The following is a 137,351-nucleotide window of genomic DNA, read 5'->3' on the forward strand; positions in this document are numbered from 1 at the left end:
GTAAGTATTTTTTAAATTTTTATTTATTTATGATAGTCACAGAGAGAGAGAGAGAGAGGCAGAGACACAGGCAGAGGGAGAAGCAGGCTCCATGCACCGGGAGCCCGACGTGGGATTCGATCCCGTGTCTCCAGGATCTCGCCCTGGGCCAAAGGCCAAACCGCTGCGCCACCCAGGGTTCCCTAGTGTAAGTATTTTAATCACTGATAGCTAGCACCCTTTTGGTGATCTGTAGGACAGGACAAGGCAGCAGGGTCAGAGACTTCCCATCAACTAGTTACCAACTTCTGCAGAAGCATCTCAAGAGATTAATAACCTGTACAGAAATGGTACTATTTACTATTATGTATATTTGCTAATCAGAGCTCTGCTGTAATGTCACCTTCTTAGAGAGATCCTCCCTGACTCCAAAGCTGAAGCAGCCTCCCCTCCTCTCCACCTCATTACCTCTGTTCACACTCAGAAATTAGCACACTAGTGGCTCCCTAAGACAAGGGGCTTTGGTTTGCTCCCTGCTGGACTCCCAGGTCCTAGAACAGTGTCTGGTACAGAGGAGGTGCTCAGATATTTGCCGATGAATGACTCCCTGCTCACCCTGAAGCTTCTTGTTCCTTGAGATTTCTGCTTATGAGCAGATGTAGGAGATCTAAGTATTTTTCTATATTAGGTATCCACTTTCTTATTTCTTAGATGACCTCTCTCCCGCTGCTAAGGGGAAAAGAAGAGAAAAACATCTCAGGCTCCTTCTTGACTCAATTATCTCCTCCCCCTTTCCATACACTTCCACTCACACCAACCACTCTGTGCTACATTAAATTCAGCAGTGAAAAAATGCCAGCTTCACACCTGCCTTCACACCTGCCTCTCCTTCTCCTCCACATCTTCACTACCTCTCACCCTCTCTGTGAAGCAGGTGATCATCTATAAATAAACATCCACATCCTGGTAGGCTCTTTAAAGAAACTTGGGCAAAAGAAAGATTCCTCTGTGGAGACTGAGAAAATTAGGGCCATTCAAGTTTAACATTGGCACAAGTACAGCCATTGTAGCTTTGGTAGGCATCTCAGGCCACTGTGACCAGGCCACCGTGACCAGGTACTGAACTCTACCTTACCCCGGCTACAGGCAAAATCACAAAGCACGCCCTTATCAGAATAAGGAAGCAAGAGCTTGTGAGACCTCTTTACTGGAGATTCTCACACCCCCACCCTTACTGAAAAACCCCACCTTACCCCTAGACCAGCCCATAAAAACCCAGCTGTAACCCACCTCAGGGTCCAAGTCCCTGCTCTGCTGTGTCGGGTATACTTGGACCCAAGCTCAAGCTTGTTAATAAACCCTCGTGTACTTGCATCAGTGTCAGCTCCTTGGTGGTTTTCTCATATTCGCAATCTTGGGCACAACATCCTCCTACGAATGTTCATGCTTTGGGAAGTATCTACAGGGCGAATGAGTGTCCATGATGAAATCCATTGATCTATCCTAGTGGTGGTGCTGGTAGGGGTAAGTGGGGGTAGGCAGATGGATATAATTCCCTCCTAATATTTCTCCTTGGTCTTGGGAGACCAATAAACACTAGGGAGGCTTGTCCTGGTAATAGGCATAGAGGAGGGTTGCACTCAAACCTCATGTCAGTCTTAGGAGGTGATAATAAAATTATTATAATGATAATGACCACATGGAAGAGAGCCTATGTGCCAAGATCTGCTCTAAATGCTTCACTGTACAACTCCGTTTGTCCTTCACAACACCACTCTAAGGTAGATACTATTCCCTACCTCACTGTACAGATGAGGAAACTAAGCTGTACAGAAATTAAGTCACTTTCCCAAGGTTCCTTAACAAGGGAGTGACAAACCCAGAATGTGAATGCACCTGTGCACTGCCTGGAAGCTCTCACCTGGGGCTGCCAGAGGCACCTGTCAGAATAGTCACAAGGCCACGCCTAACTGTAGGGGAGTCTGGGAAACTCAGCTAAAACGTAGGGGGTCTAGCACCTGGAAGAAGTGGAGACAAGATATTGGGGAACAATGAGCAGTCTTCACATCCCCCAAACACATTTAAACCTTATTCCATGTAGTTAAGATCCCAAATTTCAGGAGCTCATGGCAACTGCCCATGATGGGTGGGGCAGTAACTAAGACAGGCATTCTAATACATTGGCAGTGGGAGTGACAACAGAGAAATTACTTTGGGAAGGTGTACCAGTTAGCTATTTCAAAATGATACTATCTCCAGGTAGATAGGGTCTCCAACAGCCAGCTAGCTAGTCAGAGAATTGCTTGCTGGTGTGTGTGTGGGGGGGAACATGTACTGGAATTGGTGACAGAATCAGAAGATCTAACTTGCAAAATCCTATAGCATCATTTCTGCCATATTCTACTGGTCAAGGCAAGCCACACGTACAGCACAGATTCAAGGAATGGGAAAACAGAGTCCAATTCTTGATAGCAGGTGCTACCAAAAAAAAAAGTGTGTCATTTTTAATATCCAAAAAGAAAAAACTTAAAAAGAAAATGGAAAGGCAGGCAGGGGGCAGAGAAGAGAAACGAACAATGAAAAACAAAACAAAGTAGAACAAAGCAATTCTTAGGAAGAGGTAGTGTAGGACCACTCAGGTGCCCCTTGGGCAGTGGGTGGAGCCTCCAGGGCAGGTGAATTCTGCTCTGCCCATCCCTTCTCTGCAAGCTCCAGGATTTTATTAATTTATTTACTTAATACTTATTTTAAAGATTTTATTTATTTATTCATGAGAGACACACACACACACACAGAGGCAGAGGAAGAAGCAGGCAGGCTCCATGCAGGGAGTCTGATGTGGGACTTGATCCCGGGACTCCAGGATCACGCTCTGAGCCAAAGGCAGACACTTAACCGCTGAGCTATCCAGGCATCCCTAGTTCCAGCATTTTCTAGCTTAGATCCAAGTAGAGACAAAAACACAACCACACGCTATCTACATCTTGCTGACCCTGTCCTGTGGCCTTTCCCAAATTCATTACATCTAAGCCTTCTCCTCCTCCTCCTCCTCCTGCAGTTAAATGACATTATATGGGTATCGAAAGTCTCTCAGGGGGCCTGGCACATAGTACACACTCAGTAAGTGATGGTGGTAGTAATCTAGATAAACCGTAAGAAGGCACACCTCAGAGATAAATGGTGAGGCTCCAAAGAGTTAATCCATGCTGAGTGCTTAGAACAACAGTCCCTGGCACTTAATAAATACCAAGAAGTAAATAAATAAATAAATAAATAAACACCAAGAAGTGCAATATTGCTATTGTTACTGTTATAAAATGCAAGAGAAGCTTAGTACATATAATAAAAATAATAAGGCTTTAGAGCTGCACTGTTGAATGCAGCAACCAGGAGCCACATAGAACCATGAAACTTTATATTAATTAAAATACAGTGCAGCTAAAAATCTAGTGCTGCGGCCACACTGGCCACATGTCAAGTGCCCATCTGCAGCTAGGGGCCACCTGCTCCGACAGCGTGGGTAGAGAACATTTCCACCAGCACAGGAAGGTCCTCAGGACAGCGCTGTGCTAGCGGGTCCTCTCGAAGAACTCAGTGGGAATTACTTCGTGTAACCCATAGGGCAACCCTACAGGCTAGGTTTCCCTCCTCACAACCTCCTTACAGGTGAGAAATCCGAGGCTGAGAGGTCCTAGGACACCTGGCTGAGACCTGAACCAGGCGGACCTGGGGCCAGAGACCCTGCTCCTACCCAGTTCTCACCCATCACCTTCTAGTTCTTTCCAGTGTTGTTGAGGCTATCCCCTTCCTTCATTTCTTCATGCCCTCATCTTCCTCGTACCCCTTTTCCCCCCTCCTCCCCCGCTTCTCTACACCTCTCACTCCTCCTCCTTGCTCCTCCCCAGGCCCCTTTTCTGCTGTCCCGCCATCACCTCCTCCCCACTCTGCTCCCATTCCTCTACTACCCCGTGCCCCTCCCCTCACTCTTCCTCCTTCCTACCCCACCTCCCCTCCTCTCTGCTTTCCTACAGCTGTCCTCCTACCCTGTCCTTCCTGCTACCCCTTCCTTCCTCATCCTGTCTTCCTATGCTCCCTTCCCTCCTCTCTTCCTTCCCTCCATCCTAAGTCCCTTCCTCCCCACTTCAAGCTCTCCGCACCTCCCCTCCTCCCACTCCTCCAAGTCCCAAGCCCCACCCCGCCTCCCATCCCTATCTTCCCTTCTACCCCCTCCCTCCATCGAAGCCCCTCCCCATCCTCTCCCCACTCCTCCATCCAGTCCCCCCACCGCCTCCCCGCTTCTTTCTTCCCCCTCCCCGCCTCCCTCCAATTCCTCCCCTCCTTCCTCCAAGCCTCTCCCCCTCCCTCCAAGCCCCTCCCTCCCTTCCTCCATCCAAATCCCTCCCTATTTCCCTCCTCCCTCCTCCTCCCCCATCCTCTCCTTCCCCTCCTCCATCCAAGCCCCTACCCATCATCCCTCCCTTTCCTCCTTCCCTTTCCCCTCCTCCCTCCAAGCTCCTCCCCTGCCCTCCCTCCAAGCTCCTCCCCCAACCCCATCTCCGCCCTCCTCCTCTCCTAGGTCCCGTTGCCAGCGGAGCTTGTGGGAGCGCGGAGGGGGCGTGGTGCCGCGGGGCGCGGGCGGGAGTGGCGAGGCGCGCAGGCGCAGACCGAGCAGGACCGACTGTGGCCGGAGCTCGGCTGCCGAGGCTACGTGACCGCCGGTGAGTGGGTGCCGCCCGCCGGGTTCGATGGTCCTCCAGGCTTTCGTCGTGGGGGGAGGACTACGCACCCTGGGCCGCCAGAGGGGCGCGGAAGGGGCTGTGAATCCCGCCGCCCCTGCATGCCTCACTTTTCCCGCCCGGACAGTGGGTCTGCGGATACCCTTGTGCCCGGGCGGCGCGCTGGACTCCAGCCGCCGGACCTGCTCTTGTTGTCGCTGTTGTTTAGGTAATAGTAACGGCAGCGCCGCCGCCGGCAGTTTCGGGGCGTCCACTTGCTTCGTGCGGGGGTCAGCGCCCCACCGAGCGGGATCCTCCTCCTGCTTTACTGGCGGCGCCCTGCGCTCATCGGGGGTGCAGCCGCCCGGGGAAGACCGGCTCGGATCCGGGGCGGGGCGTCTGGAGCTCCGGGCGGTGCTGGTGCGGACGCTGCGAAACCCCAGCAGACCCCGCAGGACTTCGCTGAAGCCTCCGGGAGCCGGTTCCCTCCGCACTAGAACATCCCCGGGTTTGCGGATGTGGAAACTGAGGCACAAGGGGCACCTGGGTGGCTCAGTGGTGGAGTGTCTGCCTTTGGGTCAGGTCGTGATCCCGGGGTCTGAGATCGAGTCCCGCATAGGGCTCCGCGCAGGGAGCCTGCTTCTCCCTCTACCTGATGCTCTCACTTTGATACTAAGAATAGGACAGTAACATCCAGTATTGCTGCTACAGATTAACATGGTACTGGAGGTCCAGGTATCCTCTAAGGAAAGAAGGATTAAGAGAAGTACTGGTAGGGGGGCGTCTGGGTGGCTCAGTGGTTGAGTGTTTGCCTTTGGCTGGGATTGTGATCCTGGCGGTGCTAGGATCGAGTCCCACATTGGGCTCCCCGCAGAGAGCCTGCTTTTCCCTCTGCCTATGTCTCTGCTTCTCTCTGTCCCTCATGAATAAATAAATAAAATAAAAAGAAACTGAGGCACAAAAGTGAAAAGAGCCCCCCCCCCAGTGGTGGGAGGGTTAGTGCAATTTAAACCACACTTAGGAAGCCCTATGTGGGTACAAGCTCACAACAGCCCTACAAAGTAGGGGTCTTGGGTCCCGCACCTTCCAGATGAGCAAACAGGTTAAGTGACCCTCCCTGGCACACAGCTAGGGAGCGACAGGCAGGGAGTCCAGCCCAGGCAGCCTGGACCTGCGGCCTGCACTGTGTCAGGACAGTGGTCTCCATCCGACATGGGCTGTGCCAGGCGACGCAGTGGGATGAAGCCAGAATGTGGTACAGCTTGTGTTCACAGCTCGTTTCACTATGAGCAGGAAGAGCATTTCAACTTTAAGATGCATTTTTTCACATTTCCCCCCTATTTTATACATTTCCAAAATTAGGGTGTGTTTTACCACTGATGGTATGTTGTGGTTTAATTGGCAGATTTTTTTCCTTAGATAAGGAGTTCTTGAAATACAGTATGTATGTATGTATGTATTTATAGATCTTATTTATTTATTCATGAGAGATAGAGAGGCAGAGATCATGACCTGGGCCACAGGCAGACGCTCAACCACTGAGCCACCCAGGTGCCCCCAAATTCGGTATTTAGTGGCATACCCAAATATACAGTATTGGTGTAGTTACATGTATTAGTGTAATTATGGTATTTAATGTGTGTGTACATATGCACCTTATATAAATGTATATGCAGTATTTAGTATATGCACCTTATTTACAAGTATATATGGTAGTATTTATACACCTTATATACACGTTTATGTGGTATTTGTTGTATGTTAACCTGTTTATATGCCTATGCGTATGGTATTCAGAACAATGATACATGTATAATCTTTATATATAAACATCTATAAGATAGTTTACATCTATCTTATACATGTGTATATAATGGTTTTTGTGCTTGATTACATGCCACATACAGGTATATATGGTATTTGGTACCATAGCACACAGAATAATAAGGTCACATATATAGGTATATGTGGTATTTAGTGTGTGATTGGACTACATATAATGTATATATGCTATTTATTACCTATACTTCTTATATACATGTCATGTATATCAGTTCACATATACCTCATATATGTGCATATATGGGATTTACTGTGTGATTATGTCTCAGGGATACCTATAGTAATATTGTCTTTAGAGTATGTGCGCACCTTATATACTTGTAAATATCATATATTTGTGTGTGTGTACCTTATACACCTGTATATTTGGTATTTAATATTATACATATAAAGTATATTTTATACACATTTTATACACAGATACAGTCTCTATTTTGTTTCATAATATACCATGTTTTATGCTGTGGTACTTGTATATCATTTAGAAATAAACACCCAGGGGTGCCTGGGTGGCTCAGTAGGTTAAGTGTCTGCCTTTGGCTCAGGTCATGGTCCTGGGGTTCTGGGATTGAGTCAGGCTCAATCAGGCTCCCTGCTCAGTGGGGAGTCTCCTTCTCCCTCTGCCCCTCCCCCACCAATCTCTCTCCTTTTCTCTCTCTCTCAAATAAATAAATAAAATTTTAAAAAGAAAAAGAAAGAAAAGAAAGGAAGGGAAGACCCAGACTTTGCTTCCTGGGCTCAGTTTTTTTCGTTGTTTTTTGTTTGTTTGTTTGTTTGTTTTGTTTTGTTTTACAGATTGGGGTTTGTGATCACAAGAGTTTGAAGAGAGAGCGGGAGCCATATCAGGGTCCCTGGTAATGGAAGAGGACCAGTTAAAAATGCAGGTTCTGAGACCCTGTAGCCCCAGAGGACCTAAAAGACCCTGGTCTCCTCCACTTTCATTTTCCAGAGTTTCTTCTAATTTGAAGCCGATTGCTGTGGAAAATCAGTTTGGTGGTTCTTTGATAAGTCAAACCCAGAATTTCCACATGACCCAGCAATTCTACTCAGGTATACACCCCAGTGAATTGAAAACAAGGACTGAAATAAACACTTGACCGTGCATATTCACAGCAGCATTACTCCCAATGGCCAAACGGGGGAAATAACCCAAGTGTCCACCAGCAGATGAATGGATAACAGTCTGCTCACACAGTGATAAACTTTATGTTATGTGTATTTGAGCAGAATAAAACAGGGAGGCTTGTTGTAGACCAAATCCTATGCAGAGTCCTGGGATAGAGGCTAATAACAGGAATCTGTTTAGTGGGGTAAGGGGGTGTTATATATGCAGATGGTGATAATAAAATAAAATTAAAACGGGTTCCTGGCTGGCTCAGCCAGTAGAGCATGTGACTCTTGGTCCTAGGGTTGTTGAGTTCAATGCCCATGTTGGGTGTAGAGATTACTTAAAAATATATATTTTTAAAAAATTAAAACATTTCTATATTCTTACCACATGGCACATGAGATTTTAAGGGATTTACTTATACTCACCTGCTGAAATCTTGTAACGACCCTGTGAGATGGGTACCTTATCCTCAGTTTCCAGATGACAGAACTGAGGCACAGAGAAGTTAAGTCACTTGCCCAAAGATACACAGTGGGTAAGTGGCAGAGCTGAGATCTGAACCAGGTATCTGGCTCCAGTAGTCTCATAATTCAGCCCAGGGTGACAGATGTCAAAGGAGTTGTGTAGAAGGTCTGGGTTCTCTCCAGAGCCCCACGAGCTGGGTCAGAGATGGTGGGGATGCCTGGGCAGAGTGGGGCTGGTCTGATCCTACCTAGGAGAGATATCTCCACTGCCCACTTCTGCCACTCTGCCAATGTCTGGGTAGTGTGAGCCCACATACTGTGGCTGCTGTGTCTGTGTGCTTCTGTGGATGAGAAGGGGGTGGGAGGTGTACACGTGGGTGTGTATGTGCACATCCCAGAGGCAGAGCAAGGCTTGGTCCCTCACTGTCCTTCTCTTTCTGTCTCTGGCTCCACCTCACCCCATCAGCCCCCATACTCAGCCACCAGGCCCCTATCACCTTGGACAGTGAAGGAATGGCCACCCAGCTGCTGGCTGACGAGGCCCTGGTGAGTAGTGACATCCCCTTGCCCTCCTCATGGATACTCAGGCTGGGTGGCCAGAGAGTCAAATGAGCCCTTGGCTGCCTGAGTCCCCTCCAGGGCCCATCTCTCCATCACCTGGGGAGGGCAGCTACAAGTATGATTTTATGTTGAGTCCGTGTGTCCTCATAAAGAATCATCAAACCCAGGGATGGCCTCAGGGACTCTAACCCACCCTCAAACTCCAGCCCTGTAATAATAATAATAGTCATCATCATCTCAGCTGATGTTTTTTGAGTACCTACTATGTGCCCTGTGCTGTGCTGGTATGTAGACAGTCTTCCCTGCGATGACCCACTGAAGCCAGCTCCCTGGATGGACCAGATGACTTTGTGGTTGCAGGGCCTAGTGACCTTCAAAGATGTGGCTGTGGACTTCACCCAGGAGGAGTGGCAGCAGCTGGAGCCAACTCAGAGAGATCTGTACCGTGACGTCATGCTGGAGAACTTCCAGAACCTGAGCTCACTGAGTAAGACCAACCATTCTGGGGAGGGCCCTCTTTCTGGCTCAGGGCCAGTACCTTCTCCATGTGTCCTGCATGGAGGCAAGGTCAAAGGACCTTTCTGGGGTCCCTTTTATGAAGGCACTAATCTCATCTAGGAGGGCTCTACCTACCTTCTAATCTCATCATCTGGGGGTTAAGATTTCACCATATGAATGGGGGGAGGAGACATGCAGTCCACAGTGGGTCCACCAGGCCTTACCCTAGGACTCTTGGGAAGTGCTTGAGGGGGCTTCTGTTTGCTTTTCCAGCTCCCCAACCCCAGCTCTCCCAACTCTGGGAGCAGCCTACCTGGATGACTTTTGTGTTTTGGGTCTCTTTCAGATTTGGAATCCTGGCCTGACAGGGACATCCCAGAGGCAGCCGTGCCTGCAGGAGAGCCTCCTGGATTGGCCCTGGCCGAGATGGGAGAGGCCGAGAGGGCAGCAGGAAGGGCCACTACAGAACAGTCCCGAGAATCCCAGCCGGGAATTTCAGAAGGGGGTGCCTTCCGCAGTGGCGACTGGACTGGGAGCCAGGTCCCCGCGGAGCCCCTGGCGGTGTGGAGCCCTGTGTGTGCAGCGAGTGCAGGGAGACCATCGTGCAGCGGGCCGACCTGGCACAGCACCAGCACATGCACGCCCGAACAAGCCATTTGTGTGCAGCCAGTGTGGGAGGCGCTTCGACGGGAATGCCAGGCTCAGCGTGCACCCACGCATGCACTTGGGGGAGAAGCGATTTACATGCGCTGAGTGTGGCAAGGCTTTTAGCCAGCGTGCCAACTTCGCAGTGCACCGGTGCATCCACACGGGCAAGCACCCCTACCACTACGCCCAGTGTGGCTGGGCCTTCATGCAGAACATGCAGCTGGTGCAGTGCACACACACCAGCAAGCGGCCCTACAGGTGCGGCGACTGCAGCAGGGTCTTCAGCTCTGTCACCAACCTGGTGGACCACCAGCATATCCACACTGGGGAGAAGCCCTTGGCGTGCGATGTGTGTGACAAGCACTTCAGCAAAAGCTCGTCCCTGCTCGGGCACCAGCGGGCCCCCATGGGCACCCAGCCCCATGTGTGCCGGGTGTGTGGGAAGGCCTTCCGAAAGAAATCCGACCTGGTCAACCACCACCGCACGCACGCTGGCAAGGGTCCTTCAAGTGAACGCGGCAAGGCGTTCACACAGAGCATGACCCTGGTGGAGCACCAGAAGACACGCACCAGTGAGCGCGCGTACCTGTGCCCACAGCGTGGGAAGCGCTTCAGCAAGCCCAGCAAGCTGATCCTGCACAAGAGGATCCACAGCAGCGAGAGACCCTTCCGCTGTCTCGACTGTGGCAAGGCCTTCAGTCAGAACGTGCAGCTCGTGGTGCACCAGCGCAGCCACATGAGCGAGCGGCCATTCTGGAGCAGTGCCTGCAGCAAGGCCTACAGCCAAAAGGGCTACCTGACGGTGCACCGGTGGATGTACACCGAAGAGAGGCCCTTTCGCTGCCAGGACTGCAGCAAGGCCTTCAGCTAGAAGGCGCACCTATCCACCTGCAGATCCACACAGGTGAGAAGCCCTACCGCTGCAGTGAGTGCAGGCGCAGCTTCTGGAGGGTGTATTTCTTTTTCCAGCATCAAGTCATCCGCAGTGATGAGAGGCCCTTCCATTGTGGCGTGGGCGGCAAGGCCTTTATGCGCAAGGCCACGCTGGTGCAGCATGGCTGCATCCACACCGGCGACAAGCCCTATTCGTGCGGCAGTGCAGCAAGGCCTTCTGGCACCAGCCCACGCTGGCAGCACACCAGAGAATCCACACCAGGCCTGCAGCAAGACCTTTGGGCACATCACGAACCTCACGTGCCACCAGAAGACCCATGTGGCCGGGCAGCTGGGGAGAAGGCCTTCCCCTTAGGTACCCAGCAGCTGCGCCCAGGTGATAGGCCTCATGACCAAGTGCCAGCCTTCTTTCTCTTTAGACTTGACTTAGGGATCTTAAGGGATGCCTCTGAGGCTGATGCCACATTCCTGAGAACCTGGAGAGGATACGTGACAGCAAGGCCTGCCTTATTGGTGCATAACCCATGCAACCACATAGGATGACCATGTGTTTCATGCTCTGCTGTACCACCTTGAATTGGCTAATCCAAGGGAAGAGATCAGACCAGGAGTTGAGAAGCCACAACCCACAGAGCCAGAAGACCTGCCTTTGCATGACCTACAAGACAAGAATGGATTTTACCTTTTGGAACTGTTGTTAAGATCAAATGAAAAGAGCATGAGACAGAGAGCTCCTCTGGCCCACAAAGGGTAAAATATTGACCATTGAGGCCTTCACAGAAATTTTACCAACCACTGGACATCAACCAAGAGTAACCTGTAGGAACTCTGAACTCTCTTTCACCATACTATGGCAGGGTCCCTGCTTGGTCTCACTGTCTCCTTCCCTGGTCCTCTCTGGGTGGGCTCCTCCACATCAAGTGGCGGGATTCTGAGATGGGATGGCTTCGCTTCTTTATCTCTATGCCCTCCTGTGGGCCAGACCAACTGCTGCCATTGGTCCTGATTCCCACCAGCTGTCTGTGTACCTGGCACTTAATCGAGAATAGAATAAATGTGATTCTCTGTTCAGTGGCTGCTTGTGTGCAGCAGGACCTGGGTGTCTCATGCAAGGAAAGTTTCCCAATGGGAGCTTTTTGTAGATCCCTGGGTTCACTGTACTGGTTTGCTCTCACTGCTCTTGCAAAACACCACAGACTGAGGGACTTAACCAATAGCAATCTGTTCTCCTACAGCTCTGGAGGCTAGAATTCTGAGATCGAGGTATCCACAGGATTGGTTTCTCCTGAGGCTTCTCTCCTTGGCTTATAGATGGCAGCCCTCCCAGTGCTGCTTTGCATGATGGGGTCCCTCCGTGCCCATGTGAGCCCTTGGTGCTTTCTCTCCTTATGAGGACACCAGCCATAGGATTAAGGTCTGTGTCTCTCATAAATAAATAAATAAAATCTAAAAAAATAATAATAGAGCACCATTATATTTACTATTTACTGTTGACAAAATAGAGTATAATATCAATAAAATATTAAGGTTGTGGGTGAGGTATATACTGGATAATGCACATGCATAACTCATAGCACTTTATGTTTGCATGAATTCCATCCAGGGCATTGGGGTTTGTGATGGGTTGGGTGGGTATAGTGATTAGTCTGTGAATCATGAGAGAGGTCTGTCTTTCCAAAGATTCCAAGAGATTCCTGGCTTTGCCTGGGAAGGTAAAGGTTTCTGCAGGACCAGCCTCTTTTCCACTGTCTCTGAGGCTGTCAGTGGGGGCCCAGCTTCCTGGTCTGACCATTGCCAGACCAGGAATCCAAGGCTGTGAGGGGGAACTGGCTGACCCAGGAGACCCCTTCCTCATATTCTGGGGCAGGTGTGTTGGGTCCCTGAGGTTCGGTGGGGCAGTGTGTAGGTAGAGCAGAAGGGCCACCTCCCATAGGCCACCAGGTGGCCTTGTCCAGCCACCCCTGCTGAGGCTGAGGGAGCCTGGAGGGACTGCCCTCTCAGAGCTAGCTAATTCCTAGAGACAGGAAACAACTCATCTCTAAATATGCTTTTCAAATGCCAAGGCCTCCAGAGCCGACATCCCAAGAACCTTCCCTGAGAGGCTCTCACACTCCAGCCTCTGTTGGCCTGCCCTCAGCCCTCCAGGGCAGGTGCCAGACAACTCTGGCAGCCCCCATGCACCCCACAGACCCTCAACCCACTCACCCTTCCTCCCTCCACCACACCTATTCCTTTCTGTGGGCCGAAGTGACACAAGCCACATCCAGGTCTCCGGGGACTGTATTAGGTCTGGAGCGGAATGTGCTCGGGAAGACCTGCTTGCTTATTCCTAATCCAGCTGGCTAGCATTTATGGAGTGCTATCCTTGACTCATTCGTCCAGCAAACAAGTTCCAAGGGCCTGCTGTGTACTAGGCACTGTTCTAAGTCCTGGGGAGACAAGTGAGCAAGACTGAACTGACCACACCCACAGCTCTGCCCTCCCTCTAGCGGAGAAGACGGATGACAAATTAGTGGTAAGACAGGCTGTGGTCTGTCCCATGGAGGACTATGAGGCAGGGGCCGAAGCTATAATTTCAGAGGGAAATGAGGAAGATCATGTTTAAGGAGGGACCTTTGTCATTCAGGGATCTCCAGAAAAGCCATATTTCATTAGACGTGTATGTCTTATTATATATATCTCATATATCATGTATTTTATTGTATATCATATGCTATCATATAGCTCATTGTATATATCATATATATACCCCAAATTATTTTACATATAGTGTACATGTATTACATAAAATATATAATGGATGTTGCATTATATAATTATATAATTTATTGTATAATTATGATGCAATGTATGTGTTATATACGTATATTATATATATTATGTGTTATTTTATATTTAAGTACACATATATACATATATAGAGAGAGTAGAAAAGCAACCCATTTTTCCTGAACACCAGATGTGTGGGGCTTCCTCCACCCAATCCAGCTCTCAGACATCAGCTGGATGTCCTGCAGTTCACCTCAACTGGAGGTAGCATTGATTCCACAGGTCGAGGGCTCACCAGTCGAGGACCCAGTCCTATGGGACAGTCCCCGACCCTGCGCACCGTTTCAGATGCCACTCACAAGTTCAGACTGTCACACTGTCACCTGTCCCTCCGAGTGACTGCCACCTATCAGAGGTTCCCAGTCTCCATCCTTGGGTTTAATTTGTTAGTGGGGCTCACAGAACTCAGACACATTTTTCTCACTAGGTTACTGGTTTATTATAAAAGGATCTGATAGAGGACACAGCGGAACAGCCAGACGAGGAGGTACACAGGGCGAGGTCTGGAAAGTTCGCCGAGGGCAGGAGCTTCTGTCTCTGTGGAGCTGGTGTTCACCAGCTGGAAGCTCTCTGAATACTGTGCTTTCTGGGATTTTATGAAGGCTTCCTCACCTGGGCACAATCATTAAATTCATTTCCAGCCCTCTCCCCTTGCTAGAGAAGAGGTGGGTGGGAAGCTGAGAATCCCAAGCTTCAAATCACGGCTTGGTCTCCGGTGACCAGCCCGCCCAGTCACCTCATCGGAACAGAAGACACTGCTATCACCCAGGAAATTCCAAGTGATGGAGGAGGAACTGGGGGCAGAGATGAATATATTTAACATGTTCCTGTTATCTTTCAAGGAGACCCAAACCATTCCATCTACAACACTGTTTTCTGCAGCGTACATACACCATCTCATTTATTCCCCACAACCAATGCATAAGGCAAGGACTAGTATCACCTCCATTTTACAAATGAGGAAATGGGTTCAGAGAGGTGAAGAAACTTGCCCAGAGTCACACAGCAGAAGTAAAGTCTGGATTTAAATCCAGGCAGTATGGCTTCAGGGCTTCTGTTCATGTTGGCTCCATTATTCCACTCCTTTTCCATCATTTATTGAGTGAGGGCCTCGTTTCTCATCGAGTGGTGGCAATGACAGCAGGTACTTGCTAGGAGTATGGAGTACCATGTGCCAGGTTCCATTCTACATTTTCACGAGTACTAACTCATTCCGATGACTCTAGACATTTACACAACATGATGAAAATACTATATGTCTTCCTCTAGGGCATCTGGTGAAGGCTGGTAAGCATGGGGCAGCCTGCAGTGGGGTCGGGGCAAAGGCTCAGGGTGATGCAGCCCCACATGCCACCCCCAGCACCCCTCACATCCACGCTCTGCGATCTCACTCGAGCCTCCGAGCCTCCCTGAGCCTCAGCTTCCCCATCTGCACACTGGATGACGTGGCGAGAACACCAGTGTTTGTGACAAGTCTGGAGCACATGCCACGTGCTTAACAAATGTCAACTATAGTGACAAGGTGCTGCCACCACTGCCTTATGGGGAATGGTGTTGAACTCAGATCCCCTCTTCTGGGCCGTTCCGGGGGAGGGAAATCTCATTCCACCTCACTAAAACTCCCCTGGTGTCCTCGGGTTTGTGTCAGATGTCCACTCCTGGGCAGACTTGCTGACTGCCCAGTGTGCCCCCGCCTCAGGCCTCAGCTGGCTCCCGGTTCTCCTGCTGCCCTGTTCTCCACCGTGGCCTAACTCCGTGTCTCATGCTTCTCTGGCCCACTCACTGCTGCCTGACACCACCAGAATGTAAGCTCAGCACTTGGGGAGCGCATCCCTGTTGGTGCTGCACCCCCATCCTCGGCTCCAGGCAACTGTGCCCAGGTGCACCAGGACTGCTGTAGAGCGAGGGGCCGCCGGGCCCTGTCCCAGGCCTGTTTCCCACACCCTGTCCCACTTTCTAGGACCAGGTGGCCATGTGTGAAATGGGAGCTGGCACTCCTCGCTTCACCCCTCCACTCTCTGCCCTGTGCCTTTCACGAGCGCACTGTGCAGGACAAGGGAACCTGAAAAGACAGCCTCATCCCACCAGGACGAAGATGCCAGGAGCTGGCGGAACCGGGACGATGCAGGGGACGCACAGGGGCCTGGAGACAGTGGCTGCTGGTCTCTCAGTTCCCAGATGGGCCAGAGGCAACAAGCTTCCCCGTGCCGCTTCCTGACCACACTGACTTGGGTCTGCCAGAGTGGCTGGTCTTGGCTGCCTCCTCTGGAACCTGCAGCAGATGCCCCCCAGCCTGCACACAGATCTGAGGGGAGCCAGCTGCCAGTGGAATCCCAGCAGGCGCCACATGGGCCACTTCTGCTGCAGATCCTAAGGCACCAGACTTGCCTCTTCTGGGCGCTGTCCCTGGGGCCGCTGGCTGCGGCATGCGTGCACCTGCAGCCCAGCTCTGACCAGCCCTGGATGGGAGTCCCCGGGGATGGGGGTGGGGGGCCCAAAATGTCTGCTTTCTTTGTTCGAGAAGGAGAGGGAGGAAGCAGGAGACACAGAAACAGAAGGCCAATAGGATGGTGGGCTTTGTTCTCAAAGGCTGGGTCCACTTGTGAGGTAGTAGGACTTCCACTGGAACAAGAACCCCCCGTTGAAATACTCACTGCCCCATTTCAGGCTGAGGCGCCTGTGGAGGGGGGAAACTTGCTCAGGCTCACATGGCCGGACTTGCGGTCCTTCCCAGCCACCTTCCACACTGGTCAGGGCTCACCACAAAGGCCTCCGCATGTGCAGTTGCAGATTTCATTCCCCACCAACCCCCGTCTCTCCCAGTGCCCCCCACCCAGTGGCCTGAGCGATAGTTCGTGCAGATGACGGGAAGGGATGTGTGGGGACAGAGGTGTGCCAGGCACATTGAGACAAGCAGGCATGAGGCTGCAACTCTTAGCTCCTGGGGGCACCCCTGGCCAGCCCCCTGCCACAGAGGGGACTGAGGGCTCTCCTGGTGACCATGGCAGTGACAGCACTTCCCAAAGGAAATGCCACATGCAGCAAGACTTCAGTCTGATGATTAAGGCCAGAGCAGCCATGCGATTTTAAGCCCATTCACTTGATGCCACAGGCCACCTCCCTAGATCCTCCCTCCTTCCCCTGGACTGGGATCTGGATGGAATGACCAGATGGGAACGTCAGGGCATGAACAGCTTCAGCCTGGGGCCACTACCACTATTTCAAGAATGAGGGAGAGACCCAGACGTAGGCCCTTCCACACTCAGCACTTCTCAGGTCACAGCAATCAGCTGGCGGGTAAGTCCACAGAATGAAGCTTTGGGTTCTTGTGCCACTGACTGCAAGAGGTCTGTCTCTACATGGACATGACCACAAAATGAAGAGGGAAGCCAGCCTGAGGATGAGGCCGGCACAGGAAGGGAAAGCCAGAGAACCAGGGCACCAGAGCTGTGTTCCCGATGCTACGTCTAGAACAGACCTAGCCTGATGCCCACATGGCTGCCAGACATCCGAAAGCCCGTCTGCCTGGTCATGCACTCCCGAGTAGTTGTGTTTCCTACTCACAACACTAAGTGCTCAATAATATAAATGATTTCTTAAAATGAGCTGTCCACTCTGTGGGCACCAGTGTCCAGATGCATGGGACATTCGGAAACACTGGGACACTGGCGACAAGTAGCATCAAATGTTAAACAGGAAGGGCAGCGTCAGGGATCCCTGGGTGGCACAGCAGTTTAGTGCCTGCCTTTGGCCCAGGGCGCGATCCTGGAGACCCGGGATTGAATCCCCACGTCGGGCTCCCGGCGCATGGAGCCTGCTTCTCCCTCTGCCTATGTCTCTGCCTCTCTCTCTCTCTCTGTGTGTGTGACTATCATAAATAAATTAAAAAAAAAAAAAAAAAAAAGGAAGGGCAGCGTCAGAGGCCCTCAATGTACACAGTGTCAGGTCAGCCTTAGAAGGCTCACTTGGAGCTGCCTTCAAGTTTAGCTGCAAAGGGACGCTTGGATGGCTCAGTGGTTGAGCATCTGCCTTTGGCTCAGGTCAGTATCTCAGGGTCCTGGGATCGAGTCCCACATTGGGCTCCCTACAGGGAGCCTGCTTCTCCCTCTGCCTTTGTCTCTGCCTTTCTCTGTGTCTCTCGTGAATAAATAAAATCTTTTTAAAAAATTTAGCTGCAAAAATCAGTATAAAAATGGACAGTGTGTCCTCAGATACACACACTCAACCTAGTATTTAAATCTGAATATCAGGCCTGCTGGTGTTCGCCTGCCCTCCCCACTCCCGCAGGCACTGAGGCGGATTTTGACAGGACCACTGGGCCTGTATCTTCTGCACCTGACAACAGTCTAAAATTACACTGGTGTCTCTTAATTAAAAGTTTTATTTAAAAAAAATTGAACAGACTCTGAGAAACTTCGGCATCTGCATTGCTTACTGTTATCTGCTAACTCTGAAAACCACCTTCCCCCCTCTCCCTGCCCCGCTTACAGCCTGCCAGTCTTAGGCTTTGTGGCCTGGGGATGGCTGGACAGAGAGGGGGATGGCCGGATGCAGGAGGGGGGATGGCCAGACAGAGGGACAGAGAGAGGGCCCCTCTGGCTTCCACCCCAGCAGGGAACCACGGAGGGTGACCACCTGACATCTGGACTAAAGCTAGGGTCCAGAAATGTCCCCATGTTCACATCTTGAATCCATCTCCCTGCCAGCCCCATCTTGCACTTTACAACTGACTGTTGCCCCAAAGACACTGGATGCCTCATCCCAGGTCCTGCAACTCACTGCCACGTCCTGGAACCCTGATGCCCAGGTTCCTGGCACTCCTGGAAGCTTCAGCCACATTGACCCTGACTATGGTCCCCAGGGCATCAGATGAAGAGGAATGTGCAGGTGCCTCGTAGGGAGACACCCCTCTAGCCCACGCTACCCTGGGCAACCACGTCAGAGCTGTCGCACTGACGGTGGGCATGAGGGTTCCACCCATCTGCTGCAGGAAAGCCCCCACACAAGAAGACCCCCAGCCTAGGCCTCCCCTATGTGTGGATCCTCAGATGGCGTGTGAGGTTGGTGTTCCGGCTGAAGGTTTTCCCACACTCGCCACACTTGTAGGGCTTCTCCCCTGTGTGAATTCTCTGGTGCACGGTGAGCGAGGAGTTCTTGATGAAGGCCTTCCCGCACTGGCCGCACTTGTAGGGCTTCTCGCCAGTGTGGATGCGCTGGTGCTCGATGAGGTATGCGCTCTGACTGAAGGCCTTGCCGCACTCGCCACAGGCGTACGGCTTCTCACCCGTGTGCCCCATCTGGTGCACAAGGAGGGACGAGCGGCCCGTGAAGTGCTTCTTGCAGATGTAGCACTCGTAGGGCTTCTCTCCAGTGTGGATGCGCTGGTGCTGGGTGAGGGACGAGTTCTTGCTGAAGGCCTTGCCGCATGCATTACACTCGAAGGGCTTCACACCAATGTGGAAGCGCTGGTGCTGGATGAGGTAGGAACTCTGACTGAAGGCCTTGCCACACTCACCACATGCATACGGCTTCTCGCCTGTGTGGTTTCTGTGGTGCAGTGTGAGGGACGAGCTCTTGTTAAATGCTTTGCCGCACTCCTTGCAAGCGTATGGCTTCTCGCCCGTGTGTGTCCTCTGGTGCTCGGTCAGGTGCATGTTCTGGCTGAAGGCACGGCCACACACATCGCACACATATGGCTTCTCCCCCGTGTGTGTCCGCTGGTGCACGATGAGGTGCATGTTCTGGCTGAAGGCCTTGCCGCAGTCCCCACAGGCATACGGCTTCTCACCTGTGTGCACCCGCTCGTGCTGTGCCAGGGACGAGGTCTTGCGGAAGGCCTTCCTGCACACGTCGCACACATATGGCTTCTCACCCGTGTGCGTGCGCTGGTGCACAATCAGGTTCATGCGCTGGCTGAAGGCCTTGCCGCAGTCCCCACATGCATATGGCTTCTCCCCAGTGTGCACGCGCTGGTGGATGGTGAGGGATGACCGCTCAATGAAGTGCTTCCCGCACACGTCGCACTCATAGGGCTTCTCGCCGGTGTGGATCCGCTGGTGCTTCATGAGGGACGAGCTGCGGCTGAAAGCCTTACCACATGCGCTGCAGTCATAAGACTTCTTCTCTGCATCTCGTCTGAACGGCTGGCTGAGATCCAGGTCACCCGAGAAGGCCTCACCACGCAGGACAAACGGCAGGGAGCCCTCTTCCCTCAGTGGGGCCGTGCGGGTGCTCCGCGGTGCCAATGCCTTACATTCCTCATGCTCCAGCCAGGTCCGCGCTTCTCCCTGCTGCCTCTCCCCCAGGTCCCGCATCCACATGCCTTCATACGCCATGCCGCGGGCACCATGCCTTGCAGGGCCTTCCCCAAGCACCCCGACAGGCGGGCGGTGTTCCACGTTGTCCTCTGTTGGCCGGGATTGCTTCATTTCCACTCTAGTCTCCAAGTCTGGGGGAGGAGAAGGAGAAGGGAAAGGCAGGTGGTTATCAATGCTGGGCCTGAGAGATGGAGCAGGATGGGAAAAGAGACACAGCAGGGCAGGAATGGAGATACCAGCAGGTGACCTGGTCAGAGGGGAAGCAACGAGCTGGCCACAAAGGCGGTTTAAGGAGGCTGAGTGAGCAGGAAGTGTCCCCTCAAGAGGGCGAGAGGGCAGTGAAGGACAGCCAGCAGGCAGCCAGCAGGCAGGAGCTCCCATGGAGGGATGGCTGAAGAGAAACAACGGGTGGTGAGCTGGCTTGGATGGGGCGGACTAGATGCTCTTGCCGACCCCAGCAAGGAGTTACCACAATGGGTTCCTCCTGAACATCCCCAACCTCTTGAGCTTCCCAAAGCATTAATTTTTCTTAGAAATGGTGAGAGGACAGCTGACATTCATGTGGCACATGCTGCCGACCTTCTGGCTCCCCTCCTGCCCCCCTCCTGCCAGCCAAGCTCGCTCCCCCTCCACCGCTGCCTGGTTCCGAAGCAGCAGGTGTCCCCAGAAGCTGGTTCCAGGCCCCTCTGCCTCTGCAGACTCCTATCTCCTTGGAGCTCACAGCCATGCGGCAGCTCCAACCCCTGCCTATGTATAGCCTATTCATTTCTAAATCTGTTTCCAGTCTAGGGAAACTCTCCTGAGTTCTGGACTCCGTGTGTAGATCAACAACTTCATGTAAAAACCATGAGATCTATGGGGCACCTGGGTGGCTCAGCAATTGAGTGTCTGCCTTTGGCTCAGGGACCAGGGTTCTGGGATCGAGTCCCACCTCATCCTACTTCTCCCTCTGCCTATGTCTCTGCCTCTCTCTCTGTGTCTCTCATAAATAAATATATTAAAAAATCTTTTTGAAAAAGTAAAAAATAAAAATGTAAAGATAGGGCCACATGGAGTGCTTCTTCCAAGGAGGCCACAGGAAGCAGGTGTAGACTGGCATCTGCTCCTGCTGGCCCATTTAAACCCCAGCCTAGCCCAGCACCACTGATCTCTGAGGCCTCTCTCCTAAATCATGCAGGGCCATGCCAGGGGCGGTGGGGGTGGGGTGGGGCGGAGGGAGTCTGGACCTCCAGCCCTGACCTCCTCTAGGCTCTGCTGACAAACATTCAAAAGTCTACCTGGTGTCCCTCTGGGATCCTGCAGGCCTGTTCTGCATGTCTGAGATGGAACCTGTAGGTTTGGAACCCCCGCCCCTCCAAAATCAACGGCAAAGAGACTTAGCAAAGTCAATGAGACACAGAAGGATTGATAGTGTATGACTCCAGTCATGTCAGGTTCTTGTCATTATCACATTCACAGAGAGAGAGAGAGAGAGAGAGAGAGATCGTGGCACCAGGGGCTGGGGGAGGGCATGGGGGGATGGCCTTTCATGGCAACAGAGTCTGAGTTTTGTGAGATGAAAATACTTCTGTTAGTGGATGGTGGGGGCTGCGCATCAGTATGAATGTACTCAGTACCACTGAACTGTACACCTAAAAATGGTTAAAATGATAAATTTTATGTATTACCTTACTACTTAAAAATTAAGGTAAAAAAAAAAAAAGACTCAGCAGCATCCCTGACTCAGCAGGCATCCCTGATTCACCCCCTTTCTCCTGCCATCCAGAATGCTAACAAGAGTCACTGGACCATCTCGCCATCACCCCTGCCAACAATCCTGTCGGCCACTCCAGATTTCCTGCCTGTAACAAAGCAAACCCGGCACCCTCACCCTGCTACAATGCATTTTCCACTGAGCAGCAAGAGGATCTTCTTAAGAGTCAGACCAAACCCTCCAGCGTCCTCCCCGTGTGCTGCTGAGAGTCAAAGCCAGCACCGTCCCTGGCCTGCAGGGTCCTTAGGACGGAGCCAGGCCCCATCTCCTAACCTGCCTCCCATCATCCATCCCTGCTCACTTGCTGTCAGCCACACTTGCCCTGAGTTTCCCTTTTTATTCCCTGCCACATTGTCCACACCAAGTTCTTCCTGCCTTGGGGCATTTGCACCTGCCATGGCCCCACTCAGCTTCCCACTGATGCTCGTTCTTCAGCCCTCTCTGTTAACATCCTCCACGGGGAGGCCTTCCCCATCCATCCCACAGTGGGAAGGCATACCCCTTCTGCTCATCTCTTGCCTGTTTCACTGTGAGCACTCATTGCAGTCTATGGTGATTCTCTCTATCCTTGGCTCTGTTTATTGCCAGGCTCCCTGTGGAAAGTGAGCTCCGTGAGGGCACCTTGTCCAGGCCCTGCTCCTACAGCAGTGCCTGGCACACGGACGCTGTCAGATGAACACGCAATGGGTGCCTGCCACATGCCTGGCGTGGCGCTGAGCGATCTGCACGGTCCCTCCACGTAGCCCTGACAATCACACGCAAGTCACGTACTCTTACGATTGTGCGCATTTTACAGATGAGGGAACGGAAGGTCCAAGAAGCAAGCCACAAACTCAAGGTCACGGCACATTCGAGGCGGAGCTGGGATTCTCGCGGTCGGATCCCAGAGCCATGGGCCCTGATGACTCACTGCTTTGCCGTGGGTTGCTTTCCTATCACAGAGGAAGAGATATTAGAGATACTCAAGGCAGGAGAATGATGGTGGCTTAGTCACCTGGGGCATGATGCTCAGATGTCAGGGCAGATGGCATGGGACATGAAGGCCCTGGGGTCAGGGCAGGAAGGGATGGCGACCCTCTGGGGGGACCAATGGGGTCTGAGACCCACTGGGAGATAAACTGGCCATCGCTGCCGAGATCAAAGTAGGCAGAGTCTCAGCTGTGAAAACAGTTCTAAGTCTTTTGGAGCAAATGCTGAGAAGTCAGGAGCTGGGAGGCACAATGCCAGCACAACACAGTCAGTCTATGGGGCTGGGTGAGGAGGAGCTTCCTTTCATGGATCAAAACCCATCAGGAGAGGGATGCCTGGGTGGCTCAGTGGTTGAACATCTGCCTTTGGCTCAGGTCGTGATCCCAGGATCCTGGGATCGAGTCCCCTATCAGGCTCCCCACAGGAAGCCTGCTTCTCCCTCTGCCTGTGTGTCTTCCTCTGTCTGTGTCTCTCATGAATAAATAAATAAATTCTTTAATAAAAATGTAAAATGTGTCCTGCCATCTGATCTGTCTGTGTTAGCTGTTTGGTGTGAATTTTTAGAACTTCCTTCCCTACAGCACACCTTTAAAAAAAAAAATACATATAACACACCTGGGCACACACACACATATGAATGCACACTTTTTTCTTCCCTCAAATGGGGCTTCTGTCCCAGAAAGAGTAAAAACGGTAAGATTTCTGTTCAGTCCACAGTGGAGGGGGAGAGGACAAAATATATAAAACAAAGGTTTTAAGACACTGGACATCAGCCAGTAAAGGGCAACATTACCTGAGAGGTGGGATCACAGAAGCAGGTCTTATGACCACCCAGTTTACTACTCATGGGAAAGGCTACAGGCTGTGGCATGGTGGGGGGCAGGGCAGGGAAACTGAGGCATTACCTAGCAGACTCCCCTGAGCATAGAGAGTGCTCTGGAGATCTGCGATGTCCCATCACTGGATCCCTGATCAGAGCGTGTGTACTATGAAACTACCCAAACTTGGGAAAAATCACCCAAAAGGATTTGAGAATGTACCCAGAGCCAATCAAGCCTGGGAACAGTGAGTGCCCTGTCACAGCAGCCAGCCACATAACTCATACCATTTAATTCACTGGCACCAGGTGGGCCACTCAGATGGTCATGGGGAAAGCAATCTGTCTAGACTGAGCATGGGTCATAGAGCCAGAAACTGAGAGCAGACCAATGTCAGTGTTGGCATCACAACAGACCCATATGGAGGAGACAGAAGAGCCCAGAACTAGACCCCCATACACATACACGGACAGCTGATTTTTGACAAATGTGCAAAGGCAATTCAGCAGAGGAAATTCAGTGGAAATGCTCAGCCTTTTCAACAAACAGTGCTGGAACATCTAGAAAGTCACTCGATGAAAAAAAAGAGCTTCAGTTAACACTTTTGCAGAATTACAAAAATTAACTCTAAAGAGATCGCAGAACAAAACACAAAACCTAAAACTATCCAACTTAGAGAAGAACACCTTTGTGGCCTTGAGAGAGCAAAGATTTCCCCAATATGGTATCAAAAGCATGATCCCTAAGGAAAATGGCTCATAACTCGGACAACATCAAATTAAAACCATCTGCTCTTCAGCAATTAGTGCTGGGGTACTTGGATACCCACATTCGAGAGTGACATTAGACCCCTTCTCTACATAATTCACAAAAATTAACTCAAAATGGACCAAAGACCTAAATGAAGAACCTAAACTACAGAAGTCTTAGAAGAAAACAGAGGAGTGGATCTGCATGACCTTGGGTTGGGCACTGGTCTGTCGGACAGGTTAGCTAAAGCATGCATAACGCGCACCCCCAAGAATAGCTAATGTGACTACGATCGCACGCACCAAGTCTGGACAAGCACACGGAGCAACTGGGACTCCCAAGCACTGATGGCAGAGATGTAAAACCATCCCACCACCCTGGAAAAATGTCTGGCAATCTCCTGAAAGGTTAACATACACATACCATGTGATTCAACCATTCAACTCCCTGGGGTTTGCTCAAAAGGAAGGAAAGCAAAGGTCCATAGTGGACATTGCACACACGGCTTCATAGCAGCTTTATTTGTGACAGCTCAGAACTGCAGACGGCCCAAATGTGCATCAAGGGAACAGATAGGGGACGTGGATGGCTCAGCAGTTGAACATCTATCTGCCTTTGGCTCAGGTCATGATCCCAGGACCAAGTCCCACATTGGGCTCCCTATAGGGAGCCTGCTTCTCCCTCTGCCTATGTCTCTGCCTCTCTCTGTATCTCTCATGAATAAATAAAATCTTTATTTTTTAAAAAGATTTTATTTATTCATAACAGAGAGAGAGAGAGAGAGGCAGAGACACAGGCAGAGAGAGAAGCAGGATCCATGCAGGGAACCCGACGTGGAACTCGATCCCGGGTCTCCAGAATCACACCCTGGGCCGAAGGTGGCGCTAAACCGCTGAGCCACTGGGGCTGCCCAATAAAATCTTTAAAAAAAACAAAAAAAAAACAAAAAAAAACAAACAAACCCAAGTGAATGGATAAATAAATCATGGTCTATCCATAAAGTAGGATATTACTCAGCAATAAAGAGGAGTGAACTAATGATACTATCATACAACATGGGTAAACCTCAAAATAATTATGCCGAGTCAAAGAAATCAGACGCAAAAAAAAAAAAAAAAAAAAAAAAAAAAGCACACACGCTGTATGAGTGTATATATATAAAATTCCAAAATATGCAAATTAAACCACAGCGCTGCTGCAGTAAAGCATTTGCACATAACGTGGTTGCCTGGGGAATGGAGGGTGGGTGCAGGAAGCACAGGGAGATGTTACAGAGGGGAATCAGATATGTTCATTATCTGGATCATGGTGATGGTTTCCTGCTGGGTGTACACAGATGTCAAAATCCATCAGACTATTTGCTTTAAATATGCAGTTAATTGTAGGTCATTTACACTCCCATGAAAGCTCTTAAGAAAATGGGAACATATTCTTGTTCTGGAAGTTAGTGATTTTGACCTAACACTGAATCAAGGGACATCTTTCCATGTCAGCATCTACAAAGAATGCTCCTCTTTGAAGAGCTACACGGTCTCCATCATACTGATACGATTTGATGTGTTTACTCACTCTTGAATAATTTTGGTCACTTCTTTTCTTCCAATGTAAAAGTCTGCACACTTATGGAAGATATCTAAAGGACAGATCTCTAAAAATGGAACGGTTCAAAATGTACTTGATAATGCCAAACTGTCCTCCAAAATTGCTGTCCCAAATTTATATTCCTAAAACAGGAAAGTTCTTTTCCTTACACCCTCACATATATGCCATCATCATTCCTCACTGGCAAAAACTATATTTCTTTGACTTGATTTGTTTTTCTTTGACTCTGGTAAGGTTTATAAATCTTTGATAAAGTGTAATTTTGTGTATCTCTACATTTATGAACTGCCAGCTCATGTTTGGTCTTTCTATCATTCTGTTTCTTGTTTCATTCTTGTTTATTCCTAGGAGCTCTTTATATAATTATAATCCTTTGACTGTTATACATGTGGTAAATATTACTCCCCCATTTCATTACCTATCAATTTTATTTTTATCTTTTAACTTTCTATATAGTCAAATATGTCCATCCTTTTTCTTACTTCTTTGTAGTCCTCAAGTGACAGGTCGATGGTAATTCAGCGAAGCTGCCCCCTTACCCAGAGACACCAGGTTCCTGTAGTTCTCCAGCATCACATCTCTGTACAGGTCCTTCTGGGCAGGCTCCAGCTGCTGCCACTCCTCCTGGGTGAAGTCCACTGTCACATCCCTGAACGTCACTGATTCCTGTAAGAGGAAACCCACAACCACTCACCACAGGGCCCTGCTCACACAGATCTGGAGAAATAGCCAGAAAAGCCAAGGAGATTTAGGGGAGGCAGACAGGATGTATCTGAATTGATTTCAATAAGGTGTGCAGTTCTGAAGGGACCAACCACTCAGTGTTCTTCATGTCTGCTTATACTGGGATGGTCCCCTGACAGAAGTAAAACAAACGTAAGACTGTTTAGAACAGAAAGTCACACACTTTAGAAACAGAGAAGGAATCAAAGGTACAGTGACTGTAACCCCATGATTGGACAGGTGTGTTAGCTTCCCCGTAAAGGCAGACTTCTAGATGGGATCCAATAGTTCAGCACACTGTCCAGAGACCATACAGGGCTGTAAGCACTGAGCCAGGTGCTTACATAGAAGTTCAAGAACGAGCACCTCATGGACGAGGCATATGAACATGTACATGAATCTGGTCAATACGCTGTGAAGGTATGAATGAAATCCTGGGATCCCTGGGTGGCGCAGCGGTTTGGCGCCTGCCTTTGGCCCAGGGCGCAATCCTGGAGACCCGAGATCGAATCCCACATCGGGCTCCCGGTGCATGGAGCCTGCTTCTCCCTCTGCCTGTGTCTCTGCCTCTCTCTCTCTCTCTCTCTGTGACTATCATGAATAAATAAATAAAATCTTTAAAAAAAAAGAAAAGAAAAGAAATCCTCTAGGTGCCTGAACAATGGCAGCTTTAGGAGGTGTCCAGGAAGACTTCAGAAAGGTGATACCGAATATGGTCTGAGGGCGGTCGGAGCAGTTGGGGCTGTGGGAGAGGTTGGATCAAGACCCAAGGCATAAGAGGCAGATGAGGCCATGAGGAATGGTGGGCACTTCCTGCAGTGGAAGCCTCCGTGCTTTCCCAGCTGATGCTGTAAACCCAGTGCATAAAGTGAATACCCTGTAGCATGGTAGGGAATGATAGTAGTAATGATGTCAACCACACAGTGACAAGACCTGTCACCATGCAGTTGCTGGGGCCCGGGTCCTGTCCAAAGTGCTTGTTATACATTGAATCATGCCCACCCGCAAGTCCCATGTGCAAGTTCGAACCCCCAGCACCTCAGAATGGGATGTTATTTGGAAACAGGGACCCTGCAAATCTCATTAGCCAAGATGAAATCATACTGGAGCAAGGTAGGTCCTTAATCCTACATGACTGGCATCCTCATAAAAGAGACATTTAGACACAGACATTCACATGGAGAGAACACTGTGTGCAGACTGGCGCTATGCTGCCACAAGCCAAGAACTCCCAGAAGCTTGAAGGGAGGCCTGGAACAGCTCCTCCTCCATGGCCCTCAGAGGAAGCACGCCCCCACCAACACCCTAACCTTAGGGACTTCGTCCTCCAGAACTGGGAGAAGACAGATTTACACTGGGGGTCCCCCAGTCCATGGTGCTTTATTACAGCAGCCTTAGCAAACCAGTATACCCGTCCTGCTCACTATCCTATACCCAGTGCTTCACACAATGCCTGGCATCTAGTAGGCACTCAATAAATAGTTCCTGAGTGAATAAATGGATCAATGAGGAAGGATGGCGTGAGAATTAAGTTAATCCATGTTTGCTGCTCAGAAAAGTACATCCATACAATAGGTGCTCAATAACCGTCAGCTACTGTTACTGCCACCCACAGGTCCTTGACTCCCTCCTGGGCACTAAACACCCCTCTCCCCAACCCCAAACCATGGCTCATCATCCCTGGGAGGAGGCCTCATCTGTTGGCCAGTTCTTTCATTGTCCCAGAGCCTGCCCAGTATCCTGGCCTCACGCTGGCCTCCCTGTCTCAGGGGCCACCACCACTCAATGCAGAAGCAGCATGTGGTAGTGGTTAAGGCTTTGAACTTGGAAGTTTGGGAGCCTGCAGTAAAATCCTGGTTCTGTCCCTCCTGGGCTGTGTTTCCTTGGGCAACTGTCTCAACCCTTCTGGGCCTCATTTGGTCAATGGGCTTCATAACAACAATGTCCTCCCTCCATGGTTGTCATGGGCCTTAAGTGAGGTAATGCATATATGCCTTCTAGCACGGTGTCTGGTACAGCTGACGTAAGCTCTTAATGAATGCCAACTTTTGCTATTGTAATTTGATTAATTTGACATTTCATATATATCTTATATATACTTTTTATTAATAATAATAATTATCATATGATATTATTTGATTCTTTGACCTAATACATCCTTTGGTCAGTCCTGCTAATAATTTTTTATTTTTTAAAAAAAGATTTTATTTACTTATTCATGAGAGACACAGAGAGAGAGGAAGAGACATAGGCAGAGGGAGAAGCAGACTCCCTGTGGGGAGCCCTATATGGAACTTGATCCCAAGGACCCCAGGATTATGACCTGAGCCAAAGGCAGATGCTCAGCCAATAAGCCACCCAGACATCCCTAATAATCCCTTCTTTTTTTTTTTTAAGATTTTATTTATTTATTCACAAGAGAAACACAGAGAGAGAGAGAGAGGCAGAGGGAGAAGCAGGCTCCATGCAGGGAGCCCGACGCGGGACCCGATCCCAGGACTCCAGGATCACACCCTGGGCCGAAGGCAAGTGCTAAACCGCTGAGCCACTCAGGGATCTCCATAAAGCGGTTTTTTAAAGAAGGGATTAGGGGATCCCTGGGTGGCGCAGCGGTTTGGCGCCTGCCTTTGGCCCAGGGCACGATCCTGGAGACCTGGGATCGAGTCCCACATTGGGCTCCCGGTGCATGGAGCCTGCTTCTCCCTCTGCCTATGTCTCTGCCTCTCTCTCTCTCTCTCTCTCTCTCTGTGACTATCATAAATAAATAAAAATTAAAAAAAAATAAAGAAGGGATTATTAGGGGATCCCTGGGTGGCTAGCGATTTAGCGCCTGCCTTCGGCCCAGGGTGTGATCCTGGAGTCCTGGGATCGGGTCCCGCATCGGGCTCCCTGCATGGAGCCTGCTTCTCCCTCTGCCTCTCTCTCTCTCTCTCTGTGTCTCTTGTGAATAAATAAATAAAATCTTTAAAAAATGGGGATCCCTGGGTGGCGCAGCGGTTTGGCGCCTGCCTTTGGCCCAGGGCGTGATCCTGGAGACCCGGGATCGAATCCCACGTCGGGCTCCCGGTGCATGGAGCCTGCTTCTCCCTCTGCCTGTGTCTCTGCCTCTCTCTCTCTCTCTGTGACTATCATAAATAAATAAAAAAATTTTTTTTAAAAAGCCACTTTATTGAAGTATGGTTGCCATACAAAAAGCTGTGAACATTAATTAATACAATTAGATAAGCTTGAAAAGTACATACCCATGTAATCACCATCACAATCAAGGCCATAAACTTATCCGTCGGGCAGCTCAGGTGGCTCAGGGGTTTTAGTGCTGCCTTCAGCCCAGGGCCTGATCCCGGGGATCCAGGATCGAGTCCCACATCAGGCTCCCTGCATGGAGCCTGCTTCTCCCTCTGCCTGTGTCTCTGCCTGTGTCTCTGCCTCTTTCTCTCTGTCTCTCATGAATAAATAAATAAAATCTTTAAAAAAATACAGAATACGTGATTCTTGGGTGGCTCAGTAATTGAGTGTCTACCTTTGGCTCAGGTCGTGATCCTGGGGTACTGGGATTGAGCTCTGCATCGGGCTCCCCACAGGGAGCTTGCTTCTTCCTCTGCCTGTGTCTCTGCTTCTCTCTGTGAGTCTCTCGTGAATAAATAAAAATCTTTAAGAATATGTATAGAATAAATGAAGAAACAAAGAGCAAGCCTGGGAAAATATCTGCCGTGACAACTCACACACACACACACACACACACACACACACACACGTTTAAAATTTCAAGAAGACAGAGTCCCGTAAACTGGTAAGGCGCCACACAATCTACCCACCCACAAAAGTGGCTAACATTTTCTGAAAATAAACCCTCACTAATCATAATACAGGCAACACTACTCAGAAAGAGATAGTGTGACACTGTTTGTCACCCATCACACCCAAGGTCTATTCCATGTGTCACTTATACCCCACGTGCAGAAGGAATCTCAGCCATGGCCGGTGCAGACCTCTCTTCTAGCCTGGCTGGAAGGCATACCACCGCCACTGGCTGGGAAGGTGCTAGAAGCCTCGTGGAAGGCCTCAGAAACACCCAACTCAGGGTTCCTCCTCAAGGAATACCCCCTAAGAAATCATACGAAATGCACAGAAAGACTTATGCGCCAGCCACGTCCTTCCTGACATTCACAACCATCAGTTAACTCGAAACCAATAAACATCCTACAACAGGGGAGCCATGAGAGAAGTCAGCTATGGCCCTTAGTGGAATTCTACAGTTATTGACATGGATGTGACAGGGAGCTTTTAAACACGTGGAGAAACACTTAGGATAAAATCTTCGACAGAGAAAAACCAAGATATAAAAACTGCTCAACCAGGGTGATTCTCATTTTTGCAAAACAACATGCATCCAAGGGAGAGAAAGACACACAGACATTCGAGTAGTTATCTCCTGGGGTGAGATCACAGGTCACTCTGATTCTCTTCTCTGTGTTCTTCTGGATTTTTCTAGACTCTTCATCATGATCATGCATTTCCTTTTCTACCAGGTATTTTCTTTTCTGGGCAGCCTGGGTGGCTCAGCGGTTTAGCGCCGCCGTCAGCCCAGGGCATGATCCTGGAGACCCTGGATTGAGTCCCATGTTTGGCTTCCTGCATGGAGCCTGCTTCTCCCTCTGCCTGTGTCTCTGCCTCTGTGTGTGTGTGTGTGTGTGTGTGTGTGTGTGTGTGTCTTGTGAATAAATAAATAAAATCTTTAAAAAAAAAAAGGAATTCTTTCTTCCTTTTATGATTGGTTATGTACAGCATAAAAAATTTATTTTTTTTAAGAAAGTCAAAGTTACCAGATCAACATTTAGGTACATTGACCACACAGCCAAGCAAGTGATGTCTGTAAAGTTTATAATATTTCAAAACAAGGGAAATCCTTATTGATTAAAGTTGGATGCAGGGAGGGAAAAACAATATTAAAATGGCAGAGCTAATACTTGGTCAGTTTTTTAAAATAATAATCAGAGAAGGAAGAAAATAAGTGAATACACAAATACCGACATGATTTATATATGGGGAGAGGGACCATGGGTAAATTATATTGTCCTACCTGCAGCTTACTGGGTTTTCTCTGTTTTCTATAAAGAGTGTTTTATAGGTTACTTTTTTATTATTAAATATTCCTGGCATAAAAGGAGGTTTAGAGAAAAACACAACACACAGCCATACGGGTACAGGTACCACCCAATAAAGCAGAGAACCTACTGGTGAGAGCCACAGACACCCAGGTGCACTGTCCCTGGGTGTCCTCCTGCTTCTCCCCAGAGGCAACTGCTCATTCCAGCCCCGGTTTTGCACCTTTACATGCATGTGGATGTTCACAGTGACTCTCATGAAGCTGGTACAACACTGCCCAGGAGCCTCTGAGGGGCGTTTCTCATGCTTGCTATGAGGTGTTTAAACCATCAGCTCCCAGGTGCCCATTTGTCTCCTGGAAGTCCTGAGCACAGGGCTGGTCCCTCCCAAGCTGCCTTATCCCCCTTGGCTGAGCCAAGGCAGCATCACAGGCAGGCAAGGGGCTGACGGACCTGGAAAGGGCAGAGCAGAGGACAGCAGCACCCATGCATGCCACCATCCCCCCTCTGCAGACAGGGCCAAGAATGTGAGACCCTAAGGGGGCTGGGGGCACAGAGGGTCATCCCTGGGTAGAAGCCTCTGGAAGGGAGCATGACAGGGGGGGCAGGACTCACCAGAGCCTCAGCCATCAGCAGCTGGGTGGCCATCCCTCCAGGGCTCAGGTCACCGGGATGGGCGGACTATGGTTGGGAGAGAAGAGAGAGAGAGAGAGAGAGGAGACACACTGTGAGAGACCAGGCCTGGGCCTGCTTCACAGAACAGACTCAAACTCACCAGGAAGACAGGCAAGGAGAAGTACACACATTAGTAATAAACTCTAAGCGGCCCCCCTCCCACACGCACACCCCAACACCTGCACACCCCCTGCACGCACACACTGACACACACACCTCCCCGCAGAAAGCACATGCCGACACCCGCGCATCCATTCCCATAAGCTTCTGGGGCCCCCTGCCTGCTCCTAGCCACCTGCTCAGATGTCCTTCCCAGGTCTAAGTGTGGGTCTGCAGCCCCACACCCCAGCCCTGTAGGCACCCCTACACCTCAGGATTCAACCAACAGACAAGAGGAACCTGGTGCCTGAGAGCGCACAGTAGGAGATCAACACACAGCAGCTGTTATTCCTGCCAATGGCTAAGTATATTCTGAAGGGTGGGATGCAGTCAGCTTCCTACTCAAGGGTCTTCTTTCTCACAGCACTGCCCCACTGCTGTTTATGATGGTTACACAGAATGTCCTTCATGCTCCTAAGCTGATTTAGGGGTGCCTGGGTGGCATGGCTGGTAGAGTGTCCAAATCTTGGTTTCAGCTCACTTAGTGAACCTGGGGGTCCTGGGTTCGAGCCTCACATCAGGCTCTGCACTCAGTGTGCGGTCTGCTTGAGATTTTCCCTCTCCCTCTCCCCCTTCCACTCATGCTTGCTCGCACTCTAAACTAAATAAAATCTTTTTAAAAAATATTAAAAATAAACTCAGTTGATTTAACCAAAATAAATAATTTTAAAAGTCAGTGAGCCAATTTAAATTAAGACAAATTACTGGACAGGCGGCACAGGTTGGGCAAATTCTTAGGAGTGTGAAGCCAAAGGGCCGCCCACTTTAACAAGCAAAAAGTTGCAATTTTAACTTGCACATAAGGACAGGTTGGCAGAAGCCTTTAGAACACCAGTTCTCTGCCAGGGGGTGATTTGGGGCCCAGGAGACATCTGGTAACATCTGAAGACATCGGCAGGTGCCACAACTTGGAGCAGTGTGTGCTATGGGCATTTGGTGGGCAGAAACCAAGCATGCTGCCCAGTATCCTCTGCTGCACGAGGCAGCCCCCGCAGCAAAGACTCCCAATAGCACGGAAGCTAAGACACCTAGGCACAGATTGCAAAGACATGGGCTCAGGTATCTTAGTACTCAAGTCTGTAGACTCCACGGCACCACGTCTGGCCTGCAGATAGCCCTCAATAACCATTTTCCTGTAGCTTCCCACAGCATTAGAAATCATCCACAATTGTCCCAGCTGCCCAGGTGGCCCTCATCATGGTCTGCCCCTGCTGACCATCCCCCTCCATCCCACTCCACTATCCCCTCCAGCACAGGCCCCCAGGCACTCTGGCCTTCACAGCTGCTCCCTCTTCAGGGATGCTCTTCCCATGACTAGCTCTTCTCATGGCCTACTTGGAGAAGCAGATCCTCTACCTCCAGACCCCTGAGCTCAACTGGCAACACCCTCCACCCCTTCTGCCATCTTCCTATAGCACACATGATCATTGACAGCTGACACTTTTTAATGAAGTGTTCTCAGATTTCTCATGTCTTCCCTCCACTGGAATGCAACCCCCTAGGAAGCAGAGATGATCATTTCTGGACGGGCTCTTTAGCATCTAGGACAACGTCCGGCACAAAGGAAGCACCGAAACATAGAGAGGAATGAACAGAGGAGCAAACTTGAGTGTTGGCAGAGAGACAGAGAAACGAGACCTCTCACACACAGCTAAAGGAAATAGAGTCCCTCATCTTTCCAGAAAGTTAGGCAGCAATATATGAACCCCATAAACCATCAACCCTGTCTGAGACGCTACCCAAGGCAGAGTTCTACATAGAAAACAGACGTTTATTGTAGTGCCATTCCTAGAGGCAAACGACCAACCAACCAACTAACCAACAAAAAGTCCTGGAAACAATATAAGGAATTGGGAGGGGAGAAGCTGTGTTATGAAGGATCATGTCATCTCTACAGAAGAGGAGTCCGTTCTGCATTTACTCACATCTGTAATGTCACTAAATGAGAAATGCAATTCATATAAGAGTTTTATACTGAACTTTAATAACCTCTCTGTGTAAAAACAAGCCAGCACACGGGGGGGGGGGGGGGGTTGCAGTGTGCTTCTGTGCAGCATTTCTGAGCCTGGGGAAGGGAAAAAGTAGGGATGAGAAGTAGGCGTTATCCATTGTTTTCTGGTTCTGTTTCCTGGATGCAGTCATTTCACATTACTGTCCTGATGTTTGAAACAACATTTAACTTTTAAAAAGATATTTTTAGGGCACCTGGGTGGCTCAGTGGCTAAGCATCTGCCTTCAGTTCAGGTCATGATCCCAAGGGTCCTAGGATCGAGTTCTACATCGGGCTCCCCGCAGGAAGCCTGCTTCTCCCTCTGCCTGTGTCTCTGCCTATCTTTCTGTGTCTCTCATGAATAAATAAAATCTTAAGAAAAAAATTTGTTTAAACGAAGCCCATGAACTCATAGTGACTGGCCCTGTGAGGTGACATGTGCATGGGCCTGGTAACTGTCGAACCGGGTGTGGCATTTCCTTCCTTCCTTCCATTGTTTCTAGGGGAGAATCCCATGGGGAAAAATCCTGGAACTGTCTCAGACAAGTTGAAAGGAAAATAGAATTTCCCTTTTGTTTGGTAGTTTAGCATGGGGGCTCTGGAACTGGATGCCTGGGTATAGGGCCAGGTGACTCATTAGTCTCTGTGCTCAGTTTCCCCATTTGTAAAATGAGGGTGATAAGGGCTCCCGCCTGAGTTACCAGAAGGCTTCTAAATGAGGTAGTCCCAGTGAAGTGCCAGAATGGCACTCTGAGTGCCCAATACACATTCCCTGAACACATAAACCTCTGGTCAGGATGGGGCAGGGATCATGACTCCCTTTTAAGGAGGACACTGTGGGAGAAAGCAGGGAAAGAAGGATCACCTCCCCTCGGCCCCACATGCTGTCACCCACACACTGCCTTGCAGCAGATTCCTAGCCCCTCCAGAGCTTTCTATGGGCCAGACAAGTCTGTGAGGGCATGGAAGGAGCTGGGGAGTCTGGGAGCCCCAGGCCAGGCCCACCTATCCAGATATGCCAGGTCTTTCACATCTACTTTTGGGAGAGGCACACCCAGATGCACTCACGTGTGCACGCGCAAACACACACACACACACACACACACACTGAGCAATGGCCAAAGATAGAGACACGGATGGATGCACTGATAGAGAAACACACCCCACATCCAGGGACAGAGACAAATCCAGAGGCCAGGAGCAGGCACAGGTATGCACAGAGGGACACCCTCAGAGACACTCTGGCCCTGCTGATAAAGGCAGACAGGTGCAAGGCCATGCACAGGCAGGACCAGACAGGTGTGCCATTGGATGGCACCTTCAAGGACACTCTGGCCCTGCTGACAAAGGCAGACAGGTGCACAGGCATGGACAGGCAGGGCCAGACAGGTGCGCCCCAGGACGGCACCCTCACAGACACTCTGGTCCTGCTGATAAAGGCAGACAGGTGCAGAGACACGAACTGACAGGACCAGACAGGTGCGCCCAGAGACACCACGATAGGCAGGCGTGCAGGCACAGCGAGGCAAGCCCACAGGAGAACGCCCGGACTCACACTGACTCACACACTGGTACGATTGCAGGGCCGGCGCACACGCGGTCAGGCACACGGATCCGCCTCCTTCCGACGGGAGCCCAGTCTCCGCTGCCCCTCGCAGGTCCGCGCCCCTCCCCTGATCCACCCCGCCCGCAGTCCGCACGCCACTCACCTGCGCCCGCACGCCCCCTCCCCCAGGCCAGGGTCGGTCCGCGCTGGGGGAGCGGAATGAGGGACCCCGCCCCTCCCCCCCCTCCCGCCCCGCCCGCTGCCGTCTCACCCGCGCGGCTCAGCCAGGACAATGACCCGCGCCCGCTGGGCCCGCCCGGCCGCACTGCGCCTGCGCGGACGGGCGGACTACACTACCCAAAGACCCGCGCGCGACCGTCTCCGCTCTAGTGTTCGTCAAAGGAACGGAACGAAACCGAGCAGAGCCGAGCCCAACCGAGCGGAACCGAGCCCACCTGAGACCGGATTGTGCCCTTCCATCTCCCAGACGTCCCAGCAGCACCGCTGCCAAGGAGATGGCCTGTGGGTGGGGAGGAGGGAGGAAGGGGGCGGGGCGAGAGCGAGGAGAAGAGGGAGGAGGAAAGAGAAGGAAGAGGGAGGAGGAGGAAAGGGAGAAGTGGAGGAGAGAGAGAGAGAAGGGAGAGGGAAAGGAGAAGGGCCGGGGAGGGGAAGGGATGAGAGGGGAAGCCAGGGAAGGAGGAGGAGGGGCCAAGGAGGAGGGAGGAAGATGGGGAAGGGCATGAAAGAAGGAAGAAGAAACAGTGGAACGAGGGGGAGGGTGGATCTCTAAGGAGGAGGCACAGGGCGGGAGGAGAGAAGATCGGAGAGGAGGAAGATCCGGAGGAGAGAAGATCGGATCGGAAAGAAGTGGGTAGGGAACTCCAGCAAAGGTGGGGCCGTAGAGCATCTTCTGCAGTCGTCCTGGTCCTGCAGCCCGGCCTGTGAACTGCACAAGGACCAAAGTGGCAGGAATACTGATGGGGGAACAGGGGACTAGCTGAGGACAAGGCAAGAGCTTGGGGCAGCACATTGACAATTCCTTGAAACAAGGAAAGGGACATTCCTCTATGGACTCAACTGCCTCGATGTTCATACTTTGCTAAGGGCAGAAGGCAATCTTAGCCTGACCCCCAGGAGCCTCCAAGCCTACTTTAACATATAAAAATTCCTTTTGAAATTTCCTTTAATTCTAAACCCTCAAGGTACGTGTTGGTAATCATCCCCCAAGCATATGGCCCACTGATACACATCTGAAAGGTCTCATGACTCAGGTTTTATTAGATGGTAATAAGTGACCTTTTCCCAACAATAGCTAGCCCCCTCAAGGTCCTGGAAACCTTGCTTCCAAAATTCCTCAGAGACTAGGCTATCTTCAAACCCCTCCCAACTCCCAGGTATATAATCAACCACCCCTCACAGGCCAGGGGCAGCAGCTCTTCCTGCCCATGGGTCCTGTCCCTGTGCTTTAATAAAACCACCATTTCGCACCAAAGATGTCTCAAGAATTCTTTATTGTTCATCAGCTCTGGAACTCACCTATATTTCAAAACTTCATCAATACAGGACAGCTTTCTAGAACCAAGGATCACGCCAACTGGCAGAGATGCAAAGAAGGGGTCATAATAGGAAAAAATGTTGACCCTTTTAATTATATTTCCTATGTGCCAGCTTCTGTTCTTGGGATTTTATGACTTAGGAACTCATGTAATCCCCACAACCAAGCTACTTTCTGCATAAGGAAAGTGGTGCAGGAAAGAGAGGTCACACAAGAGCAAAGTGGGGCTGCTGGGGGAGGAACCAGGCCTCCTGGGTGGGATGCTCTTACCTCATAAACCAGGAAGCCAGGTACAAAAGCATTTGGTGGATGAATGACCATAAAAATAGAAAAATTAGCTAACCTTAGGTGATGACTCATTTTTTTTTAAGATTTTCTATTTATTCATGAGAGACACAGAGAGGTAGAGACATAGGCAGACAGAGAAGCAGACTCCCTGCGGGGATCCCCCTGTGGGACTCAATCCCAGGACCCCAGGATCACAACCTGAGCCAAAGGCAGATGCTCAACCACTGAGCCACCCAGGCGCCCCTTATCATTTCTTAGGTATTTTGAGATAAATGTAGATTCACATGCAGTTGCAAAAAAATAGAACAGAAACCATAAAGACCCCCTGTATCCTTTGGTACCTCCCAACGGTGACATCTTGCACTATCAGAACTAGGATGTTAATGTGGATATTGTCAAGATACAGAATATTTCCATCACCACTAGGTCCCTCCATGTGGCTCGTTCATAACTACACCCATTTTTCCTCCAGATCCCATTTGTCCTTAACTCCATGACTAATTTGTTCTCTACATCCATAATTTTGTTTTCAAAAATGTTATACTATAGGCTTCACCCCACCCATCAGCACAATTCTCTGGAGATTTATCCAGGTTGTTATATGTATCAATAGTTTATTATTTATTGCCAAGTTCTATTCCATGTTATTGACATAACTTGGGTATCACATCTGGGATATTTCCAGCTTGGGGCTATTCCAAATGGTTTTTTTTTTCTTCTCATTGTGGTAAAAACACATATATTTTGGATATTAAAACATCAGATATTTGGTTTGCAAAATTTTCCCATTCCACAGACTGCCCTTTCACTGTTGTTTCCTTATGACAGGTTTTGTGTGAACATAAATCTTCACTTCTCTGCAATAAATGCCCAGGAGTCATATGGTATTTGCATTTTTAGTTTTTTCTTGTTTAAACAAACTGCCACGCTGTTTCACAGAAGAGTTGTACCATTTTACATCCTTACCAGCAATTTACGAGATACACAGTTTCTCCAAATCCTTCTAATATTTGATGTTGCCATATTTTAAAAACTGTAGCCATTCTGGTGTGTACTGATATTGCATTGTGGTTTTGTTGTGTGGTTTTGTTTTTGTTGTTGTTTGGTTTTTACTCAGACTTTTTCAGAACAATTTTAAATTTACAGAAAAATTGAGCAGATAGTACAGTGAGTTCTCATATACCCACACAATTTCTATTAAACTCCTGCATTCATGCAGCATATTTGTTACAGTTAATGAACCTCTATTGATATATTACTAATTAAACTCCATCATCAAGGTTACTCTTTTTGTCCTACACTTTGGTGGATTTTGGAAAATGCATAATACATATCCACCATAACGGTCCCACACAAAATAGTTTCGCTGCCCTAGAAATGCCCTGTGCTCCACCTGTTCATCACCTTCCATCTTCAGGGACCCTCTTGCAACACAGATATTTTTTCTGTCTCCATAGTTTTGCCTTTTCTAGAATGTCATATAGTGGGAATCAGACAATAGATAGCATTTTTAGACTGGCTTCTTTCACTTAGCATTTTATACGCATTTAAGTTCCTTTTTAATTTTTTGCTTAATAGCTCATTTGTGTTTATCACTGAACAATAATCTAAGTACCACAGTCTGCTTATCCATTCACCTTAAAGGATATCTTGTTTGCTTCCATAAAACTGCTATAAACATCCACGCTCAGCTTTTTGTGTGGACATGCTTTCAACTCATTTGAGTAAATACCTAGGAGTGTGATTGCTGGAAGTTATCATACAACTAGGTTTAGCCTCAAAGACATTGCCAAACTCTCTTCCAAAGTGCATTCCCGTCAGCAATGAATGAGAGCTCCTGTCACTCCACAGCCTTGCCAACTGAGTTCCTTTTGGATTTTTGCCATTTTAATAGGTGTGTAGTGGCATCTTGTTAATCTGTGGTTTCCTGGGGCACCTAGGTGGCTCAGTGGGTTGAGCATTCAGCTCAGGTCATGATCTCATAGCTCCTCAGATCAAGCCCTTCATAGAGCTTGGAGGTGCTCAGCCTGGAGTCAGCTTGAGGATTTTCTCCTCTGCTCCTCCTCTACTCAGTCGGTCTCTCACCCTCTTTCTAAAATATATATATTTATTTTAATCTGTGGTGTACAAATTACATGATGGTGATCATATCCTATGCTTACTTGCCATCTGTGTATCTTTGGTAACCTGTCTCTCCAGTTTTCAATTGGCTTTTCGGTTGTTTTAGGAGTTCACTGTAGATTTTGGATAAAAGTCCTTTTGTGTTACATCTCTCATTTGCCTACAAAACTTGGAGGATTCAAATGAGAACTGAGTCCCTGGGGGATGAAGGAGCCACAGGTGGGTGAGGTCTGCACCCTTGAGACCAAGTAGAGCAGAGCCCCCAACCCTCACCGGCTGTGATAAACTAACATTTACTGGGATAAGAAACTACTGTTATACTGTTTCTGAACTTACATCAAAAACATTTCAAGAGACTTTGAATACTGGTATTAAGGGCTAGCTTACAATCTTACAAAATTCATATGTTGAAGCCCTCACCCCCAGTACCTCAGAATGTAACCATGTTTGCAGATAAGGTATTTAAAGGCATGACTGAGTTACAAAGGCCTTTAGGGTAGGCCCTAATGCAATCAGACTGGTGTCCTGGTAAGTTTAGATCACAGACAGCACAGGGGAATGACCACATGAAGACACAGTGAGAATGTGGCCATTGACAAGCCAGAGAGAGGCCTCAGCCCCTCAACCCTGAGTCCAACCTCTACAGCACTGTGGGAAAACACACTTCTACGGTTAAGTCACCCAGTCTGTATTTCAGTCTGTATTGCCTTAGTGTAGGACAGCCCTCCTACACTAAGGCACCTGGGGAGGTGTCACTAGAGGCTCTTGAATTCAGAGCTGCCCAAGCCCTAAGGCCCTGAGGGTCTGAAGCTCCTCTTCTGGGTACAACCTCACCCAGAGACTAATAGCTGGGGGCTAACCCTCTCTGCCTTTATTCTTCCCGGAAGGAGCTTCTCCAGATGGTACCAAGGCAGGTACCTAGCTCTTTAATGCAGATACCACTGCTGTTGCCGCCTTTGTGTGTGTGTGTGAAGGGTAAATGGACGCACACAGGGCAAGCCTGGGAGGGAGTGTGGGGACTGCAGGCTGAACCCATTTCTTCCAGAGCACCTGAATCAGGATCCATGATTCCATCCAGTAAGTGGGAGTTCAGTGATGCTGTAGGCAGGTCTGTGGGCCCGATGTCCTGCTCCTCTCCGCCCATCCCTTAGGCTGTCTTATGCATTCCCAGATCATGAGTACTGGTTCCATAATGAGGTTCATTTTTATTTGAATAATCCACAAATGACTCAGCCCAAAAAATGCAATTTGCCTGATCAGGGATGCCCTGAATATCAGATGCCCAGATAGGGGACATCATTTCAGGGAGAGGGAGAGGAGAAAAGGAGAGAGGCAGAGAGAGGGAGAGAGGAAGAGGAGAGAGGGAGAGGACCTGTCAGACAGCATTACCAATATTACAGGCTCTTAGCACATGTGTTAGGTGAGAAGTTGGTTTTGAGGATACAAGGGATGATAGTGCGTGGCCCCTTCTACTCCATGAGCTGACCTGGCATCCCATTCATGAGGACTCTCTGCCCTCATGACCTAGCCACTTTCCAAAGACCCCACCTCCTAATACCATCACCTTAGGGTTTCAACTAAGAATTTGGGAGAGGCACATTCAGTCTGTAGCACTGTCCCTGTGGAATAGGGGAAGCTCTGGCCCCAGGGCCTCACCCTGGTCAGAGGGTTAGCTTCCTAATTACCTATGGCCCCAAGTGGGTCTTCTACAGCAGTAAAGCAAACCCTACCCCTTCTAGGACTCTTTCCAGAACCTTTCAAATCCTAGAGCTGGGGTCTATGTTCCTGAATTCAGCAACTGTAGTCTCTCACTTAAGAACTGTGTGACTTACCAGAGGCAGAGGTCCTCTAGTGAGATCTGGTGGCCAGGCTAAGCTGTCCCTCCCACCCTCAGAACCAGGAACACAGGAGAGTCTAAGAGATACCTAATGTTTATACGCAGTCTTTTCTTCTTTTTAAAATTAGATTATTTTTTTTTCCCTTGTCATTTTCTGGAAGTTTAGAATGGCAACTTTTTGTGTATGTAGCCATTTACAAAATATTCATGCTTGCTTTTTTTTTTTAAGATTTTATTTACTCTGCTTCTCCCTCTGCCTGTGTCTCTGCCTCATTCTCTCTCTCTCTGTGACTATCACAAATAAATAAAAATTAAAAAAATTAAAAAAAAAAAAAAAAAAAAGGGATCCCTGGGTGGCACAGCAGTTTGGCGCCTGCCTTTGGCCCAGGGCACGATCCTGGAGACCCGGGATCGAATCCCACGTCGGGCTCCCGGTGCATGGAGCCTGCTTCTCCCTCTGCCTGTGTCTCTGCCTCATTCTCTCTCTCTCTCTGTGACTATCACAAATAAATAAAAATTAAAAAATTAAAAAAAAAATTTTTATTTACTCATGAGAGACAGAGAGAGAGAGAGAGAGACAGAGAGACAGAGAGAGAGAGAGAGACGCAGAGACACAGGCAGAGGGAGAAGCAGGCTCCATGCAAGGAGCCCAATGCAGCACTGGATCCTAGATCTCCAGGATCACGACCTGGGCCAAAGGCAGATGCTCAACCACTGAGCCACTGAGGCACCCCAATATTCATACATCTTAAAAGATTACTTCGTCTACTTTAAAAGGTCACTTCATCTTTAGACTCGTTTTCTCAAGACCCTGTTCTTGTTCTACTTATTGAAGCAACATTTTTAGGCTATCTAAAATTTTGTTTCTCAAAGAAGAAAATACTGAGATTTTTAAAAAATAAATTTTCAACTGATAAGTTTACATAATTGACTGACTTTATAGACCCCCAAGAAAAACTTTTGTTTCATGTTTTCAAAACAATGTGTGCTTTCTAAATTATTTTGATTTTTCATTCATTTTAAGCCACTTATGTCTACTTAATTTGCTGAGGCACATTTTCTCTCCTTTGATCATTTTTCCTTTAAAATTATTTGTAATTTGGTTAAAGTCCATTACTTCCTCTGAAAACACTATATTTTAATTCCAATAATGATATTAAATAAAATCTCAGGAATATTGGGTGGAAAGAAATCCTTGAGGTTGTCAGTCCCAATCTGAGCTACTCTGGATTGTTTCTAAATCAGACTATCCTCTTTTGAAAACCATATTAATAATGTCTAGACTCAAGAACAGCAGCCCAGAGATAACGACATATTGCCCTTATGAGGAGTTTCCAGAATGCCCATGAGGTACATGTACTTGGGAGTTGCAGGCTCCTCGGATACAAGAAACACACTTCGTATGAAGGCCACAACTGGAGTTAAGCATCGGAGTTTTCCATGCTACAATCTAGAAATGTTGATTCCTTCAATTTATCACATAGCCCCAGTGTTACCTTCAGACCAACTTCCTGGAAAGGTCAAGATCAGTCCATTCGGAGTAAACTGTCAGAAGCATCTCTCAGTTGTTGCCATAACTTCTCTTTAGTAGCTCTGGTGTCTCTTCCTCTTCTTATAAGGATACTAGTCCTATCAGATTAGGGGCCCACCCTCGTCACATCATCTACTCTTAATTTAAAGGGCTCCTTAATTTGAAGCCCTCCTTTAAAGGGCTTCAACAAATGAATTTGGGGCGGGGAGGGGGGAGATACAATTCATTCCATAACAACCACTCTACAATAAAATATGGAATTTAACAGCATCCCACTTTAGCAAATCATAAAAGGAGACTCTTAATTTCATTGAGTAATCTTATTCGTATGCTATTTGAGTCACATGGCCTGACTTCAAATAGCATACGACATCTTTCAACAATATAATACAAAGACCCCCTCCAAAAAAATATAATACAAAGACCCCTAGTTGAAATTTTTTGCCTTGATGCCAGAAGTTCCAGATCTGAGTTTTAAACTACACAAAGCAATTAGATACCAGCATCATACACATTTTTGGACTTAGAATTCCTCTTTCTGTTTAAACTGCCATTATCCAGGTCTAAACTGCCATTATCCAGGTTCCCTGACTTCTATTCATCTTAGGTAACTACAAATAATAATTCAGTTGGATATTTACCCAGTGCACACCGCAAGCTCTTCACTTTCTTAGGCTAGAAAAGAAATGGGAGTTTTACTTGTCCCATCTCACCTAAAAACAGATCCCTAACACTTTCAATTTTCCAAAGATTCTATGGCCTCACCTAATCTTCATACCAAATTCCATATTGGTTAAGCTTCTTTATTGCAAGCAGATGAGCAATGTAGGTAAAAAACGAAGTAGTAGAAGAATAGTAGGTAGTTTGAGGAATTATAGGCTTAGAAAGCACAAAAACTAGAGTGACCCCCAAAGATCTCAGCCATAAGAACACCAGCATCATCCTTTTAGAGAGCTGCCATTGGATGACACAGACCAACTACCTTTCAAACTCCAGAGAGAATTTGATTAGCCAAGACCATCGAAGCCATTATGATACAGTTTGGTCAGTTGCTCAAAGGAAAAGAAGAGATGGTAGTGTCAAAAGAAGGAAGCATGGAAAACTGGGCAGACAAAAACAAAAATACATATTTTAAGTTTTATTTTTGATATTACAATTATGAGGTTTATATTAGAACACAGGTCTAAAAATTTTTTTCATTTAGTATAACTATACTTCTATGGCTATTATTCACATTTATAGTTCTTTTTTCAACAGCTGCATGTAATTCTATTGAATGCCTACACCATAATTGACTTACCCACTTACCCAGTACTCTAATAGTTTCTAATAGAGTTCACCATTAAAAATTATTTTTGTCATTATACATTTACCTACCTTTGTACACTTTGGTTTCTGAGGAATGATTCCAATGGCATATACACACATAAATTTATATAACTGACAATGGAATTGTCTTGTTTTTGACAGTCACTAGATATAATCACACTTTTCTAGGATTTAAAACCAACCTAGGGATCCCTGGGTGGCACAGTGGTTTGGCGCCTGCCTTTGGCCCAGGGCGCGATCCTGGAGACCCGGGATCGAATCCCATGTCGGGCTCCCGGTGCATGGAGCCTGCTTCTCCCTCTGCCTGTGTCTCTGCCTCTCTCTCTCTCTCTGTGTGACTATCATAAATAAATAAAAATTAAAAAAAAAATAAAACCAACCAACCTATTGGGGGAAAAAAGTAGAGATATAACAACACTTTATATTGCATTTCATTTCCTTCATCACTGTGATACTTAGCTATTTTTCCCTCTTTGAACTGGCCACTAGCTTTGTCCATTTTTCTTTTTTTTAAAGATTTTGTTTATTCATGAGAGACACACAGAGAGAGGCAGAGACACAGGCAGAGGGCGAAGCAGGCTCCATGCAGGAAACCCAACATGGGACTCGACCCTGGGCCTCCAGGATCACACCCTGGGCCAAAGGCGGCACCAAACCGCTGAGCCACCAGAGCTGCTCACTTTGGCCATTTTTCTACTGAATTGCAGATGTTACTATTATTGATTTGTAATAATGCTTTGACTATTAGGGACTATTATCCTTTGTTATATTTGTTTGCAAATATTTTCTTTCAATCTCATATCTGTATGACTTTATTTGTTTTGGGTTTTTTTTTTTAATTTTTTTTTTTTTTAATTTATGAGAGAAAGAGACAGAGACATAGGCAGAGGGAGAAGCAGGCCCCATGCACCAGGAGCCCGACGTGGGATTCAATCCCGGGTCTCCAGGATCGCGCCCTGGGCCAAAGGCAGGCGCTAAACCGCTGCGCCACCCAGGGATCCCTGTTTTGGTTTTTAAAAAGATTTTATTTATTTACTCATGGGAGACAGAGAGAGAGAGAGAGAGGCAGAGACACAGGGAGAGGGAGAGAAGCAGGCTCTATGCAAGGAGCTCAACATGGGACTTGATCCTGGGACTCCAGGATCACACCCTGGGCCAAAGGCAGGTGCTAAACCACTGAGCCACCCAGGGATGCCCTGACTTAATTATTTGTATGACTGATATTTTCCACACATAAATGTTATCTTAATGTCAGCTCTTGGGTTATGTGTAATAAATACCTAAGAAGGTCTACCTCAAAGTTATAGAAATATTTTCTTGTACTTAGATTTTTGATCTTTAGAGCTTCATTAGTGTACAAAGTATAAATATAGGTCTTTCCAGAGAGCAAAGTGTCCCCCCACCATTTGATTAATCCATCTTCCCCCACTGCAATGAAAAATTATTTTTATCATACATAGTGGGAGTCTAATAAGACCACCCATCCCCTAGTCTCTATCCCAAAGTAAAGAGAACACCAAAGCTCCACTTTCATACTCATGCCCTCTGGAGCCACAAGCTCCCTTCACATGGCCTTCTATGCTGCCATAGGACAGTCAAGAGGGAATCCAAAAGCACAGTGTGGTCCAAGTAAGGGTACTCCTCTAGGGGTGGGGGTATTCTTTTTTAGGTAATGAAATGTGGTAATGATGGCATAACTGAAATAGTAAGTCATTGAATTGTATACTCTAAATGGGTGAATTGGATGATACGTGGATTGTATCTCAATAAAGCTGTTACCAAAAAAAACAAACAAAAAAACAAAACAAAACAAAAAAACAGAAACAGACAAAACAAACAAACAAAAAGAACAACCTCCACCAGTCCTGAAATCACTATTAGTAAAGAGTAAAGAGAACTCTCATGATCTTTCTTAAACCATCAATTCTCTCCTCCTGCAATACTGAAAGCATAATTATCTACCTTTGGACCAAAATGACTACTCTCATTATGCCGGTTGTGTCTGAGTTACCTGCTTCTAATGCCCACATGTCCTGCGAATACTAAGGCACTACTTCCACCATTACTCCCTAGCTTTCAGTGATTTCTCATCATGGTACATATTACATACTTATCACATGGTATATACTTCAACTTTGTCTTCTCCCACTAGGTCTGTAAGGGCAAAAACTTGCATATTTTACACTCTGCTGTATCCCCAGAACCTAAAACAGGACCTGGCACATTAGCTAATGCTCAGTTAATGTTAAGTGAGTACTATATTCCTTCTCATACCATAATTCTATACATGATCAGAATCCGCATATCAACTTAAAAATATATTGGGAGTTTTACTGGATTATCATTTACATATTTAACACAGAAATATCTTTGCCAGACTCCTTCTATACAAAGATGTGTCTAGCTCTCCATTTACTCTACCTTTTAATATTTAAAAAGTTCCAAGTTTTAACATCTACATTTATAAGCTAATTGCAGCATATGTTTTTGTTTTGGTACCAGTCTTGTCAATCTCATAGAATAAGATGGGCAGCTTTACTTTATTTTATGCTCTAGAACATTTCAAACACCACAGGAATTGTCTGTGCTTTTCTAGAGGTCAAAGTGTTAAACTAAAAACAAACAAACAAACAAACAAAGTGTTAAACTACTTTCTTCAGCTTATTTCATAGCTATTAATCTACTCAAGTTTTCGTAGCTTACTGAGACTTTAGTTTGTTTTAAATATCTGGCTAGTCCTACATTCTATCAAATGTCTTTGTTCTAACTGGCCTATTCTCACTTCTAAGTGCCAGGCAAAGTGAGAGTTTCTCATCAGCAATTCTATCAGTCCTTGTGTTTATTCATATAGAGGGAGTGGTGAGCCACCACATTACCCTTGTTCATCACAGAATCTTTCAATTCTGAATGTGTTCAGTTTTCTACCTCCTGGGAAAGTAGAGTCCTCTGTCTGCTCTAAAATCTTTAGGTTTCTTAGTCTTGACCTACTGCAGATTTACTTGCAGCTGAACATGACAGCAAGGAAACCTTTACCTTAATGGCACTAACTAATTGTATGTCAAGAATGGTGTGCTAAGCCTTTTAAATGGACTAACATACTCTTAAAGACAAATGTTTTAAATGGGAAAGCAACATAAGTATGGATTTTTATTTTTAAAAGATTAAGCTGCCACAGTGTTAAAAATGCACTTGAGAGGAGAAGGGAAAATGGTTATAATACTATAAAAATCAAAATGAGGTGACTCCATATTGTACTATGATGATGGAAAAAACTGGATGGATCCTAAAGGCATTTAGAAGATTGAATCTAGAGGACTTGGTGGTATGGGGATGGGGAAGAGGGAATAATTGAGGACTCCCCAGTATGAATTCGCTGATGATGAGCAAGATGTACACTTTGCCTGAAGGCTTTCCCACATTCTTTACATTCATAGGGCCTTTCTCCAGTATGAATTCTTTTATGAAGTGTAAGATGGGCAAACTGGCTGAAGGCTTTGCTACATTCCTTACACTCGTAAGGTTTCTCTCCTGTATGAATTCTTTGATGTAGAGTAAGGGATTTACGATGGCTAAAGGCTTTCCCACAAACATTACATTCATAAGGTTTCTCACCTGTATGACACCTCTGGTGACAAATCAGGGATGCCCTCTGTCTGAAGGCCTTTCCACATTCAAGACATACATATGGTCTTTTGCCAGTGTGGAGTCTCTGATGTTGAACAAGATAGGAGCCATCACTAAAGGCCTTCCCACATTCAATACACTCATAAGGCTTCTCACCAGTATGAACTCTCTGGTGTTGAACAAGGTGTGCAATTTGACTGAAAGCCTTACCACATTCCTTACATTCATAAGGTTTCTCTCCAGTGTGTATTTTCTGATGTTGTGCAAGGTGCGCATTCTGGCTGAAAGTTTTGCTGCATTCCTTACATTCATAAGGTTTCTCTCCAGTATGAATTCTCTGATGATGAGCAAGGTGTGTGCTCTGCCGAAAAGCTTTCCCACATTCCTTACATTCATAAGGTTTCTCACCAGTATGAACTCTTTGATGAAGGGTAAGTGAACCACGATGGCTAAAGGCTTTCTCACATATATTACACTCATAAGGTTTCTCTCCTGTATGAATTCTTTGATGTACAGTCAAGGACGAGCCATGGCTAAAAGCCTTCCCACACACATTACATTTGTAAGGTCTCTCTCCAGTATGAATTCTCTTATGCTGAATAAGTCCTATGTGATCAGTGAAAGCCTTCCCACAATCAATACAATCAAATGGTTTCTCTCCAGTGTGATAATACCTCCGATGACGTATAAGAGAAGCGTTCTGCCTGAAAGCTTTCCCACAGTCAATACATTCATATGGTCTTTTCCCAGTGTGAATCCTTCGATGATGAGCTAGGGATGAACAATCACTAAAAGCCTTCCCACATTCAATACATTCATAGGGTTTCTCTCCAGTATGAACTCTCTGATGTTGAGCAAGATGTGCAAGCTGGTTGAAGGCTTTATTACACTGCTTACATTGATAAGGTTTTTCTCCAGTATGAACTCTCTGATGTTGAATAAGGTGAGCATTTTGACTGAAGGCTTTCCCACATTCAGTACATTCAAAAGGTTTTTCTCCTGTGTGTATTCTCTGATGTTGAGCAAGGTGGGCACTCTGGCTAAAGGCTTTCCCACATTCAATACATTCATAGGGTTTCTCTCCGGTATGAATTCTTTGATGAAGAGTAAGGGTTGATATTTTGCTGAACGTTTTCTCACAGTCATTACATTTCAAAAGTTTCTTTTCTCCATAGACTTGCTTGTGTTTTTTTACAAATGAATGTGTTTTTAAACTTTTCTGATCTGTGTCAAAACTATATATTCTCTCTTCAATGGGAAATACCTGCTTTAGATAAGACAATCTATTCAGATGAAAAACTGTCCCAGACTTGTTAAAGCAGCCTCTTTTCTCAATAAGGTTATCTATATGAGTGACTGTCTCTTGACTAAAGTGTGTCTTCTCACTTACCAGCTCCCACTTAAATAGGTCTTCACATTTCCAGCTTACCCCTAATGTGGAACATTTAAGGTTGTAGCTTGGAAGTCTTTCCATTATCATTGCCTGGGATAATTTTTCTTCATAAATGTCCTGGTTTGGAGGTAATTCCCTGGTCATCCAAACATACTTCAAGTCTGAAAAATATTGAGAAAGCAAATGTCTCCTTTACTTAATGTTAGAAGAATGGAAACTTCCAAAATGAAACCATGGGACTCAAATAGTTACTGAAGACCACAGAGGTCTTTGACAATTCTTATATAAAGTTAGGCAATGCAACCATCCTTGCAGTTCTGAAATAAACCCTCCCAGACTCTGGTATATGATTTCAATATGAATTTTTATTAAAAATTATGTACCAATGTTCATAATTGAGATTTGTCTGTATTTTCCTTTTTTGATGCTATTTTGGTGAGATTTGGGCATCAAATGCTGTCTTCATAAACACAATTTTTTAAAGTTCTCTTTTTTATTCTCTGTTGTAGAAAATTTTAAACAATGTCGATATTTTTCCTTACAGGTTTTACAGAATTTATTTGTGAAATTATTGGAGGTTGTTGCTTCTGTTCTTGGGGAGGCAGTTTTGAAATAACTTCCTACATTTCTTTTTTTTTTTTAAGATTTTATTTATTTATCCATTAGAGACACACAGAGAGAGAGGCAGAGACACAGGAAGAGGGAGAAGCAGGCTCCATGCAGGGAGCCCAACACAGGACTCGATCCCCGGGGCTCCAGGATCATGCCCTGCGCTGAAGGCAGGTGCCAAACTGCTGAGCCACCCAGGGATCCCCTTTCTACATTTCTTGAATGGTAATCAGTCTGTTGAAATTTTCTCTCTCCTGGTGTCAGTGGTGGTAATTTATATTCTCCTAAAATACTGTCCATCTCATCCAGGTTTTCAAATTACTTACAGAAAATTGAGGAAAATAGGTTCACATGATTCTTTTTTTTATATATTATTCTTCTAAGTACTTATACATCAATGGTTACTTACTATTATTTTTCTTATTTTCTCTCATTTGATAGTTTATATGCTCTATTGGTTTTCTAAAGCACCAATTTGATTTATTTTCATTAAATACACTATTTTCTAGTTCATTTATTCCTACTTGTATTCCCAGCAGTGTAAGTCACTATTCATAACTTATTTTAAGTGTTCCTTAGACTCATTTTCTCTTTTTCTACTATCTTGAATTGCATGCTTATTTATTTTTTATTTCTTATTTACTAATGTACACCATTAAGTGTACATTATAAGTGTACCTATAGGTATCCTACCAACATCATCTTCTTGAACCTATGAGAACTGGAAGCCTGAAAAAGCCATACTACAAGCTACAGAATAAACTGTAAACATCCCACATGAGGTGGATTCCACTGTAATATATAATCTATAAACTCTTATCTAGCTTTCATACCAGAAATACAGCTTTCAAGCAAGGCAGGGAAAAAATAAATTTTAAAAAATAAACTGGGCCAAAAATCCCAGTGAGTACAACAAAAGTGGGGTGATGATGGACAAAGAAAAAGTAGGTAATACTTGTTACCTAATTTATTCTTTTATACAAGTGTCAAATGATGATGCTTTGAATCTCAAGTGATTGGATTTTAAAACACAGGTTTAAAAATATAAGGGGGACGCCTGAGTGGCTCAGTGGTTGAGCGTCTGCCTTTGGCCCAGGGCGTGATCCTGGACACCCGGGATCGAGTCCCACATCGGGTTCCCTGCGTGGAGCCTACCTCTCCCTCTGCCCATGTCTCTCATGAATAAATAAAATCTTAAAAAATATATATACAGGGCAGCCCGGGTGGCTCAGCGGTTTAGTGCCGCCTTCAGCCCAAGGCATGATCCTGGAGACCTAGGATCGAGTCCCACGTCAGGCTCCCTGCATGGAGCTTGCTTCTCCCTCTGCCTGTGTCTCTGCCTCTCTCTCTCCTCTCTGTGTATTCTCATGAATAAATAAATAAAAAATCTTAAAAAAATATATATATAAGGGTAACAATTTGTAGAACTTTCAATTCAAGGAGTGGGATGGCATGGTGGGGGGGAAGACATAAAGCAAAAATAAATAGCAAAACAGAAACATCATCAAAGACAAAAATAATTAAAAGCAAAAGGAAGAGCATAGCTATAACAATTGTAAACCTGATAAGCTTATATTTTAAAGAAAATATTTAAACTAGTTAAAAAAACTAAACATAAATTTGTCTAAAGAATTCTGAAATGCTGACCATCAGAGATTATTAAGAACTATGTAAGCATCATAGAATATATGAGTTCACAGATTGTGGTATTTGCAGGAAATCAGTAAAGGTAAAAATGGTATGTCACATAGTGGAGAAGATCCATTTAAATATGGTGTTAGAAAAAAAAGTTCAATTTGAGAGGGATTTTGAGAGGTGTTTTCCAAGAAGTATCAGAAACTTTTTTTTTTTAAAGAAACATCTTGAGAATAGTACCTCAACTCTATAGTTATTTGCACTTACCTGGGTAGAGATCTCTTGTCATCTCTCCCTTCATCATCCAAGGCTCTTTACCTTGCTCCAATAAGGAGATTATGTCTGGTTTAGAAATGCAGAGACCTGCATATAAGAAAAGATAAGAGGGACACCTGGGTGGCTCAGCAGTTGAGCATCTGCCTTCAGCTCTAGACATGATCCCAGGGTCCTGGAATTGAGTCCCGCATTGAGCTCCCTGCAGGGAGCCTGCTTCTCCCTCTGCCTATGTCTCTGCACCTTTCTGTCTCTAATGAATAAATAAATAAAATCTTTAAAAAAAAAAAAGAAAATTGGCTATGTTATGGATATTGCTGAGCTATGACCCAATCCAAACGGTATTGAGAGAAAAGGGATATTGTAGGAAAATGCGGATACAGACATGAAAGACTACTGAGGTGGAAAGACTCCAATGGGGAGGTAGAAGGAGGAAGATACCCTTACCCAATGAAACCAGGTTCCTGTAGTTCTCCAACATCACTCTCTTGTACAAAATTCTTTGAGCAAGATTCAACCATTCCCATTCATCTTGGGAGAAGTCTATGGCCACATCTGTGAAAGTCATCGAATCCTAAAATGACACAAAAATAATCTTGCTCAATGTTCATGCCATTTCTTAGCTGGCTCTAGGGGTAAAGGGCTATGCTGTTCACATGATGGGGGGAAAAAACAAACTCTGTGCATAAGTAATTATACCAAGGTCTAAATCATCTAGGTCATATAGTTAGCTACTGGACAACCTTTCTGTCTAGTTATATTATACATATTAGTAAAAAAGAAAAAATATGAAAGACACTCTCTGCTCTTCAAACATTTACAATTTTATAGTGGTGAGAAGATATTCTCATGAAAAATGTTGACTGCATTTACAACAGACTATCAAGTACTAAATTGCAGTTGACTCCTGGACAACACAGGTTTGAACTTCACAAGTCCACTTACATGTGAATTTTTTTCAGTAAGTACAGTAGTGTATTTTCCCTTCCATATGACTTTAACAATTCTTCTCTAGCTCACTTTATTGTAATATAATGTATGATACACATAACATACAAAATATCTATTGATCAACGGTTTTTATTATCAGTAAGGCTTCTAGTTAACAGTAGGTAATTAGTAGTTATGTTTGGGGGAAACAAAGTTCTATGCAGATTTCCAACTATGCGAGGATCAAAGCCCCCAACCCCCATGGTGTTCAAAGGTCAACTGTGTATCTATGTTAGGAGCTAGATCACTTTTCTACATGGAAAAATTAAAGAGCTCTGGGACTGTGGGGGGAAGATTCAAGGAAAGATGCTGACCTGATGAACATGTTTTCAACCTCCACAACATATTCTAAGAAATCTTAGTGTTCTGAGATATTAAGAGGTGTGTCTACAAAAATAAAAGAAAAAAATACCTAGCAATATTTTTTCCTTTTGACATAAAAATATATTTGCATTAGGAAAACACATTTAAGGGATACCTGGGTGGGTCAACAGTTGAGCGCCTGACTTTGGCTCAGGGCCGGATCCCGGGTTCCCAGGATCGAGTCTAGTATCAGGCTCCTTGCATGGAGCCTGCTTCTCTTCCCTCTGCCTGTGTCTCTGCCTCTCTTTCTGTGTCCCTCATGAATAAATAAACAAAATCTCAAAAAAAAAAAAAAAAAAAAAGGGAAACACATTTGTAAAGTTGTTTTTGATAATCTGCTGAGATGTATCAAAAGAATCATATGAGATGAGTACAACCTGTTTTATTACATGGGCTGAATTTCCTAACCAACCAGCAAGAGGTATCAGTCACCCATTTGTGGTTGCTGGCAGATTTTCCATTTCTTACTTTGTGATTTCACCTATATCAACATTTAAGAATGAGTTTTGAATAAACACCTGTTGTGAATAAAACCAGAGAAAAAAAATCAGATCATTCCAAAGAATTCATGCTCTGGCACTAACTAACTAGGTGATCTTGGCAAAGTTAATTAACTGCTGTTAATTAAAAAACTGTAAAAAACTGTTGATTTTGGAACCCAGCTCATAGCTGCATCTTGAGAATTAAATGAAGTAACAGTCGTAGGACCTGGCTAAGTGCTCAAGAATTGCAACCTATGATGATGATGGAGGGATAGGAAAGAAGGAATAGGAGGAGGCAGCCAAGAACAGGTGAAAACATTTGGTTTAAGACTTCAACAAAAGTTTTACTTATTATTTTATCTAATTTCAATATACTATAGTAATAAAGAACATGGTCTCTGAAGCCAGACTATGCTCAAATCCTGTTCTGTTCAGTAAGTTGAAGACAACAGTTTTGCTTTTAACCTTTGAAGATATTTTAAATAACTCAGAACAGTCTATTGTATTTACACATATATATTTACCATTTCTGTTGTACTTTCTTCATTCCTGATGTTCCAGTTCCCTTCTTATAATCTCTATCTGAAGAACTTCCTTTTGCAATTCTTTTAGAAATCTGTCAATGAATTTTCTTAGTTTTCCTTCATGTGAGAAACTACTTCACCAATTCTGAAGGTTATTTTTGCTGGACATATAATGGTGGGTTGATAGTTCTTTCCTTTGAGTACTTTTTAAGTTGTTCTACTGTCTTCTGACTTCCATAATTTCTGATGGAACAATCCACAGAACTGAAATTGCTGCTGCCCTATATGTTAAGCATCATTTTTCTCTGGCTGTAGTGTCCAGCAGTCTCATTATGAAGCTCCCACACAAGGATTTCTTTCGAGTTTATCTATGCTGGAATTTGCTGAGCTTCATGGATTCACAAGTTTATGTCCTTCACTAAAATTGGGAATTTTTCAGTCATTATTTCTTCAAATATTTTTTCTACACTTCACGTTTTGGGATTTGAATGATACAAGTGTTGAACATTTTGGTATTGTCCCACAGGGCTCTGAGGCTCTGTTCAATCTTTTATCTATTGTTCAGATCAGTTTCTATTTACCTTTAAGTTCACTAACTCTTTCCACTGTCATCTCCATATTGCCACTAAGCCCATCCATTGAACTTATTCTGGTAATTATATTTTTCAATTCTTATTGATATTTTCTATTTCTTTGCTGAGACAACCTCCTTGCTCTAGGAGTGTTCACTTTACTTGTTGGAGCATTTTTATAACAGCTGCTTTAAAATTGTTTATCAGATCATTCCAACATCTACGTCACATAAATGTTAGCATCTGGTGATTAACTTTTCCGCTGTGAATTGAAATTTTCCTAATTTTTCATTAGCTGAGTAATTTTAGGTTGTATCCTTGACATTTTGGATATTATGAAACTCTATATCCTGTTTAAAATATATAGAGAATGTTGATACTTTGTTCAGGCTCCATTTCCAAAGCCTATGAAGTGATATTTGCCTCTGTACTACAGATGCACCACTTGGTGGCCAATGGTCTATCCTGGAGTCCACTTCTCATAGGCTATGGTATGCTCTTCAGGGCCCGATACATGCATAAGCAACTTAGAGGAAGCCCAGGAATTCATAAACAACTTTTTATGGTTGATTTCCAAAGCTCCTCCTTCTCTGGTCTCTCCAGTGTCTTCTATTTCCTAGGGGGTTCCTCTTTTCAGTCCTCTGGGCAGATAACTGGGGCTTATTTATTCCACTCTACCGTGAGGCTCAGCTACCCTGACTGTACCCACCCCTGGGGCCAAGCAAGGAAAGAACAGAAACAGGGGTGGGAAAAGAGGCAAAAAGTTTACTCCACCCTCTAGGGAACATAGCTTCTTCAATAACAGAAAATTCTCCTTCAGAATTTTTCTGCAGACCCCACTGCAACTGTCTCAGGGCACAAAAAAAGAGAATTTTTTTTGAAGGAAGATTTCCATTCACCCTCTCTGATTATTAGATCCCCTTCCTATTTCTTGAGCCTGAACTAAGTTTTCTCGCAGTTCTTTTTATCCATGCCAAAACCCCCTTCTCAGTTTTGTGCTTTGTTGAATCCATGCTAGGAGATACTGGGAGGAAAAAAAAAAAAAAAAGGTACACACATCACATCTTGGGTTTCTTCCCTAATCACCCTACTACAATTTACTTTTTTAGAGACTTCAAATTGCTACTTCATGCATGCTGTTCTGATTCTATAGCAACTTTCAGTGGGAAAGACAGGGTAGTGTCAGCCCAAAACAAGGACTTTCATATTCAGTGTAAATTATTATTAGTTTTAAAATTAATATTCCATTGGAAATAAAAAGCCTCCTAATCTTTAGGGCTTCCTGTGCATCAAACATCATACTGTAGGTTTTTCACATTTCTGTTATAGTATGTATATAATGTATATATTGTATGAAGAACTACATGGGCACAAAAGCTAATAGTAGCATATAAAGCTAATGTTTATATAGTGCTTATTATGTGCCAAGTATTTTCTAAACACAAAATACATTAACTCCTTAATGTTCACAACAGTACTATAAATTAGGTATTGGTATTATTCCCATTTTATGGTTGAGGAAACTGAAATTAAGGTAATATATCCAGGATGTATTAGAGCTACAATTTGTACCCAGGCAGTCTGGTGCCACAGTCATGTTATTAATCTTTATGCCATGCTCTGTGCTCTTAAGATATTTTCCTCACAAATAACACTGCTATCGTCTAAAATATTTAAATGCTTAGGAAACAAGTTCCATTGATAGTATGTTTTGTGGCATTATATCTAATCAGAAAAGGGGTTTTGCTTTGATATAAGTTGCTCATGGCCTTTTATACAGAAGTAGACAAATTCTACTATCATGTTATTTTTTGATAGGCTTTTTAAGCTTAATAAAACTTTATAATTTCTTATAAAATTTGCTGATGACACTCATTTAGTAGTTTACTTTAATTACAACATGAATTACAGTGCTTAATTCTATTATTGGTCATAAAAATATTAAAATTAAAAATGTTCTAAAGTTTGAGAAGCTCTAATCCAAAAGAAATGAAAAATTAGTAATTTAGTCCAAGAAAATAATCAGTGATGAGGGCAAAAATTCAACAACAAAGATGATTACTGCAATAATCTCTATTAAATAATAAAACATGGGACACCTGGGCGGCTCAGTGGTTAAGTGTCTGCCTTTGGTTCAGGGTGTGATCCTGGAGTCCCAGGATCAAATCCCACATCAGGCTCTCTGCATGGAGCCTATTTCTCCCTCTGCCTATGTCTCTGCCTCTTTCTCTGTATCTCTAATGACTAAATAAGTAAAATCTTTAAAAATAAAAAATTAATTAATTAAAAAGATACAACTCAGGAATTGTACCTTCCAACCCCTCCTCTCTCCAACAGTGACTATGATTATGCAGGCTATATGCCATCAAGGATCTCTCACCAAAAGGCAAAAAGAAGGTAAAAACAAAGTAATTTCCTCTTACTAGATTGTGGCCTGTTACAGAGCTTCACCAGTCCAGAGGAAGGGACACCTTTTTCTAACTCACTGGAAGGTATTCATATGGCCCATGAATGGTCCTTTCTCACTATTCTGGAGGAAGTCTAATCTATACCTACAGCACTGATCACACTGTATAAATAAATGTTCACTGCCTTTTCGTTTCTCCAACATATTATAAGCTCTCTGAAAGCCAGGATGGCTACTAAGGAAGTAGGCAAATCATGACTCTCAAATTTTCTCTAAGGACTGTCCTTCTGCGTTATCATATACTCATAAAAAACCTGAGCATATGGAAGAGCTCAGAGTGGGTCATTTTTTGAACAAAGATTAAACAGCTCCAGGAAGAAGAGGAAGCTCTGAGACGGCTCTGGGTTATCTGAGTCTCTCTCTATGGACCCACCACTCATCAGAAAGGGAAAAAAAAAATAGGAAACAGGCCCCACCTAGTATGGAACTCTTAAGCAAATAATCTTCAGAAGGAAACAAACATTACCAAATCCTGTAAGGCAAGACTGTATTTTAAGGAGAGGGAATACTAACTCACCAGAGATGTGGCTTTAAGAAGTTCAACTCCTATCACCTCCTCCTCTTCCTGGCTCCTCATTAGGAGAAGGGCTTTACCCTGAGAGGTAGAGCTGGGAAAGGAGAAAAGAGTACTGAGAAGCTTAGTAGCTCGAATAATCACTGCCTAGAAACTCTTTCCTCCCTTCAACTCCAACTGTTCTCACTCCCCAACTCCCATCCCAAACTCCACTCAGGCACTCACTGGGAGACCTATAATTTACAGCTGGGGTTCTTCTCTGCTCTAGGTTTTTCAGGCTGAGTACAATCTCCTTCTCTCTCACAGCCACCTACTCGTTAACACTTGGAAAAAGCCATCTGCCCCAGAGGGAAGTACTACCTCTGTCAGAAAGAATTCATGTGGCTTACAGAGACTGAACCAAAAAACAAAACAAAACAAAACAAAACCATCAAGAGACCCATTTTGCTCTGTGACAAACTATAGTTTTAAAAAAGTCCCCTCCCACTCTGAGCCAAGTTTCTTCAATCAGAAAGAGGATTAAAGTATCTGACTTGGGCAGCCCGGGTGGCTCAGCGGTTTAGCGCCGCCTGGGGTCCAGGGCGTGATCCTGGAGACCAGGGATCGAGTCCCACTTCAGGCTCTCTCCATGGAGCCTGCTTCTCCCTCTGCCTGTGTCTCTGCCTCTCTCTCTCTGTGTCTCTCATGAATAAATAAATAAACTCTTAAAAAAAAAAAAGAAATTTAAAAAAATATAAAGTATCTGATTGATTCTGGTTTTTTCCTCTAAACTCCACTTTCCTCAAAGCTTTATTATAATGATGATAATAAGAATGAACACTATTGAGCACTTGTTACAGGGCAGGACCTACAGGTGCTTTATGGAGCTCATTTAATCCTTATGACAGTCCTATGAGGTTCACATTCTCATCTCCATCTTACCTAAGAGAAACTGGGTCAGAAAGTTTGAGAAACAAAAACTTTCTTGGTGGAGGTTTGAGATTATTTACCCTCTCAGAGTCACTTTTGCAACTATCCCAAGTGGTTCAGGATACTGACCTCAAGCAGTTGTAGAGGGGATTACATGAGATGAGTACAGAAGGGACTCCACAGTCAGCCAGTCCTGCATCTGAATCCTGGTCCCTCCACTCACTAGCAATTACTTGTCCTCCACATGCTTACATCCTCTCTGTAAAAAGGAGGAAGTTTCCACTTTGTGATGTGATATATGTATATGCTACCTGGTGTTACTCAGCAAAACCAGCAAAGAACAGTATGGCTGTGAGCAGTGCTTCCTCCTACTGTCTCTCTCTCCTCGCTCTGGTGGTGGGGAAAGGGGTGCAACAGAGAAGTGCCAAGCAGGAATGGGAAGAGTTCTGTGACCTCGCTCTGGAAAGGAGGGGGTCACTCTCCATTTCCAGACGAGGCTTCGAACATCACTTCCCCTGCAAGCCCCACCCCACAATGACCTGGGGGCTAGGGCCTTAGACCAGATCAGGTGACTCTGTACAGGTCAGCCTCACACTGCAGCCCCAGGCACTCGCAGACTCTGTGGACAACTCACCCTCACTCTCTGGGCACAGGGACCCCCCACACACGACTCTGTGGGCAGGTTAGCCTCACTCTCCACCCCAGGGGGCCCCCCAACTCTGTGAACAGCTCAGCCTCACTCTGGGCACAGGGACCCACCGACCCTGTGGACAGGTCAGCCTCACACTCTTGCACCGGGAACCTCCGACTCTGTGGAAAAGTCAGCCGCACACTCCGGCCCCGGGGACCCCCCGACTCTGGGACTCCTGGGGCCGCCCTGGTCCGGGACCCGCACCACCGAGCCCCAGCTCCTGTCACCCTTACCTGTGCACTCAGCCCTGGTCCGCCACTCAGGTCTCACGGATCCCACAGGGCCCGCACCAGGCTCCCCCAGGAAGCTGTCCCGAGCCCGGCCTCCGCCGCCACCGGTCCCCGCACGCCCCGCCGCCCTCGGGCTGCCGGACGCGGGCAGCCGCCCCCCGTCCCCCCGCACCAGTCAGGCAGTCAGCCGCCGGCTCCCGAGACGCCCCGCTCTCTCCTAAGCAGCTGCCCGCCCTCTGGCTCCAGCAAGCCGGGTCCCCGCCGGAAGCGGGCGCATCCTCCGCCGCAAGGGCCCCTGGGGAGGGTAGTCGAGATCCGGCGGGGCGCTGCCGGTCTGGTTCCCCCCACCGCGGCCTAGGGACTGCAACCCTCAGCTCCTGTAGAGGCCCCTGGTGCAGAACAGAAACGACCTGTCGGCCCGGCTTTGGGTACCTGAAGTACAGGACGCCTCTTGAAGCGAGCGGAGCCCAGGGAATTCTGGGAGTCCCCCTCCCCGCCTCCGCCAAGCTCGGAATGCGCAGGCGCCTCCCAGAGGCACCCCACGCGGAGGCCTGGGTCACCGCCCCTGTGCACAGAGGATCACAGGCGTCCTGCGGTGCTCAGGCGGGAGAGGGAGTGGGCGGGGCTCAGGGCTCAGAGGCGGAGCCTTGGGAATAGGAGGTGAGTGAAGGTTTGGGCTTTGCGTGTTTTGTGCACTTCTGTGATTTGTGACTTTCTGAGTGTGTGTGTGTGTGTAGCCTGTCTTAGTTCATGTCTAGTCCTCTCTCTGGTGAATCTAAGCCCCCAGCCCATTTTCTGTAGCCCTGTGAGAATGAGAGCCCCATGAAGACGCTGCTTGTAGGTCCTGGTTAGGGTTCTGTTCCAGGCACATAGTAAGTGCTCAGGAAGAAATAAAATTACAGGGGCACCTGGGTTGCTGGATGAGCATTTGCCTTTGGCTTAGGGCATGATGCCGGGGTCCTGGAAACGAGTTCCACATCCGGCTCCCTGCAGGAGGATCCTGCTTCTCCCTCTGCCTATGTCTCTGCCTCTCTCTCTGTGTGTCTCTGATGAATAAGTAAAATCTTTTTAAAAATAAAATAAAGTTACAGAGTGTGTAGATACTGGCCCACCAGATATGGCAAGCCGCACAACACCATCTGGAGCTGGATTCCCAGGTTCCAGTCTCCCTGACTCCGTTGACCCCAACAGGATGTGAATTCTAGCCCAGAGAGTGCCATTTCTAAGAACTGCAAATGGAATCTCAGTGTTTGTGATGGTGTGTGGTTGGAATGGGTTAAAAGCTATATTGATACTTTCCGTTTTAGAAATAATGTATAAAGAGCTTGGAAACCTTCACTCTTATCTTTACAAGAAAAACATTCAACAAACTGAAAATCAACCACATTTTTAAAACACCATCAGAGAATTGAAGTCACAAAGGAAACAACACCCCAAAATTTGGAAAGATAGGCGAATACAGAAAATCATAGCAAGGATGAGCTTACCTGAAGCAAAAGGTGCCGGAGCCATTATCTGGTGCAAACATTTAACTGATACTTTGGGTGAACTGGAGGCTTGGTGTGGACTAGCTTGTGAGTTCAAAACTCCTGAGGGCTTCATCTTAGATGGGCCCCCACACTTTCATGATCTTACCGCCAGAAACTCCACCAAGTTCTAACACTAAGATTGGGGTTGGGGAAACTCCTTCAGTTTGTGGCAGGGAGGGGGAGAAGAGTAAACATTTTAGAACACTCAGAACATGCTCTAAAACAAAGTCCGGCATTCTTAGGAAAACTATATACCAGAGCCTTTTTGGACCTGGAGGAGGGGCAATAGCTCCAACCCCTTCCTCTCCCAGTCAGGGCTAAGAAGCACTTCTGAAGATCACAGCCTAAGGATTCAAGCTCATCGAAAAGCTGAGATTGAGTCATAAGATTATACAATATTTCCCCTTCCCAATACTTGACTACCACACCAACAGGGCTCCAGTGTAATATCAGCAGATTACAACAAGCTGCACAATACGTAAGAAGGATTTTTGGGGAGCACCCGGGTGGCTCAGGGGTTGAGCATCTGCCTTTGGCTCGGGTCATGATCCGGGGATCCTGGGATTGAATCCTGTATCAGGCTCCCCATGGGGAGCCTGCTTCTCCCTCTGCCTGCATCTCTGCCTCTCTGTGTGTCTCTTATGAATAAATAAATAAAATCCTTTTTTTTTTTTTAAGAAGGACTTCTTGGGAAACCCAAAGACAGCAAGGAAGTAAAAAATTAAAGTAAACCAAACCCTCTGGCACCAGCAATACAGGAAACATTAGACAAGAGCCTAGCCAAACTAACATAAAACCTAACACTAAAAGCCTCATTACCTTAGTTACTATTACCTAGTACATCATGTCCAGCTTTCAACAAAAAATTACCAGTCATGCACAAAAAAAAAAAAAAAAACAGTCTGTTTTGTGCAGCGGTTTGGCGCCTGCCTTTGGCCCAGGGCGCGATCCTGGAGACCTGGGATCGAATCCCATGTTGGGCCCGGGTGGCTCAGCAGTTGAGTGCTGCCTTCAGCCCAGGGCCTGATCCTGGAGACCCGGGATTGAGTCCCACGTTGGGCTCCCTGCATGGAGGCTGCTTCTCCCTCTGCCTATGTCTCTGCCTCTCTCTCTGTGTCTCTCATGAATAAATAAATAAAATCTTTTAAAAAAATAAATAAAAATAAAACCAAAGATGGCATAAAGAAAAGGGGAAACAAAATATTATGTGAGTTGACTGACAATCTAGAATTCTTGCTAATACTCTTACAGGCTCTAGTTGGCTTTTACAGGTAGATCCTCATATCTACCACTAATAACAGTTATATCTACTCTCTTCCTACCAGTACATCTTTTTTTTTAAGATTTTATTTATTTATTCATGAGAGACAGAGAGGCAGAGACATAGGCAGAGGAAGAAGCAGGCTCCCTGCGGGGAGCCCAATGTGGGACTTGATCCCAGGACCCAGGGATCATGACCCAAGCCAAAGGCAAATGCTCAAACACTGAGCCACCCAAGTGCCCCCTACCAGTACATCTCTTAACCCTTCTTTCCTTAGAGGATACCTGGACCTCCAGTACCATGTAAATCAGTAGCAGCAATACAGGAATGTTACTGTCCTATTCTTAGTATCAAGTGAGAGCATCAGGTACTATTGTGTATAATGTACATTATGCTGTTATGTATAATGTTTTGTTGTGGTCTATTTGACAGTTTTCTACATTAAGGTTCCCAAAGAAATTGTAAGATAATAAACATATGTTTGTTTTAAGCTACTATGCTTTAGGGTAATTTGTTACACAACAGCTAACTTACCACAAAACTCTTACTCTATGATACAATGAGTTAAAGTGAAGATCCTGGGGCACCTAGGTGCCTCAGCCAGTTAAGTGTCTGCCTTTGGCTCAGGTCATGATCTCAGGGCCCAGGGATTGAGCTCCACATTGGGCTCCCTCCTCAGCGGGGAGTCTGCTTTTCCCTCTCCTTCTGTCCCTCTCTCTCCTTATTCACTCTCTCTCACTCTTCACTCTCTCAAGTAAAAAAAATCTTAAAAAAAAAATAAAGTAAGGATCCTATCAGTAGTCAAAGATACCACAGGGATTAGAATTACAGTAGCTACTACAAACAAAATCCAAGTTTCATTACCTTAACACATATATTTATTTCCTACTCACACAGTAATCCACTGCTGGTGTTCCTGGGTAACTGATGGCTTTCCTCCAAATAGTGGTGTAGGGACCCAGAATTCCTTCTTGCAGTTTTGCCATTCCATATTATCAAGATTCTCCTTCTTCCAGCTGGACAGTACGTCCTTTTTGTTTTTTAAGATATTATTTATTCATTCATGAGAAACAGAAAGAGAGAAGCAGACACAGGCAGAGGGAGAAGCAGGCTCCATGCCGGAAGCCCAACATTGGACTCGATCCCGGGTCTCTAGGTTCACACCCTGGGCCAAAGGCAGGGCTAAACCGCTGAGCCACCTGGCCTGCCTGATCATCTTAACAAAGCCCCAACTGACATACTCCTATTCAAAACACACTGAAGAAAATTAGTCTAATAGCCATAACTAGAAGCAGTAATGGCTGAGTAACGTAGGCACAACAGAAAAAGAGGCACAAACTTTCAGTGGTCATCTACTCATAACACAGATATTAACAAATACCCATGACCTTGGCAAATAATCACATAATGGGTTTTTGGTCATTGAACCTGCTATAAACTACACTAGATAATAATTCCCCTCTAAGCATTCACTTGAATAAATGCAAGTCTTTTAGGAACTCCATTGAAGTGTTCATAGTGATTTGAATTACAATCATTCAGGAGTACTGGATCCCTTTTCTATTGACACTTATCAATATGTGACTTGGTAGCCAAGCCATGAAATGTCATTAATTAAAACAAAACCCTAATGTAGTTTCAACCCTGGGGACCAATTGTTAAACACACTGGAAATATCAGGTATCATAACATTCTTGGAGTTCTGTGGTTTATCACAACCATTTCACTTTCTTCCTGTGGTTAACCATTACTCTAATGCAGCTACCACACATGCCATAGTTCAGTAACACTTTTTTTTTTTTTTAAGATTTATCTATTTGAGAGAGGGAGAGCACAAAAGGAGGAGGGGCAGGAGGAGTGAGATTCTCAAGCAGACTCACTTCTGTGGGTGGAGCCTGATGTAGGACTTGACCTCAAGACTCCTGAGATCAGGACCTGAGCCAAAAATGAGTTGGATGTTTAACTGACTACACCACCCAGGTGCCCCTTCAATAACCCTTTCAAATGCAATCTCTCACGAGAAGTCCCAGTACCTAAAGGAGATTTGAGGAAAAATTTTAAGATGCTAGCATTTCATGTCAAAAGAACATGGAAATGCTACTGGGCCCAGACAGGAAATCTTGCAAAAGATGAGTAAGGGGCATGGACATAAATGGTCCAAGCCAGCATTATAAACTCTTGAATTATCTCACTTCCTTATGTATTATGCAAGTAATTTCTAACTGTCAAAATACACTCCCAAAAATATTGCCTAGATTTTTGATGGTATAATTAGCAAAGAATATTAAATATTCAGGGTGGGGTTAAACTCCTATCTTTATTTCAAACCATAGGTCACAGTAAACTCAGATTTTGCTTACCAACCAAGCAATAATGGTGGAACTAGAAGAGCAGACTCAATTTTAAGAGTTTTCTGTCACAAGGGAGATATAGGGAGGTTTCTTAATGTTTGAGAGAGTAGGTTTTCTAAGATGACTGAATCTCTCATGATAGCCCCATTTCAGTAATGCAGATTCAGATCTTTCCTAAGACTTAAATTTCATGTAAAAGAAGTGGCAAGGTTGGGAATTCAGGAAATATGCTAGCTTAGCAACTAACTGATCTACTGTTGCATTTGGCTTTCAGCATCTGCAGCCCCATGGTTAGAAAGAGTAAGATTTCTCAACACAATCATTAAGAGACCTTGATTTCAATTTTTGCTTAAGGTCAGAATTTCAAGCAGGCTTTTAATTATCTAATTTAATTATAAACAAGCATCACACATGCTTTTGGAACTAGGAATCCTCATCACCTGTAGTTGTTGGTAGGAGCTATCTAGTCCCTAATGTGCTATGAGCTCATAATCCTGCTGTATCAAGAATAGCCTTTTCTAGGGATATATGCATCCCTATTTTTACAGCAACATTACTTACAACAGCCAATTTAGGGAAGCAGTGTAACTGTCCATTGACAGACAAATGGATAAAGATGACATGGTATATATATACAATGAACTGTGAAATCTTGCCGTTTGCAATGACATGATAGAGCTAGAGTATTATGCTAGGTGAAATAAGTCAGTCAGAGAGACACCATATTATTCCATATGTGGAACTTAAGAAACAAAGCAAATGAGTGGGGGGGGGGGGAAGAAGCCAAGAAACAGACTCTTAACCACTGAGAAATTTGATGGTTACCAGAGTGGAGTTGGGCAGGGGGCTGGGGGAAATAGGTGATAAGAATTAAGGAGGGATCCCTGGGTGGCACAGCGGTTTAGCGCCTGCCTTTGGCCCGGGGCGCGATCCTGGAGACCCGGGATCGAATCCCACGTTGGGCTCCTGGTGCATGGAGCCTGCTTCTCCCTCTGCCTGGGTCTCTGCCTCTCTCTCTGTGTGTGTGACTATCATAAATAAATAAAAATTAAAAAAAAAAGAATTAAGGAGTGTACTTGTGATGAGCACTGGGTGATGTACAGAAGTGTTGAATCATTATATTGAACACCTAAAATTAAATTACACTGTATGTGAATTATACTGGAATTAAAATTTTTAAAAAGAGAATAGCCTTTCCTAATACAAAATAGAATTACAAGTTTTTCTTTTGATCTATCTCATTCAATAATCCTTAATACTCCACTTCTCTATCCTTTGATAATCATTCTCTAGTATCAGTTGCCATGGTGGCTAGCATTGCTTGGTTGAGAACAAAAGCAGACTTTAACTTCAAATCAGAAGTTATATATTGGAAGAATATCAAGTACCTCACAGATATAAAGAACTGAACTAAGATGTGAGAAGCAGGAAAGATCCATTTAATGGATCAGAGTGGTACAGAGGGATGCAGAAATCTTTAGACTGCTGCCAAAGGATGACTCAACTACCTCAACTCAACTGCAATACTTCAGCCTAGGAGTGATACTTCATGCTCTTAACAGTTGGTTACAAGAGGGCCCCAACCAATCACAATGAAAAGAAAACATCCATTGTGCCACATATATGGCTGAATATTGATTGGCCCCGCTCCTGTCCCTGTGTCTCCAACCAAAATAAAAAGAATGAAAAATCTGTTTGGCTTAATTGGATCCATGTGTGACTGTAGATTATTACAGAATGAAGAAAGTCAAGTGCCAACAAAGAGCTAGGATAAGTGTGTGTGTCAAAGACAAAACTAGATTTCACCATATATACTGAAAAAAATATGCACATAGATACACGCACACACATATATATATTCAATATTAATTTTGATGCTATGACATGATTTTACACTTTAGGTTTTGCAAGTTGCACATATCTCATTTAATATATTGTGGACAGACAATTCTCCATAGAAGCATACATAGGATTTAACCTCTTTCTACTAACCAGACAATACAGTATTGAATAATCACAATTTAATGAACCTGCTTGGCAGGACAGTGAAATCTTATTTTATCATAATTACAATTTTGCAATAAACATTATTTACAGAAATTTCTTCCACTGGGACAAAATTCCTAGATCTAGAATTACTATTTCAAAAGGAATGCATATTTATAATGTTGATAGGTCATACTATGTTGCCATCCAAAAAGACAATTTTACACTACTAATGATCAGGTATCTGTCTTCGTGCTGATGCCAGTACTGGACATTATCTAAATTTTAGATTTTAATCCATCTGAAAGCCAGGAAAGCTTGTTTTAGTTATTTTCTGATTAGTGAGGCTAAGAAATTTACAGACTTTGTTTAATCATTTGAATTCTTCAACCAACATACCTATTTGGTATACATCACCAATTTTTTCCCACTGTTTTGTAGGTGTAATGGCACTTTGTTCCTACATGACATATTTTTCATATGACTTGTATTATTTGTCAATTGTCTTTTACATCTTTTTGGTGCCTTCCACCATGCTTACCTTTTTATTCTTTGTACAGGCCAACTTATTCTCTTGCCCAGGTCTTCTAGGACCCCATGTCCTATTTAGTAAAGCCTTCCTCCTTTCTGTTTGCTTCTTACATATCATTTCATAATTAGAAATGTTAAATACAATTGCATATTTCTCTATAAGGTATGTGTGTTTTTTTGAAAGAGGGTGGATTACCAACTGTCAACATATTTCCCCACTAATGAAAAACCAGCCTTATGATATAGCAAAATCTGAAATGCAGAGGAACCTATTTCAAAAATGTCCTGCTATGCTTGTCAAATTATCTTTCCTTGTGTTGTTTCCACTGAAACTGTCAAAGTAAATATATCCTACTAGGACTCTGTTGTGAATGACAATTTACAAACATTTTAACAGTATTGAGTATTTCATCTAGAAAAAGTACTTCTCCTCTATTGACATATTTTTGTATTTCAATAGTTTAATAATTCCTTTTCAACTCTATTCATAAGTTGCCTTAGAATTTTGTCTTGTTTTTGAAGTGGGAGTTGTATTACACTCTTAGAAATAATTAGAACCTTTTGTATACTCTCCTCTGTACCAGAGCAGGGGTTGGCAAACTTCTGTAAAAGGATAGAATAAATATTTGAGGCACTGCAGGCCATATTGGCTCTGTTGTGGCTCCTCAGCTCTGCCACTGTGGTGTGAAAGCAGCCACAGAAAACTGTAAACAAATGAGTGTGGTTGTATGCCAATAAAACTTTCTTTGCAGACACTGACATTTAAACTTAATATAATTCTTATGTTGTCACAAAATATTCTTTTCACTTGTTCAATCATTTAAAACCTTTTTTTTTTTTTTAATTTAGATCATGGGCCATACAAAACTAGAGACTTTGGTCAATTTGGACTGGTTTACTTTAAGGTTGACAGTTCCTTAAAAGTTTAATAGAATTGATTCATAAGCCCAAGTGATTTTAAATCAAATCTTTCCAAATTTTCTAATTTTTTAGTAACATGTCATAGTTTTAACTTTAGGCAAATAAATCTTGCATTTTTTTCTGATCATTTCAGTTCTTTTGTTCCAAGAGGCCTACTCATCCATGTTCTCCACATACTTTCTAAGACTGATGTTAGACATACAGGAAAGCTGAATTCTCTCACCAATAAAGTCACATCACCTTACATTTATGCAGATGAGATGGAAAGCCACAATTCAAACTCAACGTGATGAAATCAAATTTTAAACCACCATTGGCAAAACCTCATTGACTACTTTGAAACTTCTGTTCCTGATCTAAACTGGTTTCTCCTGGCCTCCTTCTATGCATCATTTTTATTCAAGAGATGACTGTGATAACCCTTAATGTCCCAAAATAATGTTTTACTCAATATTTGATCTGCACCAGGCACTGTGCTAATGAATAAGCACATGTTATGTATTAACCAATTTAAAGGATCTCAACACAAGTTTTTACATAAGAAGTGAATGAACTATAGTTACACTTAAGAAAAAAATCTGCAATGGGAAGACCAAACTCAAGGACAACAAAACTAAACCAAACAGAGGGAACAGTTTTTAAACTAATGGAGTTGTCCAGGTGAAACAACAATGCTGAGACTATGCTGATGGGAGGGAGGACGGACCCCAGAGAAATCTGGGAAGCAGATCCACAGGATTTGACGTGGAAGGCAAAGAGGGGTGTGCTGCTGACTCTCCACTATGAATTCTCTGATGAGCAAGGTGTGCAGTCTGCCGGAAGACTTTTCTACTTTTCTTATAGTTATAGGATCTCTCTCCAGTGTGGACTCTTTTATGTTGATTGAGGTGTCCAATTTGGATGAAGGTTTTCCTACATTCTTTGCATTCATATGGTTTCTTTCCAGAATGAATTCTCTGATGTACACTAAGGGACTGACGATGGCTAAAGGCTTTGCCACATGCACTACATTCATAAGGTTTCTCTCCAGTATGACTTCTGCGATGACAAATAAGTGATGACTTTGTCTTGAATGCCTTCCCACATTCAATACATTCATAAGGTCTTTGGCCAGTGTGAAGCCTCTGATGTTGAGTACAGGATGAGTTATCACCAAAGGCCTTCCCACATTCAACACATTTATAGGGTTTCTCTCCAGTATGAACCCTCTGATGCTGAATAAGGTGTGTGGTTTGGCTAAAGGCTTTACCACATTCCTTACACTCATATGGTTTCTCTCCTGTATGTGTTTTCTGATGCTGGGCAAGGTGAGCCTTCTGGGTGAATGCTTTACTACAAATTTTACATTCATAGGGCTTCTCTCCAGTATGAATTCTCTGATGAGTAGCCAGCTGTGAACTTATGCTGAAGGATTTACCACATTCCCCACATTCAAAGGGTTTCTCTCCAGTATGAATCCTCAAATGACTAGCAAGGTGTATATTCTGCCTAAAAGCTTTCCCACATTCTTTACATTTAAAAGGCTTTTCTCCAGAATGCACTCTTTGATGTTGAGTGAGTGATGCATGATGACTGAAGGCTTTTCTGCAAACATCACATTCATATGGTTTTTCTCCAGTATGAATCCTTTGATGTACAGTAAGAGATGAGCCATATCTAAAGGATTTGTCACATACATCACATTTGTAGGGTTTCTCTCCAGTATGAATTCTCCTATGTTGATTAAGTCCTATGTGATCACTAAAGGCTTTTCCACAGTCGATGCAATCAAAGGGTTTCTCTCCAGTGTGGTAATATCTCCAGTGACGAATAAGAGATGTGTTCTGTATGAAAGCTTTCCCACATTCAATACATTCATAAGGCTTCTTGCCAGTGTGACATCTTTGATGTCTAGCAAAGGATGAGCCATCACTGAAGGCCTTTCCACATTCATTACATTTATAGGGTTTCTCTCCAGTATGAATTCTCTGATGAACAGTAAGGGATGAACTCTGGGTAAAAGTTTTCTTACATTCATTACATTTGAAAAGTTTTTTTCCCGCATAAATTCCCGTATGTTTTATTACCACTGAATTTTTGGGGAAATTTTTAACTGAATCACGATTATGAACTCTCTCTTGGGAAATGTCCAAATGAAACCATCTTCCAGATTTATTAAAATTACGTTCTCTTTCCTTAGAGAGGCTTTTATTATGAGTGATTGCCTCTTGCCTGAATTGTGTCTCCTGACCTACCAGCTTTCTTTCAAACACACTCTCAGAATCCCAATTTTCTCTGAAAGTGGAACACTCCAAATTAGTGTTTGAAGTTCTATCTGTTACTTCAGCAAATGTATCTTGCTTTGGAAATAATTCCTGGGTCTCATGTATAGACTGTTGGCCTGAAAGATAACAAGAAAACAAGTATTTCTTTATTGTGTGCTAGAAAAAAAAGAATTTGCTATGAGTTTTTGAAAACTATGAATGAATTCATTAATTGGTGAAATAAACCCTAATTAAGCTACATAAACTATGTGCCTCTAAAACATGTAAATATGCAGTATACAATGTATGTAAGCAAGCTCCAGCATAATTTATATAGGAGCCTACAAGAGGTGAGCAGAAAAGAATTAAATACATGTGGAATCAGTTACATATTAGAAGAAAGGAACTGGGAAATTTTTCTGCAATCACACCACCTAGAAATTCTGACATTCATTGCCTTTAATCTCTCTCCCACTCTGTCTTGCTTCAATGCCAGAGCAGTCATCACATCATGAAAGCTGTTCCAAGAAGCACACCAAAGCACAAAAAAAGACAAAGTACTCATTAGCATTTATTAGGATTATCTGAAAGCTGGTCTTTCCCCTCAAATGAGAAAATAAGGTTTCTGCTAACCACATCTTATTTAATTTCAACAAAAACCTACATTACCAACTGATACATTTAGCAACATAATATCATTTTTACATTTACCTGCATGCTTTCATAGGCCTGACACTTTTTTGGTCTTTTATTAATTCTTCACATCTCTGGCCATATATTAATGAATAGGACCTGCCATTTACTGTCTTAGTTCAAAACTGTTTTTCTAAAAATAGTGAGTGCTGCCATTATATTTAATCACATCATACACACTACTGAGCAAGCATGTGTCTTATCTCAGATTCTAATGCTTACAGGGAAGAGTGTACATGCCTAAAGTCCTCCTGCTAAATCACTTAGCATGCACCAAAAATTTGTGCATGTGTAGTTAATCTCAATAAATACATACAGATGAAAGTGGTTTTGGTGAGATGATGCAGAGAATCAAAAGTTATCAAAAAGATGATCTTAAAAAAAGGGAAAATAGTTTTTTCTCACGAAATCTAAACACTTAGTTTTCCTTCTTAGATTAGTAATAAGACAAGGATGCCTGCTTTTTCAACTTCTACTCAACACTGTACTAGAGGTTCTAGCCAGAGCAATCAGAAACAGAAATAAAAGACATTCAAGTTAGAAAGGAAGAAGTAAACTGTTATTTGCAGATAACATGATCCCATGTTTTTTATATAGAAAACCCCAGAGAATCCACAAGAAAAGTACTAGAGCTAATAAATCAATTCATCAAAATTACAAGACACAAGATCACAACACACAAAAATCAGTTTTGGTTCTATACCCTAGAAATGAACAATCTGAAAAGGAAATTATGAAAACAATTCTATGAGGGATAACATTAAAAGAATAAATTACTTAAGAATAAATTTACCTAAGGAGGTACGACATTGTACACTGAAAACTACAAAACACTGCTGAATGAAATTAAGAAGATATAAATAAATGGAAAGACATCCTGTGTTCATGGACAGGAAGAGAGTAAGAAAGAATTAAATAAGTAATGGAAACAAGACCAAATTTGTGAAGTGATACAAATGGGAATGATGCCTCTATTAATAAAAAGAAAAAACTGTAAGTGAAACAAAAGGTCAACAAAGTAAAGGCTTCTATAAAGATACCACCCAACTTAAACTACACCTTATAGTGCAAAGAAACAGCCATGTGCAAACTTACAGGCTACATGAAAGTGGGAACAAAATGTATCACATTTTTCAGATAGGATTTATATTCATACAATATAAAGGCAAGGAAATATGATCCAAAGGAAATGTGGGTGATAAGTATATTGACACCATTAACAGAATATGAACTCTAAATGGATTTAAAGTGCACTATTTCTCAAAATTATAAGTACTGCAGGAAATGCAAATTAAACACCCCTTTTCACCCAAGAGCTTGGCAAAAATTGAAAAAAAAAATACTCACTATTGGTAAAGATGTCTAGAAATAGGTATTGTTCACATAAAAATGTTAAAATCTTTACACATCACAATTTAAAAAGGTCTAATTTTTTTTTAATTTTTATTTATTTATGATAGTCACAGAGAGAGAGAGAAGCAGAGACACAGGCAGAGGGAGAAGCAGGCTCCATGCACCGGGAGCCCGACATGGGACTCAATCCTGGGTCTCCAGGATCACGCCCTGGGCCAAAGGCAGGCGCCAAACCACTGCACCACCCAGGGATCCCTAAAAAGGTCTAATTAAACAGAAACTCCTATTACCATATGTGAGAAAGTATGTTGATATTTAAAAACAAAAAAATCACTGGAACAGTTAAGAAAGCTTTTAACACACAAATAGAGAAATGAATATATGAGATATATTTTACAAAAAGATAAAGAGGATAAACATGTAGAAACAGTATTCAATCTCTTTCATAATAAAAAAAAAATAACTTTAGGGCATAATCTTTCACCAAAAAATAAGCAACTATTTTCATCAAAATACCCACTGCTAGGAAGATACAATTAATCCTATACATTAAGTCATCTAATCACTGCAGCAGTTGCTGAAAGCAAACAAAACTTTCAGAGCCTAACAGATGTTCACATCCAGGGATATAACAATCCCAAAATAGTGGTTTTCATGTACATAAAGATACCTGTTGCAAGTATATTTTTAATACCAAAAAATGTGAAGCATCCTAATTGAGCAATGAGATATAGGGCACAGAATGCATGTGAAAAAACATCTCTGTGCATGTGGGAATACACACTATAATTCCAATTACATGAAAAAATATGTGTTTTTTCACAACTTGAAGAAGTCTACACTTGCTCTGTTAACATATTGGGATTATCAGTCATGGTTTCACATTCTGCTTCCAAATAGGTGATAGGATTACATTTTCTATAAACCATTGTTTTCTAAAGAAATTCTTCTTTCCCTTATGTATCAAAAGAGGAATAGAACTCCCCGCCTCGGGATCCCTGGGTGGCGCAGCAGTTTGGCGCCTGCCTTTGGCCCAGGGCGCGATCCTGGAGACCCGGGATCGAATCCCACATCAGGCTCCCGGTGCATGGAGCCTGCTTCTCCCTCTGTCTGTGTCTCTGCCTCTCTCTCTCTCTCTCTGTGACTATCATAAATAAATAAAAAAAAAAAATTAAAAAAAAAAAAAAAAAAAAGAACTCCCCGCCTCAAAAAAAGAAGAGACCTTCCACTTCTATCTTCTTGCAATGCAACTTCTATCCACCCTGACTCAAACAAGGAAGCTACTGGAAATTAATCCTCTCCTTTGTCTCTGCAATGCCCTATTGGAAATTCTGCAAACTCTACTTCATCCAGTTCATCCATAAACATGTTTCATCCTTTCCACTGGAGTGACCATTTACAATCACAACATATGTGTAAATTCCCTTTTTCTCCAAGTACCTGCTGATGCCAAGCACAATGGCTCCCTCAAATAACTTTCCATTCATGGTTCTTACAGGAATGGATGCAGAATGAAATGAGTGGGCCATGTGATCACGAAAAATAGCTCAAAAGTACATGGGGTCAGGACAGAATCGTGTAAGGAGCTGAGCAAATATGAGTGGCCAAAGGAGAAACGTTACAGGGAATGAGCAATCACTCAAGAGAAGGTAGCAAAGGAGGAAAGAGAATAATTTTGAAATCTGAGACCTCTATTTTCTCTCTAGACCTGGAGGACTTTGTGAAGTCCTGTGCATCTTCTCCTATACGTTAGTGAGGACTCAGCCTCTTTGGCGAAAGTTCTGCTCTAACCTGCAGTGGCACTTCCATCCAGGCCTGCTGCACTCACCTGAGAACAGGCTCCTTGTCAGCTCTCTTTCCACCATCCAGGGCTCTTTCCCGTGCTCCAGCAGAGAGACCAAATCTGGCTTAGAGACACAGGGTCCTGCATATGGGCAGATATGGGGTTCTGTCATACACTGGACATTCTTAATCAAGAACCAGTTCTGTGGTTTTGATAGAAAAGTGTTTTATTACAGGAAGAAGCAGAAAGAAAAGTGAGCAGTATCTGAAAGACATTAAAAATGATGCTTCAAGCATAATGAACATACCAACTTTCAACTCTACAAATGTCAAATTCTCATCTTAGGAATCACAACAAAAATTCAGCTCAAAACTTCAGAAGACCCCTCCTCCACCTCTAAATTCAAAACTGACATTTGAATAAAGGCACCTGGGTGGCTCAGTCAATTAAGTGCCTGCTTTCAGCTCAGGTCACGATCTCAGGGTCCTGGGGTCAAGTCCCATATCAGGCTCCCTGCTCAGTGGAGAGCCTACTTCTCCCTCTACCTCTGCCCCTTCCCCCATTTATGCTCTCTCTCATTCTTTTTTCTTTTTTTTTAAGATTTTATTTATTTCTTCATGAAAGACACAGAGAGAAAGACAGAGAAAGAGAGAGAGAGAGAGAAAGGGAGAGGGGTGGCGGGGGCAGAGACACAGGCAGAGGGAGAAGCAGGCTCCATGCAGGGAGCCTGACATGGGACTCGATCCTGAGTCTCTAGGATCATGACCTGGGCCAAAGGAGGCGCTAAACCGCTGAGCCACCTGGGCTGCCCTCTCTCTCATTCTCAAATAAATAAATAAATAAATAAATAAAACCCCTGAGAAATGAAAGTGGCAGTTGCTGAAGACAGGTTCAGATTTAGGAGAGGGACATCCTTACCTACTGACCCCAGGTCACTACGGTTCTCCCATATCACATTCTTACAGAAACTCTTCTGAGCAGGGTCCAGCTGCTGGGAGAAGTCTACGGCCATATTTGTGATAGTCACTAAGCCCTGAAATGGTACAACACACTTTTTGGTCAAATGTGCCCACAAACCTGCAGAGGCTGTGGGGAAGGGTGTGAAAGACGCAACCTATGCAAGAATTCTCACTCAGGTTCTGAGCAACGCAGGTCACATAATGACCAGGTCTAGGCATAATGTCTATGTTTGGGGGGGAAAAAAAGAATTTGTAATTTTGCAGAGGAGAACAAACTTACAGTATGAATCTCCTAATGCTGACTGAGGCTTTCCCCACCTTCAAGACTCAAGTCTGCCAGGTGTCCCTCTCATAATGTAAGCTTTGATGACAGAGCAGGGCTGAGGTCCTGCTCAAAGCCTTCTCATGTCATCACATGTTGAGTGTTTTTGATTAAGACAGACTTGTTTGTGACTCATTACAACTGAATTGCAGCCCCTCTTCTAGTGGGCATCATGACTGCACACTCTTCCTTCTGGCAGGATACTCTGTCTACAGAAGCACTGTATTCAAAGGAAACCTTCTCCCAAACTCACTGTGGTCATGATATCTCCCCTCAAGACAGGTTTCTTTTGGAAGGATACTGTGTCTTGACTAGAACTGATCTCCTGACTTACCGGCTGCCTCTCAAACAGAGCACCATAATCCCAATGTTCCTCCAATATGGAGCATTCCAGGCTGTAATTTGTGAGTCTCTCCACTATCACTGCCTGGGATAACGTTTCTTTAGAGATGTCCTTCTTTGCAGGTAACTCCTTGGTCTCCAGCACAGCCTTCAAATCTGAAAGATAGGAAAAAAGCAAGCTTTCTCCGTTATGTATCAGTATAAAGAAAACTTCCAAAACATAATCAGAGAAATTAAAGTTCTCAAAGAAACATATCATATCAAAAGCTTTTTTTATATGACTAACCAACCATATATTCCCATATTTGTGTAGCTTTCATCCTAAAGGATACAACATGAGCTTTATTACCTAAATCTAAGATAAAATGTGGCTAACAAAAAGAGAGGGGAGGCTAAGGAAGAAAACTGCTATATGATCCTTATCTCAACATTATTAAGTAAAATTCACTTTGAATCTTTCTCCAGTTTTTCAGAAAAAATTATTTTCTCTTTTTAAGAGTGCCTCTTTTATTACAATGTTAACTAACAAAAGTTCAAATCCCAGCCTGAAAAGTGCAAGTCTTCAATAATCAACTAGAATCTCCACAAGAGACAAAGGACTGCCAGAAGAAAAAAGCTATTTTGTTTTATTAAACTCATTCAGAGAATGTGATCTAATATGTGAAATGGAAAGGTTTCACAGATACACCCTGCTAGTTCTCCTGTACCCTTTAACAACCCATGAATCTTGCCAGAAGTGGTATCTTTGAGCAGCCTGTCCAGTTCTGTCAATACAAAGTCTTCCCTTGTATGATTTAAACAAAGAGGTTTTACAAGATTCTCAATTCTTTAGAAATCGTTGCCATTTCCTCTTGTAGTAACCCCTGAGAGAAGTCTGTAATTCTGACCCCTTGTCTTACTTGGTCAATTTGTTGTTCCACAGATAATGCTGTAGTTGAAACCACTGTATTCCCAAGTGATAGAAATATCATCACAAGATCTGTAAGATTTCTCTGTCAAATCAGAATCAGTGTTCTTTCCTTCTGAGAGCCAGTCACTCCACTGTCCTGTCCGGTCCTGTCTGCACTGGGAGGCCCACCTGCCCAAATCAATGACGGCCCCGCCCAGACCCAGCTGATCTCTTTCTTGTCATTCTAACATTTCTGCTAAAGACTCTACTCTCATTCTTGTTTCTCTGGCTTGAAACTGGGAGTGATTTTTCTTCTTCCTCTTAGGTCCCTATTTATACTCACCATACATAGGACAGCAGTTTCTACTTCACATAAGCTATGTACGGATATGTCCTATTTCCCCAGAGACAGGGTTAATTCTTCAATAGCTTACACTCATCCACCAATCAGCACGACGGCCTTACTCAAAAGTCACAATAAAAGTCAGTGAAAGACGTCTATACACAGAACAGTCATTTAATCAAAGAGAAATAAGATAATAAAGACAATGGAATCAGCCAAGGATTTTTTAAAGTACAGGAATGTAAGCTTGCATGACAAAGGGTCTAAGAAGGAGCTAGGAAAAATGGAATCCAGAGCAGAGGAAAGAAGTCATGTTCAGAGGGAGGGGAGCAGAGGTGGAGAGATCAGGTAGGATGAACATCTTGGGCAGCCTGGCTCAAGAGCCCTCAATTCTCCCTTCAGGCCTGGAGGCTCAGGAAGTCTGCTGATCCCATATGCCTGGGGTCCTGAGCCGTGACCCACAGGGCCTTCACCCCAGCCAGGCCTCCCACGCTCACCTGGGCACCGGCCTCTTGTCAACTTTCTCTTCACCATCCAGGGCTCCTTCCTCTGTTCCAATGAGGAGATCATGTCGGGCTTGGAAACGCAAAGTCCTAAGTACACAAGAAGAGGGAGGAGGTGGTCATGCTGTGGGTCTGTGCAGACTGAAGATGCTGGCTCCCTGGCCTGATGAAAGAGTGCAGGGCAGGGCATGGTGCTGAAGGAGTAAAGGGCTCCGAGTTACAGAAGCCACCAGGGCAGGTTGGAGAATGAGCAGGGAACATCCTCACCTAGTGAAACCAGGTTCCTGTAGTTCTCCAACATCACACTCCTGTACAGATTCCTCTGAGCAGAGTTCAGCCACTCCCACTCCTCTTGGGAGAAATTGACGGCCACATCCCCAAATGTCACCAAGCTCTGAAAGGACAAAACCACACTCTTGTTTAATCAGTGCTCATGCCCCATCAATGGGGGTGGGGAGGTGGTTGTTATGGACTCAACTGTGTTCCCCAAACTCATACACTGAAGTCTAACACCCAGAAACTCAGAATATGATTCATTTGGCAGTGGAACCTTAAAAGAGGCGATTAAAAGTTAAATGAAGTCCTGTGGTTGGACCCTAATCCAATGTTACTGGCGTCCTTATAGTAAGAGGAAGAGACACCAGGGATGCTACCACACAGAGAAAAGCATGTGCAAAGACATGGTGACAGGGTGACCATCCGCAAGTCGAAGAGAAGCCTCAGGGAAAACCAAGCCTGCCAGCACTGTGATCTCCAACCCCCAGCCTCCAGAACAGACTGGGAAGATAAATGTTGTTCAAGATCCCCATCCACGGTGTGTTGTTACAGCAGCCTGAGCAGACTCAGATAGGGGTCTCAGGACTACTTTTCTCCTCAGTTTGAGTGAGAGACTATATGTATAAGGAATAATATCTAAAGAGAGAAAAATACACAAACAGCCCCTGCCCTCAGAGAGCTGGCAATTTTGTGCAGGTGTACACACAGCAATTCAGACCATAAATAATGGAGGCTCAACTGCTCCAGGCACAACATATAAGAGCATTTTTCAACATGACGACACACGAGTGGCCTGGATCAGCACAAGAATGTGGAAATCAATGTGAAGATGAGCCTCAAAAGGCAGAGAAGACTAACCCTCAAAGCAGGTTCTAGGGATTTCTATTTCACTTTCAGTGTTCATTAGATGTTGAGCATTCGTGTTAATAAGAAAAAAAAATACACTAAACAAAATCCTCTTTTTTCTGACATAAAGATGTTTAAGAAAAACACTACAAAAAAAAAAAAAAGGAAAAACACTACAGAACACTTTCAAGAATCAAGGTGCCATCTCAGAGAAGCAGAAGTGTCGAAAGGTACCATGAACCCATGTGTGATGGTGAGCATGCAGCTCATCTCGTCCTCTCCTGGCCAATTTTTATGTAGCATATTTTTAGGATTTCAGTGTGTAATTCTGATACATTCCAATGTATTTTAAATATTTACTTAATTCAAACTCTCACCCTGGGAATCCTATGAGTGGCTGCCCTCTAGATTTAAATGACCAGCAGCCCTAGGATTTTAAAAGTATATAGTGAGAGGCCCCTGGGTGGCTCAATGGTTGAGCATCTGCCTTTGGCTCAGGTCATCATCCTAGGGTCCTGGGATCAAGTCCTGCATCAGGCCCCCCGCAGGGAGCCTGCTTCTCCCTCTGCCTATGTCTCTGCCTCTCTGTGTCTCTCATGGATAAATAAATAAAATCTTTAAAAAAAAAAGTAAATAGTGAAATCAATAAGCAGCAGAGCCCAAAACCTGAATGCAGACTGTAGCACACACTAGCTCTGCAATCTCACCTACTCACTTAACCTGTCTCACCTCCCCATCTGCAAAATGGAAAAAAATCAACAAAATCTCACAAATCATGGATCAAACATAACACGGGCACAGCACTAGGGACTGGCACAGGTTCCACAAAAGTTCTAAATAAATGTTGGCTACCACACTGCTGACCAACAACCCAACTTTCCTGTTTTCAGCTCCACATAATTCTAGATTTAAATGACCAGCAGCCCTAGGATTTTAAAATCCTAGTGGCAACAAAAGTCCCTGTGAGGGGATATGCTATCACATGCTCTTTAGCCTGCACCAATTCTGAAAGTATTTTCAACCAAACCATGTAAAGACAAGTCAAAAGGGTTTTATAAGTGATATCTTTGATTTGTGCAGACAGTAAACTTTTGATAGCATAAATCTCCTAAATGGGAGACTGAAAGGTGCCAGGTCATAGAAAACTGCTGGTAATACTTGCAGGAAACAGCCAAGAACTGCATATTGTAAGCCGTGAGCCAAGAACATGCTCGTATGTTGACCTGAACAAGCAAGTCTCAGATGGTGCTGGCTGCTCTCAGTAATGCTGTCAACTTGGAGCATCTGGTCATGAGAGCAAAGGAACTGATCTGCTGGCCGAATAAGTAGCAGGAGTGCTCATTTTGCTGTGAAGGTTCAGCTCTGGTTCCCTGGGTTGTTTATATTCATCTGTACCAGCAGTTAAATGCCTTCAAATTCACTGTGCAAGACTCAGTGGAAATCTTCAAGCATCCTGAAACTCAACCGTTTCAATGCAGATGATAAATGAAATAAGCCAGACACAGAAAAACAAACATTGCATGATCTTGCTTATATGTGAAAGCTGAAATAGTCCAACTTACAGAAGCAGAGGGTAGAATGGCAGTTGCCAGGGGCTGGGTAAGAAGGAAATGTGGAGGTGATGGGCAAAGGGAACAAAGTTTCAGTTATGAAGGATGACTAGTTTTGGAGATGTAATGTATAACATTATGCCTATAGCTAACAATATTCTGTTATTTCCTTAAAATTTACTAAGAGGGTAGATTTTTTTTTTAAGAAGGTAGATCTTATGTTAAGTGTTCTTGCTAAGAAAAAATAATAATAAGAGTAGGAGGAACATTTGGAAGATGATAAGTTTATGGCCTTGATGTTAGTGATGGTTTTACCAGTATATACCCATCCTCAAACTCACTGAGTTATACACATTAAAAACATGCAGCTTCCTACATGTCAATCATACCTCCATAAAGTGGCTTAAAAAAAACACACAAACATTTCTTCTTTTTTTAATATTTATTTAAGTAATCTCTACACCCAGTGTGGGCCTTAAACCCACAAACCCAAAATCAAGAGTTGCATGCTCTTCTGACTGGGCCCAGGCCCCCCAAAAAAAACATTTCAATGCAAATATTTCCAAAGATATAGATGTTCAGACACATGCTACTTCTATGCTTTTATTCTGACCTGATTCTAAAAGCCGGCTTTTCACAGATTCCAGCCCTATATTTCTTCTTCTTCTTTTTTTTTTAAAGATTTTATTTATTTTATTTTATTTATTCATAGAGACACAGAGAGACAGAGGCAGAGACACAGGCAGAGGGAGAAGCAGGCTCCACACAGGGAGCCCAACGTAGGACTCGATCCCGGGTCTCCAGGATCACGCCCTGGGCTGCAGGTGGCGCTAAACCGCTGCACCACCGGGGCTGCCCTAGCCCTATAGTTTTAAATACATGCTCCTTGCCTGGCGAGTCTTACACTTATTTTTTTCAGACATTCAAAAATCTTTCACATATTGTTTACTAAATGAAACATTATATACAGTATATATAATGTATACAGTATTATATACAGTATACAGTACATATACTGTATGCAAATTACAATACCTTTTTAAAATCTACAATATAATTACAGCATCTTTACAATGATGTTAGAAGTCTGTTGGTGCAAGAGAAAATGATGCCCACATTTCTAGCCCTTGTTATTACTTTGTCATTGATGGGGAAACTGGAATTTGAGGCTCTTGCTACAAAGAAGAGTATAAGTTCCAATATTTTTTTATACCTGGGCAACTGAGTTTTGGGGGGCCTGGTTTTTTGCTTAATAAGAATGTCCCCTTCTATCTCTACTTCTATGTTCCAGAGGGACCCAGCATTAATGGTGTATGTGCCTCCAGGTAAGACATTTTATCAGTTATATAGACTGCCTTTTATGTATAGAATCAGTAACTCTGGGGGCTCCTGGGTGGCTCAGTTGGTTAAGTGTCTGCCTTTGGCTCAGGTCATGATCCCAGGAACAAGTCCCATACTGTGTCTGGATCCTTGGAGTCTACTTCTCCCTCTGTTCCTCCCCTCTTCCCCACTTGTGTGCACTCTCTCAAATAAACAAAAAATCTATAAAAAAAAAAAAAAAAAAGAAAAGAAAAGAAATGCAACTGATCAAAAAAGAATCAATGACTTCTGTTAGTGTTATGGTCTGAATACTTTATGTACCCCCAAAACCTATACATTTGAATCCTAACGCCCAGTGTGATGGCATTTGAAGGTAGGGCCTTTTGGGAGGTGCTTCAGTCATGAGGGCGAACCCTCTTTAATGGTCTTAGTGTCCTTATAAAAGAGACCCCTGAGAGCTCCCTAGCCCCTTCTTCCATATGAGGACACGGAGAGAGGGTGCCAGCTATGAAACAGGAAGCGGGTCTGCATCAGTCACTACATATAATTTGCCAACACCACAATCTTGGTTCTTCCCAGCCTCCAGTTGTGTATGGTTGTCTGTGATAGCAGACCGGACAGACTAAAAGAACTAGCAAATGTCTTTTACTCTAAACAGTAACAATTATTGCTCACAGGACTTAGGTTATTCCAGACAGAAGTCTATATACTTACATAGAAGCTTATTCAACCCCCATGACCCTGGGAGTTGGTACTATCACCATTCCCATTCTATAGATGAGGAAAACAGAGAGCTGTAACTTGCCCAAGATCACACAGTCAACTGCAGAGCCAAGATTCTGAACCCAGTAGTCTGGCTTCATTGTCTACACCCTTAACATCTACATCAGGGGTCAGCAAAGTCTCTCTGTAAAGGGCCAGAGGACAAATATTTTAGGCTTTGTAGGCCAGAGAGCCTCTGTCACAATGACTCATCTCCGCTCTTGCAGCATAAAAGCTGCCACAGACAACAGCTAAACTATGTTTGCCATGCTCCAAGAAGATATCATTTATGGGCACCAAAATATAAACTTAGGTGATTTTCACATTGTTTTTCATTCTTTTTCAATCACTGAAAAATGTTAATACCATTTGTGGCTCATGAGCTATACAAAAAGAGGTGGCAGGCCAGATTAGGCTAGTTTGCCAACTCCTGTCCAACATCATATATTGTGTTACTGCGTGTCACCTAAAGGGCTGGTCTGTAAATTTCTAAATGACAGTGACATGAGGATGCTGACAGCTAACACTGAGATCTCACTATGTGCCAGGAACCTTTACGTTTTTCTAGACATTGTACATGCATTAACTTAATTAATCCTTCTAAGAACCATATTAAGCCAGTACCATTATCATCCCCATTTTTACAGATGAAGAAAATGTGGCCATTTAAGTTGCCTTGAGGTTAAATTATACAGTGATCAAATGCTAGAGCTAGCATCTGAACCCAGGCAGCCTGACTCCTTAGTCCACACCTGTACCATGACCCTATCATATCTCAATTAAAATGTTCCACTCAGGGACACCTGGTTGGCTCAATGGTTGAGCTTCTGCCTTCGGCTCAGAGAATGATCCCCGGGTCCTGGGATTGAGTCCTGCATTGGGCTCCCTGCAGGGAGCCTGCTTCTCCCTCTGCCTATGTCTCTGCCTCTCTCTGTCTCTCATGAATAAAATCTTTAAAAAAATAAATAAAAGTTTCTACTCAGACGGCAGCCATAACGCCCGATATCCATTCACACTGATGATGAAACAAGATGGACTAGGCAACATGACTTTCAGATAAAACAAATTTTCTCCAACTCATGTCCAGATCAACCTGCTTCATTCAAGGGTATGCAAAATACTCTCATATGTGCACGTCCTATACTCATTCCCATTGTTAGCATGGACATGTGCAGATTTCCAAAAGGGTTCCAAACGTTACACTATACTGGAGAGAAAACATAATGGTACACTCAATATAAGAATTTGTTCTGGTGGTCTCACTCTTAATCTTAAAGATGAGAGAGATTATAAAAGCAAACAGAAAACAAGTCTATCCTTACACAAAGATACTCAGTATTAATACTCTATAGGAAAAAAAATGAAAGTCTTTTGTAAGAAAAAATATCTTAAAGAAGGTTTTTTTGGTCCAATTCAATTAATTTTTAAGGCACGTGAATGAAAAATCAGTAATTTTTTTTTTGGTAAAGTCTACTTTTTTTACACCAAAAATTCTAGCTTTTGAGGCTCTATTATTGTTCCATCCAATACAACTTTTAAAGTATTCTCATTTCAGGGCAGTCCAGGTGGCTCAGTGGTTTAGTGCTACCTTCAGTCCAGGGCGTCATCCTGGAGACCCAGGATTGAGTCCCACGTCGGGCTCCCTGCATGGAGCCTGCATCTCCCTCTGCCTGTATCTCTGCCTTTCTCTCTGTCTCTCATGAATAAATAAATTTTTAAAAATCTTTAAAAAAATAAAATAAAAATAAAGTATTTGGATTTCATATAAATTTAATAAACTTTAACCCACGAAGTTAAGAAAAACTTCTAGGAATGTATTCATGGGAAATAATCAGGGATAAAGGACATTTCCAGGTATAAAAATGATTACCATAATACTATTAAATAGCAAAACACTGGCTATAAGAGAGGTTTACACATTCTTCTACCGAATATTTTCTGAATCAGGCATCAGAGTGTTCCAAATCCATGCCTGTGTTAGGTGTACTTGAAGCAAAAAAACAGATATATTAAGTAGATATACAGTATGCTGAAATGTGCTAAGAGTTAAAAAAAAAAAAAAAGAGTAAAGCAGAGAAGATGTGAAGAATTTGGGTGGGAGTCTTTGAAAGTACAGAGAGCGCAATCAGGAAAATGAGAAGGCAATTTTTGAGGAAGCAAAGTGAGTGATGGAGGAGGATGGTAAAACAAAGGGCCAGGTAGGGTCAGTAAGGGTGCTGTCAGCACATCAAGGATGTGTCCTTCATTCGGGGATGCCCTGGGAGGGTTCTGAACAGAGAGTGACATGGCAGTTAGAACAGACCCTGCCTGGCTGCAGTGCTGGGATGTGACTGCAGGGAGTACATGTAGAAGCAGGAAGTCACAGAAGCAGAGCCCAGGGGCCAATAGTAAGATAACAAGCAGCGATGGTCGCTGTGGGTGTGATGATCATCGACAAGTTCCTAATATAAAGTGAAAATGGCACTGACAGGATTTGCAATGAGGTAAACACAAGGAGTGGGGAAAGAGGGGACAATGATGCAAAGGTTTCTGGCCTAGTAACTGACAGCATGAAACTGCCATGGTCTGAAACAGAGACAACTGTGGGAGCAGCCAGTTTGGGGGGAACCTTAGAATTCAAATGTGAATGTGTTAGGTATGAGTTACCTATTCAATATTCAATATTCCTCAAGGAGAAGTCACGTTGGACACTCAGGCATGGAACTCAGAGCAGAGGTTCGAGCTGGAAAGGCGAATTTGGAAGAAGCCTTCCTGTGGCCAGTTTCTACAGATGAGAAAAAACTGACCTCCTCAGGGGAACAAGTGCACACAGACAAGAAAGGAGAGCCAAGAACACAACCTGGAGGCACACCAACAGCTGTAGGTCAGGGGAGGAACCAGCAGTGAAAACTGAGAAGTCAGGAAGGTGGGAAAAAGGCCAGTTGAGTGTTGTGTCCTAGAGGCCAAGGGAAAAAAGGGCCCTGTGGATAGCAAGGGATGAGCTATGTCAAGGGTTGGCAGTCCCCCATTTTTGTAAATAAAGTTTTATTGTAACACAACCCTGCCCATTCATTTACCTATTGTCTATGGTTGTTTCAGTTATAGAAGGCAGAGTTGGGCAGCTGCAACATAGACCTTATGGCCTGTAGAGCCTAAAATATTTACTATCTACCTTTTAGAGTGAAAGTTTGCCAACCCCTGAGCTGCTTCAAATGCCAACGATAGTCAAAAAAGACTGAGGACTGGGCAGTGCATCTGGTAATGTGAGATTACTGGTAATTTGGTTAAAAGTACTTTGGGTGGTACAACTGGAACCTAGTCCACATATTTATGAGCCCGTGATCATATTTATGAGGCATAGAAAACAGAAACAAACAAAACTATTTGATGGTATTTTAAGAAGCCACATAATTGAGTAAGAAAAAGACAGCTTCTCATATTGCACCGGTGCTGCCCTTTCCTCTTCTGCCTGCCAAAGATCCCCTCTCCTTTCAAAACATGGCTCAAAAATCACCTTCTGGGGAGAGAGCCCCTCCCTTCCCCCACAGGCAGCCAGAAGCCAAGAGGTCCTCTAGGCAGCTCTCACCTGCCCTCAAGAACCTTGTTTGCTTGCTTCCATGACTTTCCACCAACAGACTGTGAGCAACTTGGGAGCAGGGACTGGGCTTGACCATCTGTTTCTCCAGGGACAGACACCAAGTGGATACCAAATAAAACAGGTATAGCACACGCAGCTGTGGTGCTTGCCCCAAGGAGAACCTCTTGGCTCCATCAGAGTCCCCTCTCAGAGTCTGTCTCAGAACATTGGCACAGCGCAGTGCTGAATCACTTCACCAATGAAGAATGAACACTGAATGGGATGAAGAGGAAGCAGGGAAGGAAGCCCTGGGCTACCCCTGTAGCCCATCACTCACCAGAATGTAAGGAAATGGGAAACAGCTCCCAGGACAGCTCTCTTAAACGGAAAACTTTTAAAAGAAAATAAACATTATTAAGTCCTGAAAAGCACGGCTGCGTTTCAGACAAGAAAGTGGAAATGCCAACTCACCTGAGACATGGCTTTCAGTTCAGTTCTCGCCCCTGCTGCCTCCTGCTTGTGCCTCCTCTCCCGAAGGGCAGTGGCCCTAGAGGGCATAACTGGGGGGAGAGAGAGGAGCTGGAGAAGGAGTCTACACCGCGCTCCTCATCACCTGCCTGAAATCGGCCCCTTCTTGCAGAGCCTTAAACTACAGCCATACATCGGGAAGCGCTTCAACAAGTGAAGAATGAAATGCTCTCGGGCATGAGCAGATGGGACCAGTTTTGCAGGAACGGACCTGTACACGACCATCGTTCCACCTAGGGGCTTCCAAGGAGGGAGAGGGGTTTCCTCTGTCGGGAGCATGGACTAGAATGGTGTCCGGCTAGGCCGCCCTCCCTCCCTGCACCGCTGCTCGATGCTCGGACTCAGGGTAAACTTCCATACCTTCGAGGGATGATTCCTCCATATACCAGCCCCAGAGCCGAGGGACCCCCATTCAGCAGCACGTGGGCCCGAGAGGCCTCTGCCCCAGACCTCAGCCTCCCCACACTCTGAGGGGGTGACTCCGTCCCCGACCACCTGTCACCCTCACCTCGGTTCTCCGGCCCCATGGTCACCGCTGCTCGCGGGCCCCTGCAGGACAGGCCGTTCCTCGCGCGCAGCCTTCCCCGAGCAGGGCGGGCGAAGGCGGCCGGGGTCCCCGCAGTCCGGCCTCGGCCCGACCCGGGCTTTGTGCGGGGAGAGCCTCGGCGGGGCGGGGACCCCCGCCCGCGGGCCCCCGCGCTCGCCGCTCCCTGCATGTCGTAGAGGCGCGCGCGCTCGCTGCCCCCACCCACCGCGGGCACGCCCGGCGTCCAGCGGGCCCCGCCCCTCCCCTCCCCGCGCCCCTGCGGCCGCCGAGCCCCCCGACCCGGCCGGCCGCACGAACCCCGGCCGCCGACCGCCGCCGGAAGTGGCCGTAGGCGGCCACCGCAACGCTCTCTGGGAAACGTAGTCCCGGCCAGGGCGGAGGCAAAACTGAGCGAAGCGCAAGCCGCAATGCGTCGGCCCTCCCTGGGCCGACCCAGCGTCTGTCGTCTCCTCTCCGGGCCGGCCGCTTCTGGCTCTTCCTGAGCGCGGCCCCCGGTGGTTGTGGACACCCGACACAGGCCTGGCCGGAAGTAAAGGCCTCCCCGATGTTTCGACGACGCCCCACGGGCTTCTGGGAATCGGCGCTGGGTTCGGATTCGCGCAGGCGCGGTTCCCTGGGGAGCGGAGCTGGCGTGAGGGGCGGGGCTGGCGGTGAGGGGCGGAGCCGCGGGGCTGACGTGGTGGCTGCGGGAGGTGGAGGTGGCGCGGTCCTCAGACGCGCGCCCCGCAGGTGTCCCGGTGGACCGAGTGTGGGCGCAGGGCAGCGCTGGGCCTTGGCGGCATCTGCAGTGTGATTCTGCTGGGGCCATGTGAGCACAGCGTGCCTTCCCGTCCGACTCGCGGCGCGCCTTTGACCCCAGGTGGCGCCCGTGTCCTGGACACTCGGGCCCCCGGCCCCTACACCCACCCTCGCATGTGCCACTCCCCTCTGCTTGTGGCCTTCCCCCACACTGTCGTTGGGGCTCGTTCCCAACTGTCACTCGCAGTCACGAATGCCGGTCGCCTCGTGACCTTCTGAAATCTGCTGCAGTACCTTCATTGTTACCTGAATTAATTGATGTTTTTATTCATTCACGCGGTTGGGCCAGTCCTAACCCTGGAGCTGAGAGCCTCGTTCGGCTCAGTGCATAACCTCACTTAGCACTGGCATAATGCGGTTGTGACACTCAGCATCACACACCCAAGAGGCGTCCTGTTACATTTATAGGGCATTTTGTAATGTCATTTAAGACAGGAAAGAGATGAGGGGTAGCCAGGGGCTGGGGGCAAGAGGAGGAGACTCAAAACAAAGGTCTTATATATCTTGATCGGAGCCGTTACACAGCTATGAATTTGTCAAAATTCTACACCTAAGGTGAGTACATTTTACTGCACTAGCTTTTAAAAACTCATTAAATTTTATACTTAATATCTGTGTGTAAATATTTTCTCATTAAAAATAAAGTTGGAAAAAAAAATAAAGTTGGAGTGGCTTAGATGGTTAAGTGTCTGCCTTCAGCTCACATCCTCATCTCCCGTTCTGGGATCCAGGCCCATGTTGGCTCCAGGCTCAGCGCAGAGCTTGCTTCTTCTTTTTTTTTTTTTATTGGAGTTCAGTTTGCCAACATTTAGCATAACACCCAGTGCTCATCCCGCCAAGCGCCCCCCTCAGTGCCCATCACCTAGTCACCCCAACCCCCCACCTACCTCCCTTTCTACTACCCCTTGTTCATTTCCCAGAGTTAGGGGTCTCTCATGTTTTGTCACCCTCACTGATATTTTCACTCATTTTCTCTCCTTTCCCTTTATTCCCTTTCACTAATTTTTATATTCTCCAAATGAATGAGACCATATAATGTTTGTCCTTTTCCGATTGACTTTTTTCACTCAGCATAATACCCTCCAGTTCCATCCAGTCGAAGCAAATGGTGGGTATTTGTCATTTCTAATGGCTAATATTCCATTGTATGCATATGCCACATCTTCTATATCCATTCTTCTTTCGATGGACACTGAGGGTCCTTCCACAGTTTTGCTATTGTGGACATTGCTGCTATAAACATTGGGGTGCAGGTGTTCCAGTCTTTCACTGCATCTGTATCTTTGGGGTAAATCACCAGCAGTGCAATTGCTGGGTCATAGGGCAGTTTTATTTTTAACTCTTTGAGGAACCTCCACACAGTTTTCCAGAGTAGCTGCACCAGGAGGAGCTTGCTCCTCCCTCTCCCTCTGCCTCTCCCCTGCTATCTTTGTCTCAAATGAATAAATAAAATTTTTTTTTTTAAAAAGTCATAAAGCCCTCATTGACATAATAGAACTGAGTTTAAATCACTGTAACTGGGCAGCCCTGGTGGCTCAGCGATTTAGCACCACCTTCAGTCCAGGGCCTGATCCTGGAGACCCAGGATCGAGTCCCACGTCAGGCTCCCTGCATGGAGCCTGCTTCTCCCTCTGCCTGTGTCTCTGCCTCTCTCTCTGTGTGTGTCTATCATGAATAAATAAATAAAATCTTTAAAAAAAATAAATCACTTTAAAAGACTTTCTTTAAATTAATGAAATGACCCTGGGGAGGGAGCTCAATTATGAACCAGCAAATAGAAAACCATGGGTAGAGAATATAGCCTGTCCCTTTTCTTTCTGGAATTGGCCTTGGGGTTATAACTGGTGTGTACAACTTCTACTTTATATAATGCCATGCTTCTCTGAGGCTTGACCAACCTCTTTGTCAGGGATAACCAGACCCAAACCATCAATGGCCTGGGTGGTATTGCAAGTGTTTTCCATTTCCATTTACTATTGTGCATGATAGTTCAAGGAAGTGAACCATCGTAATCCTCCCAAGCCCCATTAGTCAGCGTCAGCTCTCTTTATTCTTGCCTGTCAGGATCAACCACTGGCTTATCTATCCCTCTAGTGGCATGAGACGTATGGAATGGACAGAGGTCATTACTGTACCCATTGTCATTCCTGATTGAAGATTTCCTCCCAGGATTAAAATTTTAGCACAACCATAATTCAGAATTGGGAAAGAGAAACTAACAATTTTGAACATAGGACATTATACTCAGACATGGCAATTAGTACAAGTAAATGCCCCAACCATAATGTCTTTCCAGTATTATAAATATATATTTTTCAATATATATTTTTTCAGATTTCCAGTATATAAAGAATCCCCACCCCCACCTTTTTAACTTTATAAAACCAAATGCTATATTTTCCCCTTCTTTAAAAAAAATCTGCTCTCCTAATGGCAGGAGCTTAAAATGGCCAGGTGGCGTGCAGCTTCTGATTTAATATCATTACCATTTGCCCTAATGGAAGAATTCCTCTGTTTGGTGCTAAAAACAAACCTCCGTATCACCAGAATCCAGAAGCATGAGATAAAGAACCAAAAGTTTTAGTGCGAGTCATTCAGCATACACCTACCCATTCCTTAGGATTTTTAATGCATTCCTGATAAAAGTGCCACTAAGTGAAAAGCTAAGAAAAGATTTCCAATACATTTAATATAAAAATGATGAAGCTTTTACAACCCAACCCTAAATACTCAATTTTTACAGATAGAAAAATAGATTAACTGCACAATGAACACAGGTCTATAAGAGTAAAAAAATATTGAGAGCAAAAATACAGTTCACACATAAAATGTAATGTAATGAAGATTCATTTACTTGCTAAAGTGGAAACAGAAGGGCAGCCCGGGTGGCTCAGTGGTTTAGCGCCGCCTTTAGCCCAGGGCCTGATCCTGGAGACCTGGGATTGAGTCCCACATCTGGCTCCCAGCATGGGGCCTGCTTCTCCCTCTGCCTGTGTCTATGCCTCTCTCTCTCTGTCTCTCATGAATAAATAAAATCTTAAAAAAAAAAAAAAAAAGTGGAAACAGAAGACTTGGTAGGTGGTGGTGCAAAGGAGTCATTTTTTTCAGGAAGAATATTCCTCTTTCTGTTCCTCCCCCCCCCCCCCCCAGTGTTTCAACCTTTTGGGGGACTTAAGATTATCTCACTTGTTTCTGCTTCAGAGTAGTCATGTCACAGAAAAAAGCAAAATATAGGGACCCCTGGGTGGTCCAGTGGTTGAGCGTCTGCCTTCAGCTTGGGGCGTGATCCCAAGGTCCTGGGATCAAGTCTTGCATTGGGCTCCCCACAGGGGAGCCTATGTCTCTGCCTCTCTCTGTATATCTCTCATAAGCAAATTTTAAAAATCTTTTTTAAAAAAAGCAAAAAATAGTCTAAATGAAGTGATACAAAACATACCTCTTGCCAGTATGCATTAAAAAGCACAATATTTGTGATCATGTACATATGGCATGCAATTCAAATTTGTTCCACATGATAGCCTCTGACTAGAAACTGTTATGCTGCATAAACTGGTGAGTGTGCTTTGTCTGATAGCCTAATGTTGAAATACTATTCTTTATAGTATACTTAGTGTATCTGCTTCTCAGTGATGGGGGTGCAAGGAGTAGCAACTAACTCTTCAATATTCCTCCAACCACAGAGCACACAGGGACATCACTAAGGTGGCAGCTCCCAGTGTTGTCTTAGGATTTGATTCAGACTAGCATGAATGTTACCAAACCAAGTAGGAATAACTAGTTTTGAGTTTATTTACCAGGCTTTAGTCAGGAAACACATACACCATGGGGCTCAGTAGAGGGAATTTAATGCAGGGAACTAATGACAAAGCTGCTGGGAAAAGTGAGAGAAGAACAGGGAGGCCACTCAGATCAGTAATGGGAGAGCAATTACCAACACTAGAGCTTGAAGGCCAAAGGGTAGAGGGGTTATTATCATAGCCATGAATCAGGGCCACCTGAAGAGCTAGACCAATCCACAGGGAATTCCCTAGCGGGAACTGGGACTGTAAGAAGAGGTGACTGGACGGAAGTAGAGGCAATGTAGCTATCATCATTGTGACCACCCGAAGCAGATTAAGTGAGAGAGAAATACCGATTTCTCCCCAACTCTCACCTTTCCATATATTGCTAGTGCCTCCAACTTAGTAAACTAGACAGAAAACCAGTGGCAAAGGACTCTAGGAAATGTCACCTGCAGAGCTTAAACACATGCAATAGAGTGTAGAACAGGGGATAAGGCAGAAAATGGATCTTACATAGAACAGGCAAACGACTGTCACAGGATTCCACAGGCCTACTCAAGAATTGCTCCATAGTCCTCCAGAATGACTGCAGTACATGTCCCTATAGCTCAGAATTCTTCCAAAAATGCTGGCTATTTCCTTTTCCTTAGTATGCACTTACCTTGGTAAATGGCTGCAATTCTTTTGCAAATCCTAAGAGTAAAGGTCATAGTGGTGTTATAGGAAGGCTTTCCTCAGGGGTACCAAGCCTCCTGTCCATAAACCCAGATCTGGGAACAGGATGACAGACAGTTTCTAGTGTGGGTGATAACTGGACTGAGTGAGGCTTTTAGACAACAGAAATGAAGTGCTAAATAGGCAAATAAAGTAAACTTTCAGTGGTTGACTACTGATTTGTAGACTTGCTAGTAATCACAGCCAGCAATCTGTCAGACCATCAGTGGTATGCTGGTAAAGTTTGACACGAGGCTCCCCAAGGGAAAGAGGTGTGTGTATACTATATGCAATAAATTTATTGTAATTTTACAGATGTGTAGCACACATTTAGAAATGATAGCAAAATGCAATACTCTTGGATTGTCAATTCTGTATAGCAATTGATTCTCTTAGAATGCTTTTCTGTTGACTTTAGCTAATGTAAGCTTAAAACTGACAAATGGGTAGAATTCTGACAATGTTGGCTGATATTTTTGTTTACTTTAAAGAGTAAGATCAAAGTGAAACAAGAGGAGGACATAGGTCAGCACTTCACTTGTTATGTCAATGATAGGACTATTATTATCTTTGCTAAATAATAGCTTTTGAATACTGGAAGAATATTTCCTCTACTGTTTGTGCAGTTCACAATGTACAGACATGACACATTTTTAAGTTTAACCTGAATTCCTAACATTTTCTCTGTCAACTTTTAAAGTCGACCAGCCTTGAATTGGAGTGTATGCTGTTAAATACTCCCATCATACTTGAGTTAAAGTTACCAGCATGTTGTCACTGAATGCAGAGTTGGAAAGACGCACAGCAGCAACTATTATGTGATATGTCTCTTCTACAAATTTTAGTCATATAAATAAAATATGGTAAATAAATGCTCAAAACTCAGATTCCAAACTATTGTCTGTTTTTAATATAACTTGGTTATAGTATAAATTTAGACTATAAACATATATATACAATATGTTATACATTACCTAGTACAAACATGTATTTACATGTATATATGTCTACACACATATAAACACACATACACATTTAACTTTTAACAACCAGTTCACAAAAACTCCTAAAAATATAACAATTAGCTCTTGCGAGCCAGAATGACTCTGCCCAAGTGTGCCACCAAATCAACTGCTCTGCTTCTGATGAGTTGCTGCTAGGGCTCAGCATTCCCTGGGCTGCTCCACTTGCTAGAGATCAGAAATCCCTTTCTAAAAGCAAACTCCCTTCCCAGCATGCCAGACATCATAAGGTTGGAGAGTAAAGTACTCTCTAAAGATAGTAATGCTTTCTTTTCTCGTGGCACAGGTTCAAGGAAAGGCATTTTGGCCCTGTCTCAGGGAGCCTAATGACAAGGTAAGAGAAACTCAGGCATGAGAAAACAAGGTTAGCATCCCAAATTTTTCAGTTCCTTCCTGCGTATCAGGCAAGGTCATTTCTGCAATTTAAATCATTTAGTTTCAGTTAGGACTTAAGAGATTTGTATTTAATCTACCCAGAAAACTATGAGAAGAGCATAAACTGCATAAATTACCACATCAAATATGTAATACCCTGTGTGTATACCGTAAATTCAGCCCAGTTCAAAATTTTGTTTAATATCTGAGGCCAAGCACCATTAAAACCCATTTTTCCAGCCATTTTCTAGACTTTGATATAAATGTTGATACTTTGGGGAGTCTCTCAACCTTTCCCTAATCTCTTTTATCTACCTCTAGGTCACTTTAGAATCAGATTTTTTTTCCCTTTCTTTTTTAAATCATGGAGCCACAGTAAGCTAAAAGGGAAATAGGCTAACCTTTAACCTTCATCCACAGCTATCTCAGGCAACAGATAATTAGTTGGTATGGTTTCTTAAGGTTTCTTACGGTCTTAAGAGTTTTAATCCCCAAATTCTTCCACAAATCATCATTCCAATAACCAGGATACCAACAGCCCCTTAATGTCAAACATTTTACTTACGAAATCTGCCACAATTGTGAATTCACTTCGCATTGTAGCTAATTCTTTGATAGCAATCATAGACAAAGAACTACAACTAAGAGTCTTTTAACTATGTTACAAAAATGGCTGGTGTCCTAGTCCATGCTTTAAGCAAAGATTTTAAAAAGTCATTATTGCTTTTGCTTTATAATCTCCAATTCCATGATGAACAAGCATCATACAAACCCCTCAGACGCATTTTTTGTCCTTTTAAGTGATCTAAAAATGATCTCAACCATAGCTGATTAACTGTTTTACTGCTGCTATCAAAGCATGCTATTTGCATGGCACAAAATATGAATAGGAGCCTTATAATCCTTTGCTCCATTTCATCCTATAATCAATCTTTAATAATAACGCACATTTTCTCAGGATGTTTTGCCTGAAATCCATTCAAGGATACCAACTTCTGTATTGATTAGGTTTCTTTGGTTGATAGCAAAAGACCTTAATCTAATTTTAAAACGAAAACAACATAACTAGTAGGCTACAACTTGGAAAGAACATGAAACAGGTCAGCTCTAGTGAGCAGAGCAGCAGGAACATAATATCTTTAAGTTGTGGCCAAAGAATGACTCATTTTCAACTTTCTCCTGTGTCCCAAGGAGTTTCTGATTGGATTAAAATGAACCAGGTGCAACTGGCAACACAAAACCTCACCTAATGACATCAGGGAAAAAATTATGTGTGTTTCTGTGTGCATGGGTTTAATTTGTATCATAGACAAAAACAAATAACTGATGTGTATGTATTTTCATAAGTTTAACTTTATAAATATTTGATATAACCATGCAATCATAATTATGAAAATTACACCCTCAATTAGTAAATTATGTCTTTCTGTGAGTAGAAAAATCTACCTCAGTCTTTTTAGTGACTGAGTAATCTACTGAATTTTCTGTAATTTAACTAGTTTACTAGTGCTAGACATTTAAGCTGCTCCAAATTTCTTGCAATTCTATAATAAATGTGCTTATACATCTATATTTCTGTACTTGTACTTTGCAAGAAGATAAATTCCTAGATTTAAAATCTCAGCAAAGTGATTAGTTACATTTAAAATGTTGACAGGTAATACATTAGCTTCTAAAATGGCTTTTAACTAATTTATCCTCCCAACGTATAAAAATAGATTTCTCACATCTGCAACAGTACTGGATATTATCCATAAAGTTTGTGCTGGGTTATAATGGTGGCAAAGGCTTTTTGAAATTTTAATTTATCTGATCATTATTAAAGTTAGGAACTTCCTCTATTTTATTTGACGATTTCATGTTCTGCAACTGTGAGTAGCTTGGTGGTGGTGTGCTTTGTCAGACTATATCTTATCCTTGCTGTTTTTCAACAGCATTTTTTATAAGGGCTATATCCTTCACAATACATATACATTTAAAATATCTCATAGCCTGTCATGTGCCTTTTAACTTTGCATAGCCTTATACCATGGAAAAGATCTAAATCTTTTACATGCCCCTTCCTGTCACTCTCTCTTCATGGCTTCTGGACTCTGTGTCCAGCTTACCAAGTCTTCTTGAACTCAAAGAGAAATATTCTATATCCTCTTCTAAAACTTTGTGTTTCCTATTACATCTTTAATCCATATTCAGGGAACTTCTCCTTAAGGAGTAAATGTGGCTCTGATTTTACTTCCAGTTGGTTAACTGTTGAACACCATTTAAATAATCCATCTCCCCCACTGATAATCAAAAATACCACTTTTGTGGGGTGCCTAGCTGGCTCAGTCAGAGGAGCATGTGACTCTTGATCTCAGGATTGTAAATTCAAGCCCCACATTGGGTATAGAGATTACTTAAAACTAAGTAAGTAGAAACTTAAAAAATTACTATTTTTACAATAAGTTGAATTCATGGGTATATGATCTTTTCCAAAAATTTCCTATGATGCTTGCCTATTTACCTCTCTACAGGATCTTCAGAACAAAAGTGTCGATGTAAACATATCCTACAGTTATCATGACTGAAACTGAATGAATGTAGACATCTTTATAGCATTGAAACTTCCATCTAGATCTAGAAACAGATACGGATCTCCATTTATTCAGAACTTCCGTTTTCCTTCAGTACAGATTATAATTTCCTTTCTATATAGAACCATAAGTAAATTAATCTATCATTTCATTTGGGAGGGGTTGATAACAGAACTGAATTAGCCTCATGAAAAAAATATCCAAATACTTCAAATTATTACATTTTAAGTATTTTTTCTATACTCTACAACACTTTAATTAGTAGTTCCTTGAAAGTTTAGATTAAGTCTGTGAGCCTGGGTGTTTTAAAATAGGGCTAAACTATTCAAGTTCTCTATTGTTTCAGTTTTAAATACTAAGGAATTTTCAGTTTTTTTTGCCTTTATTAACTATAGTCTTATCTTCTTCCCAATAAATTCTAATTCTATTGTTTCAGTCGTATCCAGAGCTTTAGATACTTCCTAAAACATATTCTATGTACCAGGTCACACTGAATTTCTGACCAACAAGGGAACACAGCCTTGGAGTCATGAGAGAGCCACTGTTATTCTAGTAGCAAACTTTAAAAAATACTACATGTTAATCCTCATTATCCACCTTAAGATGTTTCAGTTACAAAATTATTATAATCTCCCAGTACTGATATACTGCTTTCCAGAATTCACTCTTCAAAAGTAATTTTGAAGCAGGCTCTGAATGATACTGCCTTAACATTTACCAAGCACTTAGTCTGGGTCAGGCACCATGCTAAGCACTTCATGCGCATCAGATAGTTTAAATTTTCATAATCAAGGTTTTAAGAGGCGAGTAGTTTGATTACATTTACGTGTTTAAAAAGACCACCATGACAGTAGTGTGAAGAATGAACTTGAAGGGAATGAAACAGGATGTAAGACAAGTTTTTATATTGGAACAGTACAGGTGAAATGACTGTGTTTTGGAGTAGGACAATGAGGATTAAAAGTGGATGAATTCCAATATATCCTAGCAGATATATTCATGGGGCTTGGTGACATATGAGGTGAGGAAGAGCTGGATGCCTGAGATGACTCTACGGCATGAACTTTCTGATGATGAGTAAGGTGTACACTTTGTCTAAAGACTTTTCCACATTCCTTACATTCATAAGATCTCTCTCCAGTATGAATTCTTCTATGCAGATTAAGGTGTCCAATTTGACTAAAGGTTTTCCCACATTCATGACATTCATATGGTTTTTCTCCAGAATGAATTCTCTGATGAACAGTAAGGGATTGACGATGGCTAAAGGCTTTACCACATACACTACATTCATAAGGTTTCTCCCCAGTATGACATCTTTGATGACAAATAAGGGATGATTTTGTTCTAAATGCCTTCTCACATTCAACACATTCATAGGGCCTTTGGCCGGTATGGAGTCTCCGATGCTGAGAACGGGATGAGCTATCACTAAAAGCCTTTCCACATTCACTACATTTATAGGGTTTTTCTCCAGTATGAACTCTCTGATGTTGAATAAGGCGAGTAGTCTGGCTGAAGGCTTTACCACATTCATTACACTCATAAGGTTTCTCTCCTGTATGAATTTTATGATGTTGGGCAAGGTGTGCCCTCTGGTTGAAAGCTTTACCACATTCATTACATTCATAAGGTTTCTCTCCAGTATGAATTCTCTGATGAGTAGCCAGCTGTGAACTGATGCTAAAAGCTTTTCCACATTCTTTACATTCATAGGGTTTTTCACCAGTATGAATTCTCAAGTGACTAGCAAGGTGTATACTCTGTCTAAAAGCTTTCCCACATTCCTTGCATTCATAAGGTTTCTCTCCAGAATGCACTCTTTGATGTTGTGTGAGTGATGCATGATGGCTGAAGGCTTTCCCACAGACAACACATTCATATGGTTTCTCTCCTGTGTGAATCCTCTGATGGACAGTAAGGGAGGAGCCATAACTGAAGGTTTTTCCACACACTTGACATTTATATGGTTTTTCTCCAGTATGAATTCTCCTATGCTGAATAAGGCCTATGTGATCACTGAAAGCTTTCCCACAATCAATGCAATCAAAAGGTTTCTCCCCAGTGTGATAATACCTCCAGTGACGAATAAGGGATGTGTTCTGCCTGAAGGCTTTCTCACATTCAATACATTCATAGGGTCTTTTGCCAGTGTGACATCTCTGATGTCGGGCAAAGGATGAACCATCACTGAAGGCTTTCCCACATTCCTTACATTCATAGGGCTTCTCCCCCGTATGAATTCTCTGGTGCTGAGCAAGATGTGCAGGTTGGCTGAAGGCTTTTCTACATTCCATACATTTATACGGTTTTTCTCCAGTATGAATTCTTTGATGTTGAATAAGGTGTACGTTTTGGCTGAAGGCTTTCTTACATTCTTTACATTCAAAGAGTTTTTCTCCAGTATGTATCCTGTGATGTTGAACAAGGTGTTGACTCTGGTTAAAAGCTTTCCCACATTCTTTACATTCATATGGTTTTTCACCAGTATGAATTCTCTGATGAACAGTAAGGGAGGAGCTGTGGGTAAAAGTTTTCTCACATTCATTACATTTAAAAAGTTTCTTTCCTGAATAGACTCTCTTGTGTTTTACTACCACAGAATTTTGGGAAAAGCTTTTTTTATCTAACTTATGATTATAAACATTTTCTTCTACGTTGTCTAGATAGACAAATTTCCCAGATTTGTTGTATTTGCGATCTAATTCCTTAGTAAGGGTCTTGTTATGAGTGATTACTTCTTGCCTGATAAACGTCTCTTGACTTACCAACTGCCTGTCAAAAATATCTTCACATTTCCAATTTTTTCTGAAACTAGAACACTCAAGTCCATAGCGTGTAATTCTCTCCATTAACACATCATCATACATAAAGTGCTTCAGAGGTAATTCTTGTGTCTCATATGTAGATCCCAAATCTGAAAAATATCAAAAAAGCAAATGCTTCCTTTATCATGGGATATAACAAAAGAAATATTTAATGTGGACAAAAATAGTGAATCCACAAAATCTATTATGTAACGGCACATCAACTGAAAACTATGCAAGTGGATTTCAGAGCTCAGGGAAACATGGAAAAACTGATTAAGAGAATTAAATGTAGGATAATGAGGTCTCAGAAAAGTAGGCTGCAATAATAATATTTTATTTTTTACTGTATTAACATAGCAGACTATAAATTAAACATCCCTCTGTTCTTTTTTTTCCTAAGAGTTTATTTATTTGACAGCACAAGCAGGGGGAGTGGCAGAGGGAGAGGAATAAGCAGGCTCCCTGCTGAACAGGGAGCCCAACACATGACCTGAGCTGAAGGTAGATCCTTAACTGAAGCAGACGAGCCATTCAGGTGCCCCATTCTTCTATTCTTTCTCATTTCTAGTTGACTTACACATATGGGTAGGTTAATGTTGCTCAAATATCAGTATCATCACATAATTTCTGCTGATCAAAAATCTCCACAGATTCCCAGCAACCATAAACACCTTAAGCTTCATGACTTCCCTTGGGGTTTAGGTAAACTCCTAGACTAATCTTTTCATAACTAGAAAATAGTGTTTGTATGTATCATTGCTATATGTTTCAATACAGTGAACTCTTCATTTCTCAGAGATCCTTGAACTTCAGGCTGCATGGTAAGGCATTTTTCCATTCACCTTCTCATTTTCACCAGCTTACTAAGAGCGTCACTTCCCAGGCCACATCTTTTTTTTTAATATTTATTTATTTATTTATTTATTTATTTATTTATTTATTTATTCATGAGAGACAGAGAGAGAGAGGCAAGACACAGGCAAAGGGAGAAGCATGCTCCCTGCAGGGAGCCTGATGCAGGACTCAATCCCAGGACCCTGGGATCAGGACCTGAGCCACCCAGGCACCCTTCCCAGGCCACATCTTTATTTTTTAAAAAGATTTTATTTATTTATTCATGCGAGACACACACAGAGAGAGAGGCACAGACACAGGCAGAGGGAGAAAAGCAGGCTCCACACAGGGAGCCCAACATGGGACTCAATCCCGGGACTCCAGGATCACACCCTAGGCCAAAGGCGGTGCCAAACTGCTGAGCCACCCAGGCTGCCCCCCCAGACCACATCTTAATGGAGTTTTGCCATAAGTCTTTTTGAATAAACTACTTTCATAATGGTATGTAGGTGGGTATTACTATTATTAAGTTCTTTTTATGGCCACTTAAAATACCTTTCTTGCCTTGTGAGCTAGAATATAAGCTTCAGGGAAGAAATAAAAAAATGCTTTAAACACTGCTACTAAGTCACTTAACGTAGATCACAGAAACTCAGGCATATATAAATTCTCAATAAATATATAATGAAGAAATTTGTTTGTTTTTATTTAAAGATTTTTATTTATTTATTCATAGAGACACACAGAGAGAGAGGCAGAGACACAGGCAGAGGGAGAAGCAGGCCCCATGCAGAGAGCCTGATGTGAGACTCGATCCAGGGTCTCCAGGATCACGTCCTGGGCTGCAGGCGGCGCTAAACGGCTGCACCACTGGGGCTGCCCATAATGAAGAAATTTGTATTGAAGACATGATACTAAGAGAAAACTTCAGGGAAAAAGTTGCTATCGAGAAACGCAAAAGAGAAAGTGCTTTCTTTTCCTATCTTATCCATAACAAATTACTGACTAATCCAATGCTCCCTAAAGCAGTTTTCTACTATGTGTCAAGCATTATGGACATTAACATAATAAAAGGCCAACTGTTCTTGAGGAACATAGAAATGAAAACATGAAATATCAAGTGTGAGCCCATGTGGTAAAAAGTAAAGCTCGTATAAAAGTTCAGATATAGAAGAGATCAAATGTACTAAAGCAGTTAAGAAGGACTTTGAGATGTTAACAAGCTTCCTACCCCTTCCTACTTGTTTCTTTCCTTCCTAACACTCAGCCTTCAGTAATTCTAGAATTGAGGACACAAAAGTTCAATGAATCAATCACCTATGGTTTATATTAAATAGACAACTGAGAGGAGAAATACTGGACAGAAAAACAGAAAGCTGGATACATCATGGATTCCTCCCATGAAGGTAGTCTTCAATACCACAACCTCCCAGAAAGGCTCAACCACTGAGCCACCGAGGTGCCTCACAAATAAAGATTTAAAGCAGTAGGACAGGTTATGATTTTCAAGCACCTATTTTAGGAGTTAAGATTTAAGAAACAGAGAAGCTTATATAAGTCTATATGGCAAAAGGAAAGAGAAGATGGGAGAGACCAGATAAAGATTTTTACAAATTGAGTTAGCTATTAGAGAGAAGACATTTGGGGAGCTATGGTACATAGTAAAGTTTCGGTTTTCTCCTCAGGATTCAAAGGCGTGAGAAGAGTTTCCAAATACAATAAGAAGGGAGAATGTATCATCTTCGAAAATAGTTGAGCCAAAAAAAAAAAAAAAAAAAAAAGAAAATAGTTGAGCCATTATCTAGAAAGGATTCCCCTATCTGGTTCTCCCATACTCACCTGGGAATTGGCTTCTTGTCATCTCAGTCTTCATCTCCCAAGGTTCTTTCCCTTGCTCCAATAAAGAGATCACATATGGCTTGGAGATGCAAAGACCTGCATACAAAAAAAAAAAAAAAAAAGACAGAAAATTGGCCATGTTTTGGGTATTTCAGAACTATAAGCCAGTTCCTTAATACCAATGGAATGACATAACATGAATGATTAGATCAAAGGGTAAAATACATTCTATTTTTTTTTAAAGATTGTATTTATTTATTCATGAGAGACACACAAAGAGACACACAGGATCATGCCCTGAGCCGAAGGCAGAGATGCTCAACCGCTGAGCCACCCAGGCATTTACCAAGGGGTAAAATACATGTTAGACACAGATTACATAAAGCTTTTGGCATAGTCTAGTGGGACTGCCAACAGTCAACTCTATAAGTTAAATGATTTTCTAAGAGGCTAGGGGCAGAAATTCTGCCCAGTATTTTCACAGGATCATTAGGCAGCCAGTAAGTGATGTATTGTAAAGAACCCCTAGGGATCCCTGGGTGGCGCAGCGGTTTGGCGCCTGCCTTTGGCCCGGGGCGCGATCCTGGAGACCCGGGATCGAGTCCCACGTCGGGCTTCCGGTGCATGGAGCCTGCTTCTTCCTCTGCCTGTGTCTCTGCCTCTCTGTCTCTCTCTGTGACTATCATGAATAAATAAATAAAATCTTTAAAAAAAAAAAAAAGAACCCCTAGAGACAGAGTTTGGAGTCTGAGTCAAGTTAACTGCCTGCTTTTAAGGGATCCCTGGGTGGCGCAGCGGTTTAGCGCCTGCCTTTGGCCCAGGGCGCGATCCTGGAGACCCGGGATCGAATCCCACGTCAGGCTCCCGGTGCATGGAGCCTGCTTCTCCCTCTGCCTGTGTCTCTGCCTCTCTCTCTCTCTCTCTGTGACTATCATAAATAAATAAAAATTTTAAAAAAACAAAACAAAACAAAACAAAACTCTTCAGGGGCATATAATAGAATCTACAGCCTCTACAATGTATTATTTACAATGTCTGAGATAAACAATAGCCAAACTGTGGAAGGAGTCGGTGTCCATCGAAAGATGAATGGATAAAGAAGATGTGGTTTATGTATACAATGGAATATTAATCAGCCATTAGAAACGACAAATACCCACCATTTGCTTCAACGTGGATGGAACTGGAGGGTATTATGCTGAGTGAAGTAAGTCAATCGGAGAAGGACAAACATTATATGTTCTCATTCATTTGGGGAATATAAATAATAGTGAAAGGGAATATAAGGGCAGGGAGAAGAAATGTGTGGGAAATATCAGAAAGGGAGACAGAACATAAAGACTCCTAACTGGGAAACGAACTAGGGGTGGTGGAAGGGGAGGAGGGCGGGGGGTGGGGGTGAATGGGTGACGGGCACTGGGGGGGCACTTGACGGGATGAGCACTGGGTGTTATTCTGTATGTTGGTAAATTGAACACCAATAAAAAATAAATTTATTAAAATTAAAAAAAAAACAATGTCTGAGATAAAATCCAAAATTATTACAACTAAGTAGAAAGAGGAAAAAGTGAATCACATTTAGGAAAATAAGCAATTGGGATCCCTGGGTGGCGCAGCGGTTTAGCGCCTGCCTTTGGCCCAGGGCACGATCCTGGAGACCCGGGATCGAATCCCATGTCGGGCTTCCGGTGCATGGAGCCTGCTTCTCCCTCTGCCTATGTTTCTGCCTCTCTCTCTCTCTATCTGTGACTATCATAAAAAATTTTTAAAAAGGGGATCCCTGAGTGGTGCGGCGGTTTGGCACCTGCCTTTGGCCCAGGGCGCGATCCTGGAGACCCGGGATCGAGTCCCACGTCGGGTTCCCGGTGCATGGAGCCTGCTTCTCCCTCTGCCTGTGTCTCTGCCTCTCTCTCTCTCTCTCTGTGACTATCATAAATAAAAAACAACAACAACAACAACAAAACAAACAAAAATAAAAAAAAAAGAATTTCTCAGCAGAAAAATAGAAATTATAAAAGAGAACTAAGTGGAAAGTTTAGAATTGAAAAATCTAGTATCTGAAATTTAAAAATTCACTACTTTGGGGTCACCTCAGTGGTGCAGTCAGTTAAGCATCTAATTCTTGGTTTCAGCTCAGGTCCTGACCTCAGTGTTGTGTATCAAGCCCTGTTTTGGGCTCTGTGCTCAGTGCAGTCTGCTTGACATTCTCTCTGCCTCTCCCCTACCATTTGTGTTCGCACTCTCTCTCTTTCAAATAAATCTTTTAAAAAATTTACATTGGCTTAACAAGACATTGAAGACACAAAAAGAATAAGTAAGGGACACCTGGGTGGCTCAGCAGTTGAGCGTCTGCCTTTGGCTTAGGGCGTGATCCCAGGGCACAGGGTCCAGTCCCTCACTGGGCTTCCTGCATGGAGCCTGCTTCTCCCACTGCCTGTGTCTCTGCCATTCTCTCTGTCTCACATGAATAAATAAAATCTTTATAAAAAAAAAAGAGTAAGTAAATTTGAAGTTAAGTCAATAGAAACTATCTAATCTGACGTTCAAAGAAAAAAGATTTTAAATAATGAACAGATCCTCAGTTACCTAGGGCATAATATCAAAGGTTCTAACATACTTGTAATTGAAATAGTAGGAGGGACAACAGAAAAAATTATTTGAAAAAATAAAAGTAAAAATTACTCAAATTTGATGAAAGGCATACATTTAGTTACAAGATCAGTGAACCACAAGCAGAATAAAAGGGTTCTCTTAATAGCCAGTGAGGTGGCCCAGTGCCGAGAAGGGTCCAAGTAAGTTTCCTAAGAATATCTGAAGCCATTTTTATAGTTTGTGTCTCACCAGTTCAAGGACCTGAGCTGAAGACAGACGCCCATGATCTCTGGCCCTGGGATCAAGCCCTGTGTCACGCACCCAGCTCAGCAGGGAGTCTGCTTCTCCCTCTCTCTCTGCCCCTCCACCTCACTCGTGCTCTGTCACTCTCACTCAAATAAATAAATCTTTTTTAAAAATGTTTTAATAATAAGAGTCCCTAACATAATTCTAAATTATGCAGAGAGGAAAATATTCTTACCCAGTGATACCAGGTTCTGATAGTTCTCCAACATCATATTCTTGTACAAATTCCTCTGAACAGGGTTCAACCATTCCCATTCATCCTGGGAAAAGTCTATTGCCACATCTTTGAATGTCACCAAGTCCTAAAATAACATAAATACACTTTTGATCAACCAATGCCCATTTTCATGCATAACTCCCAAGTTGAACCTTTAAATTGTTTCTTCTTTATGTAAGAAATAGCCCTTGGAAGAGAAAAAAAATTAAACCATTATAATATGAAGTTCCAACCTAAAATAATGGTTCTTGAAGTGTTAAATTGCACTGTATGCAAGGCTGCTAACCCATTTCTCAGCATGTGGAAATATGACGGACAGGTGGCCACAGGGCAGTAAATACTAGTCTCAAGGAATAACTTCTACCTGTGATTGAACCTTTAAAAACAAAAAAGATGGGACATCTGGGTGGCTCAATGGTTGAACGTCTGCCTTTGGCTCAGGGTATGATCCCAGGGTCCTGGGATTGAGTCCCACATTGGGCTCCCTGCAGGGAGCTTGCTTCTCCCTCTGCCTATGTCTCTGCATCTCTCTGTGTCATTCATGAATAAATTAAAAAAAAAAAAACTTTTACAAAAACAAAAAAGATTATCTAAGTTGATATTTTGCAAATGGTCCTCTAGGAGATCCCAGTGTTTCAGAAGGGAAGGGGCACTGAACTAATAGGGCTGATTTTATTTTTTCTTACACAATAAGAATAATGAGTATAATTAGAATGCAATTTTCTCATGCTATGCCATTAAGAACTAGCATGACAGGGATCCCTGGGTGGCGCAGTGGTTTGGAGCCTGCCTTTGGCCGGGGGCGCAGTCCTGGAGACCCGGGATCGAGTCCCACGTCAGGCTCCCGGTGCATGGAGCCTGCTTCTCCCTCTGCCTGTGTCTCTGCCTCTCTCTCTCTCTCTCTGACTATCATAAATAAATAAAGAAAAAAATATTTATAAAAAAAAGAACTAGCATGACATGGGGCACCTGGGTGGCTCAATGGTTGAGCATCTGCCTGTGGCTCAGGTCATGGTCCCAGGGTCCTGAGATTGAGTTCTGCATCAGATCCCTATAGGGAGCCTGTTTCTCCCTCTGCCTATGTCTCTGCCTCTCTCTCTGTGTCTCTCATGAATAAATAAATAAAATCTAAAAAAAAAAGATTCTCTCTCCATCTGCACCTCCCTGCCCATGTGCTCTCTAAAATTAAAAAATATAATTAAAAAAGAAAATAGAAATACAAATAAAACTGAATTTAATCCAGGGCTCCTGGGTAGCTCAGTCTGTTGAGCCTCCAATACTTGATTTCGGCTTAGGTAATGATCTGGAGGTCTTGGGATCGAGCCCATAGATGGACTCCATGCTCAGTGCAGTCTCTTGTCCCTCTCCCTCTGTTCCTCTCTTGGCTCCCTTGTGCTAATTAATTAAATAATTAATTAAATCTTTAAAAAAAAAAAAAAACTGAATGTTGTCCAGCAACAGAATCAAGTTAAGAAATCAGTTAAGAAAGAGATGAATTAAAAAAAAAAAAAAAAAAAAAAAAAGGAAAGAAAGAAAGAAAGATGAATTAGGGATGCCTGGGTGTCTCAGTGGTTAAGAGTTTGCCTTTGGCTCAGGGTGTGATCCTGGAGTCTTGGGATTGAGTCCCACATCAGGCTCCCTGCATGGAGCCTGCTTCTTCCTCTGCCTGTGTCTCTGCCTCTCTCTCTCTCTCTGTGTCTCTCATGAATAAATAAATAAAATCTTTAAAAAAAAAAAGAGAGAGATGAATTATTCAATAAATGTCACTGGGTCAAATGGAGAGACAAGTGGGTGAAATAAATGAACCCTTGCCTCACTTATCATAGGTAAACATTTAATGTAACAATTTAAATTTAATGTAATTTTGAACCTTACTCTCACAGGAAAAAAAAAAATCACAAAAATCAAATCTAAACTTAATCTACATACTTGGGATGGACAAGGGTTTTTTAAACAGAACCCCAAAACACAGAAGCTGTGAAGGGAAAAAACTAACTATATATGAACAGAATAACCCTGAAAGATGTATCTGTCTCCTAAGAACTGAAAAGCAAAGGACAGTTTTAGGTCTTAAATTTCATTCTATCTATCTATCTCACCTATTTAAATTTTTTTAATTTGTAAAAGTTGGGATGGCTGGGTGGCTCAGTGGTTGAGGTCTGCCTGTGGCTCAGATTGTGATCCCAGGGTCCTGGGATCAAGTTCCACATCGGGCTGCTGGCAGGGAGCCTGCTTCTCTCTCTGCCTATGTTTCTGCCTTTCTCCTCTGTGCCTCTCATGAATAAATAAGTAAAATCTTAAAAAAAAAAAGAAAAAAAAGAAGTGGGAGGAGGAGGCTCAGAGGAGGCTCTATGCCTCATCATTTTTTAAAAAAAAGATTTTATTTATTCATTCATGAGAGACACAGAGAGAAGGAGAGGCAGAGACACAGGCAGAGGGAGAAGTAGGCTCCAGGAAGGGAGCCCGACATCTATGCCTCATCATATTCAGTTTTACTTACCCATTAGGCAGTTTGAGTTAGATAGTGTGCTCTGGGAAAAGTGGGAACCAGGCCAGTTCAAGACGACTGTTACTTGAGGAATTTTCAAAAGAAAAAAGGCTTTACTAAGTCCTAAAGACTAAGACTGCCTTTCACGGATGAGAAAGGAATAACTGACCTGGGATATGGCTTTTACTAGTTCAACAGTCATTTCCACCTTCCCTTCCTGGCTTCTCTCTTGGAGAACAGCAGTGTCCTAGAGGACAGAGTGGAGGGAGAGAAAGGGGTGTGAGAAGATGATGCCTGCTCTCTACTCCCAGAATCATCAGCCTAAAAATCTGTCTTCCCCTTCTTCCTCCCAGCTTTCCTTGATGCCACTGCCCAAATAACTGGAAGATTCTAGGTCACTGATGGCTGCTGAGGACTGTAACTTAGAATTCTATTTCTCTTACGTTTGAGTTCCTAAATCTTTCTCCTAAAAGTTGCCTCCCCCTTCTTTGGTCTTATTTGTACAAGTAAAGGTGGGTCTTTCCCTTCCTGCATCTCTGCTTCATGCTTTGACACAGTCTACAATTTGGAAATCTGACTCTTCAGCACATCAGAGGCCAGGGTTATCACTCCACCCAAATATCCACAGGCCTCGCCTGCCTCTCACGCTGGAACAACGGACAACAGGACAATCTAGCATCCGATTCTGCCACCTTCACTCTCACCTTTGTCTTCAAGTCCCTTGGTTTCCCCTCCTTTTGTTACCTAGAACTGAAGGTGTCTCGTGTTCTAGTCAGGGGCTCCAGTCAGGCACCCCACCTACTGCTTTTTACTGGAATTCTTGAACTGGGAGCAGGGAACTCTACTCTTGGATTCTTAGTTCATTGACACAGTACCAAAACTCAACACACATCAAGAAGCTAGTGCTATCAATCTTCCAAGTAGTCTCCCCACACACATCAGCCACTCTGGGCCAGCTACAAGCATACAGCATGACACACAAACCCTGACACAAGATCTCACCTACTTCCTGACCACAGAGGACAGAATCCCAAGCACCCAAAGGCAGGCACATCGTAGGCAGTCACATACACCATGGTCTCAGAGACCTGGATACAAACATATATGGTGAAATACAAGCATCACATATACACCCCGCAATCTTATTCTCTCACACATAACACGGCTTACTGCCCTCCCATTTCTGTTTTGCTCACTCAAACACACTTCACAACCTAACAGAGGCTATATCTGCAAGCCTTCAGGGGCAATGGGCAGTTCACCTGGTCTCTCTCCTGCTCTCTGGTCTCACACACAACCATGTCACTAGCTTTCCTCTCTCTCACACACCAACTGATGGTCTCTCATACTCCACACTCACACACACAAACACATATGTTCTCAATGGACCCTTTCAAAGACACCTGGGTTTGTCACACAGAAATACTGTTCAAGAACAAAATTCAACTGAGGAAAATTTAAATATCCAATTGGCTCTGGGTGTTACACTATATGTTGGCAAACTGAATTTAAATAAAACATTTTTTAAAATAAATAAATCCCAAATTAAAAAATATATCTAATTGGTTCTATTCATCAATTCAAGAACAGGGCTACCTCCCATCCTACAAGTAGAGGGGAGTGCCATGGAGTTGTACAAAACAGACATTTTTACAGGAAGGAGGGTGGCGCAAGAAGTTATGAGCAAAAGAAAAGAAAGGATTGTTTCAGGCAAGATAACTTTCTCTTAAGTAGATTACCTCATCTTCCTTTGGGGGTTAGGAGAGGGCCCCTGTGACATGTTACCTCATTGGTGCCACCCAGAAAATTCTTGGCTGGTCAGTTAAAACTCCATTTCTGGGGTAGGGTGAAACTGCAGTTAGGATGAGTAAAAACTGCCCATCTGAGGACTAAAAAGGGGGCCTAAAAAGTGCCAAACTGGACCTGTAGTTTTCTTTTTACCACTACAGAAACACATTGTGTAGCTGCTCCCTCTTCACACACACCAAATATAGTGCCCTCTCTCACACTCAGGCACCTCATAGAACAGACACACATACTGCAGTCTCACACACACCAACATGCTGGCAGCTCACACTTTCTCTCACATACACACTTCCCACATCTCTGGCATCTCACATTTTCTCACACCTTCTCACATGTCCCACCTCTCTGGCATCTCACACTTTCTCTCATACACATACCTCCCACATCTCTGGCATCTCACACTTTCTCTCATACACATACCTCCCACATCTCTGGCATCTTGCACTCACACACAGACACACCCCACGTCTATGGCAGCTCACACTCTCTCACACACATGTCCCACATCTCTGGCAGCTCACACTCTATGTCCCACATCTCTGGCAGCTCAGACTCTCACACACACACAAGTCCCACATCTCTGGCAGCTCACACTTTCTCACACACGTCCTACATCTCTGGCAGCTCAGACTGTCTCACACACACACACACACACACGCCCCTCATCTTTAGCAGCTCACACTCTCTCTCACACACGTCCCACATCTCTAGCAGCTCACACTCTCTCTCACACACATATCCCACATATCTGGCAGCTCACACACACACCTTCCACTTCGTCTCTCCTGGAGCCTCGCACTCGAACTCACCTTCCACACACATGCACACCACTTCTCTCATTCTCGCTCTCACACTTCCCAGCATAACCTGGTCGCTCGCAGGCCTCTCGGGCCCAGCCTGCCTCACACGCTTACTCCGCGAGCTCGCCCCACCCACCTGTCCCCAGCCAGGCAGCAGCTGCGGCCTCCGCGCACCCGCCCCCCGCGGGCCGCAGAACCGCGCCGCGCGGGCCTCTGGGAAATGTAGTCCGCGCAGGAAGGCTCCGCAGCGCCGTCCCCGTTGGGGCTGCACCGCTGGGATCAGGGCGGCCCGCCTCGGCTGTCCGGCCCGGCCTCCGGGCTCCGACTTGCGACCCGCGGTAACAGCCCAACGGCCTCCGCCCGGAAACCACTACTCTCACCCGAAGGGCCGTAGGGGCCAACGCCCAGGCTCCGAGCGCGCAGGCGGTGAACCTCCCGAGGCGGGCGGAGTAAAGGGGGAGGAGCCCGAGGAGCTGGGGGCGGGGCCTAGGGGCAGGGGCGTGTCCTTGAGTTGTGGAGAAAGAGAGGAGGAACCCAAGCGCCGGAGCGTGCGTGCCTGCGATTGAAAGCCGCGGGACTCGGAGGCGTGGCCCAGGAGGTGGGGGCATTGCGGAGCCGGCGGGAGTGTGCGCAGGCGCGCAGAGAGCGCCCTCCACCTCCGCTCGCCTAGAGACCGGTAGCGTCCCTGGTTACCTGGTGGCAGGTTCCGCGAAGAGGCCCGCGCTGTCGCGGGCTCGCTGAGCGCGCTCAGGTGCGGTTTCTCCACGCCACGCTGTGTCTGCGGACCGTGGCGTGGCTCCGAGGGCGGTCCTCGTGCCTCCGTGGGAGCCTGGTTTTCTTCAGGAAAGAATAGGAAAAACAGCGGCCAGGAACCCCGAAGATGTCCTAGCCCCAAAGTGACGGCAGCAAATTAGGAAATCTCTCTCCTGCCAAATGGGAGCGTCATCATTATCCTTACTGCTGAGAGGCAGGAATGAGACGACGGCTCTGCAGCCAGCCTGCTGGGCTTGATTGAACTCTGTCCTGCCCCCTGCTATGGGGGACTAAGAAAACTAGAATAAGGAAAACTCATGCAGAGAAAAAAAAAAAAAGACAAAATTCCCTAGCCTCTTGAGTTCTGATATTAAGTGGATGGACAACACAAAGGAATGAGTAAAATAAAATAGTTTCCCAAATGATGGGAAAGGCTATGGAGAAACAGAAAGCAGGGTGGAGAAATAGAGAGTAGAGGAAATTAGAAGGTTTGCTTTGGAGAAATGAATAAAAGAGTAAAAATGGAGAGAAGATACCATCCACAATCCCACAATTCAGAACTGCTGCTAACACTATTAACATTTGTAGCATGTTGCATAAAACATATTTTCCTTTCACACCCTGGTTGCGATTTCCATACCTAAATAAACAGATAAGAAAAACGGGAGTATGTCGTAAACTCCGTAACATTTTTCTACATCGTATGGTGAACATTGTTCCATACCAAAAGCATTCTTTAGTCCACTTTTAAATACTTGTCAAAATTATTGATTACCACAAGTAATTTGAACAAACCGCTGTTGTTGGGCTCAAAGTCCTGAATATTGAGCAAATTCTTTGTAAGATGAAATTCTTCATCTCAAGTCTTGGCCGACTGACCCTCCTGTTGGTGTAGTGTGGATGCCTGGTAACTAAGTGTCATTCATTTCTGGGGTCAGAGATGCTCAGATTTGTGAGAATATACGAACCACGGAGGATTGTATACTGTATTTGTTATTGGAGAACTACAGAAATCATTTGGGTTGGAATACATTAGATTCTCCTACCCCGACATCTTGGTCTACCCTCCAGAGCTTCTAGCATCTTTCACTAGATCTAGGCCAATTCCACAGATAAAAATATAAACTCTGCACAAAATATGAAAAACAGTTATCTGAAAGCATCAGAGAGAGAGCAAAGGAGAAAAAAATGAAGAATAATGACTAAAATTTTCTCAATTTGATGAAAGCCATAAAATTACAGATTCAAAAAGTTGAGCCTGCTGAGGAATTTTAGGCAGAGAAGGGACCTAAACTTTTACAGTTGGGTTGGATTCAGAATCCCTCGTCCATGGCCCTCTGGCGGGAGACAGTGCTGGGTGCTGAAAATGGAGGGGGAAAAAAAGCCTCCTCATTGCTTCCACCATCCGGACTACCCTCTCTTACTCTTACTCCTTGCCCTTTTCAAGCTCCCATCAAAGAACAGTTAATCTCCTGGTAGCTGCTGCACCCCCGAGCATGTGTTAAATTCCTTGGTTCAAAAATAAATAAATAAATAAATAAACAAACAAACAAACAAACAAACTCACTCCTTGGGTCTACAATCTGTAGAAGTAAAATGCCCAAATTCAACTGATAGGATGTAAGCAATGTTTGCAATGGGGATTGAAAACAAAAGTGAGGGCAGCCTGGGTGGCTCTGCGGTTTAGCGCCGCCTTCAGCCCGGGGCAGGATCCTGGAGATCCAGGATCGAGTCCCACGTCAGGTTCCCTGCATGGAGCCTGCTTCTCCCTCTGCCTGTGTCTCTGCCTCTCTCTCTATGTCTCTCACGAATAAATAAATCGGGATCCCTGGGTGGCGCAGTGGTTTAGCGCCTGCCTTTGGCCCAGGGCGCGATCCTGGAGACCCGGGATCGAGTCCCACGTCGGGCTCCCGGTGCATGGAGCCTGCTTCTCCCTCTGCCTATGTCTCTGCCTCTCTCTCTCTCTCTCTCTCTCTCTCTCTCTCTCTGTGTGTGACTATCATAAATAAATAAAAATTAAAAAAAAAAAAGAAAAAACTGATTCGAAGGGGCACATGCACCCTGATGTTTATAGCAGCATTATCAACAATAGCCAGATTATGGAAAGAGCCCAAATGTTCATCAACTGAAGAATGGATAAAGAAGATGTGGTGTAGGGGATCCCTGGGTGGCTCAGCGGTTTAGCGCCTGCCTTTGGCCCAGGGCGTGATCCCTGGAGCCGCGGGATCGAGTCCCGCGTCCCGCGTCGGGCTCCTGGCATGGAGTCTGCTTCTCCCTCCTCCTGTGTCTAAAAGAAGATGTGGTGTATACATATATAGAATGGAATATTAACTCAGCCATCAAGAAGAATGAAATCTTGCCATTTGCAATGCCGTAGATGGAGCTAGAGTGTATTATGCTAAGTGAAACAAGTCAATCAGAGAAAGATAAATACCATGTGATTTCACTCATATGTGGAATTTAAGAAACAAAACAGATGAACATTGGGGAAAACAAATGGTGGGAGGGAGGGACTGTAAAACAAACTCTTTAACTATGGAGAACAGGGTTGTTGGCAGGGAGGTGGGCGGGGGATGGGCTAAATGGGTGATAGCTATTAGGATGAGCACTGGGTAATATTGGTTTCAGGAGTAGAAGAATCACTAACTTCTACTCCTGAAACCAATATTACACTTATGTTAACTGACTAAAATTTAAATAAAAACTTGAAACAAAAATAAATTTAAAAAAAACATTGAAAATTGATGTGTTCTATGCATATTCTCTGAATACTCACAAAGGACCAAAAGAGCTTGTCCCGTGCCAAGATGACCCCATGTAGAGATGATTCCTGTCCCCTCCCGGGTGATCTAAAGAATATAAAATAAAATCCCAGAATCAAAGAAAAAATGAACGCGCAAAGTGCTCAGAGGCTGTTTCACGGTACAACATCGCCGCCTGCCGGACACAGGCCCAAGTACAACAGCTCCGTCTAGAAAGTTTCTCGCAGATAGGCCTGGGGGTTCTCCACCCTGACATCCCAATTTGAAGTTAATTTAGACTGAATAATTAGCAAGCAAGGGACACAAAAGGCTTTGCTGGCCGAATGAAAATAGTCTATTTAGGGGTGTAGCCAACCTTGCCCTAGCGTCATCTCAGTTTTACCTGAAGGAGTGGCAGCCACCCTTGCAGGGAAATTTTATCCTTCTCTCTAAAGAGCCACTAGCTCAGTGAGGATTTTGAATTACAGAGGTTCCCCTGAAGTGCCTGGGTGCATTTCATTAATGTTTCAGGTAAGTGAAAGTGAATGGTATCTGTCAATGGCAGCAGCTACACAGACTAATGCAGTTGGGTCAGGTGGCAGAACAGGCTAAGAGAAAATACTCTAAGGACCAGACCCTACAAACACTAAGAATCTGGAAGAGCAGTGGCCTGCTTACTACTCAGACAAAAGACATAAGAAAGGGCAACTAATTTTATTAGTAATTTTACATAATTTAAAAATCACAGCAGTTGTGTAAAAGAGGGAAAGATGGGTCATAGCATTGCCCGATTTTAAGAGAGAAGATAGGCAAATCAATACCACACTAAACATATTTCTGTTAAAATAATACTGGGTTCATAGATGAGGCCTTTTCTCCCTAAGAACCAGAAAATATATTTTATATAAAACAATAGTTCCTACAAAGTCTCTATTGAAAATGTATCCAGTACAGATGGGGTCCTACTTAACACTCCAGGAAGATGAAATTTCATCGTTTTAAAGTACTGTCAATTTAACTCTAGTCAACAAATATTCTCTGGACAAATGTTGGATCCCATGTATGCAGAGGCCAATAAAATAGAATCCTTGCCCATAGGGAATTCATAATAAAGCTAGAAACACGGATAGGCATTTTAGTATTAGAGCTCTCCAGAAAAATAGAACCAATAGCATGTACATAGACATAGAAGGAGATTTATTATAAAGAATCGCCTCACATGATTATGGAGGCTGGAGAGTCCAAAATCTACCAGGTGGGATAGCCAACTTGAGATCCGGAAGAGCTGATATTCCAGACTAAAAGCGGTCTGCTGTAGAACCAGGAAGAGCTGATGTTGCAGATCAAGCCCAAAGGCCATCTGCTGGAAAATTCACTCTTGCTTGGAGAAGGCTGGTCTTTTTGTTCTACTCAAGCATTCAACTAACTGATTGGCTGAGGCCCACCCACATTAGTGAGAGCAATCTGCTTTCCACAAAGCCCACCAATTTAAAGATTTTTTAAAAATTTTATTTACTTGGGATGCCTGGGTGGCTCAGCGGTTGAGCGTCTGCCTTCAGCTTAGGTGATCCCTTGGTCCCGAGATTGAGTCCCACCTACATCAGGTTTCCTTGAGGAGCCTGCTTCTCCCTCTGCCTATGTCTCTGCCTCTCTGTGTCTCTCATAAATAAATGAATAAAATCTTTTTTTAAATAAATTTTACTTATTTGAGAGAGAGAGCAAGTGCGCACAAGCAAGTAGGAGAGGCAGAGGGAGAAGGAGAAGTAAACTTTTAGCTAAGCAGGGAGCCCAACCTGGGGCTCAATCCCTGGAACCCTGAGATCATGACCTGACCCAAAGGCAGCTGGTTAACTGACTGAGCCACCCCGGTGTCCTTAAAACCCATCAATTAAAAGAGTTAATCTCATCTGAGAACATCCTCACAGAAACACCCAGAATAATGTTTGACCAAATAGCTAGGCACCCTGTGGCCCAATCAGTTTGACACATAACATTAACCATCACACATTTGGGGGACAAATCCACCAACTTGTATGTACCAAGTGCAGGGAGGGCATAAAATAATTCATTGAGAGGAGAGGTATCTGAGCTGGGCTTACCAAGCAATAAGATGAGGAATGTCTTTCCAGGTGAAGGAGACACCAGACTCAAAGGAACAGTCACACATTGTAGCATTACTGGAATTCTACAAGTAAGAAGGGCAAGGGGTAAATATATTTACAAGAGGTCAGATATCAAATCAAGGTCCTTGTGGGCCACATTCAGGGGCTTGAATCCTTTCCTGTAGTTATGAGGAGACACCAAAGGCTTCTGAGTCAGGCGCAGACATGATGACTTTTGCATTATCTTAGTGGCAGGATGGAGATGGGGGAAGAGGCAGGTGAGTGAGCCAGAGAGTCTGCTCATTTCCCGGCACTTGAAGGCCTATCTAGGGAAGACTGGCATCATTTCTCTACATTTGATTCCACCATACACCATCAAGTTCACAATCTAAAACCAATCTCATGGTACACATTTGTATGCAAGAAAATAAAAGATGAGGAACGCCTGGGGGGCTCAATCAGTTAAATGTCTGCCTTCGGCTCAGGATGTGATCCTGGAGTCCTGGGATGGAGCATCAGGCTCTCTGCTCAGCAGGGAGTATGCTTCTCCCTCTGCCCTTCCCCCCATTCATTCTCTCTCTCTCTCTCTCTCTCTCTCTAATACATAAATAAAATCCTTAAAAAAGAGAGAGAGAGAGAGTAAAAGGTGACACTATTCCTAAGAGAATGTTCAAAACTAGGCTACCTGGTATAAGGTCCCTACTCCTTGCTTACCTGGCTCTCCCATAATGTGAAGGAACATGTGCTCCTTTCTCCCTAACAGCTGGGTCTGCAGATTTTCCCTCAAGGAATGTGATTCTGTTTGACTTACTGAGGTAGCCAAATGCAGGTGTGATTGTTCTTCTTGGGGGGTAGGGGGCTTGGATTTTTAATTGTGGTAAAATGTACATAAAATTTATCATTTTAGCCATTTTTAGGTGTACAGTTTGGTAACATTAAGTACATACATATACAGCACAACCAAGTAAGGTTTCTCCAGGGAATGTAAGGTTGTTTTAGTATTTTAAAATCAAGCAACATAATTTACCATGTTAAAAAACTCAAAGAATTAAAAAACATATGATCATTTCAATAGATGCAGAAAAGCTTTTCACAAAATGTAACATCCAATCCAGATAAGGACTGAGCAAACTAAGAAAGAAAGGAACTTACTCATCCTGATAAAAAAATTTTTCAAAACCAGCTAATTTGATACATAATGACAAAAAAACTGCTTTCCCTGAAATCAGGAGCAAAGCAAAGATATCTGCCCTCACTTCTAATTACTACTGTACTAAAGGCTTCAGCTAGTGCAATAAGGCTAGGAAAGATAAATATGACACCCAGATGGGAAATAAAAAGTAAAATCGCCATTTTTGAAGAAGACTGGATCATCTTAGATTGAACAACATATACAAGGTACCAAAAACAAAACAAACGAGAATAACTGAATTTAGTACAGTTGTGAGATACAGATGGAATAAACATCCACTGTATTTCTATACCATAGCAATGAACAATCCAAAATTGAAATTTTAAAGACAAATAGAATTATTGATCTATGTGTCTGTGTTTGTGCCAGTACTATACTGTCTTGATGATCACAGCTTTGTAATACAGCTTAAAGTTTGGCATGGTGATGCCACCAGTTTGGGTTTTCTTTTTCAACATTCCTCTGGCTAAAAATAGGCTACCCTACAACCAAGCAACTGCGCTAGAGGGTATTAACCCCAAAGATACAGATGTAGTGATGTGAAGGAGCACCTGCACCCCAATGTTCATAGCAGCAATGTCCATAATAGTCAAACTGTGGAAAAAGCTGAGATGTCCAATGTGTATAGATACCACATCTTCTTTATCCATTCATCTGTCATTGTTTTATATATATATATATATATATATATATATATATATATATATATATACACACACACACACACAATGGATTACAATGGATTATTACTCAGCAATCAGAAAGGGTGAATACTTACCATTTATATCAACATGGATGTAATTAGAGGGTATTATGCTGAGTGAAATAACGTCAATCAGAGAAAGACAATTATATGATTTCAGTCACATGTGGAATGTAAGAAACAGTACACAGAATCATAGGGGAAAGGAGGGAAAACTGAATGGGAAGTCATCAGAAAGGGAGAAAAAATGATGAGAGACTTTTTTTTTAAGATTTTATTTATTTATTCATGAGAGACACACAGAGAGAGGCAGAGACATAGGCAGAGGGAGAAGTAGGCTCCCTGTGGGGAGCCTGATGCAGGACTTGATCCCAGGACCTGAGCCAAAGACAGACGCTCAACCATTGAGCTACCCAGGTTCCCCGAGAGACTCTTTAACTCTAGGAAACAAACTGAGGGTTGCAGAGGAGGGTTGGTGGGGGGGGGGGGCAGATAATTGGATGTGATGAGCACTGGGTATTATATGCAACTGATGAATTATCGAACTCTACATCTGAAATTAATGATGTTCTATATGTTAGCTTATTGAATTTAATAAAAAAGAAGAATGAGCCTCAGGTGTAGTAGCAATATACTTTTAAAAAGGCTATTGCCGGGCAGCCCCGGTGGCGCAGCGGTTTGGCGCCGCCTGCAGCCCGGGGTGTGATTCTGGGGACCCAGGATCAAGTCCCACGTCGGGCTCCCGGCATGGAGCCTGCTTCTCCCTCTGCCTGTGTCTCTGCCTCTCTCTTCGCTCTCTCTGAATGAATAAATAAATAAATCTTAAAAAAAAAAAAAAAGGCTGTTGCCCTGTTTTCTGAAGGAAAAAAAAAAAGACAAATAGAACTTAAAAATATGAAATATGTAAGGAATAATGTGAGAAAAGTTATGCAAGATCTATTAACTGAAAACTATAAAACGCTATTTAAAGAGATGAAAGGTTCCTTGCAGGTTCTGTTTTGCACTCTTGGAAGCTCTGATCTACCCTGTATGGAGTCCAGCTATTCTGTCCAGACCACATGAGACCAGTGAAGGGGTAAGGGCTTTGGGACTACATTAAGAGGACCAAAGCAGCAGCTGATGGTGGAAATAGAAGCTCCATAATTATAATCTCAACCACTCCTGCCTGGTGTCAGATGTGTGAATGAAGAAGCCATCTTGGATGTTCAGTCCTGGCAGGAATCACATAGACCAGAGGTTAGATACCCATCCCCCCAAGTACAATATGAATGCTTCACACACAGCATCATGAGAAATTTATTTTTAAAAACGGTTCCTGCTCTGGCTCCTATGGTTTGGAGTAGTCTGGCAAGCAGCAATAAATAAGACAACATAATTCTGAAAACCTCATCTGCCTCCATCGTGAATGCTTAGCAGACTCCAACACACCAAACACTTCTGCTGTGTCAACCCAATGAACATCAAGGTGCTCCATGGTAGCAGAAATACGTATTTTCACATTTTTCCAAATGTTAATTTAAAATCACTTTCTATTACTATTTTTTAAAATCTGGCTTATGGGGATCCCTGGGTGGCTCAGCGGTTTAGCACCGGCCTTCGGTCCAGGGTGTGATCCTGGAGTCCTGGGATCGGGTCCCTCATTGGGCTCCCTGCATGGAGCCTGCTTCTCCCTCTGCCTGTGTCTCTGCCTCTGTGTGTGTGTGTGTCTCTCATGAATAAATAAATATAATCCTTAAAAAAAAATCTGGCTTGGGATCCCTGGGTGGCGCAGCGGTTTAGTACCTGCCTTTGGCCCAGGGCGCGATTCTGGAGACCCAGGATCGAATCCCACATCGGGCTCCCGGTGCATGGAGCCTGCTTCTCCCTCTGCCTATGTCTCTGCCTCTCTCTCTCTCTCTCTGTGTGACTATCATAAATAAATAAAAAAATTTAAAAAAAAATCTGGCTTAAATGAGCATATATACACAGATTGCCAGTTTTGCAAATTCCATGCTCACACGTACTATGTGAAAGAGACATGGGGGTAAAAATGTATCTAAGTTTTATTGTTTTATTTATTTATTTTCAAATATTTTATTTTTTATTTATTCATAAGAGACACACCGAGAGAGGCAGAGACATAGGCAGAGGGAGAAGTAGGCTCCCTGTGGGGAGCCCTATGCGGGACTTGATCCTTAGACCCTGGGATCACAACCTGAGCCAAAGGTAGACGCTCAACCACTGAGCCACCCAGGTGTCCCTGTATCTAAGTTTTAAATCAAAATGTGAAAAGTAGCTCTTTGAGTTATGAGATTACAGATAACCTTTGTTTTCTTCTGTTATATACTTGTACTGTCAAAGTTCTTGCCAGTATATGGCATTTTATAGTTAGAGATGAAATTGGGACATGGAAGCTCCTTTCTCTTTCCTAGGGCAAAAACAGCAGAGATTTCCCATTTCTTACATTGGATCATGAGGCTTAATCTCAGATATTTAAGAAATCTTTATTTTTTTATTTTTATTTTTTTTAGATTTCTTTTTAATTTATTTATATTCCCCAAATGTATCCACTATCACCCTGGCTGGTTTTTGCACACACACACACCCCAGGGACATCTGGCAAGCTCTAGAGACATTGTGGTTGTCACACTTGAAGAAGAGGGTCTCCCTGGTATCTAGTGATTAGAACCTAGGATGCTGCTGAATATCCTACAATGCCCAGGGTGGCCCCCACCACCTCACCCCCTGGCCAATAAAGTACCATCTGTATTATCTGTCCAAAATTACAATGTGCCGGGATCCCTGGGTGGCGCAGCGGTTTGGCACCTGCCTTTGGCCCAGGGCGCGGTCCTGGAGACCCGGGATCGAATCCCACGTCGGGCTCCCGGTGCATGGAGCCTGCTTCTCCCTCTGCCTGTGTCTCTGCCTCTCTCTCTCTCTGTGTGACTATCATAAATAAATAAAAAAATTTTTAAAAAAATTACAATGTGCCAAAGCTGAGAAACCTCAATCTGCAGTATCTTCATTTTGTGTCCACAAAAGATCATCTAGAAGAATGTTTAGGGCATCTGGGTGGCTCAGTCGGTTAAGCATCTGCCTTCAGCTCAGGTCATGATATTGGGGTCCTAGGATCAGGCCCCATGTTGGGCTCCCGGCTCAGCGGGGAGTCTGCTTCTCCCTCTCTTCCCTCTGTTCCTTCCCTTGTTCATGCTCTCTCTCTTCCTCTCTCTCTCTCTCTCTCTCTCTCTCAAATAAATAAAATCTTTAAAAAATGTACACAAGAACTGTATAATTCAAACATCCAGAAACAACCCAAATGTCTATCAACAGGAGAATGGATAAACAAATTATAGTATATTAGAATAGAATACTGCTCAGCAAAGAATAAACACTGAAAGATACAACATCAATACCTCTCAAAATGTTAGTTCAGTGAGGGAAGCCAAACAAAATAAACAGTACAACCCCACAATGCTTGTTTCCATGTGGAAGAAGAAACAACAAAGTGGTCTTCTGTAAAGGTGGAGTTATGAGAGCGATGGGATTGTATTTGTTACATGGGCGAAATCCTATTGCCAACATGCATCAAACCTGTGTAGTAAAGTTACCCTACCTGAGGAGTTCCTGGGATCAGAGGTCCCATTTCAAGAATAGTGCCATTCTCTATGAAGATGCTTTTCTTAAAATATTTTATTTATTTATTCATGAGAGACACACACAGAGAGAGAGAGAGACAGAGAGAGAGAGAGAGAGGCAGAGACACAAGCAGAGAGAGAAGCAGACTCCCTGCAAAGAGCCCGATGTGGGACTCGATCCCGGGACCCCAGGATCACACCCCAAGCCAAAGGCAGATGCTCAACCACTGAGCCACACAGTTATCCCTGAAAATGCTTTTCGTTATTTTTTTTTAAAGATTTTATTTATTTATTCATGAGAGACACAGAGAGAGAGGCAGAGACACAGGCAGAGGGAGAAGCAGGCTCCATGCAAGGAGCCCAACATGGGACTCGATCCCAGGACTCCAGGATCACACCCTGGGCCGAAGGCAGGCGCTAAACCACTGAGCCACCCAGAGATCCCTGAAAATGCTTTTTGAAGAGTCTCCTAGTGTTGCCTCATGCAAAGGTCCCAGAAATTTTAGTGGACCATCCACTTCAGCACTGCAATCCTTTCAAGTCCTGTCATGAGAGTATGGAATGGACTTGTCATGTCATTCAATATACCATATATTATCTACTACGTGTCTACATCAGTCACTCAGGAAACTGTAATGTAACTCTCCTGATTTAACCCATGTCAAAATATTTTGGTAAGCCAAAAGTTTGATCTACTTTGTTTAGATGAACACCTCCAAATTTATGTCCACAAACATTTCCTTGCTTGCTTAGGATGAGAAGTCCTAGTGAATGCTTTTAATGTTTCTTGAGTGTCACTCTTATCTTCAATATTATCCTTCCACAATTCAAACTCTGGGCAGCATTATAACTATACCCTGGATACTACTAGCCAGACAAACAATGAGATGGTCTAAGAGAGGTGGGGCTCCTCCATGAGGATCAGTTACACATTGTGGCTGAAAGCTCTCTAGGCCCTCTGAATCCTGACAGATTTACTTATTCCAATAATGATCTAATTCTTTTCCACTGAATGCTCTAAACATCACACAAGCTACCAAGCATAGATAATCTGAATTATTAGTGTAGCTAAGAAAACCATGGGACCATCGTCTGAATTTAGTTGACAGCAATGACAACCCTAAGGCTTGTGGCAATAGGAGATACTTTCAACAGATCTGCATAAAACCTGGAAATAAAGTCATTGAATTAAGGCTTTCCACTCATTTATTCATCTACTTGATAAATATCTATTAATAACCTACAACAGAACACCTAAGGTACCTTTCTAAGGACTGGGGAAAATTCTTGTCCTCATGGAGATTACATCCTGGCACTGGGAAATACACAAATATTAAATGGCTTAATGAGTAAAATAAGAGTTAGAGAGAAAAATAATGCAGGGAGGAAAGCAGGGCACACTGCTTGACAGGGTTGAATGTAACATCTAATTTTTACTGGGGGAGTAAAACTCAGGTCTTGACTTTCACAAGCCCAGTGAGTTTTGTAGGCCTTTCCCCCCTGACTTGAATGTATTTATTCAATTTGTCTTTGAAAACACCCGTTCATTTTTAAAAGTCTAGCCCATATAACAGTTCTCTGAGAAACTTTCTGGATTTCAAAACCAATTCAGGATTGATCTCATTCCCTTTTTGATGAACTCTAGACAAGGTTCATTTTCGTGTACCACTTTGCACACTATACCATTCTTTTTAAAGATTTTATTTATTAATTTGAGAGAGAGAGAGCACAAGTAGGCAGAGGGGAAGGCAGAGGAAAGGAAGAAGCAAGCTCCCCACTGAGCAGGGAGCCCAATGTGGGGCTCAATCCCAGGACTCTGGGATCATGATCTGAACTGAAGGTAGACGCTTAACCAGGCACCCCTATACTGAAAATTGTATATGCAATTTGAAATCTATAAAATCTAATTCTTTGTCCTTTGCACAAAATTTAAATGAGATGACCACTTGATATGTAGGGGGGTGGGAGGGTTATTTTTTAAAGATTTTGAAAGTGAGAGTGAGCTAGCATGAAGGGGAGGGGCAGAGGGAGGTGAAGAGAGAAACCCAAGCAGACTCTGCACTGAACACAGAGCCCAAGGCAGGACTCGATCTCATGACCCTGCGATCAGACCTGAGCTGAAACACAGAGTCAGATGCTCAACCAACCATGCCATCCAGGTGCCCCACTACTTGATATTTCAGAGTCTTGTCATTAAGTAAGATAGTGTCATGATACTGAAATCACAAAGCTGATGGTGTCATGCAGTAACTGCTTACCTATTTTAATGGCACCTGAGGCAATGTCTGAGAAAGATCTGAGGAGGAAAGTCAGCACAAGACCACAAGATGTGTTGGGTTTCACCTAAGCCTCACTTAGTGTCATCTGAGTACACATAGATTCATTAGAATGTATCCATCCCTGGGAACCATTTCCACTGCAAAATATTGCTATGAACTAATACAGCACGTACAGTAGTGCAAGGACTTAAAAAAACTTCTTACTGAATGTGTGCATAATCCAGAAGTCCCCTGTTAGAACTCTATCTTGGAGATAATCTTGTAAATGGGCCCAGAAGATACGGAGATCATTAGTGAATTTTTTGGAACAGCAAAAACTAAGAAGCAACCAACCCAGGTGTTCAGCAACAGAGGAATGGAGACAACTGCTGGTGCATTTGTATAGTGTGGCTATGCAGTGGAAAAGGGGAACCTCGTTTAATGTATATGTAAATCTTAAAATAAGATGCAAGTCATAGAAGAATGCAGAGTGTGATTCCCTTTCAAGTTCAAAACTAGAACATTTCATTTAGGATTACATCAGCAGGTAGTAAAACAATAATGAGAAGCCAGAGAACTGTAACTTAACTCTGTAAATTAGTTAGGTACTAATGAGGTACTGAGGATTAAAAAGAAATGGCATTTCAAGGGCACTCGGTGGATTCTGAGGTACTGGCAATATTCTCCCTATTAGCTTGGTTGGTGAATTCATGAATATTTACTCTTCTCTAAACTGGCACATGTAATTTACAAATGCTTTTATATATGCAGTTAAGAGAAATTCAAGGAAAAAATCCTGTGTGTTCAGTTTAGGAATATTTATCCCAAATATTTATCTAGGATACCTCTTACAGGTAGCCCTGGTGATCCCCCTCTGTATTGGTCTCTGCCTTCTATTCTTGTTCACAGTCAATAAAAAGTGACAAGATCAGGCAGCCCAGGTGGCTCAGCAGTTTAGCGCCGCCTTCCACCCAGGGCATGATCCTGGAGACCCAAGATTGAGTCCCAAGTCGGGGTCCCTGCATGGAGCCTGCTTCTCCCTCTGCCTATGTCTCTGCCTATGTCTCTGCCTCTCTCTCTCTCTCTCTCTGTCTCTCATGAATAAATAAAATCTTTTTTAAAAAGTGACAAAATCTTTAAAATGCAGCAATTGTAGGAAGTGTGGGAGAAAACTCAGGTGACACCATGGTCAGGTAATCCAAACCTACATTTGGAACCATATTTGGGCGCTATTATTAGGATGCAAAGCAAGTAGCAGCTGCTTGTTCTTTCATGTTGTGTGATGCCTAATGTTCTCCCATTTGAGGGGAACTCTCCATTGTGTGCTAATGTAGTAGGATACAATGTGTTTCTTGTTAGGATAGAAGCAAAAGCCAAGAGATGATCTCTTTGACTAGTTTCTGCTAGTTAGGACACAAGCACTGAGGTCTTGGTTTCAGAATACTTAATGTGACATGACAGAGACTGAGGACCTGTAAAGTTTCATTTGTAGAGCACTACCGCTCATTACTGATGGCACAGTGTAGGCCTCATGTGGGAGGAAGAGGCCAGAGCTGCCCATGTCACGGGGTAGTGGTTTCACTTTCTGCTTTTTTTTAAAGATTTTATTTATTTATTCATAAGAGACACAGAGAGAGGCAGAGACACAGGCAGAGGGAGAAGCAGGCTCCCTGCCAGAAGCCTGATGCAGGGCTCTTTCCAGGACCCCAGGATCATGACCTGAACCAAAGGCAGATGCTCAACCACTCTCTGCTCTTAAACCAAATGTACTTTGTTCCTCTCCATTTTCAGAAGTGGGTTCATTGCTATTCCATCCATATAATGAGAACTTAAGACACGGAATAAACTGCTTTTTAAGAGAATCAACATCATTTATGCTTGTTACCAAGTTCTTGACTCTTAAGTAACTAGAATATTAACATTCCCATGCCCAGTTAGCTTTCATTAACATTCCTCAACATGAATTTGCTGATGTCGAGTTAGCAGTGACCTGCATCTAAAGGGCCTCCCACATTCATGGCAATCAAAGGGCTTTTCACCAGTATGAATCCTTTTATGTAAACAAAGTGATGAGGAAGTATTAAAGGCTTTTCCACAGCCAAAGGCTTCACTCCACTATGTGTCCTATCATGCATGACAAGTGAGGAGTGGTTACTGTTGTTTTCCCGCAAACATGACATTCACAGGGTCTTTCCCCTGCATGACTCCCCTATGAATGACAAAATGGGGACCTATATGTAAAGGCTTTTCCACATTCCTTACATTCATAGGGTTTCTCGCCAGTACGAATTCTCCTGTGTAGGGTAAATTGCATAATATGGCAAAAGGTCTTTTTGCAATCCTTACATTAATACGGCTTTTCTCCAGTGTGAACTCTCTGATGTTCAATCAGGGAAGACAGACATATGAAGGACTTCTTACATTTACTACATTTGTAGGGTTTTTTCTCCAGAATGGATTTTCTGGTGTCTAATAAGCTGTGCACTTTGAGTGAAGGCTCTGCCACAGTTCTTACATTTGTAGGGCTTTTCCCGACTATCAATTCTCTGATGATCAATCAGAGCTGAGGAACAGCTGAAGGCCTTTCCACAGTCAAGGCATTCATGGGACTTTTCTCTAGTATGTGTGTTCTTTTTTTTTTTTTTAAGATTTTATTTATTTATTCATGAGAGACACAGAGAGAGAGAGAGAGGCAGAGACACAGGCAGAGGGAAGAGCAGGCCCCATGCAGGGAGCCCGACTCAGGACTCAATCCCAGGACCCCAGGACCACACCCCGAGCCGAAGGAGGCGCTAAACAACTGAGCCAACCGGGCTGCCCTAGTATGTGTGTTCTGATGCTGAAGAAGATGTGTCATCTGGCTGAAGGTTTTCCTAAACTCCTTACACTCATAGGGCCTCTCCCCTGTGTGAATGCACTCGTGCTGGTTAAGGTATGCCCTCTGACTGAAAGTTTTACTACGCTCACTACATTTATAGGGTCTCTCTCCTGCGTGATTCTCTGATATTCGAGGGTTGATCGACAGCTAAAGGATTTCCCACACTCTTGGCAGCGGCAGCACTCCTCCTTGAGAATTTTCTGATTGACAAGAAGGCAAGTATTGGTACAGGAAGTTTCTGCATATTCTTTACACGTGTTGCCTATTCTTTTCATCACTATTTCACATTGGAATGTTTCTTCTTTTATAGTCTTCATTAGAGGCAATTCCTTGCTCTTCCCTATTGACTCACTCTCTAAAAATGAATATGTAAATATATTAAAATGAATAACCACACATACTCCCACTGTTGACAATCTAAGCTTAAAGACTCTAGTGCTTAAAGATATACACGTACAAGGACATTTATTGTCCCACTATTTGGCAAAAAAGCTGGAACAACCATTAAAAGTATCTATTTGAGTTGATAATATGTCCAATAGTCTGGCTCATTCATGAATCTATTAAAAATAATGAGTTTCAGCTCTGTTGACTGAAAAAGAGAAAGGTGACAGAAAAGACCAGGTTGCAGAGTAACAACTAGAAAGATATCTCTTCTCTAAGAGCAAGAAATAGTAAGATGCTCCCTGGGGCTGGGTGTGTGTGTGCATGCACTATTTATTAGCATGGATAAAAACATGAATGTACACCTACTATATTACCAGCACTGGTCCTCTAGGGTAGTGAGAATGAAAACATACAAAGAGGTTATCATTTTTTTCTTTTTACAGCATGTCGCTGGATATTTAATAAAATAAACCCATCTTATTTTTATAAGTTTAGAAGATTTTTATCATCTCGTGCTGTAACTAGTCATTACTCACTCAATCCAATCATTTCCACAATGAAACACTGACAACACAAGAAGAGTACATATACAATTGGTATGGATAATGAGTGATACAAAATTTCAAAGACAGGCAGATCTTTGGAGATAGGACCTTTATTTTTTTTAAAGATTTTATTTATTTATTCATGAGAAACACACACAGAAAGGCACAGACATAGACAGAGGGAGAAGTAGGCTCCCTATGGGGAGCCCAATGCGGGACTTGACCCCAGGACCCCAGGACCACACACTGAGCCACCCATGTGCCCTGAGACAGGACCTTTATTTTTTTTTTTTTTTTTTTAAGATTTTATTTATTTATTCATGATAGTCACAGAGAGAGAGAGAGGCAGAGAGACACAGGCAGAGGGAGAAGCAGGCTCCATGCACCGGGAGCCTGATGTGGGATTCGATCCCGGGTCTCCAGGATCGCGCCCTGGGCCAAAGGCAGGCGCCAAACCGCTGCGCCACCCAGGGATCCCGAGACAGGACCTTTAAAAGAGATAAAATTAAGTCAGTAGGATGGACCCTAATACAGTATGACTGTATTCTTAGAATATATTACAACACTGACACACATTGAGGGAAGACCACAGAAGACACAGGAAAGAGATGGCCTATCTACAAATCAAGAAGAGAGGCCTCAGGAGAAACCAACACTGCTGACACTTTGATCTCAGACTTCCAGCCTGAGGAAATAAATATCTCTACTTACACCATCCAGTCTAGGGAGCTTTATTATGGCAGCCCAAACAGACTGATCCAAGGGTCTTGGCCCAGTAGTGAAGTCAATTCTCCTGCTCTCTATCACAGCATAATCTGAAGACTCTGGAGTATCTGATCATTCTGTAGAACATCACACTGGTCCACTATGTTGATGATATCATGTTCATGAGAACTGAACAACACAAAGTGGCAAGTAATCCAGATGACCTGGTAGGACACATCTGCTCTGGAAGGTGATAGAAAAACACTATGAAGACTCAGGGATCCAGCACACAGGAAAGATTTTAGGGGTCCTATGGTCCAAGGGATGGTGGACCACTGCTGCCAAGGTAAAGAATACATCTTTATACCTCACACCTTCTATCAAGAAAGAGGTACAGTACTTGAGAGGAGGTAGCATATTCCATCTTGCAAATACTGTTCTGATCCCCTTACAGGGTAATGCAGAAAGGACCAGTTTCCATTGAGACCCAGAACAAAGTCCAAGTTGTGTTATGAGCAGTCTTGCTGCCTGGGCCATCACTGGGCAGATCCCATGGGACTAGAGGTATCTGTGGTAGAAAAAGATGCCATATGGAATATCAACAGGAGTCATAGTTCACACCCTAGATTTATGCCACCTACAGCAGACAACTATACGCCGTTTTAAAAATATCTCTTAGCGTGATACCAGTACTAAGAGAGACCCTCTTCCTGAGGGATACTGTCATGAAGAGAATGTTTGTGTCCCTCACAAACTCTTATGTTGAAATCCTAACTCTCAATGGCACAGTATTTGGAGATGGGCCTTTGGGAAGTGATCAGGTCATCAGGGTGGATCCCTCCTAAATGAGATTAGTGCCCTTATAAGAGACCCTAAAGAGTTCCTTCTCCCTTTCCTTCATGTGAGGACACACTAAGAAGATCGACATCTATGAACCAGGAGGCAGACGCCCACCAGACAATGAATCTATACATGCCTTGATCTTGCACTTCCCAGCCTCTAGAACCATGAAAAGTAAATGCTTGTTGAGGCACCTGGGTGGCACAGTCAGTTAAGCATCCAACTTTTGTTTTGGTTCATGTGATCTCATGAAATCGAGCCCTGGGTAGGGTTTTGTGCTTAGTGGGGAGTCTGCCTAAGATTGTCTCTCTCTGCCCCTCCCCACTGCATACTCTCATGCATGGTCTCTCACTCTTTCTAAAATAAATAAATCTTCAAAAAAGAGAGAGAGAGAAGTAAATGCTTGTTTGTTTGTTCTTTTTTTTTTTTAAGATTTATTTATTTATGATAGACATAGAGAGAGAGACAGAGAGGCAGAGACACAGGAGGAGGGAGAAGTAGGCTCCGTGCTGGGAGCCCAAGTGGGACTCAATCCCAGGACTCCAGGATCGCGTCCTGAGCCAAAGGCAGGCGCTAAACCGCTGAGCCACCCAGGGATCCCCTAAATGCTTGTTTTTAAGCCATATCATCTGTGTTTTTTCTGTTATAAAAGCTCAAACAGACTAAGACAGACATCAAATGCTTATATTTATGTGGCCAAAGCTGCCAACATACCATACCATACCACCAGCTCTCAGGTGGGTAGACCAGCAGCATCCTTTCATGAGATGTTAAGAGGTACATCCAGAAAAAAAAAAAAAAAGAGGTACATCCAGGATTGGGCTAGAACAGATCTAGAGGGTACAGGTAAGCGGTACACATTAAATATCCAGACTCCCATACCTTCTACCACTGATGTGCCAACCCTTGGCCATTCCAATGCCTGTACAGTCATCACTCTGTTTAATTTTGGCTTCTACTTTGATGAGGTACTTAAGAACATCTCGTCATTCCCTTTATTAAATAGTAAATTCCGGGATGCCTAGGTGGCTCAGTGGTTGGGAGTCTGCCTTCGGCTCGAGGTATAATCCTAGAGTCCTAGGATCAAGTCTCACATTGGGCTCCCTACATGGAGCCTGCTTCTCCCTCTGCCTGTGTCTCTGCCTCTGTGTGTGTGTGTGTCTTTCATGAATAAAAAAATAAATATCTTTAAAAAATAAATAAATAGTAAATTCCTTGGTGAGTTATACTCTCTTAGATAACCCCCACTCTAGTCCTGAATTAAAGATCAAATATGTTTGTTCATGGAATAACTCTTGATGGATACATTTATTTATTCAATTACTCAGAGGACAGAATGAGTATATTTCAGATAAAGAAGAGGAATATTTTCAAAAGAACAGCTGTATGAATGAAAGAATGAAGGAAGATGAGCTGGTGAAAAACCACCTGGAGAGTAAAGGTAGGAAGCTCATCATAAATGGGTGGAAGGAGGGAGGGGAAACACACTTCCATCTGGAGGCTGGAAAAAATTATTTAAAAAGATATGAGCAGAGAGTGATCAATGAGGATCAATGGAGTTGAACTAATAAAGGGCCCTATGAAGGGAGGTGTCCAAACACCTCCAAGCTGCTGTAAGTCAGAGCTGCTGGCCTTTTGCACCTGTCACCTCTCCTCTGATCTCATCTGCTCAAGGAGATTTTGCTTTCTTGCTCCTCATCCCCCAGAGCTGTTTCCCTTGCTCCACAGGAAAGCTACATCAGGCTTAGAGACAGAAATGCCTGAGCAAAGAAAAAGAGACACCAACTGGCCATGCCATTTTTACCCAAAAATTAAGCCAGTCTACCACAGCAATCAGGAATAAAAGCCCTAATGAAAATGGCCGGACAAAGTTTAAAGGTTTTCTGAAGGATCAGTATGAGAGAGCTATATACTACCAACAGTGTTCTTTATGAGACGTGGAACAAAAAAAAAAAAATGAAGCAAAGGCCATAGTAATTCCCCCAGAGAATTCCACTAGAAGGAGGAAGTTACACCAGAGACCAGATGCTGAATTCAGGGCTCGGTGCACTTACCTAGCCAGACCACATTCTGATAATTCTCTGACATCACAGCTGTGTATAATTTTCTCTGAGCAGGGTTCAGGAATCCCCATTCTTCTTGGGAGAAGTCAATGGCCACATCTTGGAATCTTATAGACCACTATAAACACTTTCTTATTCACAAGGCCTTGAAGAGAAGGACAAAGTCTTGGCTGAAAGAAAGCATGCATGGTATATAGGTGCTGTGGCATGTACTACAGGATCCAGATCTTTTTTGGCCAAGTATATGTACATATATCTAGACAGTGAAAACCAGCTCTTTGGATAGAAACAACTGTACTATATTATCCACCAAAATGTTAAAACTGGTTATGGGAGTATGGATTTCAATTTTAGTAAGCATATTTCACAATTTTCTAAAATACTGGGAAACAGACTTACCTAAATCTGTATGTGTGAAATGGAAGCTGTAACTAGTAAAAAAAAAAAAAAGAAGAAAAGAAAAATCTCACTTCTTTTTGTCTTTGGACATGGAATTAAAGTTTGGGACACTTAAAAGTCTGTGCTATTTGGGAGGCTCTCCATTTCACTAAATGACTTTATTCTTTTCATTTCCCAGCATCTTTGCTAACTCTACCTCTTTCATGGCATGTAGCTGTGTTCTAGTCTGAACTATAAAGCATGGGGTCAGGTCAGTTGGACTATAGTTCACACTGGTAATAGTCTCATTGTGTGAAAGAAAAAAATGAAATCAAAACTCACTAGTGATGTGCCTTCTAGAAGTCCAGTGGTTATCCTCCCCTTCACGGAGCTGCTCTCTTGAAGAACAGAGTCCTGAAGGTACAGAGCTGAGAAGAAGGGAACAATTTTTAAAAATGGGGCATCTGAGTGGCTCAGTGGTTAAGGGTCTGCCTTCGGCTCAGGTCATAACCTCAGGATCCTAAGATAGAGCTCTACATCTGGCTCCCCACTAAGCAGCTCCTGGATGGATACATTTATTCTTCTCCCTCTCCCCACTGCTCGTGGTCTCGCTATTTCTCTCTCAAATAAATAAATAAAATCTAAAAAAAAAAAAAAAAAAAAAAAAGCCTAAACTCTGCTGCTATTTCCCCTTTAAAACATCCTAGTCAGAATCCCTGGGTGGCTTAATGGTTTGGTGCCTGCCTTCGGCCCAAGGTGTGATCCTAGAGTCCCGGGATCGAGTCTCACTTTGGGCTCCCTACATGGAGCCTGCTTCTCCCTCTGCCTGTGTCTCTGCCTCTCTCTCTCTCTCTGGGTCTCTCAGGAATAAATAAATTTTTTTTAATTTTTTTTTTTTATTTATTCATGATAGGCACACAGTGTGAGAGAGAGAGGCAGAGACACAGGCAGAGGGAGAAGCAGGCTCCATGCACCGGGAGCCTGACGTGGGACTCGATCCCGGATCTCCAGGATCGTGCCCTGGGCCAAAGGCAGGCGCCAAAGCGCTGCGCCACCCAGGGATCCCTATTTTTTAAAAAAAAACAAAAAAAACATCCTAACCTTAACCACCTGGGTGACTCAGCTGGTTAAGCATCTGCCTTCAGCTGAGGTCATGATCCCAGGGTTCTGGGATCAAGTCCTGCAGCGGGCTCCCTGCTCTGTAGGGAGCCTGCTTCTCCCTCTCCCTCTGCCTGCCGTTCCCCCTACTTGTGAGCTCTCTATCAAATAAGTAAGGGCAGCCCCGGTGGCGCAGCGGTTTAGCGCCACCTGCAGCCTGGGGTGTGATCCTAGAGATCCGGGATCGAGTCCCATATCAGGCTCCCTGCATGGAGCCTGCTTCTTCTTCTGCCTGTGTCTCTGCCTCTCTCTCTCTTTCTCTCTCTCTCTCTGCATCTCTCATGAATGAATAAATAAAATCTTAAAAAAAAAAAAAAAAAAGAAAGAAAGAAGGCTCCCATACTCCCCAGATAGGTTATGTGTTAGCAATCCCAATACTCCGTGCAAATAAGTAATTCTGAGACTAAGCAAGTAAGTAATATGTTGTGGTTACCGGGGGTCTGTTTTCCTCCTATCACAGAAGAGGAATATAGAATAGAACAAAACAGAATTATAGAATGAACTCTGTGGAGTTATCTGTGAATGCACTGGTTTTAATAAATGTAATCAAGATATAAAAACAGATATATGAGGGATCCCTGGGTGGCGCAGCGGTTTGGCGCCTGCCTTTGGCCCAGGGCGCGATCCTGGAGATCCGGGATCGAATCCCACGTCAGGCTCCCGGTGCATGGAGCCTGCTTCTCCCTCTGCCTGTGTCTCTGCCTCTCTCTCTCACTGTGTGCCTATCATGAATAAAAAAACAAAACAAAACAAAACAAAAAAACAGATATATGGGTGACTGCCTGCTTCAGGATGAAGCTGATTATCTCTTTCCCAGCTACTGGCTGCCAGAATCTCATTGAACTAGATGATGAACGCAAACTTCATACCTTTCATGAGAAGTCAACGGTCATAGAAGTTGCTGCTGATGGTGAGAAATGGAAGGGCTATGTGGTCCAAATCTGTGTTGGGAATAGCAAACAAGATTTCTCCATGAAGCAGAGTGTCTTGACCCATGGCCATATCCACTGGATACTGAGTAAGGGGCATTCCCATTACAGATCAAGGAGGACTGGAGAAAGAAAATACAAATCTGTTCAGGGTTGCACTTGGATGTCAACTGGGGTGTTCTCAACTTGGTTACTAGAAAAAAGAAAGAGATACTCCTGGACTCATTGATATTACCATGCAAACTTTCCGATCTCTCTAAAGATGATGTTCACCAGTATGTTGTGGAAAAGTCCTAAACAAAGAAGGTAAGAAATCTAGAATCAAAGCCTCCAAGATTGTCTTGTTACTCCACGCATCCTGCAATACAAACGTTGGTGTGCTTCTCTGAAGAAATACGATACTAAGAAAAATAAGGAAGAGGCTGCAGAGTGTGCTAAACTTTTGGCTAAGAGAAGAGGCCAAAGAAAAACACCAAGAGATGATGGAGGTTGTCCTCTTGAGAGCTTCTGCCTCTAAGTCCTGTCAAGTGAGATTTTCTAAGAGTAACAAATAAATATGATCAAATGTCAAATCTCAAAATACATAAATAAATAAAAGATGTGCATATGAATGTATACATTAGAATATCCATTAGGAAAGGATATCCCATCCAGGGCACCTGGGTGGCTCTGTCAGTTGAGTGTCTGCCTTTGGCTCAGGTCATGATCATGGGGTCCTGGGATTGAGCCTGCTTCTCCCTCTGCCTCTGCCTCTCACTCTGTCTCTCATGAATAAATAAATAAAATCTTTTTAAATAAAAAGGATATTTCATCTGTCCTAAAGACAATAGGGTCTAGAAATAACATCCAACCAGTAATAAGCACACTCAGCCCCTACTCAGCCTCACCTCTTGATTTCTAAGTACAAGTCTCATGAAAGAAGAAAGAAAAGAAAAGAAAAGAAAAGAAAAGAAAAGAAAAGAAAAGAAAAGAAAAGAAAAGAAAAGAAAGAAAAGGAAGGAAGAGAGGGAGGGAGGGAGGGAGGAAGAGAGGAAGAAGAAAAAAACAGAATGCCATGGAAAAAGAGAGACTCCAGGGCTAGGACAGAGAAAAGTATAAAATGTGCCTCTATCATCTTGTGGTACCGGAAAGCAAGGAAGTGCTCATAACTTAATGGGACATGTCTAAAACACACAGGAACTAGAGAGAGGGTGCTCCCAATAGCAAAACTAGGGACAGCTTGAGCAAAACAAATAATTATGAGCACTTCCTCTCAAGATACTTGTTAATTATAGGGACTAAAATAATGACTTCACAATGGAGAAACCTGTCAGACATCACTTCAACCATATTACCAAAGTCATCATTCCCAGCTGACAGCACGTGCCGCCTGACAGATATGATGTACTTAAGAGAGCACATGACTTCTGTGGTATTCATCTTCAAAATGAATAACCTCCATCTAATCATGAGAAAACATCAGACCTACCCAAGTTGAAGGTCATTCTATAAAGTAACTGGTTTAGGAGCACCTGAGTGGTTCAGTGGTTGGGCATCTGCTTCGGCTCAGGGCATGATCCCAGAGATCTGGGATCGAGTTCCGCATTGGGATCCCCACAGGGTGCTTGCTTCTCCCTCTGCCCATGTCTCTGCCTCTCTCTGTGTGTCTCTCATGAATAAGTAAATAAAATCTTTAAAAATAATAGTAATAATAAGATGAAATAACTGGTCTAGACTCCAGAAAGTGTTAAGGTCATGAAAGACAAAGATCTAAGGCATTGTTATCAACTGGAGGAGACCTGGGAGACATGACAACTAAATGCAATGTGGGTTGGATCCTGAAACAACAACAAAAAAGCACAGAAGTGGGGAAACTGGTCAAATTAGAATAAAATCAATAGATGAATTAACAGTATTTAATCAATATTAATTTCATAGTTTTGGATGGTTATGCAGGATGTTAACTTCAGGTACAGCTGGATGAAAGGAATGTGGAAGTTTTGTACCATTTTTGCAAATTTTCTCTAAGATCAAAATTATTTATAATAACATTTTTGTTTTTTAAAGATTTTATTTATTTATTTGAAAAAGAGAAAAAGAGTTAGAGAATGTGTGAGAGTGGGAGGAGTGAAGGAGAGGAACAAACCGGCTCCACGCTAAGCACAGAGCCTGATGTGGGGCTTGATTCCACAACGCTGAGATCATGACTTGTGCCAAAATTAAGAATTGGATGCCTAGGGATGCACAGGTGGCTCAGCAGTTGAGCACCTGCCTTTGGCCCAGGGCATGATCCTGGAGCCCCAGGATCGAGTCCCACATCAGGCTCCCTCTGTGGAGCCTGCTTCTCCCTCTGCCTATGTCTCTGCCTCTCTCTGTGTGTCTCTCATGAATAAATAAATAAAATCTTAAAAAACAAAAATTGGATGCCTAACCAACTGACCCACCCAGGCACCCCATCATAACATTTTTAAAAGAGGGATGTATGAAATATGAAGACTGAGGAAATGTCGGCCAGATTCAGAAAAACTAAAGAGACATGACATTTCACTGCAATGTAGGACATTCAATATTCCTTTGTTATAAAAGACATCACAAAGATAACCAACCTAGGATTAGATGACGATTAATGTGAATTAACTGATTTTGATAACTTCACTGTAGTTATGGAAGAAATTGAAATGCTTAGGTTAGGTAGGGGAGCATCACATCAGCAATTTGCGTTAGGTAGAGGAGCATCACATCAGCAATTTGCTTTCAAAGGGTTAAAAAAATAATATGTGTATAGAGAAATATATGAATAAAGCAAAGGTAGTAAAAGGTTAGCATTTGAAGAACTGAAATAGGAGGATAGGAGAATTCTTTGTACTTTTCTTGTACCATTTTTTAAAATTTGAAGATATGCCAAAAAGTAAAGTCATCATCATCATAATAAACCATGTAATAACCTCATTGGGAAGCTTATTCAATTTTTTAAATACAATTTGTTAAAAGTATTTAGTCAGCCATGAAAAGTATAGCATAGGGAATACAGTTAATAATATTGTAATAACTTTGCATAACTATACTTACAGCGAACATTACAGACATATAGAATTGTTTACTATGTTGTACACCTAAAACTAATATAACATTTCACGTCAACTATACTTTTTTTTTTTTTTCTGTCAACTATACTTCAATTTTAAAATTTTAATTAAGAGGGGATGCCTGGGGCAGCCCCGGTGGCTCAGTGGTTTAGCGCCGCCTGCAGCCCAGAGTGTGATCCTGGAGACCCAGGATCGAGTCCCACATCGGGCTTCCTACAGGGAGCCTGCTTCTCCCTCTGCCTGTGTCTCTGCCTCTCTCTTCGCTCTCTCTGAATGAATAGATAAATAAATCTTAAAAAAAAAAAAAAAAAGAGGGGATGCCTGGGTGGCTTAGCAGTTTAGTGCCTGCCTTCGGCCCAAGGTGTGATCCTGGAGTCCCGGGATCGAGTCCCACATCAGGCTCCCTACATGGAGCCTGCTTCTCGTTCTGCCTGTGTCTCTGCCTCTCTCTGTGTGTCTCTTTTGAATAAATAAATAAAATCTTTTTAAAAAAATTTTTTTAATTAAGAAAAGTACTTTAGTCAGACTTTGCTACTCTATTATTTCTACCTGGTTCTACTTCTAGAACCCATAGAAGAAAACAGCAATTTAAATTTCTTTTTAGGGATCCCTGGGTGGCGCAGTGGTTTGGCGCCTGCCTTTGGCCCAGGGCGCGATCCTGGAGACCCGGGATCGAATCCCACGTCGGGCTCCTGGTGCATGGAGCCTGCTTCTCCCTCTGCCTGTGTCTCTGCCTCTGTCTCTCTCTCTGTGATTATCATGAATAAATAAAAAATTTTAAAAATAAATAAATAAATAAATTTCT

At 43.9% G+C, this 137,351-nt stretch overlaps 3 protein-coding genes and 1 long non-coding RNA gene across 28 annotated transcripts; 2 read left to right on the plus strand and 2 right to left on the minus strand.

The window, feature by feature from the left end:
* Positions 1-4,567: 4,567 nt before the first annotated feature.
* On the plus strand, positions 4,568-13,548 carry LOC140642600 (uncharacterized). Of its 4 annotated transcripts, none has more exons than XM_072843423.1 (6): positions 4,569-4,697; positions 7,332-7,390; positions 7,486-7,586; positions 8,578-8,657; positions 9,033-9,159; positions 9,517-10,073. In XM_072843423.1, exons 3-6 carry the CDS (start codon positions 7,565-7,567, stop codon positions 9,921-9,923), a joined length of 636 nt encoding a protein of 211 aa, XP_072699524.1. In that variant the 5' UTR covers positions 4,569-4,697; positions 7,332-7,390; positions 7,486-7,564; the 3' UTR covers positions 9,924-10,073. The 4 variants fall into 4 exon arrangements, with proteins under 4 accessions (XP_072699504.1, XP_072699524.1, XP_072699515.1 ...); XM_072843434.1 differs by lacking the exon at positions 4,569-4,697 and adding an exon at positions 4,784-4,923; XM_072843403.1 differs by having other exon boundaries at positions 4,568-4,697; positions 7,332-7,586.
* A 4,356-nt stretch (positions 13,549-17,904) lies between these two features.
* Positions 17,905-60,463, minus strand: LOC140642365 (uncharacterized). 17 transcript variants are annotated; one of them, XM_072842912.1, is made up of 7 exons: positions 60,318-60,463; positions 59,094-59,223; positions 58,059-58,149; positions 52,591-52,717; positions 52,138-52,233; positions 47,966-49,787; positions 17,905-19,676 (listed from the first exon to the last, which is right to left on the minus strand). In XM_072842912.1, exons 3-7 carry the CDS (start codon positions 58,116-58,118, stop codon positions 18,572-18,574), a joined length of 3,210 nt encoding a protein of 1,069 aa, XP_072699013.1. In that variant the 5' UTR covers positions 58,119-58,149; positions 59,094-59,223; positions 60,318-60,463; the 3' UTR covers positions 17,905-18,571. The 17 variants fall into 17 exon arrangements, 16 of the variants coding, with proteins under 16 accessions (XP_072699013.1, XP_072698910.1, XP_072698872.1 ...); XR_012038827.1 differs by lacking the exon at positions 17,905-19,676 and adding an exon at positions 44,404-44,791 and having other exon boundaries at positions 45,601-49,787; XM_072842809.1 differs by lacking the exons at positions 52,138-52,233; positions 52,591-52,717; positions 58,059-58,149; positions 59,094-59,223; positions 60,318-60,463 and adding exons at positions 26,290-26,416; positions 29,994-30,101; positions 32,194-32,259 and having other exon boundaries at positions 17,905-19,989; positions 48,222-48,328.
* Positions 60,464-87,982: 27,519 nt separating this feature from the next.
* On the plus strand, positions 87,983-93,458 carry LOC140642656 (uncharacterized). The gene is made up of 2 exons (XR_012039075.1): positions 87,983-88,632; positions 93,274-93,458. It is a non-coding gene; the product is annotated as an uncharacterized lncRNA (long non-coding RNA).
* Positions 93,459-93,460: 2 nt separating this feature from the next.
* On the minus strand, positions 93,461-113,625 carry ZNF471 (zinc finger protein 471). 6 transcript variants are annotated; one of them, XM_072842736.1, is made up of 6 exons: positions 110,303-110,363; positions 108,334-108,379; positions 107,799-107,876; positions 105,100-105,226; positions 102,027-102,122; positions 93,461-99,460 (listed from the first exon to the last, which is right to left on the minus strand). In XM_072842736.1, exons 3-6 carry the CDS (start codon positions 107,829-107,831, stop codon positions 97,446-97,448), a joined length of 2,271 nt encoding a protein of 756 aa, XP_072698837.1. In that variant the 5' UTR covers positions 107,832-107,876; positions 108,334-108,379; positions 110,303-110,363; the 3' UTR covers positions 93,461-97,445. The 6 variants fall into 6 exon arrangements, with proteins under 6 accessions (XP_072698837.1, XP_072698818.1, XP_072698812.1 ...); XM_072842717.1 differs by lacking the exons at positions 108,334-108,379; positions 110,303-110,363 and adding an exon at positions 110,929-113,625; XM_072842711.1 differs by lacking the exons at positions 108,334-108,379; positions 110,303-110,363 and adding an exon at positions 110,616-110,705.
* Positions 113,626-137,351: the final 23,726 nt, after the last annotated feature.

This window comes from Canis lupus, chromosome 1, assembly GCF_048164855.1.
Source record: "Canis lupus baileyi chromosome 1, mCanLup2.hap1, whole genome shotgun sequence".
Taxonomy (NCBI): Eukaryota; Metazoa; Chordata; class Mammalia; order Carnivora; family Canidae; genus Canis; species Canis lupus.

Excerpts from the sequence above, each read along its gene's own strand:
- ZNF471 (XM_072842717.1), bottom strand. The coding sequence starts at position 107,831 with ATGACTGTTGAACTAGTAAAAGCCATATCCCAG. Across the intron at positions 105,227-107,798 it reads TAGTAAAAGCCATATCCCAG|GACTTGGTGACATTCAAAGA; the intron begins GTCAGTTATTCC and ends ATGTTATTTTAG. Across the intron at positions 99,461-102,026 it reads GACAAGAAGCCAATTCCCAG|ATTTGGGATCTACATATGAG; the intron begins GTGAGTATGGGA and ends GATATTTTTCAG.
- LOC140642600 (XM_072843403.1), top strand. The coding sequence starts at position 7,394 with ATGGAAGAGGACCAGTTAAAAATGCAGGTTCTGAGACCCTGTAGCCCC. Across the intron at positions 7,587-8,577 it reads GACCCAGCAATTCTACTCAG|CCCCCATACTCAGCCACCAG; the intron begins GTATACACCCCA and ends TCACCCCATCAG. Across the intron at positions 9,160-9,516 it reads CCAGAACCTGAGCTCACTGA|ATTTGGAATCCTGGCCTGAC; the intron begins GTAAGACCAACC and ends GGTCTCTTTCAG.
- LOC140642365 (XM_072842912.1), bottom strand. The coding sequence starts at position 58,118 with ATGAGGAGCCAGGAAGAGGAGGAGGTGATAGGAGTTGAACTTCTTAAA. Across the intron at positions 52,718-58,058 it reads TTCTTAAAGCCACATCTCTG|GATTCGATGACTTTCACAGA; the intron begins GTGAGTTAGTAT and ends GTGTCATTTTAG. Across the intron at positions 19,677-47,965 it reads CAGCGAATTCATACTGGGGA|ACGAGATGCAGAGAAGAAGT; the intron begins GTCCTCAATTAT and ends CCAGCCGTTCAG.